At 38.3% G+C, this 144,179-nt stretch overlaps 4 protein-coding genes across 4 annotated transcripts; 3 read left to right on the top strand and 1 right to left on the bottom strand.

Moving 5' to 3' along the window:
• The first annotated feature begins 27,473 nt into the window (after window positions 1–27,473).
• Window positions 27,474–67,760, top strand: LOC139744690 (tyrosine-protein kinase receptor Tie-1-like). The gene is made up of 8 exons (XM_071655113.1): window positions 27,474–27,528; window positions 32,547–32,858; window positions 44,689–44,961; window positions 46,197–46,331; window positions 51,598–51,759; window positions 55,974–56,105; window positions 66,561–66,700; window positions 67,725–67,760. Exons 1-8 carry the CDS (start codon window positions 27,474–27,476, stop codon window positions 67,758–67,760), a joined length of 1,245 nt encoding a protein of 414 aa, XP_071511214.1.
• A 4,236-nt stretch (window positions 67,761–71,996) lies between these two features.
• On the top strand, window positions 71,997–84,573 carry LOC139744689 (receptor-type tyrosine-protein phosphatase mu-like). The gene is made up of 6 exons (XM_071655112.1): window positions 71,997–72,318; window positions 73,845–73,915; window positions 75,447–75,548; window positions 78,365–78,599; window positions 83,419–83,657; window positions 84,457–84,573. The coding sequence occupies exons 1-6, from the start codon at window positions 71,997–71,999 to the stop codon at window positions 84,571–84,573; spliced, it is 1,086 nt and encodes a 361-aa protein (XP_071511213.1).
• Window positions 84,574–96,868: 12,295 nt separating this feature from the next.
• On the top strand, window positions 96,869–128,509 carry LOC139744688 (receptor-type tyrosine-protein phosphatase kappa-like). Its single transcript, XM_071655111.1, has 13 exons — window positions 96,869–96,937; window positions 98,240–98,327; window positions 102,567–102,664; window positions 104,766–104,888; window positions 105,741–105,910; window positions 108,200–108,335; window positions 113,309–113,458; window positions 113,806–113,905; window positions 118,289–118,413; window positions 119,199–119,324; window positions 122,115–122,263; window positions 122,898–123,033; window positions 128,417–128,509. The coding sequence occupies exons 1-13, from the start codon at window positions 96,869–96,871 to the stop codon at window positions 128,507–128,509; spliced, it is 1,563 nt and encodes a 520-aa protein (XP_071511212.1).
• Window positions 128,510–141,901: 13,392 nt separating this feature from the next.
• On the bottom strand, window positions 141,902–142,933 carry LOC139744678 (uncharacterized). The gene is made up of 2 exons (XM_071655102.1): window positions 142,166–142,933; window positions 141,902–141,999 (listed from the first exon to the last, which is right to left on the bottom strand). The coding sequence occupies exons 1-2, from the start codon at window positions 142,863–142,865 to the stop codon at window positions 141,902–141,904; spliced, it is 798 nt and encodes a 265-aa protein (XP_071511203.1). The 5' UTR covers window positions 142,866–142,933.
• Between the last annotated feature and the right edge of the window lie 1,246 nt (window positions 142,934–144,179).

The following is a 144,179-nucleotide window of genomic DNA, read 5'->3' as shown; positions in this document are numbered from 1 at the left end:
CCCCCCCCTTAATTTCCAAAGCGAAAAAATAAAGCAGTTTTTTGACTGTGAAATGTCAAAATTTTCAAGCTCGCTCGCTTCACTCGCTTGTATTCAATGGCGTTTTACCATTCTCCTTATGCTATTGCCAATAATTGGCAGCAGTTGCGCCCGTTGCACCCCTCCCCTTAATTTTCAAACCTAAAAAATAAAGGTACCAAACGGCAGTTTTTGGACTGTAAATGTCAAACTTTTCAAGCTCGCTCGCATTTAATTGTTATGTTATTCTCTTGATGTTGCTGCCAGTAATTTCCAGCAGTTGCGCCCAGTGCCCCCTTAATTTCCAAAGCGAAAAATATAGCTAAAAATGGCAATTTGGGGACTAAAATATGTCAAGAATTTCAATCTCGTTCGATTCGCTCGCTCACATTTAATCGTTATGCCATTCTCCTGATGTTACTGCCAGTAATTTCCAGCAGTTGCGTCCGGTGCGCCCCGCCCCCTTAATTTTCAAAGCGAAAAAATATAGCTACGAGCAGCAGTTTTTTTTACTGCAAAATGTCAAAATTTTCAAGCTCGCTCGCTTCACTCGCTCGCATTCAATCGTTATGCCATTCTCCTTATGTTATTGCCAATAACTGGCAGCAGTTGCGCCCGTTGCGCCCCTCCCCTTAATTTCCAAAGCGAAAAAATATAGGTACCAAACGGCAGTTTTTGGACTGTAAAATGTCAAAATTTTCAAGCTCGCTCTCTCCGCTCGCTCGCATTTAATTGTAATGTTATTTTCCTGATGTTGCTGCCAGTAATTGCCAGCAGTTGCGCCCATTCCCCCCCCCCCACCCTTAATTTCCAAAGCGAAAAATATAGCTACAAATGGCAGTTTGGGGACTAAGATATGTCAAAATTTTCAAGCTCGCTCGCTTCGTTCGCTCGCATTTAATCGTTATGCCATTCTCCTGATGTTACTGCCAGTAATTGCAGCAGTGCATGGGCCCAGTGCCCCCCTTAATTTCCAAAGCGAAAAAATATACCTGCAAACGGCAGTTTGGGGACTGTAAAATGTCAAAATGTCGCTCCCTCGCCGAGGATCTCACACCGTCACATAATGTATACCCCCGTATAGTCCTTCATAGCGAAGATTCGTGTATGTATACAATCACATTATGTACAATGTATAGTCTATGTAAATGTACATGATGACACAGGAACCAATAAATCTAGTAAAAAAAACTCTCAAAGGTTACATTTAGTGTTCAAACGCACCCCCCTTGGAAAAAAGCTGGTGACGCCCCTGACAACCTTGTTGATTTTTTTCTAACAGTGTTGGAGCAACAGACCACAAGCCTAGTCAGCAGAGGTCTGAAAAGGTGGTATTCATTGTATTCATATCTATTGTTCAGGGTCATTTTATTCATGTCTATTGTTCATGGTCATTGTAACTCCCACACTCACGTACACATCAATGGTTCCTGTGTAAAGTTCAATTTTTGTACAGAGGGTTAAAATTTGACCGAAATCTGGAACCAAATTCTAAGATTCATCATAAATTTACTGAATTTGATTCATGCTTTCATGTTCAAATCAGCTAACAGTCCAACTAAATTGTACTCTGTTCAGCCATTACTCATATAAATGAAAGTGTCATCTGATATACAGTTTTCGAACTGCAATTGTATTAAGGATCAAAAGTGGGAAATGTTTTTTGTAACACCAAGTATGAGGACCTGTCTACGCCACTGTTTGTACAGTGACAGTTATGCAAGTACCATTGTATGCTCAGGCAGTCAAGTTGTTTAATGAAGTCATCGGGGATGTCCCGAAGTAAGGCAGTACCGAACGCTTGTTTTTACTAGTCCACACAGTCCAGTCAAACCTGCCACCTTCCCCTCATTTCAGGGGGAACTCGTAACGCCAGGCTCCACCTAATTTGCCAACTCCTCCGCTGATTAGCTTATCGACATGCCAATCAGGCTGTATGCAAAACGAAGTGGTAGTCTGTATTTAAGACATTGATCAGTAACAAGTTCTTCCTACATGGTTTAGGTTGTCAGAAATTCAATTTTGTCGAATAAGAATACCGTAAGATGCATAAAAATGCATTATTATGAAACACAATTGTTTGGAATTAAATTGTTAAACGTCATTGTTGACATTAAAAACGAAACAAATATAACACGGCATTGAAGTCAGACTAATCTATTTATTTCTGTGTGTGGGCTCTATCGGTTAGCGCGCATAGTCGGCAAGCCCGAAAAAAAAAAAAAAAAAAAAAAACCGTCTAGAATCTGTCCCACAGAACTGTTACACAAGAGTTCTGTGATCTGTCCTCGCACGCGTGACCTCGAGTTGACCCCGCAGGTCATGGGGAGAGCGCGATTGCAGAGTCGTTTTGACCAAACGGCAGTTTTTGGACTGTAAATGTCAAACTTTTCAAGCTCGCTCGCATTTAATTGTTATGTTATTCTCTTGATGTTGCTGCCAGTAATTTCCAGCAGTTGCGCCCAGTGCCCCCTTAATTTCCAAAGCGAAAAATATAGCTAAAAATGGCAATTTGGGGACTAAAATATGTCAAGAATTTCAATCTCGTTCGATTCGCTCGCTCACATTTAATCGTTATGCCATTCTCCTGATGTTACTGCCAGTAATTTCCAGCAGTTGCGTCCGGTGCGCCCCGCCCCCTTAATTTTCAAAGCGAAAAAATATAGCTACGAGCAGCAGTTTTTTTTACTGTAAAATGTCAAAATTTTCAAGCTCGCTCGCTTCACTCGCTCGCATTCAATCGTTATGCCATTCTCCTTATGTTATTGCCAATAACTGGCAGCAGTTGCGCCCGTTGCGCCCCTCCCCTTAATTTCCAAAGCGAAAAAATATAGGTACCAAACGGCAGTTTTTGGACTGTAAAATGTCAAAATTTTCAAGCTCGCTCTCTCCGCTCGCTCGCATTTAATTGTAATGTTATTTTCCTGATGTTGCTGCCAGTAATTGCCAGCAGTTGCGCCCATTCCCCCCCACCCTTAATTTCCAAAGCGAAAAATATAGCTACAAATGGCAGTTTGGGGACTAAGATATGTCAAAATTTTCAAGCTCGCTCGCTTCGTTCGCTCGCATTTAATCGTTATGCCATTCTCCTGATGTTACTGCCAGTAATTGCAGCAGTGCATGGGCCCAGTGCCCCCCTTAATTTCCAAAGCGAAAAAATATACCTGCAAACGGCAGTTTGGGGACTGTAAAATGTCAAAATGTCGCTCCCTCGCCGAGGATCTCACACCGTCACATAATGTATACCCCCGTATAGTCCTTCATAGCGAAGATTCGTGTATGTATACAATCACATTATGTACAATGTATAGTCTATGTAAATGTACATGATGACACAGGAACCAATAAATCTAGTAAAAAAAACTCTCAAAGGTTACATTTAGTGTTCAAACGCACCCCCCTTGGAAAAAAGCTGGTGACGCCCCTGACAACCTTGTTGATTTTTTTCTAACAGTGTTGGAGCAACAGACCACAAGCCTAGTCAGCAGAGGTCTGAAAAGGTGGTATTCATTGTATTCATATCTATTGTTCAGGGTCATTTTATTCATGTCTATTGTTCATGGTCATTGTAACTCCCACACTCACGTACACATCAATGGTTCCTGTGTAAAGTTCAATTTTTGTACAGAGGGTTAAAATTTGACCGAAATCTGGAACCAAATTCTAAGATTCATCATAAATTTACTGAATTTGATTCATGCTTTCATGTTCAAATCAGCTAACAGTCCAACTAAATTGTACTCTGTTCAGCCATTACTCATATAAATGAAAGTGTCATCTGATATACAGTTTTCGAACTGCAATTGTATTAAGGATCAAAAGTGGGAAATGTTTTTTGTAACACCAAGTATGAGGACCTGTCTACGCCACTGTTTGTACAGTGACAGTTATGCAAGTACCATTGTATGCTCAGGCAGTCAAGTTGTTTAATGAAGTCATCGGGGATGTCCCGAAGTAAGGCAGTACCGAACGCTTGTTTTTACTAGTCCACACAGTCCAGTCAAACCTGCCACCTTCCCCTCATTTCAGGGGGAACTCGTAACGCCAGGCTCCACCTAATTTGCCAACTCCTCCGCTGATTAGCTTATCGACATGCCAATCAGGCTGTATGCAAAACGAAGTGGTAGTCTGTATTTAAGACATTGATCAGTAACAAGTTCTTCCTACATGGTTTAGGTTGTCAGAAATTCAATTTTGTCGAATAAGAATACCGTAAGATGCATAAAAATGCATTATTATGAAACACAATTGTTTGGAATTAAATTGTTAAACGTCATTGTTGACATTAAAAACGAAACAAATATAACACGGCATTGAAGTCAGACTAATCTATTTATTTCTGTGTGTGGGCTCTATCGGTTAGCGCGCATAGTCGGCAAGCCCGAAAAAAAAAAAAAAAAAAAAAAACCGTCTAGAATCTGTCCCACAGAACTGTTACACAAGAGTTCTGTGATCTGTCCTCGCACGCGTGACCTCGAGTTGACCCCGCAGGTCATGGGGAGAGCGCGATTGCAGAGTCGTTTTGAAATACTCTTGAGGGCTTTTTACACTTGTGTTTCTTAACCCCGGACTTTCTCTGACCCAGGACTATCGTTAGTCCCGTACCAATTTTTTCAGCTTTTCACACTCGCCAATTAGTCCCGTACTATCTCTTGTCCGGGGCTAAGGAGAAAACTGACCTTTTTACACTCGTATTTCTTAGCCCCGGACTTTCCAAACCACATGAATATTCATAATTACGCTGTGTACTGTACACGTACACGCACGCACCGGCAGCACTTGATTACCTCTTTTCTGATTGGTCAGTGAGGGTCGGACTTCGTCTCCGTCGCTTAGCCCAGGATTATTTTTTCGTTCTGTTTACACTCACTTGCTTGGCACCGCAATTGCGGTGCTAACCCCTGCTATTTTGCAGGGCCAGATAGTACCGTACTATCGGTGGGGCTAGCCCACTTTGGCAAAAACGAGTGTAAACAGAAAGTGGGCTAAGGATAGTCCCGTACCAACGGTGGGGCTAAGCCCCCCCCCCCCCCCCCCCCTTAGCCCCACCGTTGGTCCGGGGCTAAGCAAAAATTTACAAGTGTAAAAAGCCCTTAAGTCACTGTGCACAGGGAGGTGCCTGGTCACTGAATTACGTTTTCACCTGATTTTTCTTTTATTTGATAGGTAAAGGTTAAACTTGGATGCGATCTTGTTAATTTTTCCAAGAACGACATAAAAGATTATCAACTTCGTGGCTAATTAATTGCCGATGTTACGGAAATAATGGGTACAGATATTCATCTAAAATTCTCCTAAAAGTCTTCTTTTTCATCTTAGGGTGCCAACGAAAGTTATACCATGTAAAAGAGAAATTATTCAGTTTTAAGGTGATACCTGAGGTGTAATGTGATAATTTGTAGATGGGTCAGCAGCCAGCTGAAATCATAAGGATGTCATTCCTTTTTTTTCTCGGCACGAAATCGCGAAAATAATTATAGTACTGTCCCACATGTAGAAATTGACGTGTGTGTTCGATGCCTTTGTTCGTATGTGTTATGAGCGACCCCAGGCAGCGTACTATACTCGACATGGTCAGTTGTGAGCGTCTAGCTGTATACTTGTGTCTGTCATTAGACATCAGGTACTAATAGTGTACTGTCTCATGCTGGGCATCTCTCCCTCTCCCTCTCTTTCTTCGATTATATTATGTCTTTTCTTGTTCTTGTAAATCATAGTATGTTTATTTGGTTTGCTTTTGTCCACCCTTTTGATTTCGTCGACTCTAAGAAGTGCTGTCTGATTATCAGTTTCATTCTGCCGTCAATCATTCAGATCACTCTCTCTCTCAATTCAAAGCATCCGAGCATCCACTCAAATATACTATAACCACTAGTTAGGTACCTATACCGTTCACTCCCATTAAAGTAAACCACAGTTACATTATCGAAATTCCGCTTACAACATTATCCACTCTTTGTTTTGTTTTTTATTTGCTCGATTACAACATTTTGATCGTCGTATATAACAAAAGAAGACTTCACTACAATGGGAGGCCATTGTGCCTAATATTCTCTCTATTACTATAGGCCTACCTAACTGGCAAAGAACTTTAGATACATTATTACACATGTCATTTTCATTAATTAGTAAAATATTTTTTTTTTCTCATTAATAACAACAGAGAAAGGAGCACAATCGACAAGTTGTTTTTCCTTTATAAATGTATATGGGTCAGAATGCTGAGATGTCAGATGTACAATTGAGCCAAAACAACGCAAAATTTAAAAAGTAGGAAATTTTCCAAATCATCTATCTTACCTGAAAGAGTTTAACTCAAGCTTTGATATGAACCCAATTAAAATACTATAGGATTTTGCCAGAGGAACAAGTTTTTATCAACTGTCAACTGCGGAAATTTGCCATGTCCAGAGCAGCGATCGTCCGTGAGGAATAGTACTGCACATACTTTGAATACCATTTAACATAGTGCAACGATCTGATTCAGTTCAAAATCGTAACGAAATATCTTAAGGGACATGTGTATGTGTTGGCAGAATATTAAGCTTGTACTCTTAACCTGAACGTAATTGTAGACAACTGATGATTTAACCAAATTCGTCATTTCTGTTGAAATATTGCTCTTCCGCTAAACACTTTCTCCACTTTACGCCCATTTTACAGAAACTCAACATTTTGACCTCTTATTTCACTATCCCATCCTTACTCCCAAATAATAACGTACCGGCTTTTTAAGATGTATCTGATCTAGGAATGTCTCTATCCCCCAACAAACATAGCATAGTTTTCATTTCGGACGTTCGCATATAGCTCACGGACGTTCGGAGCACACACAAAAAAAAAGTTATTGAACATTTCAGCTCTCTTGAGTTGGAAACGCATTCTATTCACAACAAACAGCGATTTCATGTCGAGAACAAACTCCTCTGCAAAATGCTGAATAGATATTACTAATTCTCAGTTATAAAAGCTTGTTTATCTTCTCATGCTGAGGAATCAAAGAAAATAATTTTTCCATCTCTCGTAAATGAACGTACAAACGTACGTGTGTCTTAATCTCAGTGACGTAGTCCATCCTTGAGAACGAATATATTTATCAAAACTTCGTTATCACGAACTAAAGATTCGGTTCCTTAATTTGTTATCGAAGTCTACAATGCAAAATTCGCTTATAACGAGCATGGTCACAGCTAAATATGACAAAGAATTTACATAGAAACACAAAAGAAATATGCTCCGTTATAGAAATACAAAGTTTAGCTGGGAGGGCAAACGAATACGTTAGGAAGAAATCCCTCTGCGTTTGCTCCTTGTGGTACACACTGTTACCGAGGAGAATTTGTGTTATTATTAGTCAGCGGTTTCGTCATAACAAGACGCAATAAGTCCATATAACTTGGATGGATGTTTGTGACTTCGATATTATACAATATGGTTTCTTATAACAAACATTTTGTAGCGCGTCATTTCGGAGGCTCATTATTCATACAGTTTGTCAATCTTAAATTTGATAGAGTTCATATAATTATAAAGCTTTTTATTCGGTAAATGATAGGAATCTCTGAAGTTTAATTGAAAGGTTAATTGGAACATGAAAAATCAGGTTCGTTTATCCAAATGTGGAGAAACAAATTAACAACCAAATCCTCCAGATTTCAAAACCTCATGATAATCGTTTTCACCTATAAACGAATATCAGGCCCATTCCATTTTTTGAAAAACGGACCTATGAAAAGAAGTGTACCTTAATATTTAATTGTCGGATTAACAAACTTTCGGAATAAGAACATTTTTAATAAGAAACCTCCTGAATTAACTACGAACATTTTTTTCTTTCATTTTCGGAATAATAAACCTTTCGACATTCGGAGTAACGAATCTTTGGAAGAGCGAACGTATCAAAGTGCAACCTTAAACCTATTCTAAATCATTACTTTTTTAACATGTGTTTTCAAAGTAAGCACAAAAGCACAAACAACTTGACGATCTGTCTGTCTCTTAAATGTAAAATGAAAAAAAAACATCTGAGAAAGAATTACAAATTAACATTGGTTTTCATTGATGAGTATAAAAAAACACCATGTCATGATAAGCGGAGGATTTGCGTGTTTTCATCAGACAATAATTGTATTACTGCATTATTTTTGTTCGCTTGTGGCGACATTTCGAGGAATGAAAAAATAAATAAGCAATTCTTTTTCTCTGTGTTTTGGAGCTCGATCCCTTCTCTGTTTCTTTTCATTTTCATTCAACTGCTTCCACGTCCTTTTGAAACTTTTCCGTTTCTTCTTCAACACATGCTCATTACGGACTTCTTCCGTCATTTCATCCTTTTTGTTTCAATATATCTTGAATGTGACTGCATAGCACTTTTCGGATTTGTTTTGTTTTGTTTTGTTTTGTTTTTTCTGTTTGCTTGCAGCATGTTCAGGCTGCTGAGTACTTAGGGAATGAGAGAAAAATCGTCGTGAAGAAAAAAATAAGAATGCATACAAGGTATTAAATATCATGACAATTACAGCTAACGTTCGTGATGGAGACAAAAAAAAATGGATGTATTCTATTTGAGATGGCAGCTATACCATACTCAAAAGATAAACACTTGGAGCATCTGTCACTAAAAAGTGGCACTGTTCCTCTTTCTCCTATGGACTTATTCTACCAACGAACATCTGTGACCAAAACGTTTTCCTTTTGTTATTACAGGTAAATTGAGTGCTGAACGTTATTCACTTCTGAGTATGAGCGACTCAGCGATTTGGTAATAATACATTTTCAAGTGACATTACCTTAATGTATAGTGATATATTTTGTAATTATCAGAAATTTCCTTTCTCGGACCGAACGTCCGTGAGCGAAACTTTCAGAACCTGTAACAGTGCAAATTGTCTCCAAAACATATCATTAGAAAGAAATTTAAATGCACAGAAATTACAGCTTACGTAAAATTCCATTTTGCCATTGGTTTTCAGTGTCAACCTGTTTTTGTTTAATTAGAGGAAAAACAAGCGTAAAATTGTGAGTAAATGTTCAACTGTTTGTTCATCATGATCACATACCACCTTAAAAATTCTGAAACTACTGCTCTAAACTCGTTGTTTACTTTGTAAAACTTTATTTGTCGCTATTGGAGCCAAAAGTTTTAAAGAATACAGGACACTTTCGGGACAAGTTATCACTATCGGTCGGATTGCATAATGCGTCACGGACGTTCGCTGGAATTGTCACGGGCGTTCGTTCTATTATAGGGTCGTGTATACGTCCAGGACGGGTCATAACTAGTCGGCAGAGAGTAACTAGCCTTCCTAACTCTTTCAAAAATTTGAAAAAGTATTGTCATTGCAAATTATAATTTGACATCCTTACAACATATAAATTGCTCAGAGGGGGATTAGGAGGTGAATTTTCAGAGAACATATTAATTATTTGCTTGGTTTTTGGTTGATTGCATGGTCCAAAAACTGCGGACGAGCCTCAGTCCGCTCTAAACTTGACATGCAGCTCGTCGGCTAAAGGCTAAAGCTAAAAGTGAAATGTACCTTCGCCATCAAAGCAAGATGGTGTCCCACTCGATAGCGTTTTAATAATTACATACATTCTTTTTGTTGTTTTTTTCTCGGAGGTTCGTCTAAAAATGTAATTTCGGTTCCCATTTGACAAGGGATGGACAGAAACTCAAAACAAACATATTATCGTGTGGCTAAATTTTAGTCGATTTGGAATCAGAACAATATCGCCAATAACGTTTAATGGGCTACGATCTTTATTAGTAAATAGCGGAAGCACGTCCGTGACGTAAACTGAGTATAATTTTGCATAAAAGATTGTTACGTCCCATGCACAGCCAGTAGACGTACAGTTTTTGCAGGATATGTTCATGAGGTGGAACAGCAAATTTTCGTATACATTACAGTTGGGACAACAAAATGTAATTTGCAGCAGCGATAGAAATAAAAGCATCACGGACGTTCCCCGTTTAGAGCTTTGATCGCCATTCAATTGTTGTCTGTAATTTTATACGTGCTCATAAAGTTCTTATAATTTTGTGGTTACAAACCCATGTCAGATCCAGAACATGGTCAGATATTAGATGCCACGTATCATAAAAAAGGCACATCAAGTTTGAAAAACAAAAATTATTGTGAAAATAGCGTTTTTACCTTAGTTCTACGGTTAAAGTCCTTGTCAAATGAAATATCAGTCAAAAGTCAACCAAACCATACATTTCCTGAAAGGAAATTTACCAGGCTTTGAGATAACATGAAAGAATTTGGTTTCTGAGATCATCCTGGCGTGTTCTAAGGGAACAAATGTCATAAGGTGTGAAAATTGGCAATTGTACATCGTTCAAAATTCTCACCCATATATACATCTCCACATATTTATTTCAAGTAGGTGTTGAAAGAACTACATTGTAGTTTAGTTTCAAGGTATCCATTGATCTTCATGGCAATGTATCACACACATGACAAAAATAATCATGTACGTTACCAAAAGTAAGAGGTGCATAAGCAGTCTACAGTTTAATGCAAATCTACTTTTTAGCAGTATAGTCAAGTGCGGATTAGATTATTTCATTATTTTATTCATTTATTTATTTATTCATTTATTCATCCATTTATTTATCTATTTCTAGTTATTTATTTGTGGTGGTCTTGGTCTCAGTCTCCGGCCAAGTCACAGTGTAAGAGACCTATGAAAGGTACACTGTCAGCGGTGTGTGAGTAGGAACGTGAGCAAGAACAGTCTGTCTTGACTGTGATGTACAGTGAACATTTCAACAACAACAACAACAACAACAACAAAACAATTCATCTGGTGAAGCTCAGTAAAAAGACAAAAGCAAATGCATGTACCAGGTAGTTTGAACAATTGCAGAGCTACATTGTATCGAGCAGATCGGTACAAATAATTTGCCGCAAGTTTTCATACTGGTACCGATGTTGCACAGACATGAAAGAGATGTGAATGTTGCTTGAATGATTTGTAAGTGAATAACACACTACTAGTACATACAGGCCCTGATGAGAAAAACTTTCCCCGCGCGGTGCAGGTGGTGGGTATTATATTGCGCAGTGAACATCGCAAACAATGGCCCAGGGGCGTGCGATCAAGGAGATGAGAGAACTCATTCCGGTCCCTCATACTCCTTGGTGCGATCAGCTGTGTCTCGTAAAATGCGATTACGTACGAGTGGTCGTCTACTCGCGATGCATATTCATTAAGAATGGTTACGTCTGCATATCAAATAGATGATGTCATACTACATTATCACGCTCGCTCTGGCAGGGTAGTCTGGACGATTTTTTCGGGATCCATGGTCTGCCCATGGAAGTTGGAGACACAACCAATGCTGCAGTTGTTAAGCTGGCAGGTGCTGTTGGAGTCCCAATTACCCAGGCCGATATCAGTGTCAGTCATGTGCTGCCGAGCAGGAAGAAGGATGATGGTGCTGGGAGGACTGTCATAGCCAAGTTCGTACGCCGCGACGTCAAGACCGCGATCATCAAGAACAAGAAGAAGTTGAGGCTGGTCGAAAAAATACAAATCCACCTTTGTGAATGAGGATCTCACTCCACTTCGTAGTGCAATGCTGAGAGCTCTGCGAAACGATGACACCATCAAGTCGTGTTGGAGCTCGGAGGGGAAGATCCTCTGTAAGCTTGTAGTTGAGGGGGCGGAGGTGACCAAGACCTTGGAGTCACCAGACGACTTGTGGAAGGTCGGCTGGGATGAGGCCAGGGTCCTGAAATCAGGCCTTTTCCCTAAATTTTAGGACAGGCACGGCCCCAGCACAACCGATGATACACTTGTTCTTAATCTTCTGTGTTTAAATGTGTGTGGCTTGAGAACCAAATCTCGTCTTGGCATCCTTGATAAATTTGTGAGCGACTATGATGTAATTGGTCTTTGTGAAATTAAATGTAATATCAGTAATATTGTGTCATTCCTGATTTTCATCCTCTTGTCATGTCTTCGAAAATACCCAAGCACAAATTCGGTGCAGCTCATGGCATCTGTGTTTATATAAGAGATGGCATTAATGCTAGTCTTGATGTGATTGAAAATACAAATTCTGAGTTTGTGTTTTGGCTCAAGGCAAGTTCGATTTCTAGACCGTTTATTATAGGTATGGTATATATACCGCGTGAAGGTTCTCCATATAATCATAGTGATGTTTTCTGTCATATTTCTGAGGATTTGGCTAACTCTAGAAGTGATCATAATGATATTCCGATATTGTTGTTTGGAGATTTTAATTCTAGAACGGGATTATTGAGCGATTTTATTGAGCCCAATGATCTTGTTACTATTGAAGGCGGTTTTGAATTGTCATCTGAATCTGTTGTTGACAGTAAAGCTAATATTAACAAGGCTGGGATAGGGTCAGAGCGTTATAGTAAAGACCATAGCGTTAATGATAATGGTCTTAATCCAATTGAGTTGTGTAAGAACTTTGACATTAAAATAGTTAATGGTAGGTTTGGTAGTGACTTGGGGATAGGAGAATTTACATGCCAAAATGCGAAAGGCTCTAATGTGGTTGATTATGTACTTAGTTAGGGCATTTTAGAGAATTTCTGGACCATCTGTGAAAAAATTGCTTACCAATAGCTTTCTTCACCAATGTGTTCACTAAGGTGTCTACTAACACCTCTCAATTAGTTCCGACTCAAATCCTTGTGGAAAATTCTGGGGAGCCAATCAAAATCGAGCACCAGGAGGGGGGCGGGGCAAAAATGGAAAAATATATATTTTTTTCCAATATAAGCGTGTGAGATGTCTAATTAGGGGTTTCTGGGGTCGCAGAATCGATTCCCACAATTAGTTTTGAGTATAAACAACTCTCTGACCGTGAAATAGGCCACGCCTCCTTTTTGCCCCCGCCGAAATACGTAAATATTGGTATTTTCATACGTATCTTATTGGGTTTATATACTAGTAGTAGGTTTGTAAGGTGTACTGAAAATATTTGTGTGCGATGGGAAGTAGTTGTTTCCATTTCCCTTATATCCATAACACCAAATATAATCATATTACTGTAAATAGGCCTTACTTATCAAATGTTTGATTCTCAATAATTTCAAACCAACATCCTTGTGGGGGAAAAAAACCCCAAAACTGTGGAGCCAGTTAAACCTATTACGGCAACAAAAGGGTGGGGGTGTCAATCAATAGGGAGATTTTTTTTCCAGTATTAGGTTGTGAGATGTCCAATTAGGGGTTTCTAGGGGTGCTGAAAGGATTCGAAACATAAGTTTTGCGTAAAAAATACTACCTGACCATTAAAATAGACCACGCCTACTTTTTGCACCCGCTGAATCATGTATTATTGGTATTTCATACGTACATCAGTGGGTTTATTCAGAGAGTTTTTTAGAACGCTGAATTGAGTTCTATTATTGAATTTGAGCTGTATCAACTCTTAAATCAGTGAGCAAAAAATACTGCAACATACCGTTAACTGTGCAATCCACTTCTCTTACTTCCATTATGCCACATTTAAATCTGGCACAACGTAACTGTATTGAAACCTTGGTACTTTATCCTACTCCCCAACATCTCCCTTACTGCTCCCATCAGCTGTTTGGTTGATGTTCTGACAAGAGTTACCGTGCCATTTGCCGCAAACAGAAATGCATAACTCCTTGCTTTTACTACTGCACTTCAGGGCGCTACAGTCCCTTCACAGTTTGCAGCTAACAAACTTCAGAAAATAGTCCGTTGCGATGGGGTTTGTTGAAGGGACCGGTGCGTAACCTTGGTCCTCAAGCTTCCATCCATACTCCAAGACATCCAATGATGGAGTTTGCAACATTAGCCAACCTCTGGTTTGGAGATTAGCTCGTAGAGGATGCTCCGCTGCAGCTTCTGTTGTCAGGTTTGATGCTCTCATCAGCAGCCCGCTTGGTGAAGATGTCAAATCTCAAGCCTCCAAGTCTTTCGGTTGGTTTTCCATGGAACATGAGCTTAAATAATACACAGCCGGTTTTAATGATATCATCTTTCTTGCCTCGGATGTCCAGAAACACATCCATGGCCCTTTCCGCCTTGTCAGTCTCTCTGAGCTTGTTTACCAAAGTTGATTTGCGAACCCAGAAATCGCTGACACTGTATCGCAGCCAGAGAAGCTGTGCAAGAGTTCAAGATCAAACACTTACGGTATCTCTCTGGGAGGGCCTCCCTGATCTTTGCGATACTACAAGATGTTTCTTTTTGCTCTTGTGAGGAAGATAGGGTGAATCAGCAAAACCATGATATCAGTGTCTTCCGCCCTCACCTCAACAGGAGAATCTTTTGCCTCATCTAGAACTGCCCGGACTATAGCAGTGTCTGCATCATCGTGGTATTGCCGTACACTGATCCCATTTCTACTGAATTTCTCAGCAAGCAGCAGAATGAGCCGGGGCTTGTTGCTCTTGTTGTGGATGAACTTTTCTCTTGGAACGAGGCTTTGATATCTGGGCGAAAGGGAATGTGACATCGTGCATTCTTTGTTCGTCTCAGGTGATCATTGTCCTTAGCAGAGCTGCCGTATCTATCAAAGACTACAGTGATTTGGAGAAACTGGCTCCCCATGGACTTCAAAAACTGAAGGTAGCTCTCGGAAATGCCCTTCCAGGATAGGTCAGCCTCCCGCTTGATGTTGTGCAGTATAGTCATCCACCATCAATAAACAGACTCATGCAGGGGTTTGTTCAACGCTTTTCACAAATGCTTTCAGAAATCTTGCTCGGGCAGCCTTGTCTGGATTTCGCAACTTCTAGTCTTTGTCAAATAGAGACATTGGTGTTGGCGTCAACTCAAATCACAGACCTTCGGTCTTGACTTCACGCAAACTGATGATGATTAGACGGTTGAAGAGCTTGAGTGAGTCAATAACCAGCTTCTTTCCATTGACTTTGGGTCCACTTCTAAGGCTCTCTAATGACTTCACCTTTTGCTTTAGTTTCAATTGAATCCAGAACCGTTCGTCCATTCATCTTGGACACCATGGCTCTGCCAACCTCCACTGCCTGATCAGCGTTGACTAGGTCCTCTGGAGTGCTGCTGAATCCTGTTATAAAGGATACTAGGGTCTTCTTGTCCCATGTTGCATCGAAGAGGTCGATCTCCTCCAACCATCCGAAAATGGCGTTGACAGCATCTTCGTCATTCTTCATCTGGGCTCTTGTGACGTGCGTGTGGTCAGGTACCTCACGCTTGTTCATACCTTGTTCAAGTTCCTGGTGAATGCATGAGAAGTGGTTTAGCGTCGTAACCCAACACCTGTGAGGAGATTCATTCCGGAAGCGTCCTCTGTTAAGACTGTTTGAGGATTTGGCCTCACCCATGAGTGTGGTTTCTATCGTGATTTTAGTCCATGTACCTGACCGCTCATGGTCTGAGAAACTGACTGCATGGTTTCCATACAAAGTGAATTTGGTAAGAGCTTACCAAATTCACTGTGTACGGAAACCATGCACCCTAGCAAGACTTCTGTGGAACCCGTAGAATAAACCCCTGCACGAGTCTGGTGACGGATGGTGGATGGCTCTTGCGCAACGTCAAATGGGAAGCTAACCTCACCTGCTAAGGGCATTGCCAAGAGATACCTCTATTTTTTTAAGTCCATGGGGAGCCAGTTTCTCCAAATCAATGTGGTCTCTGACGGATACGGCAGCACCACTAAGGGCCTTGATCACCGGAGACGAATACAGAATGCTTGATGTGACATTCTGATTCGCCCAGACATCAAAAGCCTCGTTCCAAGAGAAAAGCAAGAGCAACAAGGCCCATTTTATCCTGCTGCTTGCTGAGACATTCAGTAGAAATGGGATCAGTGTACAGCAGTACCACGATGATGCAGACACTGCTATAGTCCGGGCAGCTCTAGATGAGGCAAAAGATTCTACTGTTGAGGTGAGGGCTGGGGACGCCGACATCATCTTTTTGCTGATTCACTCTATCTTCCTCACAAGCGCCAAGGAAACATCTTATGATTATAATCCCAAAGATAAGGGAGGCCCTCCCAGAGAGATACCGGAAGTGTTTGATCTTGAATTCTTGCACAGCTTCTCCGGCTGCGATACAGTGTCAGCAATTTCTGGGTTCAGCAAATCAACTTTGGTAAACAAGCTCTGCGAGACTGACAAGGCGAAACAGGCCATGGATGCGTCTCTGGACATCCGAGGCAAGAAAGATGATATCATTAAAGTCAGCTGTGAATTATTCAAGCTCATGTTCCGTGGAAGACCACCCAACAGACTTTGGAGACTTGAGATTTGACGTCTTCAGCAAGCGGGCTGCTGCTGGGAGCATCAAAACTGAGAAATTACATGTCCCCGACAACATAAGCTGCAGAGCAGCATTCTCTACAAACTTATCTCCAAACCAGAGATTGGCTAATGTTGCAAACTCCATCATTGGATGTCTTAGAGTATGGCTGGAAGCTTGAGGACCAAGGTTACGCACCGGTCCCTTCAACAGACCCATCGCAAAGGGCTATTTTCTGAAGTTTGTCAGCTGTAACTGTGAGGGGGACTGTAGCACACAGTCGCCGGCCCTCAGTTGTAAAAAGCAAGTTGTATAATAAAAAGTAAGGAGTCAAGTGTATTTCTTTTTGCGGTAAATGTCATGGTAGCTGTTGCCAGAACATCGACCAAACAGCTGATGGGAGCAGTGAGGGAGATGTCTGTGAGTAGGATAATGTACCAAGGTTTCAATATTGAGATACATTTCTGTTGGATTTAAATGGGCATAATGGAAGTAAAAGAAGAGGGAACGACTACTTTTGTTATTTTGCACACTTATGTTTCAGTGTTTTGCCAACTGATATTAGAGGAGGTGTAGCTCAAATTAAGTGATGATAGAACTCAATGCAGCATTCTAACCAACTCACTACATAAACCCACCGAGATGCGTATAAATTAAAATACCAACTAGACCCGGAATTTGTCAACACGGACAAATTAGGTGATCCGATCTGTTCGGAAATCAATGATTTGAGTCTCCTGATCCCAATAAGCATGACCATACCGGTTTCAGCTGTGTTTAGTGGACATTGGCCGTGTAATGTTTGGATTCTCATGTAGAATGGGAGTCAGACCTGCCATCTATGGTACACAATTCCGTATACACTTAACGATACACAATGAAGTATATTTGACCTTTGACCCCACTTTGCACAGACAAGATGGCGTCTGAGCAAAAAGTTTTCATTTTGTGAAATGATTCTTGTAACATGGTCTTTACGTGTGCAAAATATGGGAAAGATAGGACATGTATTCACCAAGATACAGGATGATACATTTATGACCTTTGACCCTAATTTACATACCCAAGATGGCGTCCGATCAAGTAGTTGTTATTTTATGAAATAATGTACGTGACATGAACTAAACATGTGCAAAATATTGGGCTGAGAGGGCTGGTTTTTCTTGAGTTATTGCAAAGAAAGTTGCAAAGAGAAACGAATATGAAAATACATCGAAGATAGGCTTTAATTTTAACCAAGTTTTTGGACGTCATCCCGACATCGTATGAAAAAACAAAGGGCACATTAGCGATAGCCCATAGTCTCAGCTACAACATATTCAGATCTGGGAGAAATTCACCGAAGCATAAGTGAGCTAGTGCTCGATAAAGATAGTCATGTCAATTTTCATTTCCAGGAAAACTGCACTCCCATAGAGATAATACGTAAACTGGTAAAATTTGACAAGATTACTTTCAATCACTTTTTACGAGGTGATGCCGTCATCCAATCAAAATGTTGTTATACATTAATGAAAGAACATTTAATAAGCTACAACATACTGAAATCTGGGTAAAAATTGGCAAAGGATTAGTGAAATACGCTCGAATAAACTTGAAATTTGATGACGTCATTTTGAAAATTTCCTTGTTTTACTTTATTAAGAAATTTATCTTTTACTCATTTTTTCAGTATCGCAAACCAATGAAATGACATGTACAACTCATCAGCTTTCAAAATATGTAAAGAAAATAGGAGGTCACCGTCCATCCTGACGAGTAAAATCGGATTTAAAATTGGCGGTTTTTTGGCATAGTTGCACTGTATATCGCCATTGACGCGCGCGCGGAATTTCAACTTTGACGGGCCCGTATGACGTCATATTGAGTCGGATCGATTTGAAACTTTGTAGAAATATTTCTTGACATTTCAGACATCCGATTAAAGTGAAAAAACGGTAAATTTCTATTGCATATGAGCTGTGCGTACGTATATGCGCGTGCGCGTACGCGTCCGTCCAATTTTTTCAATTTTTCAAAAAATGCTCCAAATGGTCTGAAACGTGTGCAAAAAAATTTTGAGCTCGATTTGAGGATACAAATATTTCAACGCGCGCGTACGCGCACGTTTTAAGGTATAGATGAAATTTGAGAATATGAGTAGAATGCGCTTAACTTGAAATATATGTGACGTAAATTTCATTGAAAAATTCCATTGCATTAATGAGATATGATTGAGAATGTGTTTTCATATAATGACGTCATACTGACGTCACGGTTGACTGATCACTTTGATTTTAGTTCGATTGTCGTCTTTGGGACACGATACATATATGGTATAAGTTTGACATTCATAGGCAATGTACTTTCTGAGCTAACCTCTGCACAACTTTTGGGGAGAAATAAAGAAAAAGAAGAAGAAGAAAGAATCCGTACAGAAACAGAAGGTGATCCGAGAGGATACTCGGATCACCTAATAATACATGATTCGGCGGGTGCAAAAAGTAGGTGTGACCTATTTTAATGATCAGGTAGTAGTTTTAACTCAAAACTAATGTTTCGAATCCATTCAGTACCCCCAGAAACCCCTAATTGGACATCTCACACCATAATACTGGCAACAAAAAAAAATCTTCCCATTGTTTGAAAACCCCTCCCATTCTGTTGCGTAGATTTAACTGGCTCCACAGTTGTTGTTGTTTTTTTTCCACGAGGATGTTGGTTCAAAACTATTGAGAATCAAACATTTAATAAGTATACACAGCAGTAATGTGATTATATTTGGTGTTATGGATATAAGAGAAATGGTAACGACTACTTCCCATCGCACACACGTGTTTTCAGTGCACCCTAAAAACCCATTATATTAACCTAATGAGATAAGTATAAAAATACCAATATTTACGTATTTCGGCGGGGGCAAAAAGGAGGCGTAGCTTATTTCACGGTCAGAGAGTTGTTTGTACTCAAAACTAATTGTGGGAATCGATTCTGCACCCTCAGAAACCCCTAATTAGACATCTCACTCGCTTATATTGGAAAAAATATATATTTTCCATTTCTGCCCTGCCCCCCTCCGGGTGCTCGATTTTGATTGGCTCCCCAGAATTTTCCACAAGGATTTGGGTTGGAACTAATTGAGAGGTGTTAGTAGACACCTTAGTGAACACATTGGTGAAGAAAGCTATTGGTAAGCAATTTTTTTAACAGATGGTCCAGAAATTTTCTAAAATGCCCTAACTAACTTGTTTCTTCCCTATTATTGCCGACGATTACCGATTTCCATGTATACCCCTTAGATAAATGCTTGTCTGATGCTCATGGAGCTATTTCTGTTCAACTCACTTTTGATGCTGTTCATCCAAGTGATGCACGCCATGACAGGCTTCCTCCTACGGAAAATTTTTGTTCTATTGATGATGATGGTATATTTAAACCTTTGAAAATGTCATGGAAAAAAGAAGTTGAAACTGCTTATCTTAATGCTTTCAATACTGATGCAATTAATGATGTGAATAATAAGATTTCTTCTTTGGATGCTGAAGCAATTTCTCAGTGTGATATGGATGATATGGTTAATGATTTGAATAGACTGTTAATTGATCCTGCTAAGTCAATTGGGATTTGTAAGAAAGCACGTGCGGTTATTAATGTTTGTAGACGCAATACTCATTTAAGTAAAACTGATAAGCCTTGGTTTGATCAAGCTTGTGAAACTCGTAGAAAGGAATATTTTAAAGAAAAGCACAGGCTGCAGAAGTTGAACTCTGTGGATGCAAAGTTAGAACTTAGGAAGTTAGCAAAAACTTACAAACGTTTTATTAGGGCAAAAGCAAGGGCTTATAATAAAGAGTTTCATAAATCACTGCGAAATTTGAAAAATTCCAATCCCAAGAAATATTGGAAACTGTTAGATGATGCTTGTAAATCGCCAGAGAAAGGTAGTAACATTCCTTTAAACGCATTTATGATGCATTTTAAGAATTTGAGTACGAAACTAGAAGACTTGAATTCAGATGAAATTGATTTTGATCCTTCTGTTGTAGATCATTCCATAAATGAGGCTATCAATAAAGACTTTACCTATGAAGAGGTCATTCTTGTTATTAGAAAATTAAGGAATAATAAGGCTATGGGATTGATAATGTTATTAATGAACAACTGAAAAATTGCCCTGGTTCTTTCGTGAATTTGTTGGTTAGCGTTTTTAATATTGTACTTTATTCAGGAGTTGTACCCTCTGTTTGGTGTCTAGGTATGATTAAGCCCCTATATAAAAAGAAAGGTTCTGCTGATGATCCGGACAATTATAGAGGAATCACCCTTTTGAGCTGTGTTGGTAAATTGTTTACAGCATGCATTAATGCTCGGCTTTCACTTTACCTAGAGTGTGCAGGTATTTTAGGAAGCGAACAGGCTGGTTTTAGAGAAGGACATAGAACACTTGATCATATCTTTACTTTGCATGGTCTAATTGAGTTGTATTTAAACCGTAGAAAAAGAATTTACTGTGCTTTTGTTGACTATAAGAAGGCCTTTGACCTTGTAGATAGGTCTAGTTTATGGTCAAAATTGATATCATCAGGGATCAATGGGAAAATCATTAATGTTGTTTATAATATGTATAAGAATGCAAAATCCTGTGTAAAACTCGGTAATAACTTGTCTGAGTTTTTTGTTTGTAACATCGGTGTACGCCAAGGAGAAAATTTATCTCCCCTTTTGTTTGCACTTTATCTTAATGATTTTGAATATTTTGTTAGTAGACATTATAAAGGGCTAGATATGTGCTCCTCTGCAATAAGGGAACATTTAAGTGATGAGGATGTTGAGGTCTTTTTGCGTCTGTATGTATTATTATACGCTGATGACACTGTAATATTTGCTGAGTCTACTGAGGAGCTTCAGTGTGCTTTATCAGCTGTTCACCAATACTGTGATTTATGGAAACTCACTGTAAACACAAGTAAAACCAAAGTGGTTATTTTTTCCAGAGGTCGTGTTCGTAAGTTTCCTCAGTTTATGTTTGGGGAAAGTTCTCTTGACGTAGTATATGATTACACTTACCTTGGGGTTATTAGGTGATCCGAGTATCCTCTCGGATCACCTATTGTATCTGTACTGAATCTTTCTTCTTTATTTCTTTCTCCTCAAATGTTGTGCAGCGATTAACTCAAAAAGTCACTCACCTATGACTTTTAAACTTATACCATATATGTATCACGTCATAAGAACGACAGATCTAATGTATCTTTGTGATCAGTCAACCATGACGTCACTATGACGTCATTATCTGAAATCACGTTCACATTCGTATCTCATTAATGAAATGGAATTTCTCAATGACATTTACATATAATATAGTTTAAGTCAAGTTCTATTGATATATTTAATAAAATTTCATCACGACCCTGGTAAACGAGCGCGTACGCGCGCGTTGAAATTTTAATATGTTCCAATCGAGCTCAAAATTGTTTTGCACACGTTTCAGGTCATTTGGAGTATTTCAGAAAAAATCGACGGACGCGTACGCGCGCGCGCATATACGCACGCACAGCTCATATGCAATAGAAATTTCCAGTTTTTTCACACTTATCGGCTGCCTGAAATGTCAAGGAATATTTCTACCAAGTTTCAAGTCAATCCGACTCAATATGACGTCATACGGGCCCGTCAAAGTTGAAATTCCGCGCGCGCGTCAATGGCGATATACAGTACAACTATGCCAAAAAACTGCCAATTTTAAATCCGATTTTACTCGTCAGGATGGACGGTGACCCCCCATTTTCTGTACATATTTTGAAAGCTGATGAGTTGTACATGTCATTTCATGGGGTGGCAATGCTGACAAAATGATTAAAAGATATCAAATTTCTTAATGAAGTAAAAAAAGTAAATTTTCAAAATGACGTCATCAAATTTCAAGTTCATTCGAGCGTATCTCACTAGTCCTTTGTCAATTTTCACCCAGATTTCAGTATGATGTAGCTTATCTAATGTTCTTTCAAACATAAAATTATTAAATTTTGATTGGATAACGGTATCACCTCGTAAAAATGGATTGAAAGTAATCTTGTCAAATTTGACCAGTTTACGTGTTATCTCTATGGGAGTGCAGTTTTTCTGGAAATGAAAATTGACATGACTATCTTTATCGAGCACTAGCTCACTTAAGCTTCGATAAATTTCTCCCAGATTTTAATATGTTGTAGCTGAGACTTTACGCTACCGTAAGTGTGCCCTTCGTTTTTTCATAAGATGTCAGAATCACGTCAAAAAATTGGGTTGAAATTCAGGCTTATCTTCGATGTATTGAGATATTTCTTTCTTTCTGCAACTTTCTTTGCAATAACTCAAGAAAAACGGCCTCTATCACTTCCATATTTTGCACATGTTTAGTTCATGTCACGTGAATTATTTCATAAAATAACAACTACTTGATCGGACACCATCTTGGGTATGTAAATTAGGGTCAAAGGTCATAAGTGTTTCACCCTGTATCTTAGTGAATACATGTCCTATCTTTCCCATATTTTGCACACGCAAAGACCATGTTACAAGGATCATTTCACAAAATAACCACTTTTTACTCAGATGCCATCTTGTCTGTGCAAATTGAGGTCAAAGGTCATATGTACTTCTTTTTGTATCTTCGTTATGACGTGTTATCTCTATGGGAGGGAATTTTTTTAAATGTGAAAATTAACATGATTGTCTTTATCGAGCACTAGCTCACTTACCCTTCGGTGAAGTTCTCCCAGATTTTAATATGTTGTAGCTGAGACTTTGCGCTATCGTTATGTGCCCTTCGTTTTTTTCATACGATGTCGGAATTACGATAAAAAAACTTGGTTGAAATTAAAGCTTGTCTTCTATGTATTGAGATATTTCTTTCTTTCTGCAACTTTCTTTGCAATAACTCAAGAAAAACACGCCCTATCACCCCCATATTTTGCACATGTTTAGTTCATGGCTCGTACATTATTTCATAAAATAACAACTACTAGATCGGACAACATCTTGGGTATGTAAATCAGGGTCAAAGGTCATAAATGTTTCATCTTGTATCTTAGTGAATACCTGTCCTATCTTTCCCATATTTTTCACACGTATAGACGATGTCGCGAGAATCATTTCACAAAATAACCACTTTTTCATCAGATGCAATCTTGGGAGTGCAAAGGTGGGTCAAAGGTCATATGTACTTGTTGCTGTTTCTTCGTTATAGTGTATACAGAATTTGGTACCTAACATGGCAGATATGACTCCCTTTGCTAAATGAGAATGCAAACATCACACGGCCAATGTCTCTAAACACAGATGAAACTTGTATGGTCATGTCTATTGCGATCAGGACTCGAATCATTGATAAAAAAAAATCGGATCACCTTAATTTGTCAGTGATGACAAATTACAATCTCTAGTTTTTTATTATAATGGCTCTTTCAATAAAGCAATGAAAAGACAGATTAATCAAGCACGTAGAGCTATGTTCCATTTGAAAAGCAAAGCCAGGAAACTATCCTTGCCAGTCGATGTGCAATGTGAGCTGTTTGATGTCCTTGTTGCTCCAATTTTACTGTATGGAAGTGAGGTTTGGGGTCATGAAAATTTAGAATGTATTGAAATGTTTTATAAGAAATTTCTTAAGAGTCTTTTAGGTTTGAAGCGTGGAACAGCTAACTGTATGGCGTTTGGTGAGCTCGGGAGGGTAAGCCTGACTTACAACATTGAGAAGCGCATGGTGAACTTTTGGCTTAGATTAAATGGAAATGTAAATGGGAGATCAAAACTGTCTTGTATTATTTATAACCTTTTACGTCAATTGCACGATAAAGAAATTTTAGGTCTAAGTGGATAGTAAAGGTGAAAGATATTCTCGACAAATGCGGTATGTCTAATATTTGGTCTGATCGAGCCATTATCCTCAATCTAAAATGGGCTGAATCAGCCGTCAGTCTTCGTTTAAATGATATTGGTCAGCAGAACTGGTGTGCGGAAGTAAATAGAAACCGCCTTTGCACTAACTATAGGATATTTAAAGAAAGCTACATTTTTTAGAAATATTTGATTAAACTTGATTATTTGGAACGGTTAGCATTATGTAGATTTAGATGTGGAAATCACAGATTACCTGTTAGTGAAGGACGTTATCTCCCTAATCAACAAGTTAAATCCTGCACCTTGTGTAAAATGAATGATCCAGGTGACGAGTTTCATTTTTTTTTAAATGTCCATTCTTTGAAACAGATCGCAAAGTTTTAATTAAGACCTATTATGCTCGCCGACCGAATGTCTTGAAAATGAAGCAGCTTTTTAATTCTAAGAACATAAGAGTTTTAAACGTTCACGTTTCTGTCAGATCATAATGGCCAGATTATGATGTCTCGTCATTACTTTCCTTTTACATTGTACATGTATATATTGTAAGATACTACTGCCACTGTTTGCCATTAAGTACCGATTGTCTTACTTATTCGATCGTTGTTGTTTTTTTGTTACCTGTCGTTGTTTGCTTTATGAATTTCATTATATGTACATAGTATATATATGCTTTCTGTATTACATTTTTATTTATGGCTTTGTTTTGCCATAAAACATTTACCTGTTTGTTATTCTTCCATGCCCCCTGGCGGGGCCGTTCAAGAATAAAATTTATTGTCATTGCCATTGTCATTGTCATTGTCATTGTCACCAATCGGCGGAGTGTCGCAATCAGCGTTTGGGCGCATTGTGTGTGGGTGCATGCATGTGTATGCGTGTGTTAGTGGGGAATGCGGACGATCAAAATCGTCCAGTATCTGGACTAAGTTTTTACTGGCCAATGAGATGCAGGGCCATGAAACTCCCACGGACGGACCGCGGAAACCAACCGTGAACGCAAATACAAAGAGCACTACGTGCGCTCGACAACACTTGACTTTGATCAAACAGATTTCTACATTATAGGCCTTGGTCAAGCTAAAAAGGAAATAGTGTTCATAGAAGCGGAAATTGTGCAGTTATGGAAGATGTGACTTCAGAGCTGAGACGCCAAATGATTGTGCATTAGATCATTAGAGTGGATGTGTAATCATCATGGTTTCGACACATGGAGACAGGCCGTTTGTTTTTCGTCTGTGGAGACTGTTGGAGTATCTTGCCGTTTTTGCCACGTTATGTCAAATTCGTGTTGCAAGTGAGTACATTGTTATATTATGCATGCAAGATAGAAGCTATAGCGAGCTTCATTGTGTGCCTTTTATGTTTTAACCTTCATTATGATCGATAGGTTTCAATTGCAAGACTTTATGTAAGTTGCATTGTCCGCGTTGATTTGTTTATGCTTTTCTCTTCCTAAAAGTAAGCATTTTAAAAGGAGGATGAAGCTGCTGACATATTCCGTGAAATATATGTCATATAAAACTTCAAATAAAATTCATATGTCATGATGTTATATAAAAGTTATAGAGATTCAGAGAGTCTGAGCTGGTCTCATGGCTCACCAAAAGAGGAAGCAGGGGAAAACTAATTGTAGGCCTACAGAGTATATGAGCAGCTCCGTGATCCCTGACACAAGTGGCAGGATTTATAGAGTTTTAGGCTGGAGATCATACAAAGGAAGAAACTTATTGTTGTAATACCTTGACTGTTATTATCAAAATAGAGGCGTAATGTGTCGTATCAACTACAAATTGTACCCACCATATTATGATCGAGATAAAGGCCAGTTAGGGGCATTAACCTACATGTAAATAAGTATGAGGTAAAATATCAAGGAAGATACTGTACTACAGAGATGCTTAATTTTGTACCTGCATGGTACTGTAGCCCTATATCAACTACATATACTTTGATCAAGATAGAGGCTTAATTCAGCGTTATCAGCTACATGTACAATTTGTATGTACATGTACTATAAGTACACTGTACGATAGTGATCAAGGCACTGTACTAACATATGTTTAATTTGGTAAATCAACTACACATACATACTACTGTCAATGTAAAGGCTATGATGTATCAGGTACATGTGCTATAACCTAAATGACAAACATATCACGTTTGGTTAGTTTGTGTATCATTATCAATCACATGTACATTTACTGTGTATAATATCAAGATCACAGGCTTAGTTGTAGTGTCTCATTGCTTTATTTGGTGTAAATAAATGACTATGATCAAATTATGATAATTTGCTGAGAGAATTATGTTGAGTGCCAACACATCATTGATATTCATTTACACTCGTGCAGTGTATTCATCTTTAAACATAAAAACTCGTATCATAGAGGCTTTATTGAGTACTTCAACTGCTCTGATCTAAAGGCTTATGTGGTGTTATACCTCAATTAAAACCCTGATAATTTTGTGCAAGCATGCAGGAAATCATTATACTATTACTAACACATCGTGATCGTTCATGTACATTAATATCTGAGAATTTGTCTTTAAAATGCAAAACTTGTAACAGTGTAAACGTTTCTGGTTTTAAATGCAAAAATAGAAATATAATCTCCATTGTTAGCCAAATCACTGAGGATTTAGAGAACAATTCTCATAATATTTTAATGCATTTAACTTGCAATAACATTATACATTATTGTAAGCTGTTTATTTCTATGCATACCTCCTTGAATTGTTATGGCTGCTCAATTTTCTTTGCCCACCTGTTCATGTTACAATAATTACATCAATAATGGCTGGCTGGTAAAGTAAAAAAAAAAAGAAGGTAAATTAATTTTAAAAAATCCTAACAACAATATTACTAAAAAACAACTGCTAGTACAAGTGACCCACAAACTATAATTAGCAATCTGCAGCCTGGACTTCCATGAATGAACATCATAATTACAATAATGGCACAATTTCTGATTGAACAGGTTTTTAGCAAAATCATTTGGCAAGGACATTTCTACATTCTCGGAGAATATTTACTTCCCTTAATCTGTGTGAAACAAAGGGATTTATTAAGTCATGCATGATGGATGAGTAAACATTAAGATGGCCAGTTTTCAAAAGTCTCAAAAATCATTTGGGGTGTCTGTGAATTTTGTATCTGGTTAAAGTTATTGTCTCATACATTACAACTTTCACGCATTTGCTCCACAGAACTTGTGTGAGAGTTCTGTGATTTGCTCCCTGTGCGAACCGACAACACGGAAACCGACAACACGTAAACATTGCATGGACAATTAATGGGATGCTTCTGTTCATACGACACCCCCATTTTAAGCGCGATGAATGAGCCCGAACACTGTGCCGGATCCTCCACCACTGACCTCTATAGTAGTGGTCGGTGATGCTCACTTGTGCGTTACACGGTCCGCACACAAACTGTGTGGTTTTTCGCTCATTGCGGTACGAAACTTTTCATTATGTGGTAAATTGATGCGCGGCAGTCGCCTTAGCAAGAATTGAACCATTTCTTTTTTTAAAAGATGTTTATACGTTCTTTTAATTTGATTTGAATATTTTTTTTTTATGTGCACATGTACGTTCACTCAATTTTTATATCTAACTGTATTATAGGCTTCGTTTGAGTACATTCTTTTAAACAAGTTGTTTTTTGTTTTTATTTGGTTTGTTTGTTTGCTTGTTTTGTTTCGTGGTTTTTTTTCTGTTCATGTTCAACGGATTTAACGAATAACAGAGCCCTGAGGAAGACGGGCGGTTAGTTTATTTTAAATCTACATGATTGTATTATTTTATTCTATTCTGATTGTTTAATGTTTGTCTACCTTGTGTCGTTTTGAAACTTGTTTGTCCATCTTATGCTGTTAATAATTATATTTATACTGATCAGGCCACTCTCTATGAAGATTTGCGATAACTAAACAAACAAATTTAAAAAAATCAAGGTACTGACGTTTCATAATCCATTGTTTGACCCCCTTATGACATAAACAGCACAGTTTAATCGCATTCCTTGCTTCATCTTTAATGTGTGCTCACTCAACCACAATACAACTCCCTCTTCTGTCCACAATATTTATCTGTTACATTTTTGTGGCAATACTATCCGATGCCATTTTGTTATTCACTGAACAATTGATTGTAGAGTTAAAGAGAGATGGAAAATAACAATTTACCCTAAAGATGTGTTCATCTGACCTGAAAAATTTCAGGATAAGTCTGAGTGGGTTAAAGGATGGATGATAACACAACAACAATACCGAAGGTGAACATCAGAAACAGAATGTTTTAAAGACCCTCCAAGATAACTCTTGTGACTTTTGAAACGAGTTACCAGGACCTTGCATCACAAACCCAACAGAAAGTCGCATGCCCTAATTTTATGTGAGGTTTCAAGGAGAAAAGGGCTAACCTAGACAATCTTGATTTTATTGTATGTGTGTGTGCGTGTATTTTCTGGAAGAGCAATTCTTCTTCTGCATTAAAGTTCGGATCATAAAACGACTGGGAAACTGGGCTTTTAGCAGTTTTGACAACACCATTTTTAAATTGATAGTGTGACTAGGCATAGTTAAGAGGACCCTTTCCATTTCTTAAATGCCCTGTACTCACTCTTCACTTCAAACTCAGATAACTGTAGAAAGGTTGATGCTACTGCTTTGAAAGATCTCATTAGTCAAGAATAGAATGTGGTAATAAAGCATGCTCAATTTCCGCGTAATCTAATAATCCTTTCACCGCTGTTGCTATGACGTTTTCATCCTGTTACTTTTTTTTCATCGCAATTATCGTACAGAGCACATGCAGCTTGGTGTAAGATTAGGCCCTATAGGTGTTTTCAATATAGACCCTATACTTCAAAGCCTCTTTTCTCAGTATAAGTTTACCAGAGTGTGTGCTTCTTCCAATATTTCGGATGGTTAAAAGAGCCCATATGAATTGAGTTATACATTATTTTAAAGCATAAAGTCTTGTCTTTCAGAATCTGTCTTGCTAGTTTTTGTTTGTTTTGTGATGCAGGCCGGGTCACATTTTGAATTGAATTGAATTGAATTGAAATGGTTTATTGATATCAGCATCGTCGCAGCCAAAGGCCGAAGTGTGATGCTTTACAGCAAATGATATAAAAGAATACATAAAAAAGCTCAAAAGAGGAATACATGTACAAACAGATGAACTATACACATAAATATCCATAACAAACTCAAATGAAGTGTACGACTTATTCTATGAAATATAAAATATTACAGTTGAAATAAGAATCGCGAGATTAATATTGCACAATATCATGATATACATTTCAGATTGCAAAAAAAAATATCAATCTTTTTGTTAATTTACTTCCCATTTCTCTCTCTCTCTTTCTGTCTTTCTCCCTCACTCCCTCCCTATCCCTCTTTCCTAGGTATGTTTCACGGTGTCTATGTTTCCCTCCTTTTTTTCCCTCTCTCCCTCTCCTCTCATCTCCCTCTCTCTCCCTCCCTCTCTCTCTCTCTATAAATAACTCAATATTCATATCAAATTAAAATCATTCGATATCAGCCAATATGATATCATCAGCCAATATTTTGTCTCTAATATGTGTTCATCCATGCAAGATTAAGCAGTTCATTCTGATTCTCACACAAAAGTCAGTCAATGAGTATATGCAAATACCCTTCTGAAAGTCATTTTGCTCAAAACGTTTTCGTTAAAAAAGCTTGCCATTTTGATTTAGTTAGTGTACTTCAAACTGTAACATACCTCTGCACTCAGAAAGTGCTACAAAATTCCTTATGAATATTTACAAACTAAAAAGTGTGATTACCTAGCCTATACATTCAAGCATAAAAAATATATAAATGTGCTTGCGACAAATACATGTACATGGACGTGTGCCACCATATTCATGGCTACAAAGTGAATAGAAGGATCAATGCACACATTTACTTCCTGTAACTAAGGTGCCTGCCACAAAGTTTTCATTCTACGTTGTTTCGTCTTTCTTCATACAAGTTCACAAGTTTTGTAGAGCTTCACATCATTGCCTATGACTCTTACAGGGGTTCACTAGGACATCAGTGACAAATAAGCTGATTCTGACAATTATGACGGGGGGAGAGGGGTGATGATTACTCTTAATCTGTAAAAATGACATTGCGGCCTAAATTGGCTGGAATCATTGGCTACACTACAGACATTACTTAGCTTGGAGTTACAGTAATGAAAACAATGTGCAGCCATTCAATTCAATTCAGTATAAAGTACATGATTGAATTAAACTGAAAGAAATTCAAATTGAGCCATCATTTAGAATAACATATTATTATTTAGGAGCATTTCTGTAAATAAGATGTATTCAAGTAATGGAATTCTTAATTTCACTGCATAATCGTACGGAGGCATATTAAGCTTGTGAGCTGCCACTTTTTCTATTACTGTCAGGGATTGAGGTCTGAATCACAGGACTATAATTTGTGCACATTTTCTACCCTCTCTCTCTCTCTCCCTCCAGTCATTCAAAAGGACTCTCTGCTCTTTGTGTATGATACCCCTGTTTGTTTGTCTGCCATATCATACAAATTGCAAGTGGATATAATATCCATATTAAAAGGGGTCATGTCAAGGATGTCAGGTTATTTTCTGTTTTCATTGTGCGTTGTACCCTAAATACGGTGCGATCTTTTAGAACACTTTAAAGAGAAATGACCCCAATTAGCTTCAAGCCAGCTATCTATGTGTATCAAAAATTTTGCTGAAATAAAAATGTTAGGATTGAAATTCATTGCACTGGAATGACATCTATGTACTAACACATTGAGGTCAAATAATACACTTTCATAAGGGTCATTCTATTGGGAAATTTTTGTAAAATGACACTTTGCAAAATTACAAGTGTCCATTCACACTGTAATGAAACTTCTCAAAATTTTGGGCCTAGAGAATAACATGCACAATTTTGCAATGAACTGCACATGCATGCAGAATGACCCCTCCGTGCTGTTCGGTTTGCACAATTTCAACACTACACAAAACTCTTCAGTTCTACACCCTGACTATTTCCTAATCCTGCTGTATGTGCTGCTGCTGCACTTGTTTTGTGTTTATTCCACTTCATGATAGTGCGTCTTAACTATGAACCCACTCTAATCTCAACCCCGTCCGCTACACCCACTCAAATCTGTTATTGCCACTTCGTTAGTCATAGTACTATACAGTAACTGCGGAAAAGCAAACAATAGACGAACACAACATTGATGTCTGTCACGCCTTTGATTGCCGAAGTATTCATTCATATAACTGGGTGAAGAGGTCTATTCTAAACTCAATAGTTTTGGCACTAATCTTAGGATACCTTTGTGTTTACTTATATACACAATTATAGTGCAGCATGAGCAAAGATATGAACGACAAAATCTTTACTCTACACCTTCAATTAGAATAGGCTATTGTTCATTTGTAAAGTTTTTACAGTTTTGATTTTAAGAGTGACAGATATTAGTAGGAAACATAATGATGCCAAGTCTTCTGTTAACCTATAGTCAAAATGTTATATTGTTTTTGACATGAAAAGATAAGAATGCATTGAATTTCCTTCATGTGAAGTTATATTGCAATACAATAATCTAGCTAGTGATGATGACTTTAGATGATGAAATATATATTTTTGCTTAATATAACTTGACCAAACACATACTTTTCATAATAATCATTTATATTCGTGCACCAACCAATGGGAGGTCAATTTGTAAGATGACATCAACTCACCATACCTATATGCATCGAAGGTATACTACTATTCCTTCACTTTCATATTATCCAAATGTCCAAATCTTAATGCAGCTTCTACCCTTCAGTTGTCTGACCTTTACTCTGCTTATCAAAGTCAACTCAAATATAGTGTGGATGAAATGAGAAACAAATGGCATGCAATAAATGGGTTTTCCACAAGTGCCTAAATTGCACACTTGCAAGAAAATATCAGCTGCTTTCAGACCTTCATTGCTGTCATATCATTTTATCAGTTTTCTTAAAATAATATTCTCCATATGTAGTATATTCCATACTCCTTTTAATGCTCTTTTCAAAATTAATCATGTTGTCTACGAGAACATTGTACATAGCTGTATTTATATACAGCAACAGTATGAATATTTTATGGACTGATTTTTTTTTCTCCCTACAATGAAAGACAAAATTATCCAACTCTTTAAAGGTGCGATGATCTCTTTTAGAAATATGTATGACTTGACCGCTAGATTCATTGGTGATTAAAAGAAGAAAGAAACTATAACTTGACAGGTTTTATATGGAACTGAGTAAAGGAATTTTGATGTACTGCTTGAATGATGCTGTAATTCGTGTATATTTTATATTACTTTCTTGAATTCAAATGATTGTGATGTGTCTATATCCAGGTGAAAGAGTCCACATCACAGTGTTATCAGTTGGATTTTCGAACATCGAAGAAACAAGTAACATCCAGTTGCTTTGCTATCGAAGCTCTCCATCTTCAGCTGCCTCACGTGACTTTGGCAGGACAGCACCAATCCCCAGTGACACTTCACCTGACCCTCCTGCAGCTCAGAATCTTGCAAATGCTGTCAGACGAATACGATTTGTACCCACTTCTGACTGGGAAGAGCAGGGGTTTGGAGCATTTTACTGCCGCGGTTCACAAGAAGGATATGACGACCAGACAATATCATCATTCTTCAAAAGAAGTGACGGTATTTGATTATAATGGTGTATAGCTGCTGTAGCTGACAGATGACAGTGTCTACTTTAAATTTGTAGGAATGCTGTAAAATTAGAAATATTTTTGCAGCACAAAATGTGCACAAATTGGAGCTAACAGCCTTTTTTTTCGGCATGATATTTTCGGGAATTGCAACTGGGATTCGATGCATAAAACTTGTAATGTTGACAAGAACTGTCACATGCATTTTGTTTTTGCAAATTTTGGCTCCTCGAAAAAATTCACAAAAATTTCAGGTTTTACAGTAGTCTATCCTAGACATAGAGTTAGGAATCTTTTTTTTTTAGCTTGCCGAAATGAGCTTTCGAGATCATTTATTGTGCGATGTGCCTAAACGTCTTATTTTTCAATATTGCTTAGAAAACCTCATGACTGAGTTCACCAAACTTGGCAGATATCATCCTTAGCATATTTATAGAATGTCAATGTGTTGAAATTGGCACCATTCATCCCTTTGGCATGCACCTCCCTTAATGACCGATTTTCCCAAAATTGGCAGGTAGCATGCCTAGGGGGATGGATTCTCAACTTGTACAGGTGGGCACCATGCCCCACTTGTATGCTCCCTCGCCATGTCTTTTGTTAATCACCTTAATATCACAGAAACATGTAAGTTACGCTGAGTCGAGGGGAAGGTGCATTCCAATGTCTTTTGTTAAACATTTCAGTACTTTAGCAATGATTGACAGATGAGGTCACAAGAGGAATATTGGTGGGAAGGATTATTTGTGGGCGTTCCCAAGTAATTCAAACAAAAACAGAACAAAAAATTATTAAAAGTATATGGAGTGTTTCTAGATATTCGTTTCACCGCAAAATCGAAACATGTAAGTTACGCTGAGTCGAGGGGAAGGTGCATTCCAATGTCTTTTGTTAAACATTTCAGTACTTTAGCAATGATTGACAGATGAGGTCACAAGAGGAATATTGGTGGGAAGGATTATTTGTTGGCGTTCCTAAGTAATTCAAACAAAAACAGAACAAAAAATTATTAAAAGTATATAGAGTGTTTCTAGATATTCGTTTCACCGCAAAATTGATGTTGAGGGTAACATAAAGTAACACAAATCAACATGCATTTGGATTTCAGGGGCCCTTTAATATACAGTGTTCCCCTTGCCACCTCTCGTTTTCTCTTTCATTTTCTCTATGTTTGTTTTTGTTGTACTACAACAGGATAGGTGGGAATGTGCACATTTACTTACCTCAACTTGAGTAGGAATGGGAATTGAATTAACAAACTCTAGGCCAGTACCGACCGCACAGAAACGCTGTTAGTGAGAGGTTTGTAAAAGACGTGTCACACCTTTCCGGGCAAGCCTTGCGTGCGACTTGCAAAGAACAATTTTTACTACCCGGAGGTCCCCCGAATGAGCCCCACATGACAGTACCTAGCACGTATCTCACCCGTAGTCACCCGGAGGTGTGCACGCAAATCTTTTTACCCGCAACCATGTGTAGGCCCTGTCACACCTTTTACGGGCAAGCTACGCAGGCTTGTTGCGTGTATGGATTTTCCAGCATAGCAGCAATTTCTGAGGGCGAACAAGGATTAGGGCGAGTCAGTGCATGTGTCTTATAGACCAGGAGCTGGCAGCTGGTCAATTTACCCCACCAAGCCCAAAAGGTTTGACCCCTCAGAGTTGCTGGGACCACCCTCCTCATTGAAAAAATGGGCGTCAGCCTGGTCCCTGAGGGCGGGTACGGCCCCCAGGGACCCCCCGAAAAGGCCCTCCGGCGGGTGCAATTTACCCCATGGAGCCCATGGACCAAACTTGGCCTAAATGAATGTCCTATGGGTGTATATAATCAAAATATAACAACTGACAAAATATCTGGGCCCTGTTTTATGAAGAGTTAAAATTGATTATATAGTTGATTTCAACTGTAAGTCTATGGCAGCCTGTGTGGTAAGGAAATATAAAATCGATTTTATCTTTTGATAAAACGGGGCCCTGGTTGGGAAAGGGGTTGCCAGACCACTTCTTTGCAGGTACAAAACCTCGTTTTTGGTCACGGAGTCTGCGCCAATTCTACACTGTCCCATAGGCCCTGTACTGTAGCGTCTCCCAACAGTCTGAGGGACAGTACCAGTTACTAGTGCATGTAGTAGTCTTGGCGCAGACTCCTTAAAGCTCAACAAGGGTTTGTGCCTGCAAACTACCTGTTAAACCCTGTGACCCAGGGTAGTTTGCATCCAGAAATTCACCACACACACACACACACACACACACACACACACACACACACACACATGCACACATACACATACACATGACTCTATGTATATACCATAACACCAAACATGTTACTTAGCTTTCTCAATACAGACATTATATCTTGCACATAATAAATGTCAGGCCTATAAGATGTTCATACCTTTTGAATGTTTTACATGGATACTATCAATACACCTATAAGGAACGCTGAAGACATTTGAAATTTGTGTGAAGTTGTATTATGTTTACTGGCCACCCAGCCTACTCATATATTCTGTATGATGTATTCACCTAATGAGACACAAATAGAGCTTTTCAGAAAATGCTAAAATAAAACCTTTGTTGTGAGTAGACTTCAATTTCAGACCAACCACAACAGCACTAAAGGCCATTTGTATAACAGATTTAAGTAAGCATTAATTTTTCATCAACAGTGCATTAAACATACCTTTAATAAAATGTATGTCGACAAGAGGAAGTCGGAAATAGTTTGGATTACTTTCTTTTCTCCTGCTTGATATCCTCTTTTGAATACAAATAACAAGTCTCAATCCTCATATAATATAAGATTCTTTTGAAAACCTCAAACTAAAAACTTGTTGTGTATTTGGCTGATATAAACCACCCTGCGATGCATGAAATAGGCAAGGATTACAGCATCCATTGCAACATTTCCTTTATTTGACTCTAATAAATTCCAAATCAGAATAACTGCAACATTACACTAAGAAATGGAGCCTAATGGTTTTGGAAATGAATTTCATACTCAGTAGTGCATGTGACCTCATAGTTTTGGACAAATATCTGCATATCAATACGAGTAATGAACATAATCATGGTGTTCTATATAGATTATATACATGTATATTGCTGAACTTCCTTGAAACATCAAATAACAAGCTTCACAATAGAATGCTAACTTTCTGTAATGAAAATAACCAGGCTAAGAGCATTTACTTTGATCTTGTGTTTTCCCTATTTCTTCAGCACTTTTTTTTTGTGGTCAACTTCTTATTTCTGGAGATATATTGTACTTTTTATTTGTGATAGGTCCCATACCCACACAAATGGTGCACATACTGCAAACACTGCCATTGACAGTGGTCAGTAGGCCTACAAACCAAGTTAAAGCATGAAATCATCAGCTTACTGAAATAGCTCTCTTTTGTATATATAGCATATAGGCTGAGAGCATTAACTTGGTCTTGTGGTCTCTTTATTCCTTCAGCGCTTTTGGTAACTCCCTATTTCTGGAGATACTTCATCTTCAGTTCCCCAGCCCAACACAAACAAAACTCAACCTATGGTGTCACATATACTGCAAACAGCACATCATAGTATGATTGTCATTAACCCTGGACATATACACACAACACTGAAACATGAAATTACCAGCTGAAAGTTATGCTAGCTTAATTTCTTTCTTTAACAATAGCATGCACGTTGAGAGCATTTACATGTTGTGTTCTTGTGTTCTCTTTTATATCAGAATTTTTGTCAACTCCTCAGTAAAGATATTACACTTTCAGCGTGTCCCATACCATATACAGAACAATGTAGTTAATGTTTATGATTTAGCTGTCTTTCAAAACCGTGGCAATTACACATGAAGTCAAGCATCACACTCTACGGTAGACTAAAGCCTACATAAATTAAGTATAATGTATACCCTAGGCCTAATAAGCATTGCACATGTTTCAGTCACAATCTATGATTCCTAAACTGACCAGTATTTGGAATGAATTTGTTTCATACAAATACAAAAACATACTGGTCTATCAGCCAGTATGATGTATGATTTGAGCTATTATATAACTGATGTCTACTAACAACAAACGGCCTATTTCAGCATTTTCCCAAAATATATATGTATCATAATATGTATATTTTTTGTCACATAAGATGGATACATCATAAAGGGTAAGCAGATTGTGTGGCCAGTAAAACACCATACAATTGGACTCAAATTTCAAAATCTCTTCACTGCTCCTGCTTAAAGATGTATTCAGAGTATCCATAAAAAAAATCAGAAAGTATGAACATCTTATAGGTCAGACATTTTATATGATAATGCAAGGTATCATGGCTGTATGGAGAAACCAGTGAACATGTTTTGTGTTACGGTATAGTATACATGGAGTCATGTGTGAACGTATGTGTGTGTGTGTGCGTATGTGTGTGTGTGTGTGTGTGTGTGTGTGTGTGTGTGTGTGTGTGTGGTGAATTTCTGGACGCAAACTACCCTGGGTCCCAGGGTTTAACAGGTAGTTTGTAGGCACAAACCCTTGTTGAGCATTAAGGAGTCTGCGCCAAGACTACTATGTGCACTAACTGGCACTGTCCCACAGACTGTTGGGAGACACTACAGTACAGGGCCTGTGGGACAGTGTAGTCTTGGCGCAGACTCTGTGACCAAAAACGAGGTTTTGTACCTGCAAACAAGTGGTCTGGCAACCCCTTTCCCAACCAGATATTTTGTCAGTTTTTATATTTTGATTATGTACATTCATAGGACATTCATTTAGGCCAAGTTTGGTCCATGGGCTCCATGGGGTAAATTACACCCGCCGGAGGGCCTTTTTGAGGGGTCCCTGGGGGCCGAACCCGCCCTCAGGGACCAGGCTGACGCCCATTTTTTCAATGAGGAGGGTGGTCACAGCAACTCTGAGAGGTCAAACCTTTTGGACTTGGTGGGGTAAATTGACCAGCAGCCAGCTCCTGGTCTATTACTTGCTGGACGCGTTCTACTTAAATTCCACTTGCGGTTATACTGTGTGACCTTTGTACCAGTCGCGTGGGGGCTGACAACTCAGTGAAGGAATTCCTCTGATGGAATGGCAAAGTCCCACGGAATGTCATTATCTTGGCTGCATACGGTGACTGCGAAGTACCTGCGCGGGAGTTGCCTGGGAAGTGCTGCCTCAAAGGGCCTCCTACTGGCGTTCTGCGTGGACCTCTCCGGGCATCCCCGCGACTCACCCGGAAAAAGTTTTGGTCATGCTCAAAACTTGGCTGCGGTTAAATCGGACTTGCGTGAGCACCTCCGGGCAACTACGCGCTAGATACTGTCAGGTGCGGACCAACTGCGGAGAGCTCCGGGGAGTAAATTTGTTTCCCCGCAAGTCAAGCCGCAAAACTTCCCCAGAAACGGTATGACTAGGCATGAATGAAACTTGCAAACATTCTTGTTCGCCCGCTGAAAATCCTCTACGTGCTGGAACCTACCTCCTCGCCACAAGCCCGCGTAGCTTGCCCGGAAAGGTGTGACACGGCCTGTATGCCCCAGTCACACAGTGCTTTACGATGGGTTACGTCCGCCGCGGATAGATACGAATGAGTGGACGCAGGGGGACGCAGCGTGGACGCAGGCATCCGCAGGGACGTATGTAGACGTAACTGTACGTAACTCATCCGTAAAGAAACGCAAAATGACGTCACCAAACCTGCGAAATTTTAAAATGTTCAAAATTTCGCAGAGGGATGCCACGGATGCAAACTTGCGCAAGTAACCGTAACCGAACGTAACTATCCGTAACTGAACGTAACTACCCGTGGCTTGGACGCAGACCATCCGCAAAAAAAAATTTACCTCCCGTCCGTTTGCGTTCGCTTACGTCCACCGTAAGTATTCGAAATTAACCGCAAGTTAACGTATCACAACAGTTTCGTCCGCTTACGGATATTTACGGACAGCTACGGGTGCTGCGGACAATAACGTCCTTCGACGTTTTCCGTTTTCCACTCGCATGGGAACACAGAGACTCGTGGGAAGGCACACTACTCCTGTTGCCAAGCTGCAGCGCCTTTACCTGAAGGAATGCTACAACACAGTCGGAGCGGTGGAGAGGCAGAACTGCGTGGTCAAATTATGAAATTTCTCCCACAATTAATGGTCATTTTAAGTGGCACCCATATACCATGTATACTCATGACATCGGTTGACTCTTGGTGCTGAACTTTTTTTCTTGTTCTCTTCGAATGCATATTTTTCGAAAAAAGCAATATTTTGGGTAGGGGATGGGGTGACAGCATTTATTCACTTTTCTGGCCGGGGAAGGTGTGGGACAGGGGCAACTACATAAAATGAGAACGAATTTAGTATTTCTCTATAGTCTTACCCACTTTATGCTCCATCGAATGTGTATTACATTTTTTTTTCTTGATATTGTACTTGGGTGTGGGAGGGGTGTTTGAAAGTCTTGATGTCTTTTTTTTTCTGTAAATTTAATAAGCATTGCTTTATTATAAATATCTCCTTAACATAACCCAGTAAGTCATGAATATCGCTGAACAACGACAGCGTAACCACAGTTTGTCTATTCCATGACTGCAAGTAATATTTTCTTACTCTAATGTTTAACTTTTCGATCTATATTGTATTTTATTTGTGGTATAGTGATGTTATATGTGACCCTGCACCACAAAACACACAAAAAGTCGCCACACATGAAATTTTAGTTGAGAGCATATTCTGAAAGAGCAGACTTTAAGCTTTAAAATGATGTATTACTCAAATCAAATGGACTCTCCTAACCTATCTAAATATTGGAAAGAATGCACACACTCAACACAAAAAGTGTGAACTGAGAAAAGAGGCTATGAAGTACAGTGTCTATTTAAGCGCTTAATCTTTACCAAGCCGTGCTGGTTGTGCGATGAATGGGACAAAAAACAGGATGGAAACCACCGGAGTAACAACAATGAGGGGATTATCAGATTAAACTGAAATTGATAATAATAATATAATAATAATAATAATAATAATAATAATAATAATAATAATAATAATAATAATGATAATAATAATAATAATAATAAGGCCTTATTTACCCAGGGTAGCCAAGTCAAGATCGGCTCGGTTGACCCATTTCACCTATTTTCAGTTCTCACACAAAATCAGTGTGTGCGACTTTTTGTTCGTTTTGTGATGCACGGTCACATATATTCTTTACATTTATGACGTTTATTCATATTTGAGTTGCACAAACAAAATTCAAACTTCAAGTGCAAAATTTCATATATCTTTTATTACTGTAAAGCAAATTAAAGGATTACGATTTTTTCACAACTTGTACGTAATTCAATTTCAGTTTTCCCCAGTGTACAATGTAAGACAGTCCAAAATGTGATAACCTTGCTGTCATAATACACTGACTTAGCAGGGATCGTAAGAGAAAACCAAATTGTCCATAATTATTCATAACAATCTGTAACTATCCGTAACTATCCGAAAATATCCGCAACTCTCCGCAAGTGTTCAGAACTATTATGTGCCAATTCGTAAGAATATTAGCAAGTGGACGCAAGTATTCGCATCTGGTCGTATCTGTCCGTATCGCCCGCATTTTTCCCCGTATGTTTTGTACAAATTTCTGGTGACGGCAAAGGATCCGCGGGGGTCCGCGGAAAAATGACTTTTTTTGACGTAACGCCGGACGCAGAGCAATATGTGACTGGGGCTTAAGCGCTAACAAGTCACTAATAAATCAGCTACTAACAGCACGAGCAAAATGACCGCACAGAAAGCGCTGTTAGACCAGGCGTCCACTAGGGCGCGGACAAGACGCGGACAAGACCCGGAAAGCAAGTTTGGTATTCCGCACTCCTTCGGCAACTTGTCCGCACGTTCCTGAGCGTGTCCGCTCACTGTCCTAAACGTGTCCGGGCGTTTCCGCACCTTCGGGAGAGAGAAAAATTTCCGCGTCCAAATTTTGATCGAGACCCAAATTTGGACGCGGAAATGAACTTCCAGACACCTTCGACAACTTGTCCTGACGATGTCCTGAGGACATCCCGCCTGCGCGTCCGGAACCCTTCCGCTCCTTCCGCACACGCTCCGGAAAGAATCCCGCGGTGTGGGGGAAGCTTCGCGAATGAAAGCGGAAGACACCAGGAATGTTTTAGGACAACGCGGAGCCGATGCGGATCTATATATGCAAGTGTCCGGAACCGATGCGGACATTTTGTGATCCAGACACGGAAAGTGTCGACACGTTCCGCGAGCGTCATGCCAATGAATCGCAAAAAGAATAAGAAGGGAGGCGAGGCCCCCATGCAAATATCCCCATCACAGCCACACCTTTCGTCAAGTGATGAAGAGCAGGTAAATCTAAAGGCCGTGTCACACCAGCCTTGCGTGCAACTTGCAAAGAACAATTTTGACTACCCGGAGGTCCCCGTAGATATCCGCACATGACAGTACCTAGCATGTATCTCAAAAGTAGTCACTCGGAGGTGCGCACGCATATTTTTTTACCCGCAACCGTGTTTAGGCCCTGTCACACCTTTCCGGGCAAGCTACTCGGGCTTGTTACGTGTAGGGATTTTCTAGCATACCGGACATTCCTGAGGGCGGAAAAGGATTTGTGCGAGTCAGCGCATGTGTCTTACTTGCTGGACGCGTTATACTTGTGAGTATACTGTGTGACCTTTGTACCAGTCGCGTGGGGGCTGACAACTTAGTGAAGGAATTCCTCTAATGGAATGGCTGAAATCTCACAGAATTTCATTATCTTGGCTGCATACGGGACTGCGAAGTACCTGCGTGGGAATTGCCGGGGAAGTACTGCCGCTAAGGGTCTCCTACTGGCGTTCTGCGTGGACCTCTACGGGCATTCCCGCGACTCACCCGGAAAAAGTTTTGGTCATGCTCAAAACTTGGCTGCGGTTAAATCGGACTTGCGTGAGCACCTCCGGGTAACTACGCGCTAGATACTGTCAGGTGCGGACCAACTGTGGAGAGCTCCTTGGAGTAAATTTGTTTCCCCGCAAGTCAAGCCGCAGAAGTTCCCCCGTACGGTATGACAAGGCATGAACGAAAATTGCAAACATTCTTGTTCGCCCGCTGAAAATCTTCTACGTGCTGGAAACTACCTCCTCGCCACAAGCCCGCGTTATGGTGTGACACGGCCTTAAGGAATTCCCGGTCCCAGAAGGCAAAGAAGAAGGCAGTAGAGACTGTGCCAATAGCAACCAGAAAGAGGAGGAATCAGCCCCTCTCACCTCCTAATAAGTTTATGTTGATTTGATCTTTCCAGAAATTATTTTTCACCTGAGTGACTTTCATCGTTGTCATTAACTACTGTGGTAAATTTTCTTTTATGCTGTTTTCTTATTTTATTTGCGAACAAACTAGGTTGTCCCATGTGACAGCCCAGCTGAAAATTCACAAAAGAAGGTGAAAATACACTCAGAAAAAAGTGCATGTAAACACTTTTTCAAGTTTACATTTCTCATAGAATTTTTGGCTAAATGTTAATGTGTTATCTAAAAATGAACAAGTTGTCATTCATACGTAAATGCTCTTCTATGATACAATATATTAGAACAAAAGACAAATTGAACACAATAAAAAGCGTGAATTCAATTACAAAAATATACCTATGGTCTCATTACAATGTAATATCTTTAAAGCCCAAAATAACGATGAAAGCTAAAGATAATGGAGGAAAATGAAGAATTTTCTGTCAAATCAAATTTCAGGTGAAATGACAGGGAAAAAAAGCAAATTTGACATATATGATAGGGTTTGGAATTGATTTCTCAAATTAGGAAAACTTTAAATTACATTTGGTTCTTGAATTTGTCTCATCTATTCTAACATAACTAAACTGAATGAATGAAAGAACTGTATTGTGTTCATTTAATCATATTTGTGCCCTTGCTCTCTATGCCATTTGAAGTTTGAGTTGTCAAAAGAAAATAATCAATTTCCCCTTTAGTTTCCCACTTTGATTTTGTTTGAGGTTATAAAGAGATAAAGAGAACGAAATCTTATTTTTGCTTTCATTCATGTCTTTCATTGTGTTAAACTTGTCTTTTGTAATCATTGTTATCTTAAAGGGCATTTGCAAATGAAAGGCAATACGTCAATTCTTGCAATGTTTACTTTTGTGCCTTGGAGGAAACAAACGAATTTTTCCACCCATGTGTAAGGTTTTGTGTTATATTGACCTACGAGGTTAATAGCCAATTAAATTACCATTGATAAAATGGTATGTATAAAACATTGATTTTCATCAAGATCTTCTATGAAAATTATGAACTCGAAAGAGTGTATATATTTATGTACACTCTAAGCATCACAAATCATTTCAGAAATTTTTTACCTGAATGATTTTCGTAGTTGTTATCACCTAATGATTTTATCTTCTCTTTTTTGTTTAATTGCAAATAAACTGGATTGTCCAATTGACAGCCCAGCTGAAATCCAAAATATTCAAAAATAAAAATAAAAGTAGGTTAGAAATATTTCCCCATTTTTACACTTCATTGATAATAGTAAGCTCTTAGCATTAAAAAAAAATAACTTCTCGGACTTGAATCATTGCAAACTGTTCTAAGTGATCAAGATAAGAGATAGAGATGCACAACGCATTAAAAATGAGAGAAAGAAAAACAAATTTAACGATTAGAATCATTTTGGCATGCTCTGCAGAAGTATCGGACAAAGCATGTACTTCACGATGGATAAAGCTCATGAGAAAAATTCAAAGTCAGCGCCAAATTCATACTGGTAATGTTCGCAGTTTGTCCGCGCGTCTAACTTATGTTGTCCGGAAGGCATCCTGATTGTCCGCGTTCATTCCTGGTGTAATCCTAAATGTTTCCGCGTTGCCCGGCTACGATTAGCATATTCCGAGGTATTTCGCGCTCTTCCGGATTGATTCCTAGGAATGTCCGCAGTCAGTCCGCGGACGATCCGCGGACATTCCTAGGAATGTCCCAGGACAAGCCGATTCACACACTTATTCCGCATCTGACGCGGACAGGATGCCGAAATGACAGAATTTTCTTCCGCAACCCTTCCTGGGCTTCTCCGCGCCCAAGTGGACGTCCGCCCGTCAGCGCTTTCTGTGCGGTCATTTTGCCCATCCTGTTGGTGGCTGATTTGTTAGTGACTTGTTAGCGCTAACAAACCTCCCACTAACAGCGTTTCCGTGCGGGCGGTACAGGTGGTTAGTAAATTTCTTGCTTCATTGAAAGTTGCACACATGTATTCTTCCTGCCACCTTTCATGAGAGTAGTAATTAGTGGGTGCTATTTAAGATATGCATGGTCAACAAAACAAATGATTTTTGTATACTGATCACATTCTTGCAAAAGTGTAAAACATCTAAATCTAGCTGTTTCTGTGGTTTCAGTAGGATACAGCACTCTGTTAATTAACTGACGCCCACTATATGTAACTTTTGTGAAATTAATTTAGGATTTATCTTATGCGTTCCTTCAATTAATAGTTTGTTATCAAGGTGATAAGCTCCCAGGTCGCATACAATTTTAGAATAATATGAGGAACAATCTTGTGCGAGTTATTGGTACTTCTTATAATTATGATATGAACACAGTTGTAAGCCATATTTTACATACTTGACTGACTGCTTTATCTAGGATTTATGCCAGTATTGCATTCAATTAAAAGGTTAAAGGGATTGTTGGTGTATTATACCGTTTTCCCAAGATTAACTGGCAGGTAAACGGTATGAAGGAGAAAGAGCATACTACCCTCGACGTGTAGTCAGGAAAGCCTAAACATGATGTATTGATGATCGATGCATTGTAAACTCCATTTCTATGCATTAGCCTGCTTTGAGCCTGTGGATGGGAGATTCACCCGTACAGTGAATGTAGGTGACACAGGAGTGATAGTTCAAATGATAGCTACAAGTAGTCCTGGTTGTTCTTCTGGAGCCATTGTCTGGAGAAAAGATGGAGGAGCTCCTGTGTCAGGACAGACGACCACTACGTTCACATTCTCTGATCCAATTGTGGCTGAGGATGAAGGCATCTATGAGATTCACTACAGTGACATGAGAGGCCAAGGAAGGGGAGCCCTGTACAGACTTATTGTTCGTGGTATGTTATTTGAGGCAAGATAGGCTTTGATGTGAAAGTAATGTAACGTAGAAAAAAAAAAGGAACTGGGATTTTTTAGGCTGTAATGTGAAAATAATATTAACCGAAAAAATGAAGGGAACATGACTTTTTTTTAGTGTTACTTTAACTTTGTGGTTCTGTATCAGAGTTTAGCATACAGTGTAGTAGTTTGTATTTTGTGTGAGGAAAAATTCTATTGACACTTTCATCTTTTGTGCCTTGTTACTTTAATTAATACATGTGCATACGATTTAAAATAACCCATCCTGCATGCTTTTAATCATCAAGATCGCCATACAAGACATTTTCTGATACGCATTGTGTATATTCACCCCCCCCCCCCAAAAAAAAAAAAAATAAAAAAAAAAAAAATAAATAAATGAATGCCCCTAATTCATCACCTTGATAACATCGATCCCTTCGAATAACCAAAAATTATGTACACCTGATTTTATCCAAGGGGAATGCCTGTGTGAGCAGAATGGGATATGGGTGGGTAAACTTTAGACAAGACAACTGAGAGAGAGAGAGAGAAAGACTAGAAACGTGCATACTGACCTCCTTCTGACCAGTACAGTGTAGGTGCAGGAAATGTTCACAGAGAGCAGATTGCCCTCACACTCAGCCAATCTCATGTAGGGGGAATGTATAAAAGTCTGAACTCAACAATGGCAATTTACAGTAGAACATATTACATACAAAAACTTGGAAGAGTATAAGTTGTCATGATATACTTCTGGACATTTTTCTGTGACCTCAAAGTAATTGATTGATTAGATATTGGCTCATGAAGGTAAAATTAAAAGGTCCCTAGATTATGGTAAAGGGACGAGGTTTACATGCGAAACAGCGCAATGACTGGCATTCAGTAAAGATTGAATCCAACATAAAAGAACAAAAATATCCAAGAAAGGGAAATCTGCCACTTTGACTTTGGTGTTAAGTTTTTTCAAGATTAGAGGTCAAAGATCAGTTTTAACATTGTTGTTAGAACATGTGATGGCATTATTGAACTTCGGTATGTTTTTTAGTGTAGTGAAAATCTTACAGCCATGATTTTTGCATGATATTCATGAAATCAGAGAACAAAGGGAAAAAATTAACTCAGGGTTAATAATCTACGCGATTACACAGACTATGGCTTCTATAGTTAAATAGAACAAAGTTAAATTCAGTTGCAATGTTTATGATCCCATTTTTAATTTTATTTGTAGATTGTCCAGCTGGTAAATGGGGCCCCCCTGACTGCACCAGAATCTGTGACAAATGCTACAATGGTGGAGTGTGTGATGATGAAACTGGCAGGTGTATTTGTCCAAACAATTTCAGAGGACCGAACTGTTTAGACAGTAAGTACATTGTACACACTGTATTCAGATAACATATACACGTACACACACATACGCGCGCGCGCACACACACACACACACACACACACACAAAGATGTGAATATATTTTGGGCATAAATAGATGTCCTGATCATATCTTTGAAGCAATCATTTCTTTGTATGGTAAAGCAGAGATGCATGATCAAGCTGACTTTGTGATGATATAAGAATCAGAAGTATGAAAATAACAGCAAAAATTTCGTTAGAGTAAACATAGGAAAGTAATAGAAATATATATTTAAAGGTGTTACATATTTTCACAGGAAAGTGATGCTGTGCTTGTCAAGAACACATTTATCATTTGCTTGCACATCAGAAATCTCCACAGCATTTTTTTACTTGACATTATAAAAAAAGAGGTTACACACATGACAACAAATAATGTTATGTGGAATCGACAACTCTGGGAAAGAAAAGGAACCATATCTGCAATATAGGTTTTCCCGCCCAATTTCATCAGATTTGCATTCGATTCAATAATGCGAGCATTCATTTTCGAGCGAATTTTAATGGTCACCGAGATCAACATTCAAAACGCTAAAGGCTTGGTCACAAATGCCTTTACGAACTGCTACGAACGCCGTTCGAACAATTTTTAGAAAATTTCGTAAGATCTTCTTAAGAAGGCCGTACGAAACCAGTGTTCGTAGGCCGTTCGTAGACCGTTCGTAAGTTCGTAGGCTGGTCGATGATCTTGTCCAAGATTTTTTTTTTACTTCGTACAAAACCCTCTCTTCGTAAGGCGGCCGTACGAACGTCGTACGAACATCGTAAGAACCACGCAAGATTTTTTTTAAGGTCGAGAGACAATTCTAAAAGCCTTTGAATTCTTACGATGATTGTAAGAACGCCTTAAGTCGTTCATAGAGGGCTCTTACGTCTTTCGTAAGAATGCCATACGAACGGAGATTCGTACGGCGTTCTTACGAACAACTCTTCGAGTTTGTAAGGTGGTCGTGAGGGACTATTAAGGCGTAGGTACACAATTTGTACAACTGTTGAATTTTAGGGGGTATAAAGCCAAACGCGCGAAGTTCAAATCTTCACTCTGTTCTAGGTGTTCGACCAGAAATCATCTCTGTTAAATATGGGACCAAAGGGAAGGCAATCCAAGGGGGAAGGGGAAGAAAAGAAAGGAGGAAGATAAGAAGGAAGGAGCGAGAGGGGGAGAGTTGGAGCAACAACCTCGAGCTCCTTCCTTCATGTCCTCCTTTACTTGAAGATGCAGCTGCAGTTGTAGTCTCGTTGGCACTATTGCCATCTTGAAGATTAAAATTTTCTTACGAATGACTTGAGAGTGCCATGAGTTGCATGTAGGACCATCTTACGAAAAACGTACGAATTCTCGGGCCATTCTGTAAAATAGTGTGATATCCATTTTGATGGGGGAAATAAAGTGAAAATGGATTTGCCATTCATCAACGTAAGAACTGCATAGAATTACAGGACTTGGTTATGCTAATTTTATTTGAACGTTCAAAGGTCAAAGTTGTGTGCCTATAAATGAAATTGAAACTGGTATTTGAACGTCTTTTCAACTGGCGCAAAATTGAATGCCAAATTTTAGCCGTTTAATTGAATGAATTTCTCTCTAAATTGAATGAAATAAAATCTAAAAAGGAATGACATGAAATGAAATCGAATACTCAAAGACTGAAAATGAACCGTGAGAGTAGTACAATAATCCCTTTAATTTGAACGCCTTGTCATCAATTCGAATGCAAATCTGATGAAATTGGGCGGAAAAACCTATATTGTTGGCATGTATAATGAGATAAAAATATTTAATACAAGGATTTTGAGAAGGGGAATGGTGATATTATTTTTCGTCGAATCAAAAATGTGATTGTGACTAATATTACATCTATTTCACTTTTTTTTTGGTATTTTTTAGGCCTCCGCGCACATGTTTTCGGGTTGTCCGTCGTTCCGTCCGTCCGTAATCAATTTTGTGGACAGCGTAACTAAAAAACCTTCAGAGGTATCCCAATGAAACTTGGCATGTATGTGTATGAGGGGGTGAAGTTGTGCCTATTAACTCTTGGGTGCACATGCTTAAGGTCTAAGGTCAAGGTCAAATGCTCAAAATTTCACTATTTCCCCCATATCTATGCAATGCCTGAAGATTTTTCTTGAAACCTAGTGCATACATGTACTTCCTAATTAGAATTCTCTGGTGAGAGTTTCGGGACTTGAGGTCAAAGGTCAAGTGAAAATGTTAAAATTTCGCTTTTCTCCATATCTTGGAAATGGTTCCAGGTATCTTCATGGAACATAGTACACATGCATGTACTGACTGGCAGTGATTATCTAGGGAATTTGGGGGTCATTGGGTCAAAGGCTAGAGGTCAAAGTTCAAGGTCAACTCTTCAAAATTTGACTATTTCCCTCATATACATGCAGTGCCTGCAGGATTTCATTTTAAATTCGTGCATACATGCATTGCCCAATAGAGATTCTCTGGGATTTTTTTTTTTTTTTTTTTTGCCAAAAAAGGCAATAGGTAAAAAGGTCAGAGATCGGAATTGGCTCAAGTTGTCTTTAGTATTCATGTTCTGCCTGACAGTGATTCTCTTATGAATTTTAGGGTCATAGGGTTACAGGTCATGGGCGAAAGGCCAGGTAAAAATGATAACAATTTATTATTACATATAGAAATTGCACTTTTTCTCCATACCTTGCAAATTCCTTAATGCATAAACTTATAAAAGGGTCAAAGTCAAGTAAAAAGTCCTCGAATCCCCAAATCCCCAAATACATACTCTCCCATTCATCCGATCCAAACTAGGTCTAGGAAGGTGTACATTCAACATATTTGTGACAAACATGTCATCTTAATATTTTGCCAAGTATGTGAAACTGTCAAACACACTTTGTCCACATGTACAATAGACCTATGAGGAGATTTATGCATTATGGCGGAGGTATACCAGTCACCGTAGCGACATTTCTAGTTGGTATTGTTTTTTTGTATTGTTGGACAAATTTTCCTTCATGTTGGATGAACCAGAATTGAACTTCACTAGAACAGTGTTCTCATTCAGCAGATTGAAAACGCAGACTGAAAACACTTTGATAGCACAGGTCCAGCTACTTGAGAAGTTGTTGCCTACATGTGATATGCAGTGAAAATATTCGAAAATCCCAATTAGAAATGATTTTGCAGATGTCAATTTGACAGTTAGTGGAGTTATTCTTGAGGGTGTGGTGTGCGTTGTGTTTTGTATAATCAACCTCTGTCTTCTCTGTATCATTTCCACTGCATCCATTCAGGTTGAGAATACACTTCTGTATGTTAACCTATTAACCCTTCAATATCCAGGCCGCCATATCATTGATTGTGACATGAAAACATGTCTCAGATGAAATTGTATATTTCTGGTGTGATTTACCCACTGGACGTACCAAGCGAGCACCAATAGTCATATCCGAGGCCTCAGTTCCCCCCCCCCCCCCATCAACTTCAGTTGACAGGAGGTTTGTATCACTCTGTCAAGTTGGCTTATGTAATCACCCCCAGAGGCAGAGACGGCTGCCAGTCAGTGTCAACTACCAGAGTTATCAGATTTTGTGCCTCGGACAGTAAGTGCCCATTTCAACAAAACAAAAGCTTGGAACAGGCAGTCCAGATGGGATGATGATTTTCCCTTATGAATTTATTGAAAGTCAGCCGGACAAAGTCACACACAAGTTATGTAATTCCGGCCACAACCATGATTGGGTAAAAGTGGACCTCTTTTATTTACTCTTTGTCTCTGACTACAGACACGAGGTACGCAGCCTGCTTGGCTTGAAGTAGGTCCTCTTTTATAAACCTTATATTTGGCTTTTTGTGTGGAGGAGAGAATTTCCTGATTTGCTGAGCTCAGGTCCTTTCCCCTTACTTTCCCTTTATAAGAACCATGTATATCTTACAGGTTGCTGACGTTCGATTCGGAAAAACTTACTGTAACTTGTTATTTTGGTAATTTGCTCTGGCAAATGTTTCAAACTATATAATAGAGGTAGAATTAAGTGAATCCAGAGCAAGAAGAAAGCTTGTGTTAAGCTGAGGACATCTCAACATAGCTGTATGACGAAAGAATACAATAAACCCGCAGGAAGGTGATCAATTGTAAACATGAGCTGTGTTCTGCTGTTAGATTCATGTGCTATTGTGGCTTAAAGGACAAGTTCACCTTCATAGACATGTGGGTTGAGTGAATGCAGCAATATTAATAGAACACATCAGTGAGAGTTTGAGCAAAATCGGACAATCCGTTAAAAAGTTGTGAATTTCTGAAGTTTCTGCTCAGTCACGACTGGATGAAAAGACTACTATAGCTTGTGATGTCACATGAGTACAACGATATAAAGAAAGAATAAAGAAAGTTCAACATATTTCCATTTTTCTCGCATAACAAAAGAACACTCGACTTCTCTCTTTCAGAAGGCAGGGGGAATAATATTACCCTTAACTTACGTCAGTAGCACGTCGAAGAAATGTGCACTTTATTCAAAAAGTAAAGTTTTGTGAAATTCTCTTTTTATTTTCCTTATATAGTTGTACGCATGTGACATCATACACTGTAGTAGTCTTCTCCTCCAGCAGTGACTGTGCAGATACTTAAAATATTCGTAACTTTTGAACGGACTGTCCAATTTTCCTCAAACTCTTGCTGATGTGTTCTATCAATATTGCTACATTCACTCAATCCACATGTCTATGAAGGTGAACTTGTCCTTTAATGGTGGTGAGCGTTTGAGTATAAACTCTGTCAGTGACAAAGCCAGTGTCAGCTTTGTCACATGGATGCATACAGCCTACAGATCCTCTTTGATGTACCAACTATTTCACAACAAAGACATGTGTACGCCGGAGTGCATTATGTCTGAGACCTGTCAGTCCAGATGTGCAACTACATGTATTTGCGATGTTCCCAGCCTACTTGATGCTCATCAGGCTGATGGAAGTCTCGAATAGTATGCCAGATACTGTAAAAGCACGAGGCCTCCTAGATCCTATGTGCGAACTGCAGGTGACTGACATGTTGATGTTCCTTGCAAATGACTGACTGTACTGTTAAGTGTGCAATCTCGGTATACACATTCGATGACATCACCACAGTCAATGGATGCACGTATGTATACACGTCTGGAGTGACACTAGTATTTTCTGGGAAAGTGTTTGAAATGCATGTGTAGTTACAAGTTACTGCATTGGTGTGTTAACTGATTTCTTCTTAGTCTGCAGAACCAATGGTGGAAATCGATTTGGACCAAACTGTGAGTTCAGATGTACATACCGTGGTGATCCAGCTGACACCTGTAGTCCTAATCAGTTCTGCCTGCCTGACCCATTTGGATGTTCTTGTGACATAGGGACACAAGGAATCAACTGTGATACAAGTAAGGATCTAAATATTACCTTTGAGGCTATTCATGGCTGTCATCAGTACACCTATATTCATTTCATTTTTTCATTTCATTTTATTTCATTTCCGACGAAAGTATACCATATGACATTTGCATGTAAACAAAGTAAACTACAATGTGACATTTGCATATTCAAATGAGATTTAAATACACGTCATTTGTTTACATAAAGACAAAACACGCATGGACAAAGTGTAACTGAATCGTAACAAAGAAAAAAAAATCGAAAATGGAGGGGACTGCAGAGTAAAAAGCCTAGCTTGTACAATGCAGTCCCCTCGTAAGTAGCAAATTGTGGTACATGTATAATCAAACAAAACGATAAGACATATTGCTACGGAAACAGAACATAGAATAATTACACACACAAACGCACGCACAGACAGAAACATAACAACTCTCTTACATACGCGTAGAAAGAATAGACAGGAGGTCAAAGGTCAGAAAAGGGTCAGGAAGGGGAGGACAGGGAAAGGAGCAAAGGAGGAAGAATTCAATGGTCGATGCCAAAGCACATGAGACTATAATCTTACCGAGATATGGACTGTATGAAAAATGTGTGAAAATTATTATGAAATAAATCAAACAAAGTTAAAAACAAATAAGCGTCTTTAAAAATACAAGTCCCCAGTTATATAAGGATTAATAGTTTCTTTGATTTAAAAGTAAAGGCATTATAACTTAAATCTTCTTTTATGCTGCTATCAAGCGAATTACAGAATTTAGGCTCGGCAAAGGAGAATAAAGATTTTGTAAAAGTTATCCTACACAGTGGTAAATGAAATTTATTAGATTGTCTAGTGGGATATGAATGTAGAATTTTATTTTGAATAAACTGGAATCAAACACAAAAGACAGGGAATGATTTATTAGTTTGTACATAAACTATCCTAATTTAAACAATATATTATTTTGATGAGGGTATATGACATCTCCGGAGATCAGGAGTTCGTAGGTTCGGATCCTGCTCGAGTATGTATTTTTTTTTTGTATCATGACTATTACAAAAAAAAAAAGAATAATAACAAAACAATGATTAATTCAGTGCTTATTCACGTCGATGTAGGGCAATTTGTCAATCAGTTGCAATGAAAAACGTCTCGACTGAAGATGCCCTCATCTCCTATCCCATAGAGTAATTTACAAATTTTACAGGCTATGATTTTCTTGTGAATTCCTCTTTTCCATAGAGAATTTCAAAATAAGATTGTATTGCATGCTTGTTTTTTTATCTAAAAACCTAAGTTTATATAGTCATAATAATTTATACATGTTATGTTGAAACTCTTGTGATTCAGTTTCTACAAATATTATGTATTCAAGTGAGCGGTATGTATATTGCTTTATATCACTTTGGAAATTGAATCATCTGAATTTAAATTGAAAACAGAAATAATGAAAATAACTCACTCTGTAAATAATCTAAACCAATTCATTTTCCAATAACGTGTGGACCAGGAAGATTGCTCTATTTTGTTTTACTTTGTTTCTCAATATTGTGAAAATACTTGTCATACTGGAGAATCATTACAATTTGTTATACATCTATTACTTTTAGGAAGCAAATAACACAACACCAAACATACGTGTGCAATACATTCATTTCGTTTGATGAATTAAACAACTAAACTGGGTTGATAAAAGATTATCTGCTGACACTTCATTTGTGAAAAGAAAAACTTTGTAATTTGTAAAATAAAGGAAAGGTTAAGTTATCTCTTCAATCAACATGGTAAAATGTTTCACAATAAAGCAAAATAATGTCTTATAGTAAATGAAAACCTATGAAGTACATAGTAACTTCTTTTTGTTTATTTCTTTTATTTATTCATTTATTTCCAGCAGTAGGGTGGATAGCCCTTTCAGCACAGCTGATTTGGAAAGGGGTCCACTTGACATACATTTAAAATTCATATAAAACCATGGGTATGAAGTCGACAAATTGATAAATTCATCAAAATTATTTCAGTGGCAAATAAAAAAAATATACACAAAATGACTCACAGTCGACATCTTAATATCATATATTAAAATAATGGCAGTAATAGAAATAGCCGGACAAAAAACGATAAAGATATGCTCAGAGAACTAAACTTAACACAGCTAAATACCTAACCAAAATACTAATCAACGACAACAAAAATGTATTTGAGTGTGTGTACATATATATTATGAAGAAGGGGATATCTAAAACCGGAAATTTGGAACCGGTGACCAAATGATAAATAAAACAATACTTTATATAAAAAAGACATTGAGAATATGAATACAAATATATCAAATTACATCTTAGGAAGTCTGGATCTCATTTTTCATCTTCTTACAAAAACAATGTATATCTTTTGTGTTCCGGGTGACCAATGACAATGAAAAAACTTCTTTTCATAAAATTTGTTTTAGGTTTGGGTAACCAAATTTGAACCTGAGAATTACGGAGTTTATAGCTGTGTTCTTTTAAATGTATTCTTGACGAAAGATGTGGTGGTGCAAAACCGCACAAACATTGATGCAACAAAATCACATTTACTCTTTTCCAACGAACATATATTGAATAAATACCTGATTTACTAAACAATATCGAGGTTCTTTCTATATCATCTACCTTTAAAACAATGCGTAAAGCCCTTTTCATTTGGTTTTTTTTTTTTTTGCTTTGTGCAAAACTGTACGAAATCTAGTTTCAGATCAGTTAAAGAATGCCAGGAATTTACAAAACCACAATGATCAACATTTTGAGTACTGGATAGAAAATTCATTATTCTGTATGGTTTAAGGGATTTTTTATTTCTTTAAATAATTGGCAAAATTTCAATATATACTTCCATTGTGTTATACACAAGTTGTCCTTCACTGTATGAGTTACTTAAATGTCCCACGTGTTACCAGATCTAATTAAAAATTGTATTTATTATATTAATCACACTACTTTTGTTCTTGTGCTGATGATGGAACCTAATGTAAATTTATTCTTTTTATTTCGAAAGTTTAAGGAAAATTCAATCATTACTTTTCAAGTAAATGAGAAATTATGACCTATCAAAATTAACTCGTAGAAGATACCAGTTTCTGAATGTCCTTCATTTGCATATTCAGTCAGTTGATAAACTGGAAATTATAGTCATGATAACTTGCCATTCGGACTTTAGGGTCCCACCATAATTGGGACAGAAAAGTGGAAAACCCTCAAAATGCAAACATTATCAAATGTTACATGCGTTACTCTAGTTTTAATCTATGGAAATGTACGTCATTTATTACTGATCAAGCACGAGCAACTTCCCTCTTATCAAATCCTTTTATTTTAACAACTCGGCTTTACAAATACACCATCTTTGCCTGATAGGATAAAGAGAAGTTAATCACTTTTTAGTTATTTTTGCCCAGATTACTCTGAAACTGTAAAACACTTGTTTTGTGACTGTAAAATAGCATTACAACTGTGGGGGACTCTATTAAATGCTATTGATAAGAGCCATAAACAAAACAGTCAAAGAATGGCAATTTCAATTACATATTTGGAACGGAAAATTACAGTTACTATGATATGTTTAAAGCTTTTTGTTTATGTGTTTCAAATATTATGTGATTAGATGTAAGTTTCAGCAGACAGAATTGAATCATCAAACATTTATTGCATTTGCTAATTCAAAAAAGCGAGTTTACTACAAGAATGCAGAAAGAAAGCTACCAGTGCATTTTGAGAAATTTTCCATACAATTTAGAAATAGCTTAGGACGTTTCTAAACTGGGTTGTGTTTAGATTTACACTAACAGGGAAACCTGTATATTGTTTTTTAAGTATAAGCACTGCTGTAATTTAAGACATGGAGAGATTTATTCAATTATTTATTTATTTATTTATTCATTCATTCATTCATTATCATTCTTTTTCTTTCTTTGAACATCGTATTGTTGTGTTGGTAGAGAAGGACTGTTTTTGATGTCGTGTTTTGTATATGCAGAGCTTTGGTTCTTTTCAATAAAAACAAAAACACACACAAAACAGACTGGCTTTGATGCAAGGTACAGGTTGTATATCATCATGGCAGACACATGTTGAATAGAACACAGTTACTTCATTACAAGAGCTGCAGATGATTCAGTTTACTTGTAATTGATGAATTCTCTCTTTTTTAGACAACATTAGTCTGTTTCATTGTCGACCTCTTCACCATCACTTATCAAAGATTGTGCCAGTGGAACCTATGGAGCTGGATGCACTCAAACATGTCACTGTCACTTTAGTCAATGTGAGAGATATTCTGGAGTCTGTAAAAATTCACCCTGTGCGAAACTCTGGTCTGGTGAAAATTGTCAGAGTGAGTATAAAAACCGGCTCTGCTTTTCATTTCCAGTCTTATCAGAATTTATGGTATCAATGTATAATAGGTCTTTTCAAGACAAACGAAAGACCAAGAGTGAGGTATTGTTCAATTTACTACTTTGGATTCTTGTTGGATGGAACAAACAAATCAACGAAAGTATGGATTCTTGTTGGAAGGAACAAACAAATTAACGGAAGTACCATGTCAAGAAAATTTAAATTAAAAAAATCAAAGAAAGAAACTCCATAGACTAGTATGCAATTTCAAATTAATATTCGATGCAGGTTTTTTTTTTTTTTTTTACCTTGGGCTACTGAAAAATGGAAAGAATTTTTCATTTCTGTATTAACTTGTGTACAATTTTTTTTAATTCGTTTTTACATCTGTAATTATGGATCTCAGGTCTTCAAATGTAAGTTGGAAATTGAAGTCTATTCATCATCAAAAAATAAAATTCAATATGTACGGGGGCTGCACGCAAATCAAGCCACCCTTATGCTGTAGCCCCACTGTATTATTCATTGTTGTATTACTTATACGTTTTGCTGTACATTGTGTAAAGGCAATGAATCAAAAAATATTCTGTGAACAGCTTATGCTTATGTATGCATATACAGTATATAAATATGTACATGAATGTGCATGTACAATGATGATACAGAAGCAATTAAATCAAATCAAATCAAATCAAATAAAATAAAATATGTCAATGTCTTTCGTTCGATACAGGAATGCTGTAATGAAAAAAAAAAGTGTATGTGCACTTCCTTTGCATTTTCTGAAAACATTTGTACCTTAATCACGGGCAGACGTCCACTATAAGGCGCGGACAAGCTTCGCAAGGTTGGCGGAAGCAAATTCACTCATTTCGGCATCCTGTCCGTGTCGGATACGGAAAAGGGGTGGAATCGGCTTGTCCTAGGACATTCTGCGGAATGTCCGCGGAATGTCCGCAGACTGCCTGTGGACATTCCTAGGAGTGTCCTAGGAATCACTTCGGAAGAGCGCAAAATACCACGGAATATGTTAATCGTAGCCGCGCAGCGCGGAAACATTACACCAGGAATGATTAAATCATGAACGAAGACGATCAGGATAACTTGCGGACAACACAATTGCAACAAGAGTTAGATATGCGGACAGTATTAGGAAATAGGGCAAGATTGTACATTGGGAGCCGACTTTCAATTTTTCTCATTTGACTGCTAGCCGTCATGGAGGTCACACCAGCCGAAAAAACGCTTTGCCTTATTGCTTCAAATTCCAGCTGTGAGTGATGCTGAGATAGCGCTTTATTAGGTCAGTGAGGCATCACGGACCTGATACATGGAATGTTTTACCCGACTCCCTAAAAACACGAACGTGTCTTTTTTTCTTTCAAAGCTAGTTAAAAGAAATATATTTTAACTAGATATATTTTGTAAAGTAAAGTATGATAATCGATATAATTTTGTTTATGTTTTGGTCTGAATTTATTATAGTATCATTGTACTGATAACACCTATTTCACCCGCATAGCACTCACTCACATCTTCTTTTCCCTTTAAAGCATACCATTGTAATGTGAAGAAAAAAAAATGCTTTTTGTGAGAGGCAAATCTGAGTGATATTTCCCAATGAGGCCATCAACCCAGTCAAGTTGGCTTATGCTGACGGTCTCCTGCTTCCTCGTTGAATCAAATGTACTGCCTTATTCTTATTACACATGTGACCATAAATATGCTTGTAGTATAAACTGCACTTTTGTGTTGCTCCTTTGTCATTTAGTTCACATTGATGTAATTTCTTTTTGATTCAACTTGATTTGAACATGACCTAGTTCCACTTGTGTTATGTTTGAGTTGGGCGGTCACATTTAAAGCGAACTAAACGATGTATTTTACATATGTACGATGTGATGGCAACTATTAAAAATCTGTGCAGTGTGCAGTGAAATATTAAATTTGATGATTTCTGGACCCAATTCATTTGAAGGGATAAAAATAGATAATATGATTCATAGAATAGTTCAATATGTGAATGATACACTGTTGACATTAAATGGTGCAGAGAAGGATTTATTTATAGCAACGAATATTGTTGATAGATTTGCAAATATATCTAGTTTAAAAATCAATGAAAATAAAACAAAAGTAATATGAATAGGGAAATGTAAGAATAAAGAAGATAGAATGTTGCCTGAAAGGAATCTTCATTGGGTGTATGAAGGAGGTTTTAAGTATCTGGGTATACTTTTTTTGTTGTTGATTTAGAGAGAACTGTTCAGTATAATTATTATGAAAAAAATGGAAGTGATTAGGAAAAAAATTAACTCTTGGCGTAAACGCTCTTTAACAGTGCTGAGCAGAATTGTAGTTAAATTGAATTATTTGTTTTTGTCTTTGCCAAGTCCTAAAGGTAATTTTTTGAATGAGATAAATGATGTGTTTTATAGTTTTATATGGGAAAGGAAGCCGGAGAAAATAAACAGAATTCAAATGTCTCAGACATATGCTCAAGGTGGATTGAAAATGATAAATATTTACACACAGGTTACAGCATTGAAAATATCATGGATTAGGCGATTGTTATTTACAACGGATAAATGGTCAGAAAAATTATTGAGTATATTTTTACCCCAGACCCATCAATTAGATATGAGTCTCGGAGATGATTTTTTCTTTGAACAAGCCTCACATACGTGTAATCCCTTTTGGAAAGAAGTATTCACAGCTTACGGTGATTTACTTTCGGTTTATTGTAATAATTTTCAATGTCAACCTTTGTGGAAAAATAATAAGATTTATAGGGAATGTGTCGGTTTTCAAACGAAAGTGGGATCAAAAAGGAATTCGTTTTGTTAATGATTTGTTAGATGAAGAAGGAAATGTGTTATCATTTACTGCTTTTGAGAGGAAATATGTTGTTGACGTTAATTTTTTAGATTATTTTGAAATATGTCATGCGGTTAAAAAAGCAGGTTGTGGTCGAAGTATGAATAATATGGAAAAGTTTTGTCAACCAATTATACCTGATATTTTAAAATTGGTTATAAAATATCGTAAAGGATGTTCACATTTTTATGCTGTTTTGTTAAAGAATAGAAATAATGTATATTAATGTAAAGGATTTTTAAAAGGGCGACAACTGATACAACTTGAAGAAAAGAAATGGCAATCTTTTTCGATGGCCCAGTTCAAGAGCACGGAAGATGTTAATCTACGATTGTTTCAGTTTAAAATAGTTAATAGAATTTTATATATAAATAAGATGAGAATAGAATTGGATTGGCTGAAAGAAAAGAATGTTCATTTTGTAATGTGTATGTTGAGACTTAAATACATTTTTTGAGTGAGTGTCAATATGTTTATAGATTGTGGGTTGAAGTATGAGACGGAAAATAAATCATTTGGTTTTGGGGGTATTAACAATTCGGCATTGAATTGTATTACCATGCTTGTGAGATATGAAATTTATGTTTGTAAAATAAGAAAAATAATACCTCGTTTTGATTTATGTAAACATAGTATAACGGAATATTATGATAAAGAGAAATTTATTGCAACTGATTGACAAATTGTCCTACATCGACGTAAATAAGCACTGAATTGATCAGTGTTTAAGTAGTAGCCATGATAAAAAATCATGTTCGTACATACTCGAGCAGGATTCGAACCTACGACCTCCTGATCACCGGACAGGCGTCATCTCCACTAGACCACCGAGCTTTCGCCCGACAGCAAGTGTTGGTTCTAATCCTTATAGCATGCAGCGGGTACTGCTTTGTTATTTAAATTCATGAAATTCTTCCGTCGAGATGTTTCCATTGCAACTGATTGACAAATTGCCCTACATCGACGTAAATAAGCACTGAATTGATCAGTGTTTTAGTAGTAGCCATGATAAAAAATCATGGGCGTACATACTCGAGCAGGATTCGAACCTACGACCTCCTGATCACCGGACAGGCGTCATCTCCACTAGACCACCGAGCTTTCGCCCTAGTGGAGATGACGCCTGTCCGGTGATTCATGAATTTAAAAAAAAAAGAGAAATTTATTGCAAGAAATAATCATACGTTGCAAATGTTTCAGAAAAAATGGTGTCTCTTTAGACACCTTTTTTCTTGATGTATATTGTATTGAATTCGAAAAAGTATATGTTATTTGAAATATGTTGTAATACCTGTACAGATGAAAGAGAATAATAAATATCCCAGTGAGGGAAAAAAAACTATTGAAAATCCCTCAAATGTAAATTACTTCTGAAAAAGGCGCAAAAACAAAGTTTACTCGGAGCAGAGAGTGCTGTTTCCTCTTTTTCCTTGTATGTTGGCAAAATTTCCTTTTCCTAATCAGTGGAAGAGAGGTTTGGCTGTGGGGATTGCATGGGGACCTCGCCTCCCTTAAGGGGGTATCTCACTGGGCTTTAAACTAGTTCGCGACTAGTTCGCGACTAGTTCGCGACTCCAGATTTTGCTGGTTGCAGAGACGTCTCCGCGACGTCCGTCCCCGAGACGTCTACTGAAAATTACAGCGTCTCCGATTAGTCGCAAGAAATTTAAACATGTTCGATTTTTCGCGAAGTTTCCGCGACGTCTCCGCGACGTCTCCGAGGAGTCTCCATCAGTTGCGGATATATTATATTTACGGATATATCTGATCATTATGCTATTTATATGTGTTCATCCTTACAGTTAAAGACTAAAATACCTCAGAATTATGAAAGAAGGCGTAAGTTTACACCTCAGAATATAGCCCGGTTTCAAGAATCTTTGATGGAAATTGACTGGTCTGACTTATATGTGGTGCAAGATACGAATGTAGCTTATGAAATTTTTATAAATAAGATTGTTACTTTCATACACATATTCCATTAGTTAAAAGAAGTTGGGTAGTTATAAACGTGATCCAAGATTGCCATGGGTGTCAAAGTCATTATTACGTTCAATTAATCGTAAAAATAATTTGTATTATGTAAGTAAGGCTAAAAAAACACAGCAATCCCGTGATAAGTATACTGCATATAAAAATACTCTCACTATGGTATTGCGTAAAGAAAAAAGGAATTATATGAGAAAATTAGATTTGTTTAAAAATGATATGAGTAATACTTGGAAATTGATAAATGAAACATTGAATAAGCATAAGGAAAGAAATGTTATTTCTAAAATCAAGAATGATGGATTTGAAATAAAAGATTTACGTATGATAGCAGAAATATTTAATTCACATTTTTCAACTGTTGGCCGGAATCTTTGTGCAAATATTCCGTTTTACTAAAGAATTTTATGATTATCTGGACGTAGGTAATCAAAATTCAATCTTTTTTTCCCCTGTAACAGTATATGAGATTTTAGATATTGTTCATAATTTACCTTCTAAAAGAAGTTCTGGTTATAATGATATTGATAATATACTGTTAAAAAATATAATACCCTATGTTGTTGATCCTTTGTTTCATATTTTTAATCTATCAATATCACAAGGGCAGGTACCAGATGTTATGAAAATATCAAAAATAGTTCTAATTTTTAAAAAGGGTAATAGGGAAGAATAGAATAATTACAGACCTATTTCACTTTTGCCTAATATATCTAAGATATTAGAAAAGATAATATATTCTCGAGTTATAGATTTTTTAAATATAAATGACATTTTGTCAAAATATCAATTTGGATTTCGTAAGAAACATAGCACAGCACATGCAATATTATCTTTCACTGAAAAAGTATCTCGAGCAATTGATAAGTTTCAACATACTGCAGGAATCTTCCTAGACCTCTCAAGGCCTTCGATACGATTAACCACGACATTCTTCTTTATAAACTTAATCATTATGGTATACGTGGGAAGGCCTTGGAGTGGTTCACAAGCTATTTGAAAGACAGAAAACAATTTGTTTGTATAAACAATGAAAAATCTGCTTTGCGCTCAGTTGATTGTGGAGTTCCACAAGGAAGTATACTAGGGCCGTTACTTTTTATTATCTACATCAATGATTTTCCAAAATTTTCAAATGTTCTTTCGTTTATATTATTTGCAGATGATTCTAATTTTTTCTTTTCTCATTCAAATCCTCATACATCAGTTGATGTCATGAATATAGAATTGAACAAGATAATGCAATGGCTAAGAGCAAATAGATTATCGCTTAATTTGCAGAAAACAAATGTGATGTTGTTTAGTAATACCCTTGATAAATTGCCACATGATATAATTTTTGAAAATGAAGTGATAAAACAGGTCTATTCTGTTAGATTTCTTGGTGTAACTGTAGACTGTAAGCTTTCTTGGAAACAGCATATAGATTGTATATGCCGCACTATTTCCAGTAACATAGGTGTAATTAATAAAGTAGAGTTTTGTTTTTCTGTTAGAAAGTTACTGATGTTATATTCAACGTTAATTTTACCTTATTTAACGTATGGAATTATAGTTTGGGGAAATACACATTCAACTTATTTGGATTTATTATTTTTGTTACAAAAAAAAGCACTTCGAGTAATATGTAATACCTCCAAATATTCCCATACTGACGGATTATTTGTGGTGAATAAGGTTTTGAAAGTAAGGGATTTGTATTATTATTACCGTGGTCAATTTATGTACAGTTTGTATAATAATTCACTTCCTTTAGTTTTTGAAAATATGTTTAATAAGAATAAAATATTCATAAATACCCCACTCGTCAAACAGATGAATACCATTTGCCCCTTATCCGAACTTTATTTAAAAAATCCACGTTTATCTACAGTGGCCCAAAATTTTGGAATTCCCTTGAGAAAAATATAAAAGATTCCATTAGTTTGAAATCATTCTCTAGTAATTTAAAGAAATATTTGATTAGCTCATATGTACCCCATGATTAGTTTGACTGTTTGGAACTATTGTTCTTTTTTCTTCACCCTGCATCGAGAATGTTGACCTGCCCTTTGCTCTCTCTACTCCCCCTCTCCCCCTCCCGCCCTCTCTTTCCCTACTCTCTTCTGTGTGTGCACAATGTGTGGATGCAAACATGTGTGTGTACGTGCGTGTGTGTACGTGCGTGTGTGTGCGTATGTGTATGTGGGTACGTGTGTGTGCTTGTGTGTATGTGTATGTCTATGTCTATGTTTATGTCTATGTGTATGTGTATACATGTGAAAGCGTATACTTCATGTAACCATCCGATTCGATTGAATGAAAACTGTATACTTTCAATGATTAGCTTGTACGGTACATGTATCGTTGTATTGTCTTATAAAGTAATATGTATTGTAGTAATGTAACGTAAGTGAGGGGACTGCAATCTACAAGTTCGCTTTTTAGCAGCCCCTCAATTTCCATTTCCATGAAGTTCTTTTAAGAACCAATATGTATTATTATGTTCCAATATATGTAATCATGTCAAAGTGTATTACCTGTGTTTGATTGGAAATGAAAATAAAAAAAACATGCATGTGAACATGCATGTGTGAAAATGAAAAAATGAAATGAAATGAGACGTCGCGGAGGCTAACCATATCCGCGACTGCTAAAACGTCTCCGCGATGTCTCCGCGATGTCTCCTAGACGTCTCATAGCCACGTTACACTTATTCGGAATCAGCACGAATCAAGCAGAACTAGCCGGAATTAAAGATTTTCCAAATTCGCGCCACATTTGGGAGAAAAATTCAAATTCTGACAGTTTGGAAGGGAATGTGTTCGAATACTTGGAATGCACTTCGAATCCTTCTTGCACATTCCGAATGAATCAGCTCTCGAATGCTGCTCGAATGTACTTGGAACGCTGTATGAATATTCAAAATACTGTTAGGATGCGGTCAGAATCTTTAGAAAGCACTTCGAATGCCGCACGAGTGCGGTTCGATTGCTGCCCGAAGTCTGAAGGTCGGAAAGCGTCTCGCATGCAGTACAAACTCATTTCGAATGCGGTCAGAACGTTCCAGGAATGGCTACCAAATATACTTTGAATGTTCACGAATTCAAACAGAATGCAGCCCGAAAAATTAGAATACACCTAGAATGTAATTAGAATGCAACACAAATATCCCGTGTGTGTCAAGAATGCCGCCGGAATGGTCTCCGACAGCGTATAAAATGGTGATTTTCACCAGTCTCAACCGGATCATCCTTGGACCATATTGCTTTGTTATAGATTGCTGTCCTCCAGCAGCACCTCCTTGAAAGAGAGTGTCCAGGTGTCTAGGCCAGTTACCCCCTGGGCAATTACCCCAGACTCTTCCCGTGACCCTAACCCTCCTCCTAATCCTGAACCTAATCCTAACACTAACCCAAAATCTAACTCGAAACCTAACCCAAACTCTTATATTTACTCTCACCTTTTCACTAACCAGTACTTAACTGGGGGTAATTGTATGAGCATTTGAGATATTTTGGCAGAATTTGAAGCGCAACACCGTTCCGATTCTCCCTCAAATGAGATCAGATTGTTTCGAATGTTGTTAGAATGCCGTCGGAATATTTAGAATGCGGTAGGAATATTTAGAATGCAATCAGAGTCCAGTTAGAATACCCTTCGAATACAAATCGATATTTCTCCACTCCGAATGCTCCTCGAATGTTTTAAGCATGGGTAAAACATTCGGTCTGGCCACAAGAATGGGCCCGAATGTTTGGAACGCACTCAGAAAGTCGTCAGAATTTTTAGAATGCACTTCGAGTATGCAGGAATGCAGGAAGAATTTTCATTCCAACGTCATTCCGGCTCATTCCGCCTCTAGTGTGACGGGGGTATCAGAGACGTCGTCGGGACCTGCTGGAGATAAACTGGTGAGAGGTCGCGGAGACGTCTCCGCGACTCTATTTGACGCTGTTTGACCTACTTTAGAAACCACGTGACCCATCTGCGTGCTGACATCCTGTCTAGATCAAGTCAGGTGATCCTGCGACGGCTCCCTCATATGATATTTTTTGACACCTGCCATAACTCGTCTCAGAGACGTCTCTTTGGTGAGACCGCAAGACATATTTATGTTGGAGACGTCTCCGTGACTGCTGCGACTGATAAGTTGGAGACGTCGCGGAGACGTCTCCGTTGGTGAGATACTAGGTTACCCTAGTTTTAAGGCTGCTCACCAACGGAGTCTTCCGCTTTCATTCGGGAAGCTTCCCCACACCGCGGGATTCTTTCAGGAGCGTTTGCAGACGGAGCGGAAGGATTACGGACAGGCGGGATGTCCTGACGATGTCCTCAGGACAAATTGCCGAAGGTGTCAGGAAGTTCATTTCCGCTTCCAAATTTTGGTCTCGATCAAAATTTAGACGGCGAAAATTTTTCTCTCTCCCGAAGATGCGGAAATACCCGAACATGTTTAGGCAAGTGAACGGACACTTTCAGGAACGTGCGGAGAGGTTCCCGAACTCGTTGAGTGCGGAATATCAAATTTACCTGGTCTAAGCAAGTTTTTAGCTCGCAGTGCGTCATTGTGATCGCTCTTCGTCCGGCGTTCTAGGTGCGTCGTGCGTTAACTATTTTCATCTTCTTCTTATTAACATCATAACCCATTTTCTCCAAACTAGGCAGGTAGCATGCCTAGGGATATAAGATTTCAATTTGTTCAAATAGGCACCATACCATGCTTTTGTCATGCCTTACCGATCAGTGATCCAGGTGAACTAACTTTGTGTAAGCCTTTTCATTTCTCCTTAATACTATCCTATCTCTTCGCAAGTCATCCCTCCCTCCTTAAGCTTAAGCTTAAGCTGTAGCCCTACGGTATTATTCGTTGTACGGTTTTGTTGCTGATACGTTTCCACTGTACACTGTGTAAAGGCAATGAAGAATAAAATATGTTGGTAAGAACTGATGTTTATGTATGGCTCCAACAATGTATGTACCTTTGTATGTTCATGTATGTTCATATACTATGATGATACAGGAATCAAATAAATCAAATCTTACAAAAACGAGGTGGGCCTACACAATGCCATACCTGGGATACGCTTTGGTGCATTTTTGTCACATCCTCTTCAGTAGCAATTTATCTAAATGTCTTTCTTTAAAATCAGTTGAAAATGACATTTTGTAGTAACTCATGGATGAAACAGTACATGAAGGCTTAGTGCCCATAAAGTGCTTTGTGTGCTGAAATTTACAGAACATTGTTTTCAAGACCAGTTTCATGGTAACATTTTAAAGTGAGAATAGTGAAATGGCAAGTGTCATTTTTGTTTGGAAAGCAACTTTCTAGGATACAGTGGAAATTGGGCAGCAGAAGGACAAATGAATAATTACAATACTTTGTCAAAAGCACTTTTTAGTTTAAACTTTAGTACTTCAGAGAGAGAAGGGTCAAATGGATTTTTCAAGTTTTTTTTATCTTAAGAAGTTGATTTTGGAAGAATTGTATCAATTGCATCAATACTTGTAGTAGCTGTTGCCCTAATGTCTTTATCCAGCAAAAAGAAAAGGAGCAAGCAATAAAGTATAATTTTTGTACCTCACTTGTTCATTCTTTTATCAGTCCCAGATGTCTGTGATGTTGGTTACTATGGACCCGACTGCACAGATAAATGCCACTGTTTATTTGATGCACCATGTGACAAGATAACAGGAGAGTGTCCAAATAGGGAGTGTGCTCCTTTCTTCAACATCTATGGTGGAGTAAACTGCCAAGGTGATAATATGCTTTTCTGAATTTTCTGCTAATTTTTCTCAATCCAATCCCTTAGAGGATGAAATCATGTACAAAGCTGTATGGCTGAATTTACGAAAGTCCTTTCCTTTAATTTTATATAAATTAATCTATGCTAATGTACATGCAAAAAATCATATTTAGGGTTATTTCTCACTGAATGAAGTTTTAGAAATTATAGGATTTTTGTTTTTGTGCAAGTGTCTTTTATAACTTCCTTATTAATTCCTCAAAGGAAATTAAACAGGCTGCTTTTTTTATTTATCGTGTACACAATTTATTCCTTTCCTATTTTCTTATACAATTTTCAATCTTTTTTTGCTCTGTGTGTGTATGTGTGTGTGTGTGTGTGTGTGAGAGAGAGAGAGAGAGTGTGTGTGTGTGTGTGTGTGTAGTATTTTACACTATTTGATAAAGTTATGATACTTTCTAGAAAGTATTTACATGATTTGGAACAATTTCTGTTTTTGTCCATAGGTTACACACAGTCATATGTAGAAGTAGTGAAATTTCAGCGACGTATGTGTTCTTACACCCGTTTTATAGGTCCACTTGCCATTAAGTTGGTATCAAAATGTTTGGTAAGGATAAAAAAATGTAATGGAATTTCATTTCGCAATATCTCAGCATTAGGAAGTACTGACAAAAATTTAAAGTATTAGGGTTATATGCCTTTTAGTTTTATGTGTGGCATTTTCTGCTTTTGTCTTTTTTTTTTTGCTTATGGACTTTGCAACTTAATCACGGCAATCATGTATTACATCTGTTACTTGGAAATTACTTTCTTGAAAATAATTATAGAGTGACAGAAACATCTGGAATATCATTGATGCATAATGTGACTCAAACAGTATCTGTTTAACAATCCATCATTCTTGTGACATTTACTGATAGTGCAAAGTTTGTTTTTTCCTTTCACTGTTTGAATTTAAATGCTTTGTATTAGTACCTGATATAGTGAATCCATTATTGTTTCTTTGCATGATCCACCAGAGTGCCCTGGAGCATTCTATGGCCTCGGATGTGTAGAGCCTTGCCACTGTGATGGAAGCACCTGTGACAAAGTGTCAGGAATCTGTAGAGGACAGTGTCTACCAAACTGGGTGGAGAGGGATTGTCAAACAGGTAGCGTAGAGAATGCAACTTATGATAAAGATTCTTAATAATGGGAGCACCTTTATGTGGTGGAAACGACAGGTATTTTGATCTAGGGTCCTCTTTTTGAATCTAGCCTAGAACATTCACCCTTCAGATGGTCGGTTTTTTTTTTTCTCAAAATGCTAGGCTTGACCTAATTAGTAAGCTGGGTAATGATAATATTCTCTGGTAGAGCAATGGCCATTCTGAAGAAGCCACCCTAGGTATATAAGACATCATTATTACTGTCATCATCATCATCGTCATCATCATCATCTTCGTTTTACCATTTCTATTATCGTCAGCATTATTATGAATGATTAAAGATTAGTGAAATGGGAGCTAGTAGTGGAGGACTTTTTCCACCAGTTTATTGATTGACATTATGGAAATGTTATGATAGCCTTGTTATGTATATACTATATATATATATATATATATATATATATATATATATATATACTGTATGTATAGTATACTGGATGTATAGTATATACTGTATGTATAGTATAAACTTAATATTTGTTCAAGGGTAATGTGGCCTGTTACGCTAAAAGTTTGGTCATATACTTGTAATGGGAAATAATTGAGAAACAATGCTTAGAAACACTATCAACTTGTTCTTTAATCGCCTGTGAAATAGATCATTTTTGACTAGGGTGCCGTGAGGAAACTGTATCTTTAACTAATTTTTTAACCGCTATACAAAAAAGAGACTATGAGAAGTTATCATGTGAATGGCACTCCTGTCATTTTCTTTCTTTTCAGGAATTGCCAATGTCACCAGTGTCAAAGTTAATCCAGACCAGTCTTCATCATTCACATGTATTGTTGAAGGACAGCCACCACCTAATGAAGCAGATGTCAGCTTCTACCAGCTCAGGGATGGTGTACGTGAACACTCTGGCATAAGTCGAAATCAGAGTTCCTTGGATGCATCTGGAGAAAAGCTTATGGTAGTTTTCACAGTTAATCAAGTGACTGGTGGAGAATATGAATGTGCCTTATATGGAAACCGAGCAAGCTTTAGTGTCGAAGCGACATACGGTAAGACATATGTCTTAAATATGTCAAGTATAGTTAGATGTGCATCATGTTTGTAGCCATATGTGATATGTGACACAGGTATTATTTACAACTCCTTTAAATCTGAAGTTTGCTAAGCTATTGCAATCATTCATCATTCTACATGTTATGCTATGCATTTTGCACTGTTTGTGATCTTGCTACAATAATTGAAACTTTATGCTTTTCATCTGTATAGGAAAATCAAGTTCAATCGTACTCCACAATCATTCCCAAGTGAAGTAGAATTTCACGTTTTTCATATGGAATAATAGCCAAAAGACTCGGTAAAAACAAATCAAATTTTTTAAATCTGTTTGTTTCTGCTTAGTAAGATTAGGTTTGCAGCACATAAATTATCTGTTTGGTAAAACATAAAAGCTGACGTGTTCTCAACGAAGATATCATTTCCCCAAAGGGGCCGAAAGGTTTAATAGAGGTGAGGAAAATCGAGGAGAGGAAAAATATATTTTTGTCATCAATTTTAGGAGACATCGAGGTAGAATTCAGCCAAATATGGAACATGATATCACCTTGTCAATTTAGATACTGTAACCACCGGGGTCCAAAGGGAGGACCCTAATATCATGCAATATTAAGCCATGATACAAAATTCTACTTCTCAAACTAGAATATAATGGATATTTGCTAACCTTGAAAATCAAATGTTATACAAATGTAGTGGAACTGCTTATTCCATACTCCATGTTGGATACAGCGGGGAACATGTATTCCTTTTTTTTGGGGGGGGGGGTGGGACCATAAGTCGTTTATTGATGGTGTAGGGTAGCCTCAGAAGGTCAATGGGTAAGATGACCAGTGGCCTATATACACTGCAACGAAAACTAAAAGGTGACAAGGAAAATGCATTACGTAGATCTTCTGCATGATATTAACATGTTTGATCCAGCTCCCCAATTTGATTTGCTGAAAAAATTTATCATTGCCACAGCTGCATGCCTGAACAAATTTGAAGCAAATTTCTTCATATGCATGTGTATCCCTGTTCTAATTAAAAGGCCTGTAGAAAAAAAAAAAGATGACATCAGGCATGTACATTAATTGTGCTTCCTAAATTCAGACATGCATGTGGGGTGTCATACTAATGATAATGCAGATGACTACATGCTAAACTAGTAAAAAAAACTTGAGATTCAATGAATATTCATAAGATATGCTTGATCTTGCATATCCGCCACAAAGTGTTGATGGAGGCATAATGTTTTTGGGTGTCCGCCCGTCCTTCCGTCCGTCCATCCGCCCGTCCTTTCGTCCGTCCATCCGTCCGTAATTAATTTTGTAACTTAAGTAGGTATCCAACTGAAACTTGACATATGTATGTATGAGTAGGGTTTGATGTTAAAAGGTCAAAGATCAAGGGAGTATATATTCTTAAATTTCATTTTATTTTCACGATACATCTCAGAAATGGTTAAAGGTATCTTCACGAAATGTAGTTCATATGCATGTACATTGTACTGCCTGACAGTGCTCTTGAGGGACTTTTGGGGTCAAAGGTCAGGTTAAAATAAAAAAATCCACTATTTAATGCTAGAATGAAACTATTTCTCTGTACTGTGCCTTGATGATTGCTCAATGCATACACTTAACAAAACTAGGTATATTCATGCACGACTGAATAATGATTCTGTAGGGAAAAATTTTGGCCGTTGGCCTTTGCGTCAGTCAGCAAGGGAAAATGTTCAAATTTCACTTTTTCCCCATATTGACCTAGCTGCTCCCTTAAACAATTTACCCATTCGTCCAAATGAAACCCATCAGTTCAAGGAAAAGTTAACACTCAACATATTTGTGACAAACATGTTATTTATATTTTGTGCTAGTTATGTGAAACTGTCATGTCACATGTAGTCAAGACGTGCATGTACTATACACCAATTGGGAGAACATGCATTATGGCGGAGGCCTACCAATCGACATAGCGACATCTTTTTTTTTTTCTTTTTTACCAACAGAAAATATCACGTCAATTTGTAATTGTTGTTGGACACATGAATCATTATACAGTATATGATCCCCATAACTATATCAGATATGCACACAAAAAAAAGGAAAAAAGAGCAAGCATGTGAGAATGAACACTCAATTCCGTTATCTCCAAAGTCGGCTTTCAAACTTTTCACACGGTATTCTCTGGATTCCATGGTCAGATCAGTACATGAAAATTTGCGTGTTACATGAATTTATTTCAATTCAAACCGACTTTTGATTCAATTACCACCCGAGAAGGGAAAAGAAAATCAACAGATATATGTTTACATACATATGACTCTTTCGGATTTCGTTTTAATATCAGAATTCCAGTATAACGTTAAATTGCATTCAAGCATGAAATATATAGTCCTACATTTACAGTCTTTTCCTTTCATTATGCATACTGCAATTACATACAGACTTCTTAAAAAAGAAATCCTCCTAAAAATGAATAAACTTCAAAAAGAGAGTAACATGTTCCCTGCAGAATGATACACAAATGACAAATCGGATAGGAAATGAGGAAGATATGACATTTTACAATTGCAATTTGTTTCGGTAAACATTTCTTGACCAGTCCTTATATGAATATTCAAATCAGCGAATAGACGATATCACGCTCTCACCATTTCTTATTCGCTCCATATACAGAAATGTTAAACATATTTCAGCCAAATAAGTATAAAACTTGTCTCAAAACCACCCGAAATAAAAAGAGCAATTGTTAACTGTGATATCTTGGTATATAGGAACATGCTTTTACTTGTATCAGCAAACAATTTTTTTTTTCGAATTTCATGTAAAGCATACATGAAAAATTGTGAGGGTATGATATCATCAACTTGCTCATTTGAATATTCGTTAGGACTTTGAATATTCGTTAGGACTTCCGAAAAAATGGAACTCAAAATGTCATATCTTCCTTATTTCTTATCCGTTTTTTCGCCATTTTTGTATCATTCTGTAGGTAATATCTTTTCTCTTTCTTTTGAGGTTTGTTCACTTTTGGGATGGATTTCTTCTTTAAGATCAGTTTTTTGTTTAATTCTTTCTTGTTGTTTTTGTGATATGTCTTTCTCAGTCCTGCCTGTACTTGAAGCTGCCCCAACAGTAACTGCATCAACATCCACCTCTCTTACCATTGAGTGGATGGCTTGGAATGAGCAGACTGATATTGGAGACCCACCTGTAACAGAATACATCACCTATTACAGGATTCCTGGTGGAAACTGGAATGATGGACAAATAGTAGCAGCCTCAATGACATCCGCTAAATTAACTGGTTTAGATCCAGACACTGACTATGAGGTCAGTGTAGCAGCGGTCAGGGAGGGTCCTGGAGGGACGGGACCCAGGTCAAATGCATTCCTAACAGTGACCAAGTGTGCAAGTAAGATCTTGTGATCACGAGTCTTTACATGCTTTGTGTAGTAACGTCTATATGCAGGATTGTATTGTGACATAGTTTTTACAATGCAGTTTCTTGCTGTTGTGTGTTGGTAACATTTTGAAATGCAGAGATGAGAGATGATTTTTTTTTAGACGGATGATGCTCTCCCGATGCTTCAACAATTCATGCCCAGTGTCTCCATCAAGATGTTCGACCTTGTGAGATTGTATTTAAAATCTTCAACCATCCCCCCCCCCCTGACAATTATGACATACCTGCATATATTATCATGATTACCACGAAGGAAATTGTGCTGACAAGTAGCAAATTCTAATCAAGCGGAAATACTCTGGCGTTCATTCCAAACAGAAGGAAGAAACAAAACAAAACAATGCATATAATGTCTGTTAACACAGATAGTCTCCTGTGTAATCGAGTGTAAACTTGAGGTAGGAGGCATATAAAAACTGGAGGAAATGCTCCAAGATGTAAACTGACCTCAGCAATTAAGGCACTTAAGTGTTTTGAAAGTGAAACCTCATGGGCTGGCAAAATGGGCAAATAGCTTTTCAATTTTATGATGTCTGTGTTGAGAAAACTGTGAATATGGTAATATATATATATATATATATATATATATATATACATACATACATATGCATTTGTAGTATACTCAGGATTTTTATGTCCCCCCCACATCAGCAAGGCAATTCAGTCTTTTGAAAGTGAAACCTCACGGGCTAGCAAAATGGGCAAAGAGCTTTCCAATTTTATGATGTCTATGTTGATAGACAACTGTGAATACTTTTGTAGCATACTCAGGATTTTTTTTTCTCAAATAGTTGGCTATGAAACATTAAAACTGACAAGAACATGAAAGCCATGTGATGTAGGATCATATGGCACATTAAATTTGTGGTTATGGTTACACCGTTATCACATTACAATCTCATCCTGTGTTATATCTTATGCTACAACTGATACAACTTAATGCAACGCAAGAATTTCATTATTTTTAATATCGTTGTTGTGAATAATGTAAATGGAATGAAAATTAAAAGGAAATAATCATGTTCATGAAAATTTCTTTTCTTCTATTAAGAATGATAATTCGTCATGTCTCTGTTAGTAATAATTATAACAAGGTGTTTTGTTGTATCATAGACATTCTTACAATTAGACAATTTGTTTTGTTAACCAACTTGAATGAATAAAGTGATCACAACTGGTTTCCAGGAAGCCCATAGGCTGCACTTGATAATGTTTACTACTATTTACACAAGTGCTGATATCTTTATTAGTAATGTCTGTTTTCAATGAATTCATGTTTTTGGCAGGAGTGCAATGAATGTTCATATGCTGTAAACTAATGGTAATAGAAGCAAATAGGAATATGAGCACAGATGGACATGTGAATGTATGTTTGATCTATCACTACAGTAGTAAGACTACTTTGGATTGCAGAAGTTGGGCATTGTATAAATCTTGTCCCACATTGATTATCTTCTCTGTTCATGTGTCTGTAGGTCCCAGTGCCTCCCCAATCCTTGTCTCTGCAACAGCAAATGCTCCTGAACGAATCAATGTGACATGGCAGGTATGTGGTTTATATTGTACTGTACTCGAAATTGAGCAAAGGCTGGCAACATATGGAAGATAGCTATAGAGGACAGTTGCATGTGCTGCAAGCAGGAATTAAGTCTAGTGTATGTAAGTGTATGTTTCATGTCATATTAGTGTGTATCAAAAAATAACCAAACTTTGGAGGGCTACTATTTTATAATTGTCAGCTATGGAGAGTTCCATGATAGTTGTGAGGAAAGGGGAACTCTACTTCTTTCCACTGATATCTAATTATGTTGATAGATATCATGCATGACTGAGCACATGAACTTTAAAGACAATGATGACAAATTGCACTTTTTTCCAAGTTTGCGTGTTATTGTATAGGAACAATGCATGTCTCACTGCATGAGCGAGATCTGTCATTAAAAGAGGTCAAATCATCACACCAGCCTGCACGACTGCATATTCATGTTTAGGGTTTCTTCTAACGTTTTATGGTTCATAACCCTCAACATGGCCTCGTTGTCGGTAACTTAGTCCTTCCCATTATCCATTTTTGTCACTGGGAGCTATGTGTTGAATATGAACAGAGAAAAATGGGCTGTGTGGGTTGGCCTCTGTGGGAGCGACCAAGTTATCGGGCAAAAGGCCATGATAAAGGTTATGAACCATAAGACGTTAGGAGAAAACCTAAACACCAAGCTGCATTCGTACATGTTGACCCATTTGACAACTTTCATTGACAGATCTTATTCATGCATGTGCATGCAGTGACACATGCGTTGTCCCTTCACAATGACACACTAACTTGGAAAAAGTGCAATTTGTCATTGTTGTCTTTAAAGTTCATGTGATCAGTCATGCATGACAATTGTCAACGTAATTAGGTATCAATGGAAAGAGGAAGTGTTCCCCCTCCTTACAACCAACATTGTGCTCTTCATAGCCGACAAGTGAGAAATGGTAGCCACCCAAAGTTGAATTACTTTTTTATACGCTCTGCAAGTATGTTGTATGGTTATCATTGGTCACTTATGCCAAGGAGTAAACTGAGCTCATGTGATAATTCATCTTGTATTACATTCAGTCATTTTTTTTTCTTCGAAACCTGTGATTCAATTCAATCACACTTGGCCAGAATAGTTCTCAGGAATATGGATGCAAAGTTGTTTAAATGGTTTAGGTTAAACCATGGGGAATAGAGGATAGCCCGAAAGTAGGTGAATTTCAGAAGTCATCACTTCCACATCCATTTTCAGTACAACTGAGTTGTTTTGCATGTAGGTATTATGTTGAATAAAGAATCTAAGTTTTCCATAGCAGGTCACAGAGGTGGCTTTATTAGGATTGTAGGGGATGCAATTTAGGAAAGCATCTTATGGTTAGATTTCTCTTTTTCTCAAAAGGCATGATAACATTATCATCAAAGGAAATATGAAAATAAAGCTATTCCAGTAGTCTGGTGTAGGTAGGTAAAGGACCAACAGGCCTAAACTACATGGTGTTAGGGGCAACAACTGCCACTCCATCCCCCTCCCCCGTGAAATGTTGCAACTCATAAGCCCAGGGGACGTCACTGTTCCATCTCTGGCAATCTCCGCAACCTCTGCGAGACGTCTTTTGTGTTGCAGAGACATCTCTGCGATATCGCCACATCATCACTGGTAGGTCATCACGAGTCTCTGCAAAGTTGCAGAGACTCGTCGCTGAGATGCCTTCCCATTCATGAACAAGATCAGTCTCCTTATGTGGCCACAACTGATTGGGACGTCATGGAGATATCTCCTGCGAGACTTACTGGAGACCGGAAAAAAAAGTCTCCCCTAAAATATGTTCGATTCTCCTTTGACTCCCCGGAAACCCAGCTAGTCTCCAGAAGATGTTGCAGAGGCGTCTCTGCAGCTAGTGGAGAATGGAGTCACCACCAGTTTGCCACCTAGGCCTATAAATAATCTCAAGGACATGAGATAACCACTTTAATAGTGATAGACTCGCATTTGGAAAATGTATGTAGGTAACGGATGTGGCAATTTGATAGCCCTTTTCATTGTTCCTGAATATTTTTCTAACTTTTTTATTTGCATAGTTTTCCAAATATTCCACTGTGCACTGTGTATCATAATATTAAATTTTAATTCTAAAGAAAGCAAAATGTGTCGGCATGAGAAAGGGGATAACCCCCTCCCAAGCTCAGTCACCGAGCGATACCCGATTGGCGACTGGACGATCTCCCACCGGTCAGCGGCCGATTTTTACGAAATCGCTCAGCGACCGACGGGTGATCGACAGATCATCTACCGTGTCCCGTAGGCGTACCGGCGGCCGCCCGTCGGTCTCTGCCGGAAATTTCTCACGAGCTACCTGAGTTTATTAATATACCTATGTGATTTTCGAAGTGTTAATTGATTGATTAATTTAAATTAGTCAATTAAGATAAAACTCGAGCCAAAAGATTTAAGAGTTAATTACGGAATGAGGGAAGTCCTGGTGGAGCAACAACATGTCACACATTCTGACACCGAAACAAATCACCACTAGTCAAACTTAAAGTAATGAAAACTTTATTCTTCCCTCGACTCCTCAGACGGCATGGTTCCAGCCTCGAGCGATCTTGACTTCCAACGTGGGCCGAACAGGCCACACCCATTTTTTACTAACACGCATATTCATGACAAGTTAAATTACCAACTACCAACCCTCAGCTATCAGGAGTGAAACCACAGATAACTTGAAATTAGGAAATCAATCGATAGGAAAACCCAAGATAGGACAAAAAATTAGAGTAGATTAGAATTTTCCCAAATATCTTTGTCTGCTTCTATTTTTTACAGTATTTTTCAATTTCTATTTGATTTCATATTTGCATATTCCCGTCACTTGTCATTCATTACTTCTTCATTTAATAGTAAGGCCTTTAATAAATGTTACGATAACCAAACCATAATGTACTAAGTATACATATCGACAAAAAACTTTCAGATTTCATCTTTTTTTCCCAAAAATGGTTGTCCCTGTTTTTCATGTCCCTCATGTTGGTTGCCGAAATGTTGAGATGCTGAGATGTTGGTAGGGTTTCCTTGCCTCTATCCCTCCCCCTACTTCTTCCACATTGCCCTGGCTTCTCTTCCCCATCTAGTACCAGGTTTCCTTCAGTGCTTTTGTCATTTTTATCACAGTATGATTTTTAATTCTTAAATCGCTCGACGACGACCGCTCGATCTGTTTCCTTGGTTTTCTTCTGTGCTTTTGCTATTTTTGACACCGTTATTTTTGTTCCCTAAATCGCTCGGCGGCGACTGCTCGATTAGGCCAGTGCCTGGGCGGTTGTCGCTCGGACACCGATTGTATATTGGACAGCGAGTGAAAACTGGTCAGTCGCCGCTGAAATTTTAACTCCGCGTTAAAACTTCAGCGGTGACCGGCCGATGCCCTAAAATTAAGTAGTTTCTGGTCGGTCACCGGTCGGTCACCGGTCGTTGTCCAACCGAAATTGGCTAAAAACTCGCCTACCGGTCGCCGAGCAGGCTGATTTTGGGGGTTGTGACCGTAGCATGCGGGTACTTTTCGTTATTCCGCAGGTTCGTTAATCCGAACATTTGCGGCGTTGTTCCGAAGGTTCGTTATTCTGAAGGTTCGATAATCCGAAAATGAAATAAGGTTAGCTATTTCGAAGGTTCGATAATCCGAAAATAAAATAAGGTTAGTTATTCCGAAGGTTCGTTAATCCGAAAATGAAATATGGTTACTTATTCCGAGCCTAACGAACCTTCAGAATAACGAGCCTTATTTCATTTTTGGAGGAACGAACCTTCGGAATAACAAACCATATTTCATTTTGGGATTAACGGACCTTCAGAATAACGAATCTTCGGAATAACGGATCTTCAAGATAACAAACCTTTGGAATGAAGATCCTTTAGAATAACGAGCCTTCGGAATGACAAACTGTAACGGATTTAGCATTTCACATTGTCCTTGGATGTTCATTAATCTTAATTTTTTCATGTACCATTTTCACATACCAGGTCATTGATATTTCACTTTTAAGAACGCTAAATCTCTCTTGAGTGAGATAAATGTATCAAGCTACATACAGTTTACCATTTTTCGAAACTCGTACTTGCTTTGCACATTTTCAAAAAGTCTCTACTGTGGGAGGGGATACTGCACGAAACATTCCACCCTCTTCTAAAGAATAATGGATTCGAATTGTTTGATGGGCCCATGAAGAGATAGATACAATGCAGCTAATGACATATACATATCAAGGGACACCACTTTTGCTTCAAAGTTTATGTGGCCTTCAGCTGAGGTGAGTACACCCAGCCTCTTTAAAAAGATAGTAATGCACACAGCTGCATCTATGAGCAGTATTTACAGGCTGTCATTTAGTTGTGTACAATTTTTGTTCCACGTGAGTTTGCTTCAGTCTGTCCCATAGCCCTTTCATACTGATTTGATCCCTTGAATTATTTTCCAGGCACCACCAATTGAAACAGCAGAGTGCAGAAGTGGCTTCACTGCCTACACAGTCCACTACACAGCAGAAATCTCAGACTTTTCTGGATCTAAATCACCGGAAACATTTCCAAGTACTGAGATCATCCTGACAGACCTAGAACCATATCTAGAGTACGTCATCACAGTGACTGCTGCCAACAAAGATTCAGATAGTGATCAAAGCGATGAAATGATCGTGAGAACACTGGAAGAAAGTAAGACATGTCAGCATTGTAGTATATGATAAGCTTTCCAACAAAACTTACTGCCCATTGTATAGCGTATTCCACATTTTCCCGAATATATTTCCCTGTTAAAGACCATGTAGGCCTATGCTGCGAACTCTTTAACATGTAACAAAGCACATGCATTAATGATTTTGTTTGTAGACACCATTCAAATATTTTTTCAAAAATGTTTATCTTATGTCAGTGTTATCATGACTATCAAACTGACTATACATGCAAATGTTAGTATGCCAAGGTTGTGTGACCTAACGAATCTAGATTGCTGACAATGCACAGACAATTATTATTTATTGTCCCCGCCGAACGAGTTCGAGCAGGGGACTATGAAACGGGCTCCGTACGTGTGTGTGTCCGTGTGTCCGTCCGTGTGTCCGTCCGTGTGTCCGTCCGTGTGTCCGTCCGTGTGTGCGTCCGTGTGTGGTCAAAATCTTCAATTTGCTACTTCTCTGTCATTTATGAGCCCGATTTTGATTCTGTTTGCTTTATATGATAGCACTACATGGGAGCTTTGAAACTTCTACACAGAATTTCAGTCGTGACCTTTGACCTTGACCTTTGACCTATAGTACATTTTGCTACAAAATGCTACTCCGCCATTTCTAACCCGAGTTCGATTCCGTTTGCTTTATGTGATGGCACTAGGTGAGGGCTTCAAAACTTCTACACAGAATTTTGACCTTTGACTTCTTTGACCTTTGACTTTGATTTTTGACCTGTATTGTACATTTTGCTACAAAATGCTACTCCTTCGGCATTTCTTACCCGATTTCCATTCCGTTTGCTTTATGTGATGGCACTAGGTGAGGGCTTCAAAACTTGTACACAGAATTTAGACCTTTGACTTCTTTGACCTTTGACCTTGATTTTTGACCCATATTGTACATTGGCTACAAAATGCTACTCCTTCGCCATTTCTAACCCGATTTCGATTCTGTTTGCTTTATGTGATGGCACTAGGTGAGGGCTTCAAAACTTCTACACAGAATTTTGACCTTTGACTTCTTTGCCTTTTGACCTTGATTTTTGACCTGTATTGTACATTTTGCTACAAAATGCTACTCCTTCGCCATTTCTTACCAGATTTCGATTCTGTTTGCTTTATGTGATGGCACTAGGTGAGGGCTTCAAAACTTCTACACAGAATTTTGACCTTTTACTTCTTTGACCTTTGACTTCTTTGACCTTTGACCTTGATTTTTGACCTACATTTTGTTGTACATTTTGCTACAAAATGCTACTCCTTCGCCATTTCTAACCCGATTTCGATTCCGTTTGCTTTATGTGATGGCACTAGGTGAGCGCTTCAAAACTTCTACACAGAATTTTGACCTTTGACTTCTTTGACCTTTGACCTTGATTTTTGACCTATATTGTACATTTTGCTACAAAATGCTGCTTCCGGCGGGGACATATATTACGCACCGCGTAATTTCTACTTTTCCTTGTTGTATTCTGCAATCTAAGCACATTGCTTGGTTGGCTGTTATGAATAAATAGTTTTAGTGCCCGATTCTTCTCATACTCGTGGATTGATAAATGTTACCATTTTAATAAGAATGTAATGAAAAATACTATTTTTATTTTCAGATGATCCTGGCTACGAAAACAATCTAAAAGTACCATGTCCTTTATACATACCATTTTTTTAGCATTCAAGCCTGTACGTTCATTGAGTAAATGCTGAAATGACTTACAATATACAAGTAGGTGTCAAACTGGCTGCCAGCTGACACATGCTGTTTAATCTGCCATGTTTAAAAAAGAATCACAGGAAGTTGACATGTTTGTTCTTCTTTTTTTTTTATTTGGCATTTCTATCTAGATTATTGCAGCAATATCAGTAACTATAGATATTATGTGTAGATATGATTTATACATGTATTTTGTATTGTAACTTCATGTGTTTTAACCTGCCATTCGTTTTCCATGAAACGATAAACATTGTTTTTGTATACATGTACAATTATATATGCTCCATTCACACTGCCTTGAACTTGAAAAAAGCCATGATTTAGCAACTGACAGTAAATAATAATGATCACATGGTAATAGTAACATCAATAACGCAATAATGATAATAATAATAACAATAATGTAATAATGAGTATTATATCCCTCATGTAAAGCTTCTTGCCATAGGATTGTACAGAGCACGAACATGGTGTAGTTTTACTAGCTAGCTACGAGCAGCTGGATGCGGTGCAATTGGTTACTAGCCAGCGGGATATAGTACTTTTGGGAATCCACGATTTGCACCCATCGTGATCGTGTGATCGATATCTACATGTCTCACTTAAGAATGTACGCAGTGCGCGTAGTAGCGATACTTTTGAGCGACAGTCCTGTGGCTTGTAGCTAGCTAGCTAGCGCTAAGAGAGCGCGCGGTGTGATGTGCGACAGCATTACAGAAATCTGTGTGGTGCGATGGCGTGGCCGGTCGGTGTGTAACGTGTGGACGTGTGATACGTGATCAATGCATTCAGCTCAATTGACAAAGTGACTGCTTCCAGTAACGGAAGAATGATCGCAGGAGGACACCATATCAGGTACGAATTAGGAATAAACTAAAACCGATTTTGAAGATGATCTGGGTAACGAAGCCGCTTTAGGCCTACTTCTAACGTAGTCCTGGACCTCGATCTTTCGGAGTTTTGCACGCTGTAGTGTAGCTCGTGTGTAGGAATCAACAACAGCGCAGCGGTGTCGTTCGCTACGCGCTGCACGCACTGCTGCTGCACTGCTACAGCCTAACGTTAGATTTATCGTTCACGAAACCTGCACACTTTTCCAAAAGGGAACCGTCATTACTCTAGTAAAATGCTCGAGAGGGATATAAAACAAATATCGACTGCTTTCTTTCGGGCCATGGTAAAACTATTTGACCTCGGTGATGTCTCAACAGTGCCATGTCCCTCGACTTCGTCTCGGGACATAGCACTGTTGAGACATCACCTCGGTGCAAATAGTTTTACCATCTCCCTCTGCAGCAGTCGATATTTGTATATTATTATACATACAAGCCACTTTTTCGATACAATAAAACCATGTATCAATATTCCTGCAAGGGGTTTGCTTTGTAATAATGACATACAATATTGTTAGCATAATACCTGTCCTATGCATTTTACATTACCCGTATCAATGGAGAAAAAGAGTACAATATTGTCTCCAATGTTGTACTCTGCCCTCAATATCGCACTCAAATGTTTCTTTATACGCATGCGCAGTATCGCTTGCAAAGAAAGCAAAGTGCAGTGGCATTGCGCGATGAGGTTGAGAAATGCCATAGGAGTACACGTAAACCGTCTGTGCTCTCTGCGGCAGTGGCTCGCTGATTGCTCTGTACTGTACTGTACTCAGTGTGCGTAGATACACGTCCGTATACAAGTTGAAAGGTTAGATTTTGTAAACGATATAATGGTGAGTGAAACCCTTTTTCATTTTTTTTTAGAAATTGAATGTGGTGTTGTCGTGGAAAGTGGTTTGTATGTATGATAATGATAATACTGGATTTCTCTCGTGGTATATCAGATATTGCATTCATCAACATGATTATTGCACTCGTCTTCGACTCGTGCAATATTCATGTTGATGAATGCAATATATCTGATATACCACTCAAGTGCATCCAATATTATATAAATAATCACTTCATCACCACTAGACAAAGGCCTACATGGGGCGGGTTTATAAAGTGGATAGGTTCTTAACGATTGCTTCAAGCTTACTATTCCTCCGCATGATTATTGTGTATGCCATATTAATGTACATGTATATGATAACAGTCTGATACATACAAAGCAATGAGAAAGCGACAAACATCAAATTAGGAAATATAATCACAGGACTCAAATACATGTATTTCAACCGCTAACTGTTTCACAAAACCCACAAAAAGTATACTCAGTTCAATTTTCTTGTAGGTCTGAAAATATGTTTCTGGCCAAAATGGTCAATCTTCAATTACTGAAGATTTCTGAATGGGTAATATTTGGGAAGTATAAGTTGAGTGAACTCAAATACATGTATTTAAACCGCTTACTGTTTCACAAAACGCACAAAAAGTATACTCAATTCAATTTTCTTGTAGGTCTGAAAATATGTTTCTGGCTAAAATGGTCAATCTTCAATTACTGAAGATTTCTGAATGGGTAATATTTGTGAAAAAGTTGAGTGAAATCAGTGTTTTTCTTACATCTAGTAGAGCCATTTTCTTTCATTTGACATCGCTTCCATCTGTTTTCTCACCAAGAGGCTTGTAAAAAATGTGTATGAAAACCGTTCAAGAATTGTCAAAGCAGTCAGCAGCAAGCACTAATAATTTTAGCAGCGGAAATTGCACTGGATAAAGTTCAAGTTTGATAGTTACATAGGTGATTCGTCTTATTTTCAGGAATAGGGCAGACTATTGCCATGTAGGAGGTATTTTGGGAGTCATGATGTTATTAATCTTAGATTAAAGGTAGATGGAAGTTTGTTTATACCTTATTGTTTTGACATAAACAATTTTATCCAAATCTGATCTTTGCTTTGGTCTTAGATGTAAGGCTCGTCAGATGTTGGTTGTTGTACTTTCAGTAAAAGCAATTTTTTATTTTCATGTTTTGCAATAATCTATGCAGCTAATTGCATTTATAGAAAGAGAGTTTCAGAACTTCAAAATATATACTGAACAATTAAAATGAATACTTACTCCAATACACATACAAACACAGGGATACAATGTATGTCAGTATGTATTTGTACATAACGTATAAAATTCCATTGGGTCTGTTCTTTTTACCAGCTCCACCCTCACCGGTTAATGTAGCAATATCAGACAGTACCCACAATTCCCTCACTGTAACATGGTCTGCAGCCACTCCTATACACCTTAATGGAGCAATCATGGCCTACAATCTGCGGTATCATCGTACAGCACCCGAAATAGAGAGTCATTACACTGTGATCACAGTCGGTGAAACAGAGTTTGATGTGATGTACCCAATCCTTGACCTCTTGGCTGGAAGTATGTATTCAATACAGGTATGGATATATACTGCATGTTTCTCTGATGTTACTTTTTCCCATAAACAACTCAACCTTAAAATATCATGCATCATATCATGGCTTTACATAATTGATTGCGTGATTATATCATATTTTGATATATTCAGAATATGTGTATTTCTTTTCTTTTTTTTTAGCATGGTATGTTTGTACACTTGCACTTCTTTAGCTGATAGAAATTACTCTCATCTTTAAACTTAACTGCCATAAATTGTGACTGCAATGTCTAATGTATGAATTACCTTTCTGTTGCTTTGCCCGACAATTACCAGGAAGACCTGGTAATTGTAAAGCTCTATGATTTTATATATTTTGCCCAAGTTTCCTTTGGGGAATTTTCTTTGATATTTGTATGGATAAATCCTTGGTGAAACAGTTCATATTCAGTAGTATTTTTGGGGTTTTTTTTAATCAGAAGTAGCTGAACGTTTCTTCAGTGCAGCACAATTGCACTAAAAATCCATGATGTATTTTGCAGATATCTGCATTTTCCGTCATCATGCTCTTTTCATGGTCATCACCTTGAACATACACAGCAATATGTTTCTTTTCCTTTTTCCAATATGTGTTTGCCAAGGAGATCACAGTCATTAAGAATCCCACTCGAAAATACCCTGTTTGATAAAGATGATGGCATTATTACATAATTTTCATTAAGTTCTTGACAAAAAAAAACCAACAGAAATTGGTCACTTGAGTACGACTCTATATCATTTTTAAAAACATGTTACACATTTGTTGTTGTTGTTCTTGTTGCATCATGTCCATTGCAAAGGTTCGTACCGTCAATGGTGCCGGTGAAAGTGACTGGTCCTTTGAAGTTACTGGTGAAACAAACAGTAAGTTGGAGAACCTACCACTGGACTCATCTTTATTGTGTGAACGCATTTGAGCTGATTTATGGACAACAGTTGTACTGATTCGAACTATATCAAAATACTCAATAATTGGGCAGATTTGAAGGGGATTGAATTTAAAAAAAAAGAATGTACTTTTTCTGATGAAAAATGATTTGATTGGAAATACGTGGTGACTCAAAATAAGGACCAGGGTCTGTAAAACTGAAATGATGTGATTATCCTTGATTTCTTTAGAACATGTTTAGGATTGTAAACCCATGTTTTTGATATAGAAGGAAGCAAAATATATACTGCCTTGTCTGGCAGCTTAATGATAGTGATCTTTACCAGCAAGGTATCAATCATGTATCACAATGGTGGATTGCCATGACTTGTAAACGCAACGGAAAGACTTTGAGGCATCATTTGCAATATGTCAAGACTACTGACTATAAACTTGTCTTTGTTTTTATTTGTGTCTATGTCTGTTTTGGTGTTGCTTCTGTTTGTACACACACACAAACAAAACAAACAAACAAACAAGCAAAAAAGAAACATTACTCTTTGTATATGCATAGAAGTGGTCATACTGTAATGTAGATATGTACATGATACCACTTGTACAATCTCACCTTCCACTTTCTGGTTGTGTGTGTAAGTGGTCCTACGTCACATCTCTGTATCCCCTGTGCGTTGCAGACCCGCCTTCTGCAATTGGTGCTATAGCTGGTGGTTTTGCTGGTGTTCTCATCATCCTTATTATCGTAGGTCTTGTGGGCTTCATTTTCTACAAAAGGTTTGTTTCATCAGGAGCCACACCCATTAATATCCTTTGTCTACTGCTATAAAAGTTGTAGCGTAGTATAGATGTACTTTACATTGGGTTGAATGTTGCAACAATAGTAGAACTCATCAGCACGTTTCAGGGAAAATTGAGACAATCCATTGAAAAGTTATAATTTCCGTGCAGCATTGCTGGATGAAAACCTTCTAAAGTTTGCGACTACACATGTGTAAAACTAGAAAGAAAATATAGAAAATCCAAACATATATATATGTATAATATATCTTGTGATAAGTTCACAACCCCTTGACTTGTTACTGACATATCTTATCAATGGTAATATTATTCTTTCTGCACTCTGTTAAAGGCACAGTAAACCGCTCTTTTATTACACTGGAAAATTGAAAATATATGGATAATAGAGCCAATCAAATTCCACTTGTCTAATTTTCCTCATAAAATTTAACGGAAGAAACAGGTCGCATACAAAAGTAAAGATATGACAGCAACTCCGTGTTAATCTGTGAGTCATACCAAGTTTTCACATCATCATAATTATATTGAAGCAATCTGTGTACACTTTGTGTTTCTAAACGTTGACAGGAAGATTTGCAGAAGTGACAGGAACCAGGACAAAAGAGAGCTTGATAGCACAAAGGGTGAGTAACATCTTTGAACACAACTCAATTAGAGAAGTGCAAGTCTGTGGAAGGAGACATAGCAGGAGGACGTGGGAGGGGATAAGCCAGGGCTATTCCCCCTCCTACATGAGGGAGATTCTGTATAATCTGATTGCAGTTAAACGTTTTGGTGTACACATTTTGTGGCATATATTTGGAGAACTCAAAGTGTAGCCATAGTCTACTTGTATGCACAGAGCGGGAGTGGGGCAAACATGGAGAAAGCGTGGATGAGTGCTATATCTACCCTTCCCGTATGAGGGAGCTTTTGCCTTTTTAAGGTCCCCCATCCACTAGGAAGGCGACCATGGCGACCATTGCGATCTGTGACGATTTAACGAATCATGGCGTGATCGCCGTCCGTCTCCATTTTTGGCCTCCGAGGCGATCACACTACGGTTTCTCTCAACCTGCGCTGTAGGCGATAGTGCCACGATAATGCTACGACGCGCTGCCACGTTTTTGCCGCTTTTCCAAACCGACGAGACGCGCTGCTTCAGCGATCAAAGCGATCGTATTGCGATATTCGTACGCTTATCAAGACCTCTCTACAACAGTGCTACGATCGGAGCGACAGCGATACGTTTACGCCGGGCTCATGCTACGATCTCTAGCGATCGGGTATAAAATGGGTTTCATGCTTGAAGTTCTTCAGGCAGATGTCAGTGTCAAATCAACATGGATATGCAGAATATGGTTTTACCCTTACATCTTAGCATTCTAGAACAAAGTAGTTAGAACCTGATGTGAAATTGCACTATTAGTTAAGTCATCCATTCATTTAAAAGGGTGAAATATGTGTATATGATATTAAAGAACCGGCTTACGAGTAAACTATACAAATCGTTTCCTACAATGAGACAATTTTATGAAGATATATTTGAAAAGATTACAACTTAATCTACTTTCATTGACTTACAATGGTATATACAATGTGTATTATGACAAACAAACAATTTCATAAACAGAGTAGATTCGTATTGAATGTACGTGGGAAAATGAATTTTATACGCTTTTCTCCATGTCCATCTTCCTGTTCTGTGCATCACTTTCTTTCGTTCATGGTTGGTTCCTGTTACGTAATACTGTAAAAATTGTAATTTTCATGGGCGATAATGGGGGCCGCTTTCGATGCGCTTGAGTTGCGCCTAACGCGTTGCTACCCCGTCAGAGTTACGAATGTGGCGCTATTGATGAGCTCGTAAGGCGATTGTGATACGCTCTAAAACCACGGCGACCTCGCTACGGAAGTTTTGGACATGTTCAAAACTTCCGTAGCGAGGTCGCCGACCATGGTGGCGAACCTTCGCGCTTCTGAACCACTCAACATACGATGGAGAAGATTTAGCGTGATCAAGCCGCGATCCGCCGCGCTTTGTCGATTTTTGATGATCGTAGCGGAATCGCCGTCTAGTGAGATGGGGGTATAAATTGAGATATCTCGTATACGCATATTTGATGGAATATTCGGGAAATTATTTTTTTTTAAAGATGATGGTTAAACTGAGAGAGGTAAGGGTTCGTCAAAAGGGGATATTTTCCTTGAACATGATAGCCTTTTGTCAAGGCCCTCTCGCTGTATGGTGTAAAGAGCCCAGTCGAGTGGGGTAGCGCGCTCGGATGGACTCGCTTCACTTGTCCGTTCGTTAGTCCGTTACAGCGATCGGAGGGCCTTGACAAAAGGCTATGAACATGAGGGAACTATTAATTTTTCGGAATGTAAGTGGTGCTTAGACGGGAACTTTATGTAAGGACGGAATCTCAGGAAATTCAAATTTTAGTGGGCGTTGTGATATTTCCCCCCCGATGTTTCCCTTTTTCCCCCCTTTTTTTTCCTTCTTTTTTCTCGCGGCCCCTGATAAGTCTTTACTATGCAACAATTTCATTTTCTTCTTTTTTTTTCAAAAATATGCATCATAATATACAAAGACACACACATTGTATATAATCACCACTAAATGAAGCGAGTCTTTAATAGCGATAATAATTCTCACCAGAAGTATATGTTTCATCAGTTCCACAAGCGGCTTCTTATGGAGAAAAACATTCTAAAATGTCTATTCTTTATCATGTCTTGCAGATAATGAATCATTTTACACTGCATTCCTATTATCGTGTGGATAGCTATTTTTATGATAAAGTAAGATAATCATATTTGATTGTGAATGTGTTTGATTATGTCAGGAGGCAATTAGGAGTATTTTATTTCATTTAATTAGCCCGACTCACAGATCTGTCTTTGTGACAAATTTTGTGATGATGAGAGAATTTTGAAAATAAGAATAACTCTTTGATGATTATTGTTCATGTCGGAGAGAATATTTAGAAACAATGGTTCTCAAAGCATTATTCATTATATTCCGACGAATTTTCTGGGTGCGTTCGTGATGAGAGTTGTGGATGCATGTCATGGATGACGAGAGTTCAAATTGCGATTTCACGCACACGCATATCCCATACAATTTGTCATAGAGGAGAGAAAATTAATTACAAGAGAAGTATCGAGTGCACTTTGTATTTTATAAAGAGAAGACATCATGTTCTGACAAGACGAGCGTCGATACAACATCACACAAACGGCGAAACGTTAAAAGGTTGACACGTCATCATGTGGTTTCAAACTGCTTGCTCCTAGTCCAGTCTCGTAAAAGCAAGGCAAAAAGGGGATCCTCGTAATTGCCAAAACAGACGTTTATGAAATAATTATACGATCTATACCTGGGATGTCGCGTGTGCCGTAAAGCTGGCGATCCAGTTACCATGCGAATGATGTGTAGGCCTAACTGGGTCATCCAGTTTCCCAAAGGAGGCAGAGGTGCGTGTGGATGTATAACTGGGTCATGACCTATCTCTCTGAGATCAAGTGGGCCTGGTCTGTATTCAAGCTTGGTCAAGCAAGGGCAATTTTAGAATCAAGGCGGACTAATCTAGTGCAACTGGATCTGCTATTTGATATCGTGCCGAACTATAGTTCTATGGATGGAATCGGATCAGGGATGCATTATAAATTTAGATGAAATTGTAACAGTTCGAAACATGATGGTGTCAGCATTTAGCAAACACAGGCAGCGAAAGGGTCAAACAGGATTCGTAAATGTACATGACGAAATATTATAGGTGAATAGTGGTACACAACATAATCGTAGGCAGCATTATTACTCTTTAAAAAACCGTCACAATATAATAATTGCAACAAACTTGATTTTATCTACATTCAATACAACTGGCCGCCTGTCTCTCAAAAGTATGTTATTCTTCCGGGTACGCCGAGAAACCCGAGAGCAAAAACTATAAGCACAGAGAAACAAAAACAAAAACAGTCACTTACCGCTCTCACCCTCCGTGCACCCGCCGCGTACGCAGGCGGCGTGCGGGAGACCGCCATTGAATCATCCTCTTTTACCGCTCGCGACCCGCAGAGTGCACACATCTGCTACATCGCTCTCCCCCTTTGCTACCTCGTGTGATCTGACAAGCTCACCCGACCGGTTGGTTCGACTTGCGAGACACTAAGATCAGACCCACCCTTTTTTCCTTTCTATAGACTCGTAATTTACCTGCTTAGATATAAAATATGGCGGTAAATTTCCATTCGGTACAGAGAAACCACGGCCTCCGCCGTGGTTTCGCCATCGGGAAGGGCACCTTAGGATACGAGCGTTTATCTTAAGTAAAGTTTAGTCACGCTCTCAGTCCTCCCGGCGGCTGTTATTTCTTACGAAAGTCGCTTAAATTTCTCGCAGCCGTTTGTTTGTACATGTGTCAACGCCGTACCACGGTACAGCGTGGACGGCCTCGGTACTTTTCCATTCCGCGTCGGTATGGCGCACCGCGTGGGCATATTCTACCATCCTCCCGTTTGTCTTTACTTCGGTTGGTCTTCGAAAAATTCATTTTCTCGTCTCTTGGAACCTTGAACTTACTGGTCGGGCTCCTTGAAGTCTTCCTCCCGTAACAGGGTCCTCCAACCTTACCTTGCCCTAGGCCGGGGGGGGGGGGGGCTTGGGTTCGGGCCCCCCCCCCCCTCCTCCGTACCGAGCCCCATCCTTATTTATGCCTTAAGATTGTTCTTTATGGGGAGTAAACTCTTCTAGTTTTCTACGACGTCTCTTGTTTATCTCAAAATGTTTAAACAAAGGTCGTAAGCCTTCGGAAACGAAACTCTATCCCATCCACCAGGTCTTTCGTTACCCGAGTACAGTTTATAGGTATATACTTATATGCATACACCTATACTGCATTTTGTTGTCTAGACTCACCTTTCTTACAGGGTGGTAAGTATCACGTTTCTTCCCGTTGTTCTGTCCTACAGTCACTACGAGTGACACCTGTTGCAGTCCTCTTTCCGAGGGTGACTCTCATGAGACATCCCGCAACCGCGCAGCGCCGTGCAAAACATGCGTGAGGTTGACACCTACTGCGTGGGAGGATAGGGAGACCTGACTACCAGCCAAAAATGATAAGCCCTGCCGCCTCCCAGCCCCGCGAAGCCATCGGGCTCGCTGGTCCCACTACGACCTTACCCGCTCCCCCCCCCCCCCACCCCCAGCAGCTCTCGGCGTCAGATACTCAGACTAGCTCGCCGTCTCACTGGGACCGTCAGGAGGGCTGAACGCCCCCTTCCCGCCGTCACATCTTAGCAAGTCATCTGAGCAAGTCATGTGGCAGCGTTCTTCCCCTGTCCGACTGGTTATAAAGATCGCCGGTACGGGAGACCTTTAGTTGCCACTTTCACCTTAGGATCAGCACCCTACGGCCCTCCTCACCAGAGCCACCATGCACCTAGTGGCCTATACGGGGGACGTGGCCTCCGCTCGGTGCGGGCCGTCGCGCTGGCGGTCACCACCTGAGGACCGCTCGTTCTTGGCCTTCCCTGCTTACTGTATCACCCTCTCTGAGCCTCTGTGGCAGCAGTCTACGCGAGCGGCACTGTACACCATGTGCCGTCGCCGTGACCTAACACTGCGTGCGCTCGGCTTCTCCTAGCGCCACAGCGCTCAGCTAACATGGGGAGCCCCCTTCGAGGGGCCTTACCTATTCTCCAGCCAATGCGCGCCTCGGCTTCATGAGGAAATCGCCGTCCGGCAAAAGGCGAGAGAGCTCAACTGGCAGCTGCGCCGCTTAATATCCTCTCCCCGCGGTCGTGGCGCCTCTCACGCCCAGCCCCAACCAGGCACCCTCCCTCCATCAGTGGCCCCTGCTCCGGCCCCGAGGGTTGACGCGACCACCGGGCAGCGGCGCCGCACCTCTCAAGGCGGGAACCGCTCCGGTACCCACAACCCCGTCAAGCAGTGTCTGGCTCTTGGAAAGCCAAGCCCGACTGCTGGGACAGGTGGGACGCGTGGGCAGTAACTTACTAGCCTTCGACCCCGCCTGGCGCCTTCGTGTTGTCGGTCGTACGGAGTGGTTACTCCGTAGTCCTCACACACGATCTAGCTGAAGGGCCCGCCTGTCCCCCCCCCCCCATCTCCCCGAAGCTGGCAGAACGCCAGGTCCTCGCCAGGGAGATAGCATCTCTGCTGGCGAAGGGGGCGGTCGAGGAGATCCCAGACCACCCGCGCCTCTTCCTCTCCCCCATCCCTCTTGTGTCCAAGCGCTCGGGCGATTTTCGCATGATTCTCAATCTCAAATGCATCAATCTTTTGTGTCCGCTCCATCCTTTCAAATGGAAACCATCGTGTCGATCCGTCCCCTTCTCCGCCCGAGACTCGTCTGTATCGATCGACCTGTAGGACGCGTACCTCCAGGTACCCTCGGTCGCTAGACAGACGGCAATGCTTGCCGATACAAATCCCTCCCATTTGGGCTCAGGTCCTCCCCACAGCTCTTCATGCGCCTAGCTACCGCCGTGGTGGGCTTTCTTCATACCCCGCAAGGTCTGCTCTGGCTGACCCCCCAACGTATCGACACCATATATGAGCACTGCTTGCTCGTTCAGCACCAGGAATAGCACCCTAGCTTGACTTTGGCTTCGCTTTCTGGGGCTTCTAGCCAGCCTCGTAGACATACTACCTGACTGCAGGCTGCGCATCCGCCCCCTGCAGCTCCACCTGTTGCGGGTTTACACTCCGCACAGCGACCCCCTGCCCAAGCCCATCCCCGGCTCCCCACACGCCCGTGCCCTGCTTTGATTGTGGAGTGTCGCTGCCTCCCTCTCACAGGGCAAGCCCTTCCGCATGGCTTCCCCGTCTGACACAGTGATGAAGGACGCCTCCCTGCAGGGCTGGGGTGGTCACTATACCATGGGTGGACTGCCCATGGCACGTGCCCCCCCCCCATGTTGCTCATCAACATATCAACCTGCTGGAAAGGCGGGCGGTACTACTCGCGCTCAGCCCCTCCCAGCGGTGAGTGCAGGGCAACACCGTACTCATCCGTACAGACAACATCACTGTTGCCGCGTACCTGAAAGGCCAGGGCCCTGTTGCATAAACAACCTGAGAAAAACTCTGGTTAGAGGCAGGTGCCTACCCGAGTTTCATGGTTAGTCAATTTCTCTGGTTAAAAAAACTAAGGTTACGGTATATCGGCTTTCTTTTATTCAAATAAACTTGGACGAGGATAAAATGCGGAAGTGCTAGTGATTTTCTCAGTTTTACGCTCCGCGCGCAGCTAGCGATCACCGCTACGCGCTGTCTGAATGTACAATGTACTGTATACATGACAGTATCGCGCTGCCTGTCGCTGCCACACAAACATGTAGTAGTACGAGTAGCGGTATGTCCGCTAGCGAGCCTGCTACAACTGTACAAGTACAAGCTTCCCGATAGCCAATCTGGTTCTAATAAGTTTTCGGAAATAAGTTATGAGTTATAGGGATTTATCTGTGATTCTGGTGCAATACGGCATTATGGAAGCTGAGATATCGACATGGATACGAAAGCGCAAACGCCCCACACATCAGGCACAGTAAGTACCTGTGGTAGACCTAAGTTTCCACTAGATCTAGTGTTAGTACTAGGCTACGTCTTTCCACAGTGTAGAGGAGATTCTAACTAACAACGTTAGGAAGTAAGAACCTAGCTGGATCTAACGTTAGATCGATTAGTAGGCCTACATTGATAAAGGTGATACATGGAACTAATTTATAATTAACGTTAGAGAACTAGATCTAACTGCTAAATCTAGTAGAGTCTACTACTAGTACTAGCTGTTCTACTGCGTTTCCGACTCCTGCACCGAAATCTTCCCGGAAATGAATGAACAAACAGTGCGCAGTAGTTCTCCTAGTCCAATTCCCAGCTGAATTGTTTGCCAGAATGGCAGCCTTGGTAGCTCTGAGTCTAAGTGGGGCTAACCAGAGAAATTTAGAATTAACCTTTGGTCAGAGAGCTAAGGTTAAATAACCTGAGTTTCTTGAACATTAACCTGAGAAAAAACTATGGTTAAGCTTTATGCAATAGAAAAATTCTGGTTAAAAATTCCTAACCAGAGTTTCTGGATTTAACCATGAAAATAACTCTGGTTAAGGCTTTATGCAACAGGGCCCAGGGGGACACACCTCCATTACAACTACACACCCTAGCTGCTCAGCTCTGGACGTGACGCTGGGCCAAGGCAGTCTCGCCTCATACATCACCGGCGACGAAAATCTCATTGCCGATTTCTTATCACGGGGGCAACATCGCCCCTCTGAGTGGACTCTACACAGAGATGTAGCCCACTCGCTCAGAGTCTAAGGCCGTTCAACATAGATCTATCCGCGTCAGCCCTCAACACACGGCTCCCGCAGTACTGCTCATGAGTGCAGGACCCGGCAGCCACGGCAGTTGAGTTGGAGGCTCCTGCACGCGATAGCGTTCCCCCATCCCTAGCTCTCCTACCCCGCTTCCTCCAGGAGATCCGGGAGGATCAGGTGACACTGGTGCTCATCACACAGATGTAGCAAGAGGTTTTGGTACCCAGAGGTGAGGAGCCTGGTAGTGGGACTTCTGATCCCACTACCGCCCCGGCCAGACCTCCTTTCCCAGCCCATCTCGGGAGCCCTACATTCCCGCCAGACTGCATGGCCCTTATCAGGGACACCGGGACGGCAGCCGGCCTCTCTGAGCGCGCCGCCTCCCTGGTAGCAGCTTCACATAGACAATCTACCACCCAAACCTACAACTCCCGTCTTGCAGGTTTCTTCAATGGTGCCAGGAGCATGGGATCCAGCCCCACTCCGCCCTCTTAGAAAAGATCGCGGACTTCCTGATCCATCTTTTCGATAAAGGCTTAGCGCTAGCCACGATAAGAGGTTATAGATCGGCCATAGCTGCCATACATGCTGGTTTTGCCGACGGCTCATCCGTCACTAACTCTGCCATGCTGATGTGCCTCTCCAAGACCTTTTCCTCCAACGGCCCCCTTTGCGCAGACTCCTTCCCTCGGGGAGCCTGCCGAAGGTTCTCGAAGCGCTCTCAAAAAGACCCTTTGAGCCCCTCGCTGAGGCATCTCTCAGAGACCTCACCATTAAGTCTGTCTTCCTGTTGGCCATAGCCTCAGGACAGAGAAGACCCACGATCCACGCCCTATCCACTGCGCCCGGCCATGGTACCTAGTGCGTACAAAACCTAAGCGGCAGGGCTGGCAGCTCTTCATAGTTACTACAGAGCCTTTCACGCCCGCCTCGCGTGATACCATCTCCACGTGGATCGTGGCGGCAATCAAAGCCGCAGGCCTGGCGGTTCTCATCTCAAATGCCACGCCGCACACCCACGACACTTGCGGCATTAGTGCCTCCTGGGCACTCTTTTCGACGGCGTCCCCCTTGAGGAGATCCAGTCTGCAGCATACTGGTCCTCCTCTAACACCCTCACTTCTTTCTATCTGAAGGACATACCCACCTCCGAAGGCTCCTTTCAATGCGGAGCCTTCACGGCGACCCAAAAAACCTAAACGCCCTCCCTCCGGGCCTCGACAGCCGGTCTAGCATACTTTTGAGAGACAGGCGGCCAGTTGTATTGAATATAGATCAGAAGAATCAGGAGAGATTCTCTTATCTACGAAATACAACTGGCCGCCTGTCTCAGGCGCCCGGCCACCGTCCCCTCGCCTCGCTTCGCACCGGGCTGTCGCTCCTGTTCGGAGGGCCCGCTTCTGTGCTACTACAGAGGATGATTCAATGGCGGTCTCCAGCATGGCGCCTGCGTGCGCGGCGGGCGCACGGAGGGTGCGCGCGGTAAGTGACTGTTTTGGTTTAGGTTTCTCTGTGCTTAGATGTTCTCGGCTTTCTCGGCGTAGCCGGAAGAATAGCATACTCTTGAGAGACAGGCGGCAAGTTGTATCTCGTAGATAAGAGAATCACTACTGACTCTTCTGGTCTTAGAGACACCTAGCTATATGGATAAGGGAGCTAAATTGTGCCAGTTACTCCCTCTACTCAATCTCTTGACTCTATCAACCCAAGTTGTAATCAATATCCTATATTTGCAAATACTTTCAAACATGATGCTGTCATTTTCTTTCTATTCCTTTCATTCTTTTTTCTTTTATAGGACAAGTTATACATCTTTGAAGTTTGAAACCCAGCAATGTAGAAAGAATCTTCTCCTCCTTGCAAATTACATTTGAACAAACATTATAGACAAAAGCCAAGAGATCATATCAGTCTTTGTTCCTCACCGCCTTTTCTCAAAATTGGTATTGCTATATTTTTGGTCTTCCATCACTAATTTTGATTATTTGGGAACAACCCATTCTGAGAAGTCATTCGTTATTTTACACCTGATAATCGCCTTCTTCCAATTTTGACTCTGGGTTATTGTCTTTTCTTGTGAAATTATGTGAGGGCTTAGAAGTAAGGTCACATGTTTATCCTTCTAAAGTGTATTCAGTGCTCCTGTTGCTCTCATCTTCTTATCCAGGAACTAGAGATTCTGTTACAGAGCAAGGCCAACATAATGAGTATGAAAGTCTTGGCCCTGTTGAGCTGGAACATCACCCGTATGAAGGCTTAAAAACAGTTGAAGTCATTGAACTGACTGGAGACATCTCTAGCTCCAAACACCAAGCCTCTCCAAACCCCAAGCACTACCCCAGCTACCAGAAGGATCAGATCGATAAAGGTGGGGACAGAGAGATAGGTGCTTCTAGAAGGCCGGGTCTCCACAGTGAGTGCGACATAGATGAGTCAGAGCTGGAGGGAAGGAACCAGGAAGTTGTCTACCAGGATATTTCAAGTTCTATCCCAGTTGATAAGCTCCAGGCATACATTAAGAGCAAGAAGGCAGACAATGGAAATGGACTCATCCAGGAACATCAAGTAAATATTGTTATTGTTTGCACATATTTCTATGGACAGTGCTTTTTGAAAACTTGGTGCAGGACCAACATCAATTTTTAGTGCTCCCAGGCTACTGTTAATGTCAAGCCCTGTATATATATATATATAATATATATATATATATGTATATATATAATATATATATATATATATATATACATATATTGATTCATAAATGCAGTTTGAAAAGTCCCTTTTCAAAACGTGCTAAATCCACTTCTGATAAGGAGAAAAGCTTTTGATTTTATTTCACCAGATTCTAAGTGTTTTTATGGAATGACTTTGATGTCCCATAGAAATACCCAGTTATGGGAAAAGGAAAATGTGCCTCTGAAAATCTTTATGTCCACAGTGATTTTTGAAGAATTAATATTTTTTTTTGGGGGGGGGAATTTTAGAGCATCTTTTGAAACCAAAAATACCAAGACCATATACAACATATAACTATTGTTTTCATTGGCTAGCTGATGTTACTAAGTTGTGTATTTTTTTTTCTATTCTGACATGATTTCTTATCTGTACTCATTATCCTCCTGTTTAACTCATTTCTTCAAAGTTTGGTTTTTTTTTTTTGCATAGAAAGATAACATTTCACAGCTAATGAAATCAAGTACTTAAATATGTTCGTCATCTGTAAAGTGTCACAGCTTGGAGAGATATACCAGCCGGGCCCTACTTCTGGGGTCAAGGTGTGGTCAAGAAAGCACACTTTTGGAACAAATCTCACTTTTCATTGTCTGATTTTCCATTTTGTCACAAAAATGTCAACATTTTGAATCGTTTACTGTATGCGACTCCTAAAGGTGAATACATTAATGAAAATACTATCAGCACCTTTTGGAAAGGAACTCTTCATATATACACCTTATATCTGGTCTAATTTTTGGTGGAATTGGGACTTCCCAAATATTTAGCAAGTTGGTAAATTTGTGATCGTGGAGTACATTATTGAATGGAGAAATGTATGTGTGCATGTCACATTAGTGTTGGGATCAGATTCAATGTTTTTACCCTTTTTTTTTTTGGTTCATGAATAGCTCCACTCACAAATTTGAGATATCCTGGTAAAATAAGTAAATGGAAAAAATCGGACATTGCTCTCTACTTTTCAAGTTAATAATACTTTTGGCCTGACATGGCCTTTATCCGGATCTACCAAGACAATATATCGTCTCCTGAAAACCAGAAGGGCGCCGGACATTGTGTTCTAAGATTTTGGAGTAAATAATATATATTCTTAAAAAAAAAAAATCAGTTTTCATTACATTGAACGCCTATGTATGAATGCAAATCAGTTGCTTTTTAAAATGTGGATTTCCAAAGCCCTGACAACGACCTTTAAAAGGTTGAGAGCTCAGTATTGATATCAAAAGCATTTAAGTGAACGAATGCCGTGTCTGCTGGCTCCTCCTTCCCGTCATGATTATTGAGTATACAGTAGGACATTGATTATCTGGACATCGATTATCGGGATTCTCTGTTTTTATAGCCGGACATCGACTGACTGATATTTTTTTTTTTAAATATGTAGTTTTAGTGAATAATCTCACTCAAAACAAACACACATGCAATCGTTATCGTTGAATGCATGACGGGACATTATTCCAATCATCTCAGGAGACTCAATTTTAAGTCAGTTCGTGAGACGATGTCAATGACTGGTGCTCGCTTGTCACTGGCACAGAGTACACAGCAGAAGGTTACAGTACAAAGCAGCGGCAGTATTCTATGAGTCGCAATATCAATCAAACAAACAATACATGAAGGTATATTCTACTTATATTTTTATTTCTATATCAATCTATGGAGGATGAAACATAACAATGTCATGTAGATACTCATGATATTAGTGAAATGCTAGTAATAACGCTGGTGCATATTTATAAATGATATATATAAATATATAGTTTATATGAGAACATAAATTCCTGTGAATACACAGATTATGCATTGCATTAAAAAAAACTTTTGCTTGTTCTTTAATTGTTCAGATGCTGAAGAGCAGCCAGCTTCATTCATGGGATGTAGCATCAAAGAAACAGAACAAGTCGAAGAATCGCGTGAAGAACATCATAGCATGTGAGCTTCTCAAAACAGTTGCATACCAATATATACTGGCAATTGGAAACAAGGTTGTATCTTAGAAAGCATTTGATCATTGTCATAACTATGTCTAAAGTGTTGCAAGCTCCAGTACAGTTAACATCATTAGTTATTAATCATAAGTTTTTGATCGTAATTTATTCATAATGTATGAAATAAGCCTATGAAAAATAGTAATATTTTTAAAATAGACTTTAGTGATGACATTGCAGGTGATCCCAAACAGATATGTGAAATTTTTAACTTATAATTTTCTATCATTGGTTCTGAGCTCACATGAAATATCCCCTTTGCATCCCTTTTTTTGATCTGTTGACAGAACCTAACTGTTACTCTTTATTTTTTCTTCCCCAACAGATAATAATGAACTGTTTCTAAATTGTTGACTATTTTTCGAGCTAATTAAATGCTGGATTTGAGGATATTGATAATCAATCAGTATAGAATATCTTATTGCAAATTTATAAGCCTCTTACTGTTATTTCTAATTTGTTACTTTTGTCAGGTATATTACTAAATGAAATAAGATATCTAAAGTTGTCCCATTATCTATAAAGGGTGATGAATTGGATGCATGTAATTATAGGCCTAGGTCTGTGCAAACATTTTAGAGAAGATAGTATACAGCAGAATTGTAAATTTCTTTAATAATCACAATTTATTGTTTGATTGTTTGATCAGTTGGGATTCCAAGAGAAGCACAGCACTCACATGCAATACTAACATTCTTGAATAAAGTAACTACAGCAATATTGATAGCCATTGCCACACTCGTCACTCGAGGAATTTTCCTTTACCTCTCCAAGGTCTGTGAGAGGATGGACCTACAGATAGAAAAACAATTATGTTTATTTGAATAATGGAACCTCATCTATGCATAATTTTTCATGTAGAGTTCCCCAAAGGAGGCCTCCTTGGCCCATTTTTGTGTTTGGGATACATTAATGATACAATATTCTTCGTTTAAGCTTTCCTTCTTCTTTTTTTGTTCGCTGATGACTCTAGTAAATTCTTATCTCATTCAGACTCTGATCAATTAGCCCAAATAATGAATGATTGATTACAAAATGTTGCACTTTGGTTGAAAACAGATTACTTATGTTTGAATGTGCCAGTGGTTGACAATAAATTATTTATGCTTGAATGTGCCCCCCCAAAAACAAAACAAAACAAAACAAAACAAAACAAACCCCGAATACATATTATTCAGTAACACTGTTACCACTCTTCCAGATAACATTTGTTTATATAACCCTACTTTAGCAAGTGAACTCCACCAAATTTCTAGGTTTGCTGTTAGTTGATGCTAAGTTATCATGGAACGGAAATATTGATAGTATCATTAAAATCATATATAGAAATTCTGGAGTCACATAATCTAACAGGTATTTTTCCTCATTATGTTCTTTCCAAACTTTATTCTACTTTGACTTTTCTTCATTTACATTGTGGACTCTTGGCCTTGGGTAACTCACGTAATCTTCCCATTGATAGAATTTATATGTTAGAAAAGAAGATTCTCCATATTTTTTTCTTAACACGAACATTTATTCACACACCACTCCTTTATTCAGGAATATGAAATTCTCAAAATTTACGTTTTGTATGATTTGCGTAAAGGGCAGCTCATGCACAAATTCAATTATAATGATCTTCAAATTATATTTCCTGACATATTTATTGAAAATAGTTCTGTACACAATTACCCAACAAGACAGTCTAACTCACTGCATTTACCTTTGAACAGAACATCATAATTATGCTAACATAATTCTTACATTCCCCAGGCCTAAACTCATTGGACACAAGTTTATACGAAATATTACCTTGATTTATTTGAGGAGACAACTTAGGAATAGATAATTACAAGATATTCTGTTTGACATTACCAATTCTCCTGTTGGATATCCTCTCCTCTCTCCATTTCTTCTTTCCCCTCTCATTTCATCTTGGCTAATCTATTCCTTCTGTTTTGTATCCTCTCTTCCCATCTTTCTCTTACTATGCAGAACTTCCGTTTTGATGGATGTAGTTCTTTATACTATTCTGGTATATATCGTATTGCTTTAATACGTGTATGATTGACGGTTTCATTATAATGAGGTTTATTGTTTATTTGGGGGGTGGGGCGGGATCGAAGTAATACAAGTTCTGCTTTTGATATAGGTTCCCCCACTTTGGTTCTTATGACTGCTACTTTTTTACCATTTGTTGCAAATGTATATGTTATTACAGTATCTGTTTCAATTATGTGTGTACGTAAAAAAAGGACAAAATTTAATTTTAATGTATAGAAGTAATCTTGTTGTTGTGAACTAAATCCCAAGTCATTTACTTTAGTTTTATTTTCAACAAAGAGTATCAGTGCAAACAGCATAGCCTGAAAAAAAAAATGTTATCGGACCTACTTATTCTATATGTACATATGAAATTTACTGTAGATCACGATTTATTGTTTTGTGTGCATGCTGTACATAAGTCAATGAAGTTGTATTAACAATACTGTTCTCTTTCATATATGACTCATATTTGGGTTGTGAATGATGGTAGTTTTGAGTATAACCTGTCTTACAAAGTTATCACATGCATTTTTCAGAGAAAATTGATCTTACATTCTTTGTCACAACAAAGGTAGCCTATACAGTAATGGTGTTATAAAACATTGAGTTATTACACATTGTCAAAATTGTACATCCTGTAAAAACCTGTATGCCATGTGATTCCTGAACAGATGATCATTCCAGAGTTGTTCTAGAGACTACAGGTGGCGATCCTCACTCAGATTATTACAATGCTAACTACGTCCATGTGAGTATCATAGTCATTCCATGACGATTTTTTTTTTTTTTTTTTTTGCAAAGACGAAACATATTTGGTGTGGTATTAAGCAAACATTGTGAGGTATCTGTATTCTCTTGAAATAGGGGAATGTTTGGATCACTTTGTATGTAAGTTTACAAATGACTAACGAAAAGGTTCATCTGGACCTATGGTATATCACCGCATTTAAGTGGTGCATGCTTCAAGTTGTCACTTTGTAGCTTTTTCCCATTTGATTTATGAAGTAAATGACTTGAACAAATTTAACAGATATTTTTTTTTGGGACATAATTTCCCCTGGTAAGTCAAAGACAGTTCACTCATTCAAAACATTTCAAGCAAACATTCTACATGCTTGTAAAAACAAAAACAAAAACATAAGTTGTCTTTCAATCATCATGTACAGGACAGTAATTGTGTAACAATTTCATTTCCCTTTGCAACAGAATTACAGAGAGGAAAAAGTGATTATTGCATCACAAGGTAAGAATCTATAAAATTCATTAGATCCTATTGTAAAGACTGTACGCAACTTTGATCCCAATTTCAGTACCCACTCCTTCATATCAAACTGAGATATGTGCATACGCAATTTATACTACATATAACGTTACAGACAAAAAAAAAAGTGTCAATAGAAAATATGTGTGCTGCCAACATGCTTAGATATGCCTTGGGACTACATTTGTAAGTTTACAGCATGGATGCAACGTTGGTAGAGAGCATCACTACATAAAACATCAACAAACTTTTCTGGCTGTGATCTCTAATGCAGATTACTCTACAGTAAATTATTGTTTTGTTTTGTGGGTTTTTTTTTCAAAATCTACTAATATAGACTGAAAATAGAATGGAACAAACTAGCCATCATGATGTGCATTGTCCACAAAAGTAAACAGAATTCATATTTGTTTGTTTAAAGTGATAAGAAACAAGGAGAAGTAGGAGAAAAATGATGTGATTTTAAATTAGTGTCTATCAGCAGTGATTTGTTCATTTCTCATTTAATTTTATTCGCTGATCCAAGACATGATTAATGTCAGCACTGTTAACCTCAGCATTTGTGTTGACACACAAATCTGATTACAGTGGATTCATGGATTTTAATGATCATCTTTATTTTTATTATCATTTTTTGTAATTGATGCAACACGTATGATGGGACTTACGGATATCATTTCATTCTTTTGTAAACTGACCTTGTAATGCTGCAGGAATCGACTCTACAAGTTGCAATCTGTATTAGCTGTGTCTAATATCACATTAAACATGTAAGTGTTGTAAAGGTGGTGATATTTTATGCTTTAAAATCTCAACCGTCATCACGTAGTGGTCTGTTTGAACTTTACTTTCTGCAAATGTTAATAAATTGTTTTCAATTGCTTTGTGATGTAGCACCAAACAAGGCATCATTGACTGATTTTTGGCGGATGATATGGCAGGAAAATGTTGAGACCATTATCATGGTGACAAATTTGACTGAGAATGGAAAGGTAAGTATCACTATCATTTGAAATAGCCTTTGCCATCATGAAATAGCCTTTACCATCGCTGTGTATTACTTTTCAACATTTATTGTGTATTGTTTTCTCATCAAAGTATTTACTCATATATATTTTGTATTATACTTTATCATAAATATTTGTACTTCTTTCAAATTGTTTGGCAATATATACAGTGCATTGACAAAATATCTACCATATAAACATTGAACTGGAATTTAATAAAAACAATGCTAATTTCATAAGATAATGACATGAGAGTGTTGTGCGATCATTGGTTGTGACCAGGTATCACAAATATTACCACAAAACTGCTTATGAATTATAGACAGTAAAGTAAAGTAAACCGTTGCACCCCCATGCTTCTGCATACGGAATCGAATGATACTTTGTATTGCCATGAAACTGAATTTGCTTATAAGCTCAGGTACAACAAATCTTGCATGATATGGCTTAATGACAGTGTTATTAATAATGAAAATGATAAGAATAAGAATAAGAATAATAATGATAATAATAATAATAATAATGATTATAATAATAGCAATAATAATAATAATTACATTTGTATGGCGCTTCATACTGGCGTTTCTAACCATGTAGGCCTTATAGATTGTTTTGCCTGCTAGCTGCTACATTGCACTCCAATTATAACGAAATACTCGGGACCAGCAGTTTTCTCTCGTTACAACGAAATATCGTTATAACTTTTAAACTGTTATAACAGTATATACAATGTAAAAACATGCAAACTATATATGCACATATTTTATGCTGTCTGTTGAATTCTCATCATACACTGGAACACTAGGTCAAATAGGATGATATCTTTTGATTTTTTTTTTTGCACATGTTCCATTTAAGAGAGAGAGAGAGCATAAATTTGTTTGTACTTTTATGCCTATTTGGAAATGTATAGAAAATGATGGTTTAAGATTCGGTTATAGTTCGTTATTCCAATGGTTCATTATAACTGAAGTTCATTATGCTGAAGGCTCCTTACCCTGAAGGTTCGCCATTCCCGGTATTTCAAAGGTTCGTAAATCCGAAAATGAAATAAGGTTCGTAATTCTGAAGCGTCGCTCTTCCGAAGATTCATTATTCTGAAAGATCATACCGGAAGAGATTATATAAGGTTCGTTTTTAGAAAGTTAGTTGATCGGAAATTGAATTAATTTTAATCCGAAGGGTTGTTAACTAAATACTGAGAAAGGTTCGCTATTCTGAAGGTTCGTTGTCTTGAAAGTTCATTATTCCGAACGTTTGTTAATCCAAAAAAAAAATAAAAAGGTTCGTTATTTCAAAGGCTTGTTTATCCAAAGACGATTATAAGGTTTGTAATCCTGAAATTATGTTAGTGGACTGACTTTTTTTCTCTTGGATTTAACAAACTGTTTTCATGTTCAGATTAAGGAACGTTTGGAGTGACGAAGATTTCTATCATTTTCAGATTAACAAACCTTCGAATTAAGACCCGTGTTTCATTGTCGGATTACCGAACCTTACAACGTTCATTTGGAATAACGTCACAATGTTTGTAATGAGGAATCCCATTTCACTTCCGAATTAAAGGACATCTAGGTTTATCAGAATCTGTGTGTATCGTTTTAAAGAATCTTCAGAACAAAGAACCTTATTTCATTTCAGATTAACGCATTATGATAACGCAAGTTCCCCCCCCCCCGAAATGTGCGTGACATTCACACGGAGCAAACGCTAAGTGATGTGTAGCGTTCGCCCACACAGAGACGTTCTGTAAATATTTGTTCCGCCATGTATTTTTGTAAGCGATCTGCATTTCGTTATAACGGAGTGCATTTTATTTTCTTTTTCTTTGTAAGTGGCGCTCCGAAAAACTTTGTTATGACGAAAATTTTGTTATAACCGTGTTCATCATGAGCAAATTTTTTACCATTGACTTTGATGGCGATAGCCTTGGGACCAAAAGTTTTACTTTCGTTATAACAAAATTTTGTGAATACCGTGTTCATTGTAACGGGAGTGCACTGTATAATGATAAAGCCACACTGTATATCTAGCAAATGTGAAGAAAGGATCTTGAAACAAACTTCCATTATTTCATACTTTATAGGAGCAATGCAAGCAGTATTGGCCCAAGGAATCATTGTCCATCAACATCGGAAAACTCTCCATTTTCTCGGACAAGGAACACACATACTCTGATCGTGTAATCAGGGAATTGGTCGTGCAGAAGGTAAGATGTGTACTCTTGAACTGACAGCCTGCATGTGAGGAGCAGATCTGCAATTAGATTAGGTAGCAAGTGAGTTAACACCCCTTAAAAACTTGAAAAAATAGGACAAAAGCTTCGTTATGAGTTGATTCTGCCGCACAAAAGCTGGGTTAGATTGACAATTGGGAGACCAGTACAGGGGCGGATCTAGCTTTTTATAAAGTGGGGGTTGGGGTGGTATGCGAGGGAGCGTAGCGACCGAGCCCTAGCGAGCGGAGCGAGCGAGGGGGGGGGGGGGGGAAGGGTGTGGGAGGGGGTGTCCCCCCTCCCACAGTAGGGAGAATTTTTGAAAATCTGCGTGTGAAAATGGCGTTTTCTTGCATCTAAAACACCACTATTTTTGGTATAGAGGTCAAAATACATAAATAGAAAAAAATAAAATTACAAGTTAAAAAAAAATAAGATAAAAAAAGAATGGTCCCCGCATTTTTTTTGTTTGTTTTTTTTTGGGGGGGATTGCAACCCCCCCCCCCCCCCCCCCTCTAGATCCGCTTCTGCCAGTAGCAGTACTACACTCTTCTCTCCTTCCTCCCCCTGAAAATATAGTGTGATGGAAATGTGGACAAATGCTAAGTTGCCATGTTTTGATTTGAATAAAATAATGGCCTGAAAAAGAATTCATCACTTAGGGATTGCAATATAATGACCAGAAAATGGCATTATTTGCTTTGGTCCACTGACGTTTGTGTTCAATCTCCAAAAGGCTCAATTTACATCCAGAATGCAACCTCCCCTTCCCCACCTCCACCACATCCCAAGACGACATCCAAACTGTATGGTATGAACACTTTCACTAATTTATTTTACTTGCAGGGAAAAGATGGAGAGAAAAGAACCGTCACTCAGTTCCACTACTTGTCCTGGCCTGACATGGGGGTTCCAGAGTACTACACCACTCTCCTTGACTTTGTTGAAGCTGTTCTCCATCACCATGCCACGATGTCTCCAGCTGACAGAGCTAGACCAATGCTTGTACACTGCAGGTTAGTATTCATCAACCTGGAATCGTTCCTCTTCACAACTAATATTTAACTCATCAGCAACCATGATTATGACTATGCAATTATCAGCCCTTGAATTGTATTTTCCTTTATATTGTATGATTTTCAGTTATTATAAGAATCGAACTGTGTTACCTCCTTATGAAACTGATTTTTATGCCTCCGCCACGAAGTGGTGCCGGAGGCATTATTTTTTCGGGTTGTCCGTACGTCCGTACGTCCGTCCGTCCGTCCGTCCGCTTTCGTTTACGCGATAACTTGAGTAATATTTACTGGAATTTTACCAAACTTAGTCCAAGTATGAAGTATGATAAGGCAATTATTTGATTAGATTTTGGTTGAATTCGGTTAAAGGTCAAAGGTCAAGGTCAAATCATGAAATTGTATCCGTTTACGCGATAACTCAAGACTGGATGGAGCAAATTTCACCAAACTTTGTTTGAGGATGATGTATGATGGGACAATTACTTGACTAGTTTTTCAGTGAAATCGGACAGAGGTCAAAGGTCAAAGATCAAGGTCAAATCCTAAAATTTATCTGCTTACGTGATAACTCAAAACTGGATGAAGCAGCTTTCACCAAACTTGGTCCAAGGATGATGTATGATGGGACAATTAGTTGAGTAGATTTTAGTGACATTGGCAAGAGGTCAAAGGTCAAAAGGTCAAGGTCAAATGCTACAAATGTTGCAATTTCCCCCATATCTATGCAATGCCCAAAGGTATTTTCTTGAAACTTGGTGTGGAGAGAGTTTCATGTCATAAGGTCAAAGGTCAAAAGGTCAAAGGTTAGGTGAAAATGTTGCAATATCACTTTTCTCGCAAATGATTCAATGTATCTTCGTGGAACTTGGTACATACGCATGTACTGTCTGGCAGGGATTGTCTAGGGAATTTAGGGGTCATGGGTCAATAGTCAGGGGTCAAAGGTCAAGGTCAACTCCTCAAAATTTTACTATTTCCCTCATATACTAGTATATGCAATGCTTGCATTGTTAGTTTCAAAACTTAATACATGCATTACCTAATGGAGATTCTCCGGGAAATTTCCAGCCAGAAGGTCAAAGGTCAAAGGTTAAGGGTCAAAGGCCAGGTTTCAATGCCCCCCCCCAAAAAAATAATAATAATAATAATAATGATGATAATAATCTATTTTGCACCATCATCACACTCTTTCTTCATACCTTGGAAATTACTCAATGCATAAACTTCCCCAAAATTCCCCAAATATGTGTACCAGCACTCTTAGAAAATTATAGCAAACCCAGTTCAAGACATTTCTGACAAACCTGTCATTTTAATATTTTGCCAGTTATGTGAAACTGTCATGGATCACATGTTGTGAAGACATTGTACTCTATACGCCTATTGGAAGAATCATGCATTATGGCGGAGGCATCAGTCGCCATAGCGACATTTCTGGTTTTTTATTATATCTTTTTGTTATGCGCAGTTGAGTACATATGATTCGTAGAATCTGCCAAATATGAATTAAAAATTATCATTATTATTATTATCATTATTATTACTGTTATTATTACTATCATTATTATCGACGGCCCTCTGTTTCAGATGGTGCCTCTTATAAGGTAGAAGGTACATAATGCTGAATAGAAGATGTGTTAGCATGAAAGGGATAATTTTGTAGAAATGTATCACTAACACTTCATTGAAACTTGTAAATGTTACCCCCTGCCGCTATGGCCATGGCATCACATTTGTATGGGCAATATTGGCCATGTACTCTTCTTCATGGATGGATTTTATACAAATACGGTACGGAGGTGTATTGTGAAGAAATCTGGCCGTATATAACTTCTGATGGTTGTGCCCTTGCTTGTTCGGTTCGAAACAAAAAGGTTGACTTTAGAAGGATTATTTTTGTCATATTTAGATTGACAAATTGAATAATGCTGTAGTAAAAAAAAAGTTATATTCACTTCTGATTATTTTTCATTGAATTATAAGAGTTTGTATCCCTTCATCTAAGAATTGTGTTTCACATTGTTCATATTTACTATGTTGTAAAATATCTCATAATGGATTCTAAAATCGGTAGGGCTTATCAGTTCAGTATTTGAAACTCTTTTGTCTTGCTTTACAATTCACAAACGGATCATGTTCTAACTAGTGACATTACCCTTAGGTTGTGGATATACGGTATCCGTGAAAAAAAAAAACTCGTTAAAAATTCTTTTTTCTTTCGTTTGCTTTGAAAAATCATAGCATCATTTTGTTTGTTGGTGTTACGTATATGTCTCTCTCCCGTAGTGCTGGAGCAGGAAGAACAGGCACCTTCCTCACCCTCTATAACATGCTGTGTATGATGCGAGAGACTGGAAAGGTGGACATCTTTGGATTTGTCAACCAGATGAGAGAAAACCGTATTGAGATGATACAAACACAGGCAAGAGATTGTGATTCATTTTGACTTCAATAATTATTACCCCTCATTTTGTGAGATCTTTAGATGGACCAGCTTTCAAGCGTCCCTTGATAGTATCTTCAGGCTCTTTAATTGCCCTGAGAATTTTAGATAACTTCATTTCATTAGTCATGTTTACACTGGCAAAAGATTGCGAAGTGCAAGATCGTGAAGTCTTCGCAATCTGTGGTCATTTGTTCACACTGGCAGTCAAACTTCTGGATCTTTAGATCAAGAGTTTGCGCTACCAGTGCCCGTCGGCTGCCTGTGCACAAGAAAGAAGAAAGAGCGCTCCGTCTGACAGCTGGTGATTGTGATGTAACAATGCACGCCTACATGTAAACATCACAATGACTGCTCGATTGAGATGCTCCGCCTGAAAACGGGTGGTGGTCTGGTCACATGACAAACTTGGTGAATTTTCCATTTCTGGCGTTCACACTGGCAAAAGATTGAGAAGTTTGGTGGGGGTGCGGGGGGGAATATCCCTAGTTGCAATGAGAAGTTTAATGAGAAGTTTAATGAGAAGTTTTGCGGGAAGTTTGTCGTCACACTGGCAAACTTCTGAGATCCTAAAGATTGTGATCTTAAAACGTAATCTTTTGCCAGTGTTACTGCGGCTACTTATTCATTTTAATTTCAACAAAAAACACAAATGTTCAAAACATATGCTGTTAGAAAAAATGCAGAATACATAATTATTAATTAATTATATCGAAATATAGTATAATCGTACAATAAATTGTGGATTCATGATATGGTGTTTACTGAAAGATATTGAAAATGGAGGCCCAAGGTGAGTTGAAAAGTAGGGATTGCGGTATATTTCCCTCAAAACAATCAGTACAATATAGAAATATGTTGCCTACAGAGAAATGTAGCTTATGTTCATTCATTTACATCATTATCCTTGGGGAAACAATAGTACCTGCAGGTTTCTTAAATCTCGCTTTGAATACGATTTGGAAAATGTCCCATGCCAACATTTGGTGCATAATCTGCAGTAAAACTGCTCAGAACCCCTGCCCAAATAAATATAATCATGCGCATGACTTTTTTCTTCCAAAGCCACCATGACAAGAGTATGATATAAAATTTTGACGATTAGTCAATACCAGATTATCTCATTGACAAAATCTTCAAGCAGCTGATATTTTTATGCACTCTCCGTGAATCTACTCAACATCCAACGATTCAACAACTACATCCACGCCTATAGTTACGAATCAAGGCACATCATACCACTAACTAATTGAACACACATGCACACTTGCACCGGGTGCTCACAGCTGTTCGTTATTCCGAATGTTCGTTATTCCGAAGGTTCGTTGATCCGAAAATAAAATAGGGTTCGCTATTCCGAAGGCCCGTTACTCCGAAAATGACCTAGGGTTCGTTATTCCGAAGGTTCGTTAATCCGACAATGTATATGGTTCGTTATTCCGTTCATCCGAAAATCTGATAAGGTTCGCTATTCCGAAGGTTCATTGATCCGAAAATGAAATACTGCCCCTTACTCCGAAGGTTCGTTAATCCGAAAATGAAATAAGGCTCGTTAATCCGAAAATGAAATAAGGCTCGTTAATCCGAAAATGAAATAAGGTTCGTAATTCCGAAAGTGAAATAAACTCACTGTAGTGACGAAATACGTTGAAATTTAAAAAAAAAAAAAAAAAACTACTTGAATATTACGCAATGAAATTTCAATACTGTCTCTAGGGAGGATGAGACACGTGTGTATTTTCAGGTAAAGCCCGTCGTGTTGCGTGAAGAAGTGCATGGTGTAGATCAAGAATCTTGATTTTAATTCAGTGTGAACAAGTATTTTACCTAAGCGATTGGATTTATAGAGCGTAAGGAACTTGCCATTATGCCCCACCTTCCCCATGCTGTCATAGTCGGGATCTTCGACATGCAGCGGATCCGTGTAAATATGATCTCATATCGTCCACCTTCATAATGGTTATTTTCAGCACTCGGTATCATATATCATGTATGATAATGACCAATATAATCGCCAACATATACGTATACGTTATGTATATAATGTATGTATATGTGTACCAATATCCAATGACAGGGCGTGTTTTGTTTTCGTAAGGTGCTTGCAGTTAGTCCCCTTTTTATTTTGTGTCTGTGTGTATGTGTGTGGGGGTTTGGGGGATCTTCTGGGGCATTAATGTCTTATAATGAGATTTATTTCATACAGGCAATGTATTCTAAAGGGAAATTATAGTTTTGGTTGAGACGGGAGATTCAAATTTTAACTTTTTGCAACATGATTAGAAATCACCTGCCAAATTTAAAAAGGATACAATTCTAAAATAAATTCAAAGTGTATTGTATTAAAATCGGTTTAAATGGCCGAGATATCCAAAAAGGAAGTAAAACATTCGGCCAAACTAAAGGTGGGTCCAACGTTTTATTAGGATCCCTTTGCTTTAAGTATCTCAGCCATTTCAAAACCAATTTTCATCGAATAAACTTTTAATTCCTCGTAGAATTACGTGCTCTTTTATATTTTATAAGAGGTTTATCATTATCTCACAAAAAAAGTTGTAAAGCTGAAGCCCCGTCTCAGCCAATACTATACCATCCCTTTAATTCTAAATGCCTTCCCTTTATTTTAAGATGGTGACCGCGGTCACCCCCCCCCCCTAAAAAAAAAAAAATCTTATGTTCTTATGATGAAAGAAAGTGAAATGCATGCGAACTGACAACTCGTGTGTGTTTTTTTTTTTCACTCTTAACAATGGGTACCGTAACTTGAATATCCAAATAGTACACCTAAATATGTGTCCAAAGTCGGATTTTACACACACAAAAAAAGTTGCAGTTTGTTTTGGTAATAAATAATACTATTGTCATGGCAGACGCTTTCATAATGGAGTGTAAAACTCAATTTACTTAACTTTACGAGAGCTAGATGATGTAGTACATAGCACTAGCTTACATTTTGTCAGTTACCATAACGGCATGAATTCCATGTGTTACCATGTCACATAAAAAAAGTGGAGAACTGCATTTAACTTCTCATTGAATTCATGTAAAATAATTTCTTACATAGTGACTGATCGGTAGGACAAGTTCGATTACATTCCACTCTTCACAGTGAAGCTTATTAAAGGGATGGTACAGTTTTGGTGGAGATGAGAACTGGCCTTTTAACTTTTTGCAAGATACCAAGAAAACACTTATGAAATAGTACAGAGCATACCAATTAAAGAGGAATTCAAAGTTTATTTGATGAAAATCGGGTTTGTAATGACTGAAACATCCAAAAACAAAGTAAAACAAAGCGATCGGAATAAAGTGTGGTTCCCACACTTATTAGAATCACTCTGTTTTGGATATTTCAGCCATTTCAAAACCGATTTTCATCAAATAAATGTTGAATTCCTCATGGAATTACATGCTCTTTCATATTTCAAAAGAGGTTTCTCATTATCTCACAAAAAAAAATGTTAGAAACCTGAAATTAGGTCTCAACCAAAACTATACAATCCCTTTAAGAGATGTTACATTGAAATCTGCTTGTAGAGTATATTTGATTGTTTATTTGTCTAAAAGCTTCTATTTTTAAGTCCACGCATGTGTGATTTTGTTTTTCCTGCTTGAGACATGTTAGAGTCACAGAATATGGTAATTATTTCAAAATAATGAATGTATTATCCTGACAATGATGAAGAAGTGAAGAAGGAGTGGGAGGGGCGAACTCATCCTCCGGAGGAGAAAATACCTGTACTTTCATCGTTAGTATTGTCATGTACAAATGAAATTTCAAATTACGACGGCATTCTATACGTCGCCGATAAAAGTTTGTATGGAATCGCGTGTGTTTGTGTGTGCCTGTTTACATGTGTTTGTGTCCAAAGAGAGTATGAGTATGCTGGCATCCCCTTTTCAATGTGAACATGCCTCTCCTGAATTGTTATGATGATGATGATGAATTTTAGACTACCGATAAACGTGAGGCTATAAGGCGAGGATAATAGGGGTGAGAGCGGATAAGGTGGGCATTCAAACAGCATTTTAAACTCACACAATTATGCACACATGTATCAACGAACGCATAAGACAGTAATTACAGCACCATATTTTGTGACAACAAGAATTTTACTCTATTTTCGGAATTTTAAGAGCCTTATTTCATTTTCGGATTTACGAACCTTCATATTCGGATTAACGAACCTTATTTTATTTTCGGATCAACGAACCTTTGGAATAACAAGCCTTATTTCATTTTCGGATCAACGAACCTTTGGAATAACGATTCTTATTTTATTTTCGGATCAACGAACCTTCGGAATAACGAGCCTCATTTCATTTTTGGTGTAACGAATCTTCGGAATTACGAACCCTCTTACATTGTCGGATTAACGAACCTTATTTCGTTTTCGGATTAACGAACCTTCGGAATAACGAACCTCATATCATTTTCGGATTAACGAACCTTATTTTATTTTCGGATCAACGAACCTTTGGAATAACAAGCCTTATTTCATTTTCGGATTAACGAACCTTTGGAATAACGAATCTTATCTTATTTTCGGATTAACGAACCTTTGGAATAACGATTCTTATTTCATTTTCGGATTAACGAACATTCGGAATGACGAGCTGTAACCGTATATTCAGGCAGGTGTGTATAGGAAATGCGTGCAATAGCAAAATCAGCTTGTCCTCAATGCGTAAATGACAGTCTTCTGCATGCCAATCCCACCAGCACATTTTACCATAAGTTGGTCTGATTACCATTCATTCCTTTATCTAAGATGATTCAAGTAAACATACCTTTTCATTCTGTGGTAGCACATCTTATTCTGTTATTTTTTTTTTTCATTTGTAATGTTCAATGCAGAAAACTCTGAATTGACTTTGAACTTAAACTGAACTGAACAATCCCTTGCCACAACGATAGCCCACTAGATTTATCATCTACCTCCATTTCACAGGATCAATATGTGTTCATCTACAATGCTCTTCTTGAGGTCTACTCGTCTGGTCAGACCAACATCGCTGTGTCACAGTTCAAAAAGAAGCTAGATACTCTCAACGGGGTGGACCCAAAGACAAAGAAAACTAATATTCAGTTGGAATATGAGGTAAGAAAAATGGAATACCAATGCCAAGGCATACAACTAGACTTTTGTTCATCACTTTCAGAATAACAGAGAAGTGTTCTGTTTTTCATTTGGGGAAATCCCCACAAAATTACCTAATAATATTCCTGCAGGATCTTCTTCAGAGCAATTCTGTTGTATAATGGAATGTTGAATGAACTTGTTATACAGAGCTTTAGCTGGCTTGTCAAAAGACATGTCTTGGTATAGTAATGACTTACTTTCACCCGCAATTGCCATGTTGAATGTAGAATAGTCCATTAACTTTTCTCATAGTACAATGTAGAGAAAGCCCTTTTCAATCCTACAGAATGATCCATCTCTTACAGTTGCTTGACACACTATCACCAGTTCCTCCTAGCAACGCGTTCAAGGGAGGAAAGATGCCTCAGAACGAGAACAAGAACAGATTCCAAGACATCTTGCCACGTGAGTCAATGCAACCCAAATGAAGGAACTTACCTTTAAAGTCTTAAAAAAGATAATTGAAAACAATACTGCACTTATATTTCTGTGTTGCTAGAAACAAAAGAGAAATCCCTATCAAGAGATAAATGTCAACAAGACTTAAGAAACGAATCACTTTACTGTCGCAAATTGAGATAATGTTAAGTCAAAATACATACGGTACCCCTGGAAATGAAATGCAGTCATTTTTATGTGTGTGTGTGGGGGGGGGGGTAGCACTGCCTTGTCCTTCTCTTGTACAGATGACCTTACATTTTAACTGTTCTGGCTTGACCATTCACAGATATCAAACGTGAGATAGCAATTTACAGCTGGGATTAAGAATCCGTTTTTCTGTCGAAGAAAACAAGCCATGCTTTATTTTCAAAGTGTGAGTAAGACTGTATAATATATAGCGACACAGCTATATGTATCACTGACACGCATACTATAGGACGTGCTTAGGCATCAACACAATTCTTCTGCAAATGATAACAATCAGCAGTAATTTCCTATCGACTCTCTACTGATAACATGGATGTCTGAAACATTTGTTGTTGATTAAATGGGATGGAAAGAAAGGGGACGCACCATGTATTTGGTTTATAGGCATATATTATAGCATCATGATTTCTAATTGCTACCTGTCTTCTTTGCACATTAAGTGGAGATAAAGAGACCCTGCCTTGTCTCAGAAGGACTTGAAGATTCCACAGATTACATCAATGCATCATTTATGAATGTGAGTATCAATATTATATAGATCTAGTGCATGAGGCTGAATGCACTGATAAGCACCGACAAATTCTGAATTTGCCCGGAAGGCCAGTTATATTCAATGAGGCCGCTGGCCGAATTGAATATAATTGCCTGAGGGCAAATTCAGAATTTGGAGGTGCTTGGTACTTGTTATAGTGCAATAAGATGTCATGCACTATGTGTTATATAAAATAGCATACATACCCAGGCAAAAAATACGAAAGCCTAACGGCGTTAGATCATTTAAGACTCTAACGCTACACGTGTCTAGACAAGCAATAATACCAGTTTTTTTTTAACCTGTGTAGACAAAATCCTGAAGATCCAAATTCAAATATAGAGTCTAGGGTCTACGTGGGGCAAAATCGTGAAATAGGCCCCACCGCAGTGCGCGTGCACCCGTGCATTAGCAAGCAAGGTTAGGTTAGGGTTAGGGTTTAGGGTTAGGTAGGGTTGTATTTATGGTTAAATTGGCCATTAAATTAGTCAAGGGACATTAGGGAGTCCTTCCGAGAACAAAAAGTAGAAGACCAAAGAAAAAAACGGGAGAAAGGGAGGACGAAAGATGCTATGCTGTGGAAATCGGCCCCACCGCCGTATGCATCTCGCGTAAACGCCGTTTGGTGGGGCCGCATTCACGAGTATTATACTGTGGAAGAAAGCCCCACCGCCGTGCTTATCTACCGATGAACGCCACACGGTGGGGCTGAATTCACGAGTATAAACAGGCGAGCCGCCGTAGTATTTGTACGGACACGCAGTGGTGGGGCCTATTTCACGAGTATGCCCTACGTGGTTATATCTAACGATTTCTAGGCCCTACGATACATTAGGTCTAGGGGCCCTGGCCTAACGTTGTACTAGACCTACGTCACTTTACGAGCGACAGAGCTAACGTTAGTTAACACTTGACCCTACAATAGGTCTACCATGGATCTAACACTAGCAGTAACACGTTTAGACGCCTAAGTTTACTTACTGCACTGTGGGTCCAGGACCAGGACTAGATGATGTTTTGTAGGATTAGGGATCTACTGGATTTAAACACAAGGCTCGTGCCAGGCATCATTGAAGTCACCATTGCTGCACAAGTGGATTCCGAGAGTGTGTTGTAAATGTCGTAGTAAAAGTTCATAGCGTAGCGTGATCAAAGGGCGCTTAGCGTATACCGTACACACGCTATCCATTTCCACGGCGCACTTCCGCGTAGAATGTACGGAGAAAGCGGCACAAATCTTGGGTTGACTTGCTCAATATCCGTCGGATTGATTCCTTTTTCAGAACAATAGGAGTCCAAAATTCGTAGGGCGTATTTGATGGCATCCTTTATGTCCTTATTGTCTAAGATACTGTTTATATAGATCAGTCTCTGTAAAAGTAGCGAACCTGTTCATTTCAGCTTCCATGTTTAAATCTACCGCTGAAAGTCTAGTCCCACACAGATAATTGCTGGCATAGCCAGCGAGAATCGAGAATAACGATAATATCGAGCATATCGCGGTTGTGGCGCAATCGCGTCGATGAGGTGCGGGATTCAGTACTCGATGATTAAAATGAGGGAGCAAAAACCGATATCAAATCGATAGTGGGTTATCGTCTGCAATCGTTATATTTTGCGTGCACTATAACTTTTGTCGTGCACTGCCGGCCTGTATCATAAGTATGTATGCTGTTTTATATAATCACCTAATCAATGTTTATTACAGGCCTGTAGGTTCCCATTACGGAACTAGGAAACCTGATGGAGGTTATGGAAAAATATGACTGTTTGTCAACTGTGTCCAGAGTTGTTAACATAATATCTGCCGTTGCATGCTATAATATTTTTTTTTGTCATCTAAAATGATGAATGATGCAGCGATTTCTCAGTCCACATTTGTGAAACCATTGATAATCTTGTCCATAGCTGGAATGGGGAATTTAAAAGTCTGTGGAAATTCCTGTTATGGGATTATCAGATCAACCAAACTCTTGATGTATACACTCATCAACAATCCATTCATGATTGTGTCAGAGTGTCGAAAGCCAACTGCTGACTGTCAAAGGTTCTGGGAGAATTTAATGCACACTATACATATTGTTATACATTGTTCTAAACAGAGAAAAAACAATTTGAGACAAAAAAAAGGTCCTCAAAAACTATTACAACGCAACTTGAACTTACTCAATGCTTCTGAACCTCAGATTTAGATCACAGATGTAACCTATCAAAACCACAAGAATCCAAAAATCATTGGAGTTGATGTTGTATATGTATGATTAATCAGGCTAAATCACGGAAAGCAGCCTCCATGTCTCTTAAATAGTTTTATGCTGAATGCATGGGCACATTATGCAGAGAATAAATTAATATGCAGTTGTAATAGTGTCTTTTTGTTCTTATTTAAAGATATCCCCCGAAACGGGTTTATATCCAAATTATTATAATATCAGTTTACTATTGAGTCTCTCACAACCACAAACAGTATTGTTTCTACCATCAGTGGTTTTGCTTCTACTGGCTGCCATGGCTTGAGATGTGATGTGACTACTGCTTCTACCACTGCATCTGCTATATTCCTACATTTTAGAATTTCACTACATATGGTGCTTACTTTCACTTTCATGCTTGTTTCGCAAGCTTATTCATTAATCAAATTGAAAGAAACCATACCCAGGTTTCTTTTGCACAAAGACATTGCAGATACTTGGTGTAGCAAGGTTTTCTTATATCCAGTACTTGTCAACTGTCATTTCTTGAATGCTTCAACTGTGTGTAGATATACATATAGGCAGAGACAATTTAAGCAAGCTGCTCACTACTGGAATTATGGAAATTATAAAATTCCCTCAAAAAAAAAGATATAAAAGATTCTACTAGTTTGAAATCATATTCTAGTAATTTAAAGAAATATCTGATCGGTTTATATGTACCCCATGATTAGTTTGCCTGATTTGAAATCTCCCTGCATCGAGAATACTGACCTGCTCTTCACTCTCTCTACTCCCCCCACCCCCCCCCCCCCCCTCTCTCTCTCTCTCTCTTTCTCTATCCCTATTCTCTTCTGTGTGTGTATGTTTGCGTGTATGTGTGTGTGTGTGAATGTGTATGCCTCATATTATCACTGATGTAATGAAAAGTGTATACCTCCAATGATTAACTTGTACGGTACATGTATTGTAGTTTTGTAAGATATGTATTAATGTATTGTAGTAATGTAACGTGAGTAAGTGAGAGGACTGCACTATACAAGTTCGCGTTTGAGCAACCCCTCAATTTTCATTCCCACCAAGTTCTTTATGAGACAAAATCTATTATATGTTACAAGATATGATATCATTTGATGTTTGTATTACATATATTGATTGGAAATGAAAATAAAAACATGAATGAATGAATGAATGAATGAATGAATGAATGAATGAATGAATGAATGAATGAATAAATGAATGAATGAATGAATGAATGAATGAATGAATGGTGTCAAATCAACGTACTATTAGTACTACTTCTGTTGCCAGTCCTGGTGCAATACAAGTTAAGTTGTTATCTTTCTATAAATTGCTTCTTATGTAACCATTACTCTACTTTAGTAATTTTTGTTTTGTTTCTTTAGACCTTCACAGAAAAAGATGCCTTTGTAGCTACTCAGGCTCCCTTGCCCAATACAGTAGTGGACATGTGGCGACTTGTCTTTGACTGGAAGTGTCCTGTCATTGTCATGCTCAATGAGCTTGACACATCCGATGAGGTAAGTTGCTATTGGCAACTCCAAAGAGTCAGCATATATCACAACCAACACTTCGATTTTTTTTTTCTTTGACAGTAAACCTGTATCTTTTGTTGCACACTTTCAAACCTGATTTCTAATAAATAGATAGCCTTTTTGCTTTGTTTCAGTTGCATTTTCAATTTGATTGAGAAGTCATTATTGCATATCATTTTTCAAGTTTTTTGGATGGTGTTTTTTCTTTTCTTTTCTTTTTGGAGGAGGGCGGGGAATACATTTTTTTTTCTTTCTGGTTTGATGTGATATAGCAGTCATTACAATTTTTTCCTTGCATTAAAGTGAGCATACAAATTTTCAGTGACAGCAAAGTCAAGTTCTACAGATACATGTAAGGAGGTAAAACCAGCATTTTTTTTCACCATGTTTTCATCATTGCCTTTCCTACATGATATGAAAGAGTTCAAGATTTTTTTACTGCATACACCTTAAGATGTAGAGTTGCACAATGGTCTTCACTATCTGTAGGTACATGTACAAAGAAACGTGGTAATTTTGTCAGGATAAACAAGCACTGCTCATAATTTGGATAATTTTGATTTCATCCATGATTTTGATGAAGTCATTGAAAACACAGTATTCCGTAGAAAAAAAGAATGTCCCACTATCACTTTAAGATTCTCAACCAATTCGGTAAGAGAATTTCAAGTTGTCATAGACTGTATGAAGGACTCACCAGGTTTCCTTTCGAAGTTGGTTTAATGTTACCAAACTGTGTTTCCCTTCCCTTTTCTTCACCACTATTTCAGACATGTGCTCAGTACTGGCCAAATAAGGGCACTCTTCAGTTGGGATCTCTGAATGTTGAACGAGTGGGATCTTCTAGCGCACCTCACTTTGACTCTGATACCTTTGCTGTGTCAAGCAAGGGAGAGGTTCGTGTAAAATTTGACGGTGCCAGGTAAAAATGTCAGAAGTAAAAATGTCAGGTAAAAATGTCAGAGGTAAAATGGCAGAGGTAAAAAAAAAAATAGATACAGTTTGCTCTAGCTAGGTTATTATTCAAAACCTCTTCATACGTTTACCTCTGACGAAATCGCTCTCATTACTTCTGACATTTTTACCTCTTACATTACCTCTGACTTTTTTACCTCTGACTTTTTTACCTCTGACATTATTACCTCTGACATTATTACCTCTGACATTATTACCTCTGACATTTTTACCTCTGACATTTTTACCTCTGACATTTTTACCTCTGCCGTTTTTACCTCTGACATTTTTACCTCTGACATTATTACCACTGACATTTTTTACCTCTGGCATTTTTACCTCTGCCATTTTTACCTCTGCCATTTTTTCTTCTGCCATTTTTACCTCTGTCATTTTTACCTCTGCCATTTCTACCTCTGCCATTTTTACCTCTGCCATTTTTACCTCTTGCATTTTTACCTCTGCCATTTTTACCTCTGACATTTTTACCCCTGCCATTTTTACCTCTGACATTACTACACCGAACCAATTTGACAGCATACACACCAGAGTCCACTGTTATTCTCTCTTTTCCACTGTGATGAGCTGTATGCAATTCTGTTCGATGGGGGAAAAACAGAGCCTGTGTGTGTATATGTATACAATATATATATATATATATATATATATATATATATATATATGAAGAGTTCGGTTTTAAAAGATACTACATCCAATTTCAAGTTCTAAGAAAAACGTGATTTTTTGATTAGCATATTTAGCAAGCTCAGACTGGAATGATATTTCCCCCTATTATACTGCTAAATGATACAACACTAAACCACTCTCTAAGAAAATCCAGGTCCATTCATTTTTTTTTTTTTTGGATGACTTAATCATTTTTATATTTTTGTGGATGTAGTACCTTTTGAAACCGAAAATGGATATGGTACCTTTTGAAAACGAAATTCCACATACCAGAGATATATTCAGTGTGATGTTATGACATTTTTCGTGGATTTATTTTTTCCAGCAATGGTGTTGATGGGGATGGGATATGAGGTCAAGGGGGCCTACGTAATTAACAATGCCCTGCCCTATTTAGCAGCAAGAATAACAAACCAATGTGCACAGCTAATGCCCCACTTCTCCCTTGCTGACCAATATTTTGAATGAATGATTGACATTAGTTATGAGCATTCAATCAATTTTCACATGCTTCAAATGTTCTGGATCCATCGAGCATGGATTGGGGGGGGGGAAATCCATTGTGCGTAAATGGTTATAGATAGGGAGGGGCCACAATATCTCACCAGGTGATTTCTCTCTTCCCTTTTCTCCTTTGTTTATTCTCTCAGGAGCTTTATCTCATGATTTCTTTTCTTTTTCTTCTTTGTATTAATTTTTTGGCTATTTTTATCTCTGTGAATTCCCCCTTCACATGTCTCAAGAATACTGTATTCATTATTTTTTTCTCTCTCTCTTTATTTTTTTTTCCATGGAACTTCGAAGGGAAAAGGTGGGAAAGCAGCATCTGTATGTGCTGTATTTTCTCATTTCATTACATGAATTTCATCCTGCTATGTTCTTTATCAAGCAAGATAACTCTGATAATCTAAAAGCTGATGAAATTAAGACCGTCGATGAGTAATATGACCACCTATACTAAACACACATTTGGTATTACCTTTGTGACATTGTATAAGAAAAAGGTGTCATTTACAAGAATGTGAATCTAGTGTTCCAAGCTTCATGCCATTACGTACTTTCCAGCCCTGGTACTTTACAATATGCACGTAAAGAATAGCACAGCATACCCATTGGTACATAAAGCACTGTTGGTATAGGGATAAATTTTGCTTTCAGACTACTAGTAGTTGTCACACACTTATTAGCTGTGAAGCCATTTATATAAGGCATAGTCCATACCTACAAAGTGTTTGTATACTTAATCCTTAGGACAATTTATGGCTCAAACTCAACACCCTAGCAGTAACGCAGAGTACCGGTAACTGACAGTAATGCAGTACGTGGGACTATATGAGAGTCGCGTAATTTCTCCAGTCTCTCTGCTGTTTCTCCTTTGCTCTTGTCTACTGCTTTTAATTCCTGATCCTTTTCTTGGGATGGTTTGTGTTTTCAGTTAGGTCTCCTTCATTTTCCTCCATTGCTTGATCAAAATGTGATGAGTTTTTCAAGATATTTGTCAGATTTGCGTGGGGATTTTAACAGAGAGCCAAAAGGCCAAAAGCCAACTTCTATTGTTTACAGATTAAGTCAGTAGACAGTGGCAGAGGGTCAAGTCAATGCTGCTCTCTGATTGGTCAATTTCCCGATGATGTCAATGGAGTGGATGTAATACCTTTTGAAACCTAACTACACATTTGTAAAATGGATATAGTACCTTTTGAAACCGAACTGATTTTTTAATGTAATTTGTAAACACTTTGTTTGGAAATTCAGCTTTTCGTTAGTATAGGAGTAAAGAAGTCCTAAAAATGAGTACATCAAGACCAAAAAGTGGATTTTGATATGGAAAATGGATGTAGTACCTTTTGCAACTGAGCTCTTCATATGTGTGTGTGTGTGTGTGTATTTATTTAGTGATTAATGATTTACTGTGGTGAAACTGGGAATTATGTTTGATTTTTTTTCTTTTTTAATGTGTGTGTGTATGATAAAACCATTTTCAGGGTGATAATACAGAAGTATTTTGAAGTTGTCAATTGTTGTCAATTTTTTGTCAAAACCAGAGTATGACTGTGACCCAATTCAGACTGTTTGGATGGAGTGCTGCAAGCAACAAGCTACGATCTCCGATGTCACTCATCCACCTTGTGAAGGCAGTACAGAAGGAGGTCAAGACTGCCCACACCTCAGGTCCAGTCATCGTCCACTGCATGTTAGTGTTGCCATTTATAGTCTAACTTCTGACTAGCTACACAGTTTGATAGTTTCCATAATTATGCCCAATAGTTGCCTCTTTACCCAAATGGGATGGCCCCCATGTTTGACCAGACACAACATTTTAGTTTTTTTTTTTTGATTTCTGTTTTCTTTTTTTTTTCTTTTTTTATAGCAAATAGCTTTATATCTACCAAATATATACAAATGTATGTACCAAAAAGTAATCAAATAAAAACTAATGTTTGTATGTCAGTTAATACAAAATTACCTACATCAAATACCGGGTACTATCTTTCTCAGAGCACATATATGAAATATACCAGAAATCAGATACTGTTAAAACCAGAAATCTTCTCCTGCTTGAAACTTAAGTGAATTTCATTAGGAGCTAAGATTTGGGTAAGTACAGTACATGCAAAAGTTTTGGGGTTTTTTTTTTTCTACATAATGCATTGAATGCAAGCACATGTAGAAGGCCTATGTTCATAAGTTTTTCATGGTTGGCAATTCATTAAAGTTTCATGCTGCAAAAAAAAACAACCATATAGGCATATATACTTGCTTTTATTTCATATGGACTGCAAAAATGGTTAGGATTTTGTAAGGTGATGACCTTTCATCCTTCACAGAAATGGGGTCGGTCGGAGTGGAGTGTTCTGTGCTCTATGGTCTGTGATTGACAAGTGCCAGAGAGAGAACACGGTAGACATCTTCCATGCTGTGCAGAGACTGCGTGCTAACAGACCCAAGATGGTGGAATCACATGTAAGTGTCTTAAAACGGATGCATGTACATATATTGTATTGTGCAGGGGCAGATCGTAAAAGGGAGGTGGCTTTACAAAATTAAAGGGGATGGGCCCAGCGCCCCCAGTTTTTTCTTTTTATTTCTTTTGTTTCGACAAATTATAAAGAGGGGGTGAGCGCCTGGCATGCCCACCTCTGGATCCGCCACTGTTGTGAATATGACATTCTCCACAAAGGTGTGACAGAGCAATTTAGTCTTATTCTTGGGATGAAAACTTTCATAGTTTGATAGTTTCCCTTTACATAAATTGTATACTAGTAATTCCATTACAAATATGATTTCAAGTAATATTTGCAATTTTGTCGGCCTAATGCCAAAAGACCCTTAACACCAGAGACTTTGCACACTATTAGTGCCCTTTTGGCGTAAAGCCAACATTTTGTTCCTATTCGTGCAGGGTTTTTTATGTCACCGCCCAGCTTAAAACCCTCAAAAAGTAGGCCAAGATGAATTTCCACTTTTCTACATGGTTTAAATGAGTAAGCGCTAAACTTTGAAATGATATATTAAGTTGTTAAAATTGGACCATTTTGAACCATTAAAAATAATCAAAATATGAGAGAGCAAGGAGATGCAGTTTCATAGAAAAGGGACAAAAAGAGGGTTTAAAGATTAGCGTCACTCAGGTGAGCTGTGCAGAAGTATCAATGAAATAATTATTTCCTAGTGAAAGCAGTGCCTCTCAGACAAAAGAAAAAAATGTGGTCTAGAAAGACTGCTGATGTCTTGATTTTGATTTTGATTTAAGCCGCCAAATTTTGATGATAGGTAGAAAAAGGATTACTCTCACAGATAGGCAAACTTAAAAGTAATATGTCAACGCAAATTACATATTTTTGGCCAGTTATGGTGAATCCAAATATGTGACTTTTTTGTGGGCTTGAGCTGGGCGGTCAAATATAACATACCAGGCACAGACTATTGACATGTGCATGATTCAATCAGACCTACTTTGTGAATAAGAGCTGGTATTTAGCACGCTAAAAAACCATGATGATGACTATATACAGTGTATTACACTTATGAGAGCCAATCTACCTGGTTAATAACCATTTACTGGCTTAAAGAAATACAAAACTTTAGCAAATGAAAACTATAGAAAAGAAGCTGTAGATTCAGTGGTATCAAAATGACTATTGTCTTCCAAATATCAAAAACCTTCTCTTTTCATAAGATGCCAATTCAATAGAGTCTATTTCATTTTCACATAACATATACATTGTATCTTTGTCCTGGAAACATGATTAATACATGTAAGTTCATTTCATTGTTTTTCTTGCATGATGAAATGAAATGACACAGCTCATGTGCTGCAACACAACATTGTCTGTCTTTGAGAACATGACAGTCAAGATATGAATAGATTACATGAGTTCTAGAGATGAAACGATAGGACCTATTCAGCTTAAAGATAGTCCAAACATTTATTTGAACTTTACTTGAACTTTATTCTGTTTCATTTAAAAAACATATAATTTGTACAATGACAAACTGAGGACAGGAAACGAGTACATGAACATGCATACGTAACATAATAACAACTATAAATGAAACATGGAAACTACAAAAGACCGGAGTCTTGTCAGGGTATTTCCCAACAGACAGAATAATAGGAAATAATATTGCATTACGATCAAGACATAGGACAGGTGAAAATATTACAAAAAACAAACAAACAAACAGACAAACATACACAAAAAATATATTATCATAAATGAAATTATAATGTTTAGTCATATCACCCCTAGAAAACAAAAACCATACGATTATCTATAATCATACTGTATTTCATAATAACAACTCTAACTTTCTAACGAGTCTCTTTTCAGATTTTTCTAAAAAATATTTGTAGTTGGAGAATCTATAACTGTATCTGGTAAAGAATTCCACAATGAGGGTCCAGTGTGTCTAAGTGTGTGCATTACATACATCTTATCTACCTTAAATAAATGATATTTATTACTAATGCGAGTATTATAACTATGAATTTGATAATTAGATTTAGAAATACCAGAAATCATCTCAGGTAACAAATTCATTTTATGCTTGAACATATACATAAGAATATTAAACTTATTCAATTGATATATATTCAAAACCTTCATTTTCAGAAACAAAGGCATTGACGGCGCTTTATAATGCGAGTTTGTACAGAGTCGAATTGCTCTTTTTTGAAGGATAAAAGTGTCGTGTAAATTTGATTGAGGAGTATTCGCCCATACAGCATTACGATAATTCAAATAAGATAAGATCAAACTGTTATATAACAAAATCAAAACCTTTTCTGGTAAAATACCTTTTAACCTATTAATTACTCCAATATTTCTCGAAATTCTTTTATTCATTATCGTTATATGTTTTTTCCAGTTCAAATTACAATCAATATAAACCCCTAAAAATTGTATATATTCTACTCGAGATAATTTTACATCATTCATTTTTACATCATAAAGTTCCAATTCTGGACTCTTTTTCCTACCTTTAAAAAAATACATATAATTTGATTTTTCAATATTAACAATTAATCTGTTGTCACAAAACCACTTTGACAATTTGAATAACTCATTATTCAAATTATTTATCAACACATTCAAGTCAGAATGAGAAATCAATAAAGTAGAATCGTCAGCATATAAAATAAATTTAACCACACGTGAAATATTACACATATCATTAATAAATATCAAAAATAACAATGGACCTAATATGGAACCCTGGGGGACTCCACGTAAAATATCACATGTATCCGATAAAGTATCTTTGTATAATGTAACTTGTCTGATTGTTCAAATAACTTCTAAACCACTGTAATGGATGACCTCTAATACCATAACAATCAAGCTTTTTAATCAATATTTCATGATTTATCAGATCAAAAGCTTTAGACAAATCAAGAAAAACTCCAATAACATGCAAATTATCATTTAACGCAGTAAGAATACTATCTTGCAGATCTACAAGAGCCATTTCAGTTGAAAAATTAGAGCAAAATCCATATTGAGAATTACATAAAATATTGTTGTATGACAAAAATACATGCAAACGTTTATATACAATCTTTTCAAGGATTTTTGAAAAACGTAATATTGATATTGGTCGATAATTTCTAACAAAATGCTTATCTTCTTTTTTAAATACTGGAATAACTTTAGCAACTTTCAATTTCATTGGAACAATTCCTGTTACTAATGACAAATTAAATATATGAGTTAAAGGCTTCAACAATAAAAATATAACTTGCTTAATCTAAATTATCGATAAATTATCGATTCCGGTGCTTGCAAAATTTTTCATCCCTTTACCTATATCATATATCTCATGATCTTTGACAGGAAAAAAGAAAAAAGAATTGTTTGACTGATGAGAAACAAAAGTCAATGGATCTGAAAGATAACCATATTCATCTTCATTTACAATATTTCCTATATCAACAAAATAATCATTAAAACAATTTGCAATTTCTATTTCATCTGTTATTTGCCGACCATTATGTAACACATATGAAGGATAACTTGACCTTTTCTTCCCTAACAATCCATTTATCACGGACCATGTTTTTCTTAAATTATTTGAATATTTATGAAGTCTATCATGATAATATGTTTTCTTGGCATTTCTCAACAAAGTAGTTACTTTATTTCTCACTTCTCTATACTTCCTATTTACATTCTCATTATTATCTTTAATACTTTTCTTTAATAATCTGTGTATTTTATTGATAAGGGACAATAGTTCAAATGAAATCCATGGTTTCCTAATTCTACTACTATGCTTCTTTTTCTTAAAGGAAAGATGGCGAGATGCATCTTTGATAGTGCTTTCAAAAGTATACAAAATAAATCGTATGCAATATCGGGATCTTCCTTATTCAACACTTCACTCCAATCTATTGTACCTGATTTTTCTCTAATACATTCCAAAAACTTGGGATTATGACATAAATTTTGAGAATCATAACTTGTTGTGGTTTCATAACAATACTTGATGTCAATTGAACTAATTGAAAAAATAGGAAAATGATCCGCAATATCTGAATAATATATACCGGGAATAATACGGGAATTATAATCATTGGTAAATATATTATCAATTAATGATGCCGAATGTCGGGTTACTCGTGTTGGTTTATCTATCAATGGAATTGAAGAATTTATATTCATCATACCAAAAAAATCACACATATACTTTTGTGAGTTATTCAATCAATTTATATTGAAATCACCCATTACATATATTATCTTATTTTCAGTGTTAAGTTTGTCCATAATCTCTTGAAATAATGAAATATATGTTTGTATGCCTCCATTCGGTTTTCTATATGAAATACCAATAACAATATTCTTCTTAGAAGAAAAATCAAGTTCAATAAATAAAATTTCACATAAATCACTTACCACCATCAAATCATTTCGAACACTGTAACTCAAGTTATTCTTAACAAATAATCCCACACCACCACCTCTGCCATTCAATCTATTTGAGTTCACAAACGAGTAACCATCTTTATGAATTAGGTGTTCATTATCAGAGTGTAACCACGTTTCTGAAAATCCATATACTGAAAATGAACAAGGTAACATAGACATAAACTCATCAATAGCAAAGAAATTATGATGTAAACTGCGAGCACTAAAATGCATTACACTAAATGAATTACAATCAATATCAAATTCACTGTCTGAAGGAAAATAATAATAACATGTATCAATATTTGTATCAAAATCTATATAATCACAATCAAACTTACTTTCACTTTCATTATCTGCTAAATGGGATGTGAAATATCCAAGGTTCTTTAATGTACAAAATGAAATAGGGGACTGGGGATGTGATTGGTTGTTGTCAGAGAACAAAGAACAAAAATCATCCTTATCCAGTACAGCAAAGGAAAAAATATCGTGCATACACATATGAGTGTCTATTTCAGATTCAGGGGCCTTAACAACACAGAAACAATCACTTAAGTACATTTAGATCGGCATAAACAGACAAAAACAAACAAATATATATATACCGCATATAAATAAAACAATCCAAAATCTTTCATGTATTCAAAAGTATAAACAGCGTATGGAATTACAAATATGACAAGAATATAATAACAAAATCCTGCCAGGTTTTCAAGGAGAAGTATTCAGGTATAGATCTAGGTGAGCTTTTCTCCGAGTAAAAACTTCACGAGATTCTTAAATGCTTTCAAGAATCTTTCTTATCCCTCATACATGGACAACTTGAAATATTCATCCTGATATTCCCTGTAGAAATATCAGTTCTAGTCTTACCAATAATAAATGAAATTATTTAGTATTGCATGTTTCTTTCAATATTGTGTAATCTGCAGGACCAGTACAAATTGTGCTATGATGCCGTGAGCAGATATCTACAGCAGGAGGAGACATACATGGAGTACATGAACGTGGATACTATTTTGTAGTCATGCTGAAAGGGGGAGTGAGGAAACCTACATAAACATGATAAACTACAGTACAAATTCTAGTATTTGACAGTGTATCTAGAATGCATTCTGATATTTGACAGTGTGCTTTTCCTGTGCAGAAATATTATTCCAAGGTTGAATTGATGGTGTAGAATTAATTTGGAATATGAAATTTGGAATGATGTAGGAATGATCAAATAGTATTTTTTTTATTATTATTATAGACAGGGATCAGAGATTTGTGATTTTGCTCAATGTTTGTGTGTATGTGTGCATACTGTGTTTGTTTGTGTGCGTGTGTGTGTGTAGATTTAAGCAAAGAAATTTTATTTTCATATGAATAGACTGTAACTTGTATGTATGTAGAGGTGCTAATCCCGCACATGTAAGAGTGTATTTGTATATATAAGTAGACAGGAGTTGGTAAGTTCTACTTTGCCTCTGTTGAATATGGAGCACTTGTCCTAGCACCACCAAGAGGAGATCATATTGAGCTTTTAGCTCTGACAATCGAGAGGAAGTATTTCCTTTTGTCATAAACCATTCCTTCCACCCCAGTACTGGTCCTTAGTATTATGATGTCCATTAATGCATAGCTAGCAGTTGTTAGTGTTCTCGACAGACCTTGCTTTAATACATGACTGCAGCCATTGCTCACAGAAACATGTTTTATTCTCTCCTTCATAAAGTGTAACCCATCAGAAATAAAAAGAAAAATGATGGAAACCTTCTTGGAAACAATACAGTTGTAAAACCAAGGTTCTATTGGCTGCCCTGTCTTGCTCATTATTTTGAATAGACAATGCATAATTTTGAATAGACAATGCATGATTTAGAACTCCAAAGCAGCTATTATGAAGAGAGCATCACATTTCCTAAAACTGGTCATAATCATTGATTAAGCTCATTCCCTGAGAACACAATAAGGTAATTCCATGAAAACACAATTTCTTTTACCTTGAATAATTTCATGATTTATCACATCCAACTTTGGTTGCCACGTGCAGAAAATTGAGAAATTACTACGAGAAAGAACTAGGAGTCCAAAAACTATTTGACAAGAAAGTTTGGGGTCTAATGCTCTCATGTGTATCGCAAGTTATCACCTTCCATGCAGGAGAGCATGGTGTCCATTTTGTTTATTATATCAAACTTGGCAATTTAGATACCTGCCAAGTTTGTATAAAATTTGATTGAATGATTGAATGTACACCGTATACACCGAGCAGTGTATCTAAACTTGGTACTGATATTTTTATTTATACAATTTTGTACATGCATTACCACACAGAGATTATGTTGGATAGTTTTTGGCCAAGGGGTCAGAGATCAAGTGAGAGTGCTTACTAATTTCATCCGTTTTCCATACTTTGAAAGCAAAGTATGTTGTGTAGACCTATTGGGAAAATGATGATTGTGGCATAACAGTTGCCATAGCAACATTTTGGTAGTGTAAAATTTCTCTAAATATTGGAGTTCTGGGGAACCCCAACTGGGTCAGTTATGCTCATTTTTTTTTAATATCATCCTGTTAAACTTTCTGCCAAGTTTAGTAAAATTTGACCATGCATCGAAAACAATATGAAAATGTTAAAAAAAAAGAAAGGCCATAACTTGGCCGTAACTTGGACCCCCCCCCCCCTCAACTGCTTGGCTCTGAGGGGGCACACACGGATCCGCTGACTTCAAACTACAGCCACCAATGAATCTAACTTACACTCATAGTACTAACTAAACTCTCTTCTGGTTCCAGAGAAGATTTTTAAAGATCCTTATATATGGGGAATGGAGGGGGGGGGGGGCTTGTGCTCTTTTGAACAACTTAAAATCCTGCCACCCCAGGGATACTAACTGCTCAGTTCAGTGAAAATGTTTCATGGGGTTTTCCAAGAAAAAGCTGAAAATGTTCTCATAGCAATTAGGCCCTAATTTGGTTCCCCCTCCCCCCCCCCCCCCCCCGGATCCTGAAAGGGCACCTCTAGATCCACCATGTACAAACCACAGTCATCATTGTTCTTGAATGAGTTCTCGTAGAACTAACTAAGCTCTGTCACTTCTGGTTTGAGAAAATGCCCGATGATGAATGATTGTAACAGCTTACTTTGGTCTTTGGCTCAGGTGAGCTAAAAACCCATGCAAGGTACTTGCAATTATTTCTGTGCTTCCAAGTGTTATTTTTAGAAAGAGTGATAATTCCTTCACAAAATATTAAACAGCAGAAATTGATATTGATAACCCAAGATGCTCAGTGATTACACAACCACAAAATGTGCCATTACTTGTGGGTTTTTGACATAAAGTCACAACATTCTGTTGTACTAAAAGTGTCATGGCAAAATGTCTTAATATCTACATACGATTACATAAACTGACTATAGTTGATGAATATTCATTAGTTGAAGTATACTGCTCAATGGTGAGTATACAGTGTAGGAAAGAACATAAGTTCTGTTGTTTAAACTGAAATGGAATATTGGCAACTCTCAGGACCAAAACTTTGACCGTGCTCTGAGAAAGATGGATGGAAATAATCACTATATTAGGTAGAGAATTTATGTGAGTAAGTTATAAGAATATGTTGGCCTACATGTACTGAAGTGCTTATAATATATACATCATCATTTAAGATGTAGTTTGATGTAGTCTATAGATTTCTTACTTAAAGCTCTGCATGTGTTTATATTTATGTGTAGTCATTTTTCATGTGATCATATATAATATGCTCTTGAATTTTATGGAGGAAGTGTGTACTATATTCCTGAATCTACAATGTATTCGCAAATTTATCTATTTCCCTGTATCCTAGGTTGATGCCAAGAGGATTATACATGTGTTCTAAGAATGGTGTATAGGAGGGTTATTCAAGATTTTTTTTTTCTGATTGTTGGTAGAAAAACATATAACAAGTATCGCTCTCTTTGTTTCCAGATATCTATACAAGGGCTGAATGTGGACTCTGAGCTTAAGACATACATGTACACGATCCACAGAATTAAACTACTGCAGTAGGAATTTTCATATCATGTAGACCCTTGTTTGTTCAGGTACACCATGATGCATGCCAGCGTAGTCCAGGACTGCTGTAGACTGCAGTAGAACCATTGAGATTTCATATGTCCACAAGCAAAAGCATTTAAAAGTTTCTTGAAGTAGCCAGAAGTAGCACAATTACACAAGCAAATAGATAAATTTAATGTTGATGTATTCTCAGTTTGTGAGTAGACAGGAGATACGTCTCTGTCATGCTGTACAATGTCACACATTTACAGCTTTTACTACTGCATTACATGATGTCATATCAGCATACAAATATAAATTCTATTTCAAGATAGAATTACAGGGATGGATATGCGTCATTGATGATGATAGTTCATTCATCTAGAAACAGCGCTAAATAATTTTTGCAAAAGTCACTACAAACAATGACCGTGTATATGTTACCAGGGTATCCTACAGTTTGTTTTACATCCAGTTCTTCTAGATAGTTCTTCAAGACTAGTCTAGTCTTCAATAGATTTTATAGATGGTTGGAGATGTTCAAAAGAAATTTTATGAATCTATTTTTTAATACATCAGCTCTCTCCCAATTGGGTGCAGTATGTATAAAATACAGTGATCAAATTTCCAGGAATGTGATGTAAGAGCAGATGAAGAGTATGTACTTAAACGGAATTTTGTCAATAATAAGCTTGTGATTAGTGTCTATGCTTGTAGCTATAAGGTCACCTCTGTCGGAGATATTTAGTGTAGTTTGTAGATTCACTGTATACTCGAAGTGGAAAATAAAGTAATAACAGTGGCACCAAGTCACATGTGTGCATCATGACTCCTTTATTGCTGATGATCCGGAGAATGAATTATGCAGGGAGACATGGTAGTCCGTTTGTATTTGCAGACCTAACACTGATGTTAAAGGGATAGTACAGTATTGGTGGAGATGAAAATTGGGCTTTTAACTGTTTGCGAGATATCAGAAAAACACTTATGATATAGTACACTGCATATACCATTTCACGAGGAATTCAAAGTTTATTTTGATAAATAATTTTTGGAATGACTGAAACATCCAAAAACAAAGTAAAACAAAGCAATCGTAATAAAGTGTGGGTCCCACACTTCATTAGAATCGCTCTTTTTTTGATATCCCAGCCATTTCAAAACCAATTTTCATCAAATAAACGTTGAATTCCTCATAGAATTACATGCTCTTTCATGTTTCATAAGAGGTTTCTTATTATCTCACCAAAATCTGTTAGAAACATGAAATTAGGTCTCAACCAAAACTATACGATCCCTTTAATCTCTCATGTAGGATTTTAAGTTCAATGAGAAACAACTTATATGAAACGTTAAAGGGTGTACAATTCTAAGATTAATGTAAAGTGTATTTCAGACTGTGTATGAAAAATAAAACCGAACAAACAGTCGCAAGCCCTAATTTTAAGTGAGAGCTCAAAGTAGGTGAAAAGGGTCAACCTAGAGTAGGCAATTGTGAGGTTTTCATATTTTCTGAAAGAGCATTTTTTCCTTTACATTATTCCAAAGTTTGGTATCACAAACGAATAGGAAATTGTGTTTTCAAAAAAAAAAATTCTTCTTGTGAGATAATGAGAAACCTCTTATGAAATATAGTAAAGCATGTTATATCAACAGGGATTCAAAGTTTAATTGATGAAAATTGGTTTTGAAATGGCTGAGATATCCAAAACAAATGGACCTATAATTAAAAGGTGGGACCCACCTTTCATTAGGATTGCTTTGTTTTACTTTGTTTTTTGATATCTCAGACATTTCAAAACCGATTTTCACTAAAGAAACTTTGAATTCCACGTATAGAATTGTTTGCTCTGTGATAATTCATAAGTGTTTTCGTAGTATTTCGCAAGAAGTTAAAAGCTCAATCCTCATCTCACCATGCAATACTATCCCATTAAAGTTGTTCATTTTTTAAACAATATCTAATACAAGTGATGTCTGTGCCGCGTACTCACCAAGGCATCGTGATGTAATAATTGAAGGGCTCTATTATAGGGTTTTGTGTCTTTCTGCTGTTTTCTCCCCTCCGCACCTCCACCCCTCCCCGATTACTCACTCTGCATCACTCTCTTGCGTACATCCTCCATAAAGAAGCGATTTATTTTCCCGCGCAAGGGGCGCCGCATCCGCGACGGGACGTTTTCGCCTGCGAGCCCCCTACCTGCGACACGACAAAATTATTCATCATCTCCTTCAGCGCACGTGACGCTTTCTCTTACCCCCTTACCCTTTCGTGACCTCTTTGACCCCGAAATTTCCAATAAACAGATAAAGTTACCCAAAGAAGTCAAACTGCTTGAAAGGAAACATCCCGGCATTTTCTCTGAACACTTTTTGGGATGACTTTCTGTCAAAGAAGCAATCAGTGGGACATAACAGGGTGTATGATATTTTGGCTTGAGATAGAACTCTAATTACTTTGCCCCCCCCCCCCTCAGCGAGGTTAAAGGGATCGTATAGTTTTGGTTGAGACCTAATTTCAGGTTTCTAACATTTTTTTTTGGTAAGAAAATGAGAAACCTCTTAAAATAATGAAATAAAAATTATGAAAGAGCATGTAATTCTATGAGGAATTCATCGTTTATTTGATGAAAATTGGTTTTGGAATGGCTGAGATATCCAAAAAAAAAAAAAGAGCGATTCTAATAAAGTGTGGGACCCACACTTTATTACGATCGCTTTGTTTTACTTTGTTTTTGGATGTTTCAGACATTCCAAATTCCTCTTAAAATGGTCTGTACTATATCATAAGTGTTTTCTTGGTATCTCGCAAAAAGTTAAAAGCCCAATTCTCATCTCCACAAATACTGTACCATCCCTTTAACCCATACCCTCTTATACATAACAAGTTCACATAGAGTCAACGAACGGCACATCCGTCTCCCACAGGCACGGTGGCGAAAGAGAAATAGAAATAAGCTCAAAATTATCTCAAATATCAATCAAACATTAATATCAATATGGTATTATTACAACGGACTTGATTCAACTATATTCCTTTCATTTCTCTTATTCCCTCTCCTTTCCAAGCATGATCTTTAGTTCCACTTCGTACATTCTCCATTTTTGCTTATGGTCACGTAATCGCTTTAATGTTCGTATTATACCTCTCCTTTGTTGTGTTGGTGAATTCAAAATTAATGTCTCCATTCAATCTCCCAAGTTCCTCGACAGCCGTCTTTTCTTTCTTTTTTTCTTTCTTGTCACGACTCCAGATAGTCTCATTATGTTTGTTCTGTTGTTCTACAACACGCCCTCCAATACAGTTCAAGATAATTCCTCCATGAATGAAATAGGCAAAACCAAAAGTAGGCATATATGCATTTTGGTATATAAAGCATATCTCGAAATCAGTATATGCTGCACAAAATAATGAAAATAAAATGTCCGGTATGAGGGCGGTGAGTTGGCTCAGTCGGTAGCACGTCTGCCTCACGATCACGCGGCCCGGGTTCTTAATTCGAACCCGAGTCTGGACTGAGCAATGTTGTGTGTAAACATACCGTCCCCTCTAGCAAGAGGCAAAACACTCTGTCCCTCGGATAGGACATAAAATGGAGGTCCCGTGTATGAGAGAGTCACAGCTCATGCATGTAAAAGATCCCGCTTCATTCATTCATCGCAAAGAGCAGGGTGTCTAACCCGGTGAAGTGGTCCCACCCCACATCCAACTGGACCCCATGGAAGAGCAGCTTATAGTAGCTGAATATGGGCTATACTGTAATGTAACGGGTGGTGTTACATTTGGAATATTATTATGAAGCAGAAATGAAGGAGCTCAGGTACAGTTTTGGTACATTTCATCGATGCGAAGTGTTTATTCACAATCGTTCAGAAATATCATGATGAAGTTCAATGACAAGTTAAATGACGAGTACGTACATCAGAGTAAAATATAGAAGTACCAAGATGCAGGAGAGAGAGCAATATCAAGTAGAGGTTGACTCTCTGAAGTCGAAATCATGATCTCTCTTGGGGCCTTGGAAAGAACACCAAACTTGGAAATGTTCAATGGGTGATGGGTGAGAATTTTGGTAAGACAACCAATCAAAAAAGGGATAACTAAAAAGAGTGACCAAAGGGGTTTGTCCTAAGGGGTGATGTTTGACCAATTAAAAGAGGGGGATTCTTTTGTGGAAGAGGAAGTATTATAAGATAAGGGGCAGACAAAGAGTCTGGTGGTTCACAAGGTGTGTGTATATAATCTTTGGGTAATTAAACCGGGGACAAAGAAGGGTTGTTACAAGGGTGATTGAATGACTCCTTGATGTAAACATCAAGCAAGGGTAATTAACGACAGGAAATTAATAGTAAATAATCTTGGTGTTATATTCTGAGGTGAGTTTACAAAAACAAGGGAATTTAAGTTGAGTTGTTAATGAACAGGAAGTTATCCCCAAAATATCCTAAATATACATTACATCCCCTTTTGTTAGGAAACAAGGCTCGGGGGGGGGGGGGGGTCAAAATATTACAAACAAATCAGAACATAGAGAGGTTTCTGGAATTTCCAGAATCTGAATGTTGGAAAACAAAATGATAGATATTATAAATGAAAACAAATGAATGGTAGGTAGTGGAACTCAAATCATTACTGTCCCACTATCACTTTCACACATTCACTCTCACACATTTAAATAACATAATGGTGATCTATTTACAATGAGATACAGTGAATAAAGTAACCAAAACTAATGCAATATTCTTCAACATAATTATCCTAAAATGGTCAATTTCTTCAACCATAAAAATAACAACTGAGCAATGACTATAATTTATAACTTCAATATGCTCAATTATCAAACAAGGAAAATTAAACCAGCACAAAATATGCATGAATAGGAATTCATGATTAAAAGAGCAAATCAGGAAATATCAGCGAAAATTAATACTACAAGTATATCAAATCATAATCAAGAATTTGAGTCATTCTCGCAGACGCTAATTTCCAAGCATCTAATTGAGTATCAGCGGAGAGGTAACGAGTGCGCTCGAGGTATGAGAGCTATCTGTGCGGCCTATTAGGAATTATCACTTCAGTGAAGGATGTACACAGAAGAATATGACTCTCAAACCTCACTCGATAAGAAAGTAAATTTCTCCAAATTGATAACAATAGAAGTAAGCGAAAGAACAGACACTTTCAAGTCTGTTTATTAAAAACGAGTTTAAACTCAAATTTCTCCAATCAGTGTCAAGACAATTAATTTGATACAATAATATAACATGCAATTACACAGCCTTGAAAAGGGATTCCAAAGCTTATATTCTCATTATTTTGGCAATGAGATTAATAATGTGAAAGTTACGTATATTACTTCAGCAACAAATACAACAAATCATAAAATGACAAAGAAATATATCATATACAGCTTTAGACTTATAAAGCTTATCAAGAAAATTATGTGTATAATCGTTTCATATATTTCTTTGGTGTTCCCGTGACAGGAATGATTCTATCAATCAGAATTTGTCGTATCAAGTTACTTGTGCCTGTATACAGTCCTATGTTCCACCAAAATCTAACCTCTTTGGGGTTATTACCGTCAGTCGGAGTCCTAATGAATGAAGTCAGTACTTGCAATTGCCCGTTCTTAAATCGTCCTCGGTGTAGGGTCATGTCATTGTCAGAAGGGGCAGTTGTTAGAAGGTCAAATTGTCGTTCAAGGTCAGTTTGTCGTAGGGGGGTTGGGGCGGCTATTCCGTTGTTAGGGGTGATGGATGTCACATAGTCAGATGTTTGGATTGGGTCTGTCGTCTGAAAGCACATGATGTGATCAGCAGTGCATTCAGGAGGGGTGTGGTCATGCTCATCAATAAAATTTACTGATGGTTTGTCAGAGGTCTCACCGTCTCCAGGGGTCACTGTCTTTCCAAGTGCCTCTTTCAGTCGCTGGAGGTGGGTGATGGGTTTCCTCTCATCCGATGCTTTCATGAAACAGGGTTTCAACCTGTTGTAGTTAAAGACATCTCGCAGAATTTCACCTTTGAGAGTGGAGAGAATGAAGTGGGTTCTATCGAGCACTTCATGCACAACTAAAGGTCCGACCCAAGCAGCTGCAATCTTTCTCGAGTTTGCAGTGAGGGAGGAAGAAGTTGGCTTGTACAAATAGACTAGCTGGCCTACTGAATAAATAGGAGTTTGCCGTAGTTTATTCGTAATGGCGACATTCTGCTTGTCTTGAGTTCTCCTTTGGAGCGAAAGCATCGTGTGAGAGATCTGGTCAAATTTCCGTTTGAGATGGGAAACATATTCGTCATAAGTCTGGGTCAGACCAGACATTGGGTTGAAGGTCAAGTTAGTCATGGTTGGGGGGTCTCGTCCAAATACAAGTTGGTAAGGGCAGTGGTCACCTAGATGAGGGGAAGAGAATGAGTTGTAGGCATAGCAAGTAGTAGGAATAAACCGAACCCAATCTGTTCCAAATTGGTTCAAGTTCACCTTGAGGAAGTCAGAGAGTGTTCGAATGTGGCGTTCAACTTGTAAGCTGCCGTGGTTTGCAACACTAATCACTTTCCTATCAATGTTCAGGGCGGTACACAGTGTAGTCAGTAGTTTGCCTGTGAGAGCGGCTGCTGCGTCAGTCACAAGGCAGGAAGGGGGTCCGAAAATGCAGATAACCTTTTGTATCAATGCCTCACAAATTGTTTCGGCATCGAGAGTGCGAAGTGGGGCACAAATAACAAAGCGGGTTATCTCGTCACAAATGACCATCAAATGTCTAAAACCAGTTGCCGAGGTAGGCATGGTCTTAAAGTCAAGGCTTATTCTGTCAAAGGGTCGATAGGAGTCAGGTACACGAGTGTGAAATGGGCGTAACTTGTCTGGTTTGCCACGGAACTGTTGGCATCTCAGGCAAGCTTTGACATAGTTTTGTACCCTGTCAAACATCTGTGGCATATAGTAATTACGTCGTATTGTCAAGTAAGTGCGCATTGTTCCTTGGTGGTTGCTAAGTAGGTTGTCATGGTATTGTGAAATGATAACATCAGTCAGTGATTCTGGTACAGCAAGTTGTAGTTTAAAGTCGTCAGTCTTGTCAAAGAAAAGGCGGAATAATACACCATCACATAGGATGTATTGCTCAGCTTTCAGCTGAATTGTTTTCGCTGCCTTTTTGTCACTAGGTAATATGTCATGGGCTAGAAAGTCATAGATCGGTTTGAAAAATGGAGATGTCTCTTGTTCTGTCTTAAGTCTTCGTATGTCAATGGGCAGGTTGTAGTCACGGATGATTTTTCTCTTTATCAAGTCTAGTACTTTGTCTATGTCATGTTGTTTGGGTATATGTGGAGCAACAATCTGCTCAACATTTGAGATCAGTGGCTTAGGGGCTGTAAACAAGTCTGGGGGCACATCCCTGTATGTTTGTGTACACGGTGACTCATTTTGTTTGTCCACCAGTCTTGGTTCTGTTTGCTTCGGAGCTTTAGGTGTTGGTTTCTGTGTGTGGGGTCTGTTATGGTCATGTGGGGCAAAGTGTGTCGTAGTTGGGGGCAGGTCAGGGGGTGTGTCTAATGCTGATCTCTGATTGGCCGGTTCGTGCGAATGTGGGGTATCGTTATTGGGTGCAGGTGTGATGATTGGTTCAGGGGGTGGGGCGGTGTCAGTATCAATATTGTTGTGGTCGTTAGTTTTGGGTCTGTCGGGATAAAGATTGGGAACAGAAATACCCATCTTTTTTAGCAAAGGCGCGTGTCACTGGACGCTCGGTAGGTTGTATGGGATTAAGATGATCTAGGTCATGATTATCAACTAAACTAAATGAAATGGGCACTACATGATCTATTTCGGCATGTTTGTCGCTTGGTATGCGAGACAGAAAATCTGCTAGGACAAGTTCGGTACCCTTCTTGTATGCAATCTTAAAGGAGTACTCTGATAATTTCAAGATTAGTTTCTGAAGGCGGGTGGTGGATGGTTCATCTTTGGACTTTAATATCTGAACAATTGAGCTGTGATCAACAAATGCATTGAATTCACAACCACGCAACAAGTGTCTGAAAGCAGTTATGTTTATCAAAAGGCCAAACAATTCTAGTTCTGTTACACTATACCTCTGGCAAGCGTCAGGGAGAACTTTAGAGTAATAGCCTATAACTCTTTCATGTCCGTTGATGACTTGAGTCAAGTAAGATCCAGTCGCAGTCCGTGATGTGTCACTGTAAAGTGTGAATCGTCCGGTATTCGTAGGCATGTGTAGTATAGGGGGTTTGGTCATGAGGTCTTTGATTTTGTTAAAGGCGCGTTCATGTTCGTCAGTCCATTTGAATTTCTTACTCTTTCGGGTAAGCTGGTGTAGTGGCTTCAAAATAGACTGTATGTTGGGGAAGAATCCTGCAACATAATTGACAGCACCAATTAACCGTCTAACTTGTCTGGGTGTCTTGGGTCGAGTCATGTTGTGTATAGAGGCGCATCTATTGTTCAGTGGTCGAAAACAAGCCTCACCGTCCGAGTTAATAGTTATCCTATGTCCCATGTAGTCTACGTCATTGCTGAAGAGTTTACATTTCTTAGGAGAGATTTTAAGTCCATTGTCAGAGAGGGCCTGTAATACTTTGGTCAGGTGGAGTTTGTGGGATGTCTTGTCAGGGCTAAATAAGATTATGTCATCATGGTGAGCAATGCAGAAATTGCGGGAGTTGGGAATGGTGCCTAGAATGTTGTCGATTTTTGCTTGGAATAGTCCGGGTGAAATGTTAAGTCCTTGGGCAAGTCGTTTATAGTAATAGTGCTTTCCTCCATGATAGGAGGCAATGCCGGTATACTGTTGTGCTTGTTTAGAGAGAGGAATGCAGTGAAAGGCAGATTTGAGGTCGATGACACTCATTACTTTAGTCTTAGCATGTCCGACGCGTTTAAGGGTTTCAGTCAGTAGGGGAAAGGGATGGTTGATACGTCTAATTCTAGAGTTCAGGTAACGAAAGTCGGTCACTACTCGTTTTTCAGTCTTGTCTTTCTTGGCAATGAGTAACACAGGCGAGGTGTATGCCTGATGTCCAACCTCAAGTATACCAAGTTTCACGAGTTTGGTCAGTTCCTTTTCGATTTGTCGTTTGTCAGGTTCAGTAGCAAAGTATGGTCGAATGAAAAATGGTTCGTCATTGGTCAAGTGTATGTCTACTTCAAAGTTTGGGCAACTAGATAGCTCACCATAGAGGGAGAATGCGGGTCTGTTGTCTTTAAGGATCTGTATCAACTCATTCTTTTCAGAGGGAGAAAGCACACTATCCTTTAAGTCAATATGGGCTCTAATGATGTGGTCTTCAGTCATGTTAGCAATGGGGTCATTGGGATCAAGGTGGGGGTATTTGTCAAGGTTTGCTTGTCTAGTCTGGTTGTCAAGGTTACTGTCTGCGGTGTCAAGCTGAGTGGAGTAAAGTGCATGTGTGTTGTCAGTCAAGGTCATAGTTATGTTATCTACTGGGAGGGGCTCAGTCACACGTACGGGGTTAGTAGTGTCGAGAAAGGCAATCGCCCTACCCTTAGAGAAATGTAGAGGTCTGTCAGTAGTATTAGTCACAATGATTTGAGTCGCACCTTTTGTTAGTTTTACCACCATTGTTGATGGGCAGTGCCTACTGAGGTAGTCATTGGAAGTCAGTATGACGTCAGAGTTACGTAAGTGGGCAGGTGTATGTCCCTGTAGTGTCATGAGTCTGGACTCAAATGGTTCGATTTTCACCTTTGATGTAGGGGAAAATGGTATCCTACGCCGTTTGATTTTGAACCTATGGTCCCTGAAAGTCAAAGTCCCGTCTACGTCCGAAAGTGTGTTATTGCCTAATATCAAATCAACACCAACAAGGTTTTCAACGACTAAAGCAGAAATTTCGAATTTGTAACCTTGAATTGTGACTCTGAATTTAATCGCGGTTCGCGCTTCAAGGAACTGCCCGTTCCCTAGTTTAAATCGAGTAGGAGTCACGCTCTGCCTCTTTAGGTTGGAAAGATGTGGAGTTGATTTAACATAGCGGTCAGAAATCAATGTCTTGGTAGCACCACTGTCAAAAAGAATGAAAATGTGCTTACCACTGTCAATTCGTCCCTTTACAAAGTTATTACTAGTCAGTTGCAGGTCTACGTCCTCTGTCCCTAAGTATGTCGATTTGAGTTTTTGTCCGTCCCTAGGCCTGAGGTGTTCATTTTGGGAGGTGGAATAGAGAGCGCTTCTATTTTCCTCCCTTAATGAAAACCCTGGGGATGTGTGTCGAAGTACTGTCCTGTGTATTGTAGATGATGTTGTTGTTGTTGATGTCGATGATGATGTCGGTTATAGTCATCGTATTGTTGTCTGTGGGGTGGGGGTGGTCCGTAATATTGGGGTCGTCTCTCGAGTTCAATGTCTCTCAACCTATGCCGACAATCCCTCCAAAAATGGCCAGGAATGTGACAATAGTCACACTTGCCAGCGAATTGAGGTCGAGACCGTTGGTCGCGTCCTCGGCTTTGTGACCGATAACGATCACGAGAAGGAGAGCGCCGTCCAGGATGTCTGTCTCTACTATCATGTCGTCTGTCTCTACTTAAACTACGTCTGTAGTCAGAATGATGTCGGTCCCTACTTAGACTACGTTCATGTCTGCTGTGGTCATCCCTATGTCGAGTCCTACTAGCGCTGCGGCTGGTACTGCGGTCAGAGTCATTGTGTTGGGAATGTCGATTTCGTCTTCGTCCTCGGGAGTCTTTCTGTTCGGTTTTAAATCTAAGGGAGGAAATTTCCTCACTTAGGAGGTCGACATCGTCTTGGGTTGCGAATGTCACTTCTTTTGTCGGGGTAGTGTCAGTCCTAAGATCTATGAAAAGCTGCGCTTTCGCGGCTATCTCGTCAGAGGTGGTCGTTGATGTCGGCGTTGCCATAAGAATGGCGGCGCGACAGTCGGGGGTCAGTGCAGAAAGTAAACGGTCCTTTATTTGCTTCTCCCCATAGTCTATGTAGGAGGCAGTCTGTCTGAGTCGTTGGAGAAAAGTTTCGACACTCTCTCCATCAGTCATAGTCATGGTGTTAAAGTCAGTAACCCTAGCAAAAGTCGATTTGGCGGGGCTAAATCGCCTAGTGAAAGCCGTCTTTAGGTCGTCATAAGTAGTGAAAGTCAATTTGTCTATCCAGAGTCTGGCCTGTCCCTCTAATGTCCGCTTGAAAGTCTTAAGTATAGTCGTCAAGTTGCCAGCTTTGTCCGAGTCAATGTCATGGGCGTCTAAATAGTCTTCAAAGGTCAAAATATGGGCAGTACAGTCATTGTAATCTAGTCGGCCGCCAGAAAATTTAGTTGGTAAAAAGTCGGTCTGTCGGAGGGTCCTACTGGTGGTCATGGTGTAATATTGAGTAACACAAAGCCTATCTAATCAAATATCAAAGTCAAAGATCAGTAATAACAGTCAAACAAATATGAGTATGAAAAATTCATAAGGAAACACATGAGGATTAAATACAAATAACCAGTCAAAATAAAATAATGCAAACTCAGTAAGCACTAATCAAAATCAACATGCTCTCAAATATCTCTCACACTGGGACAGTAATAACAATCAAAGTTCCACTTACCCAATGTGAAAGGGTTCAACCAAGTCTCCAATTCCCAAAATGATTGCATAGTATAGTATTCCAAAAAACAAGAAAATAATCACAATAAGCAATCAAACTATCAGTCCTCCAAGTTAAGAGTCAATTATCCTTGAAAATGTTATTAGTGTTTACACTGTAAGTGTCTGGTCCTGAATCTGTCTGGTAGTCCTATCGTTGTCGAAATGTGTCAGTCATTATTCAGCAAAGCGTCCATTTTTGAAGAATTTTTCCTGGAGCTGCATCCACGTCAACACCAGTCATGGGTCCTCCTCGTACGTCCCTCAGGTCGTGGTCGTCGTAGTCCTCGATGCGTCGTCATCCAAGTCTTCTTGATGTCGCCATCCAGGTCACGGTCATCATCATTGTTAATAGGTGGAGGTTCAAGTCGTCGGTCGTCAATCAGTCGTCATTTGGAAAGGCCATGTCACCACAAAGTTTGTTGTCTGTCTAATTGTTGAAGTCCATCGCCTGATTCAGCACTGCAGTTTCGAAGTCGACGAAAAATCTGTTATAGTCACATTTCAACAATTTTCAGGTCGCATGCTGCCACGGTCCTATTAATGCTCGGCCTGCATGGTCTGGTGAAAGTCTCCTTCCAAAAGCGATGTCGAGTTGTAATGATGAGGTATTCCGATATAGGACCGATATAAGGTTCTCCACCATGTAATGTAACGGGTGGTGTTACATTTGGAATATTATTATGAAGCAGAAATGAAGGAGCTCAGGTACAGTTTTGGTACATTTCATCGATGCGAAGTGTTTATTCACAATCGTTCAGAAATATCATGATGAAGTTCAATGACAAGTTAAATGACGAGTACGTACATCAGAGTAAAATATAGAAGTACCAAGATGCAGGAGAGAGAGCAATATCAAGTAGAGGTTGACTCTCTGAAGTCGAAATCATGATCTCTCTTGGGGCCTTGGAAAGAACACCAAACTTGGAAATGTTCAATGGGTGATGGGTGAGAATTTTGGTAAGACAACCAATCAAAAAAGGGATAACTAAAAAGAGTGACCAAAGGGGTTTGTCCTAAGGGGTGATGTTTGACCAATTAAAA

Source organism: Diadema antillarum, unplaced genomic scaffold (genome assembly GCF_040938485.1).
Source record: "Diadema antillarum isolate AM-2024a unplaced genomic scaffold, OU_Dant_1.0 seq00001203_RagTag, whole genome shotgun sequence".
In the NCBI taxonomy this organism is placed as follows: Eukaryota; Metazoa; Echinodermata; class Echinoidea; order Diadematoida; family Diadematidae; genus Diadema; species Diadema antillarum.
The sequence above is the reverse complement of the archived record's forward strand: the minus strand, read 5'-3'. Positions and strand labels throughout refer to the sequence as shown.

Coding starts and splice junctions, on each gene's coding strand:
- LOC139744688 (XM_071655111.1), top strand. CDS start 96,869: ATGTTCGTCATCTGTAAAGTGTCACAGCTTGGAGAGATATACCAGCCG. Junction 105,911..108,199: donor CCAATGCTTGTACACTGCAG/GTTAGTATTCAT, acceptor TCTCTCCCGTAG/TGCTGGAGCAGGAAGAACAG. Junction 113,906..118,288: donor ATTCCAAGACATCTTGCCAC/GTGAGTCAATGC, acceptor AGACCTTCACAG/AAAAAGATGCCTTTGTAGCT.
- LOC139744689 (XM_071655112.1), top strand. CDS start 71,997: ATGTCTTTCTCAGTCCTGCCTGTACTTGAAGCTGCCCCAACAGTAACT. Junction 72,319..73,844: donor AACAGTGACCAAGTGTGCAA/GTAAGATCTTGT, acceptor ATGTGTCTGTAG/GTCCCAGTGCCTCCCCAATC. Junction 83,658..84,456: donor GAAGTATGTATTCAATACAG/GTATGGATATAT, acceptor TCCATTGCAAAG/GTTCGTACCGTCAATGGTGC.
- LOC139744690 (XM_071655113.1), top strand. CDS start 27,474: ATGAATGAGCCCGAACACTGTGCCGGATCCTCCACCACTGACCTCTAT. Junction 27,529..32,546: donor CACTGACCTCTATAGTAGTG/GTCGGTGATGCT, acceptor GTCTATATCCAG/GTGAAAGAGTCCACATCACA. Junction 56,106..66,560: donor GTCTGGTGAAAATTGTCAGA/GTGAGTATAAAA, acceptor TTCTTTTATCAG/TCCCAGATGTCTGTGATGTT.
- LOC139744678 (XM_071655102.1), bottom strand. CDS start 142,865: ATGACCACCAGTAGGACCCTCCGACAGACCGACTTTTTACCAACTAAA. Junction 142,000..142,165: donor CAGTACCAGCCGCAGCGCTA/GTAGGACTCGAC, acceptor TCGGTCACAAAG/CCGAGGACGCGACCAACGGT.